The sequence below is a fragment of the Heterodontus francisci genome, chromosome 30, assembly GCF_036365525.1.
Source record: "Heterodontus francisci isolate sHetFra1 chromosome 30, sHetFra1.hap1, whole genome shotgun sequence".
Classification (NCBI taxonomy): Eukaryota; Metazoa; Chordata; class Chondrichthyes; order Heterodontiformes; family Heterodontidae; genus Heterodontus; species Heterodontus francisci.
The window spans coordinates 58,762,789-58,872,353 of NC_090400.1; the positions used below are offsets into that span (position 1 = coordinate 58,762,789).

At 48.3% G+C, this 109,565-nt stretch overlaps 2 protein-coding genes across 4 annotated transcripts; one reads left to right on the top strand and one right to left on the bottom strand.

Annotated features, from left to right (window-relative positions):
- The first annotated feature begins 26,100 nt into the window (after nt 1-26,100).
- Nucleotides 26,101-55,219, top strand: sarm1 (sterile alpha and TIR motif containing 1). 3 transcript variants are annotated; one of them, XM_068010783.1, is made up of 9 exons: nt 26,101-26,562; nt 28,630-29,245; nt 31,108-31,320; nt 32,135-32,226; nt 41,007-41,242; nt 43,339-43,441; nt 44,859-45,048; nt 49,902-50,023; nt 52,625-55,219. In XM_068010783.1, exons 1-9 carry the CDS (start codon nt 26,126-26,128, stop codon nt 52,740-52,742), a joined length of 2,127 nt encoding a protein of 708 aa, XP_067866884.1. In that variant the 5' UTR covers nt 26,101-26,125; the 3' UTR covers nt 52,743-55,219. The 3 variants fall into 3 exon arrangements, with proteins under 3 accessions (XP_067866884.1, XP_067866885.1, XP_067866886.1); XM_068010784.1 differs by having other exon boundaries at nt 26,110-26,562; nt 49,905-50,023; XM_068010785.1 differs by lacking the exon at nt 49,902-50,023 and having other exon boundaries at nt 26,110-26,562; nt 52,625-52,750.
- A 1,840-nt stretch (nt 55,220-57,059) lies between these two features.
- slc46a1 (solute carrier family 46 member 1) lies at nt 57,060-88,449 on the bottom strand. Its single transcript, XM_068010786.1, has 5 exons — nt 88,167-88,449; nt 78,918-79,770; nt 77,328-77,411; nt 66,300-66,456; nt 57,060-58,537 (listed from the first exon to the last, which is right to left on the bottom strand). Exons 1-5 carry the CDS (start codon nt 88,419-88,421, stop codon nt 58,411-58,413), a joined length of 1,476 nt encoding a protein of 491 aa, XP_067866887.1. The 5' UTR covers nt 88,422-88,449; the 3' UTR covers nt 57,060-58,410.
- Between the last annotated feature and the right edge of the window lie 21,116 nt (nt 88,450-109,565).

Genomic DNA, 109,565 nt, shown 5'->3' on the forward strand with positions numbered 1-109,565 from the left:
TCGCCCAAACCCCCAAAACACTGGGAAAACACGCCCCAAACCCCAAAACACTGAAAAACACACCCCAAATCCGAAAAGACTGGGAAACATGGCCCAAAGCCCAAAACACTGGGAAAACACGCCCAAACCCCAAAAACACTGGGAAAATACAGCCCAAACCCCAAAACACTGGGGAAACACGGCCCCAAACACCAAAACACTGGGGAAACACGGCCCAAACCCCAAAACACTGGGGAAACACGGCCCAAACCCCAAAACACTGGGAAAACACACCCAAACCACAAAACAATGAAAATTATACCCCAAACTCCAAAATACTGAAAAACACGCCCCAAAGCCCAAAACACTGGGAAAACACGCCCCAAAGCCCAAAACACTGGGGGAAAAACGGCCCAAAGCCCAAAACACTGGGAAAACACGGCCCAAACCCCAAAACACAGGAAAACACGGCCCAAACTCCAAAACACTGGGAAAATACACCCCAAACCCCAAAACAATGAAAATCATACCCCAAAACCCCAAAACAATGAAAAAACACACCTCAAACCCCCAAAACACTGGGAAAACGCACCCCAACCCCCAAAACACTGGGAAACATGGCCCAAACTCCAAAACACTGGGAAAACAAGGCCCAAACCCCAAAACACTGGGGAAAACACACCCAACCCCCAAAACACTGGGAAAACAAGGCCCAAACCCCAAAACACTGGGGAAAACACACCCAACCCCCAAAACACTGGGAAAACACGTCCCAAAGCCCAAAAACACTGGGAAAACATGCCCAAACGCCAAAACACTGGGAAAACACGGCCCAAACCCCAAAACACTGGGAAAACACGGGCCCAAACCCCAAAACACTGGGAAAACACGGCCCAAACCCCAAAACACCTGGGAAAACAGGCCCCAAACCCCAAAACACTGGGAAAACAAACCACAAAACCCCAAAACACTGGGAAAACACGGCCCAAAGCCCAAAACACTGGGAAAACACGCCCCAAACCCCAAAACACTGGGAAAACACGCCCAAATCCCTAAACACTGGGAAACACGGACCAAACCCCAAAACACTGGGAAAACACGGACCAAACCCCAAAACACTGGGAAAACACACCTCAAACCCCAAAACACTGGGAAACACGGCCCAAACCCCAAAGCACTGAGAAAAACACGTCCAAAACACAAAACACTGGGAAAACACGGCCCAAACCCCAAAACACAGGAAACACGCGCCCCAACCCCAAAACACTGGGAAAACACAGCCCAAACCCCAAAACAATGAAATCACACCCCCAAACCCCAAAACACTGAAAAACACACCTCAAACCCCAAAACACTGGGAAACGCACCCCAAACCCCGAAACACTGGGAAACATGGCCCAAACTCCAAAACACTGGGAAAACAAGGCCAAAACCCCAAAACACTGGGAAAACACGCCCAACCCCCAAAACACTGGGAAAACACGGCCCAAAGCCCAAAACACTGGGAAAACACGCTCAAAACGCCAAAACACTGGGAAAACACGGCCCAAACCCCAAAACACTGGGAAAACACGCCCAAATCCCAAAACACTGGGAAAACACACCCCAAAGCCCAAAACACTGGTAAAACACGCCCAAACCCCAAAACACTGGGAAAACACGCCCCAAACCCCAAAACACTGAAAAACACACCCCAAATCCGAAAAGACTGGGAAACATGGCCCAAAGCCCAAAACACTGGGAAAACACGCCCAAAACCCCAAAACACTGGGGAAACACGGCCCAAACCCCAAAACACTGGGGAAACCCGGCCCAAACACCAAAACACTGGGGAAACACGGCCCAAACCCCAAAACACTGGGAAACACGGCCCAAACCCCAAAACACTGGGAAAACAGGCCCCAAACCCCAAAACACTGGGAAAACAAACCACAAACCCCAAAACACTGGGAAAACACGGCCCAAAGCCCAAAACACTGGGAAAACACGCCCCAAACCCCAAAACACTGGGGAAACACGGCCCAAAGCCCAAAACACTGGGAAAACACGGCCCAAAGCCCAAAACACTGGGAAAACACGCCCCAAACCCCAAAACACTGGGGAAAACACGGCCAAAGCCCAAAACACTGGCAAAACATGCCCCAAACCCCAAAACACTGGGGAAACACGGCCCAAAGCCCAAAACACTGGGGAAACACGGCCCAAAGCCCAAAACACTGGGAAAACACTGCCCAAACCCCAAAACACTGGGAAAAACACACCCCAAACCCCAAAACAATGAAAATCACACCGCAAACCCCAAAACACTGAAAAACACACCCCAAACCCCAAAACACTGAGAAAACACGGCCCAAAGCCCAAAACACTGGGAAAACACGCCCAAACCCCAAAACACTGAAAAACACACCCCAAACCCCAAAACACTGCGAAACATGGCCCAAACCCCAAAACACTGGGAAAGCACGGCCCAAACCCCAAAACACTGGGAAAACACGCCCAAACCCCAAAACACTGGGGAAACACGGCCCAAACCCCAAAACACTGGGGAAACACGGCCCAAAGCCCAAAACACTGGGAAAACACGCCCAAACCCCAAAACACTGGGGAAACACGGCCCAAACCCCAAAACACTGGGGAAACACGGCCCAAAGCCCAAAACACTGTGAAAACAGGCCCCAAACCCCAAAACAGTGGGAAAACACACCCAAACCCCAAAACACTGGGAAACACGGCCCAAACCCCAAAACACTGGAAAACACACCCCAAACCACAAAACAATGAAAATTATACCCCAAACTCCAAAATACTGAAAAACACGCCCCAAAGCCCAAAACACTGGGAAAACACGCCCCAAAGCCCAAAACACTGGGGAAAAAAACGGCCCAAAGCCCAAAACACTGGGAAAACACGGCCCAAACCCCAAAACACAGGGAAAACACGGCCCAAACTCCAAAACACTGGGAAAATACACCCACCAAACCCCAAAACAATGAAAATCATACCCCAAACCCCAAAACAATGAAAAACACACCTCAAACCCCAAAACACTGGGAAAACGCACCCCAAACCCCAAAACACTGGAAACATGGCCCAAACTCCAAAACACTGGGAAAACAAGGCCCAAACCCCAAAACACTGGGAAAACACACCCAACCCCCAAAACACTGGGAAAACAAGGCCCAAACCCCAAAACACTGGGGAAAACACACCCAACCCCCAAAACACTGGGAAAACACGTCCCAAAGCCCAAAACACCTGGGAAAACATGCCAAACGCCAAAACACTGGGAAAACACGGCCCAAACCCCAAAACACTGGGAAAACACGGCCGAAACCCCAAAACACTGGGAAAACACGGCCCAAACCCCAAAACACTGGGAAAACAGGCCCCAAACCCAAAACACTGGGAAAACAAACCACAAACCCCAAAACACTGGGAAAACACGGCCCAAAGCCCAAAACACTGGGAAAACACGCCCAAAACCCCAAAACACTGGGAAAACACGCCCAAATCCCTAAACACTGGAAACACGGACCAAACCCCAAAACACTGGGAAAACACGACCAAACCCCAAAACACTGGGAAAACACACCCTCAAACCCCAAAACACTGGGAAACACGGCCCAAACCCCAAAGCACTGAGAAAACACGCCCAAAACACAAAACACTGGGAAAACACGGCCCAAACCCCAAAACACAGGGAAAACGCGCCCCAAACCCCAAAACACTGGGAAAACACAGCCCAAACCCCAAAACAATGAAAATCACACCCCAAACCCCAAAACACTGAAAAATACACCTCAAACCCCAAAACACTGGGAAACGCACCCCAAACCCAGAAACACTGGGAAACATGGCCCAAACTCCAAAACACTGGGAAAACACGCCCAAACCCCAAAACACTGGGGAAACACGGCCCAAACCCCAAAACACTGGGAAAACACACCCCAAAGCCAAAACAATGAAAATCATACCCCAAACCCCAAAACACTGAAAAACACACCTCAAACCCCAAAACACTGGGAAACGCACCCCAAACCCCGAAACACTGGAAACATGGCCCAAATCCGAAAAGACTGGGAAACATGGCCCAAAGCCCAAAACACTGGAAAACACGCCCAAACCCCAAAACAATGAAAATCATACCCCAAACCCTAAAACACTGAAAAACACACGCCAAACCCCAAAACACTGGGAAAACACGCCCAAATCCCAAAACACTGGGAAAACACACCCCAAAGCCCAAAACACTGGTAAAACACGCCCAAACCCCAAAACAACTGGAAAACACGCCCCAAACCCAAAACACTGAAAAACACACCCCAAATCCGAAAAGACTGGGAAACATGGCCCAAAGCCCAAAACACTGGGAAAACACGCCCAAACCCCAAAACACTGGGAAAATACAGCCCAAACCCCAAAACACTGGGGAAACACGGCCCAAACACCAAAACACTGGGGAAACACGGCCCAAACCCCAAAACACTGGGGAACACGGCCCAAACCCCAAAACACTGGGAAAACACACCCCAAACCACAAAACAATGAAAATTATACCCCAAACTCCAAAATACTGAAAAACACGCCCCAAAGCCCAAAACACTGGGAAAACAACGCCCCAAAGCCCAAAACACTGGGGAAAAACGGCCCAAAGCCCAAAACACTGGGAAAACACGGCCCAAACCCCAAAACACAGGGAAAACACAGCCCAAACTCCAAAACACTGGAAAATACACCCCAAACCCCAAAACAATGAAAATCATACCCCAAACCCCAAAACAATGAAAAACACACCTCAAACCCCAAAACACTGGGAAAACGCACCCCAAACCCCAAAACACTGGGAAACATGGCCCAAACTCCAAAACACTGGGAAAACAAGGCCCAAACCCCAAAACACTGGGGAAAACACACCCAACCCCCAAAACACTGGGAAAACAAGGCCCAAACCCCAAAACACTGGGGAAAACACACCCCAACCCCCAAAACACTGGGAAAACACGTCCCAAAGCCCAAAACACTGGGAAACATGCCCCAACGCCAAAACACTGGGAAAACACGGCCCAAACCCCAAAACACTGGGAAAACACGGCCCAAACCCAAAACACTGGGAAAACACGGCCCAAACCCCAAAACACTGGGAAAACAGGCCCCAAACCCCAAAACACTGGGAAAACACGCCCCAAACCCCAAAACACTGGGAAAACACGCCCAAATCCCTAAACACTGGAAACACGGACCAAACCCCAAAACACTGGGAAAACACGGACCAAACCCCAAAACACTGGGAAAACACACCTCAAACCCAAAACACTGGGAAACACGGCCCAAACCCCAAAGCACTGAGAAAACACGTCCAAAACACAAAAACACTGGGAAAACACGGCCCAAACCCCAAAACACAGGGAAAACGCGCCCCAACCCCAAAACACTGGGAAAACACAGCCCAAACCCCAAAACAATGAAAATCACACCCCAAACCCCAAAACACTGAAAAACACACCTCAAACCCAGCAAAACACTGGGAAACGCACCCCAAACCCCGAAACACTGGGAAACATGGCCCAAACTCCAAAACACTGGGAAAACAAGGCCAAAAACCCCAAAAACACTGGAAAACACGCCCAACCCCCAAAACACTGGGAAAACACGGCCCAAAGCCCAAAACACTGGGAAAACACGCTCAAACGCCAAAACACTGGGAAAACACGGCCCAAACCCCAAAACACTGGGAAAACACGCCCAAAATCCCAAAACACTGGGAAAACACACCCCAAAGCCCAAAACACTGGTAAAACACGCCCAAACCCCCAAAACACTGGGAAAAACACGCCCCAAACCCCAAAACACTGAAAAACACACCCCAAATCCGAAAAGACTGGGAAACATGGCCCAAAGCCCAAAACACTGGGAAAACACGCCCAAACCCCAAAACACTGGGGAAACACGGCCCAAACCCCAAAACACTGGGAAAACCCGGCCCAAACACCAAAACACTGGGGAAACCCGGCCCAAACACCAAAACACTGGGGAAACACGGCCCAAACCCCAAAACACTGGGGAAACACGGCCCAAACCCCAAAACACTGGGAAAACAGGCCCCAAACCCCAAAACACTGGGAAAACAAACCACAAACCCCAAAACACTGGGAAAACACGGCCCAAAGCCCAAAACACTGGGAAAACACGCCCCAAACCCCAAAACACTGGGAAACACGGCCCAAAGCCCAAAACACTGGGAAAACACGGCCCAAAGCCCAAAACACTGGGAAAACACGCCCCAAACCCCAAAACACTGGGGAAACACGGCCCAAAGCCCAAAACACTGGCAAAACATGCCCCAAACCCCAAAACACTGGGGAAACACGGCCCAAAGCCCAAAACACTGGGGAAACACGGCCCAAAGCCCAAAACACTGGGAAAACACGCCCAAACCCCAAAACACTGGGAAAACACACCCCAAACCCCAAAACAATGAAAATCACACCGCAAACCCCAAAACACTGAAAAACACACCCCAAACCCCAAAACACTGAGAAAACACGGCCCAAAGCCCAAAACACTGGGAAAACACGCCCAAACCCCAAAACACTGAAAAACACACCCCAAACCCCAAAACACTGCGAAACATGGCCCAAACCCCAAAACACTGGGAAAACACGGCCCAAACCCCAAAACACTGGGAAAACACGCCCAAACCCCAAAACACTGGGGAAACACGGCCCAAACCCAAAACACTGGGAAACACGGCCCAAAGCCCAAAACACTGGGAAAACACGCCCAAACCCCAAAACACTGGGAAAACACGGCCCAAACCCCAAAACACTGGGGAAACACGGCCCAAAGCCCAAAACACTGTGAAAACAGGCCCAAACCCCAAAACAGTGGGAAAACACACCCCAAACCCCAAAACACTGTGAAAATACACCCAAACCCCAAAACAGTGGGAAAACACGCCCCAAACCCAAAACACTGGGAAAACATGGCCCAAAGCCCAAAACACTGGGAAAACACAGCCCAAACCACAAAACACTGGGAAAACACAACCCCAAACCCCAAAACAATGAAAATCATACCCCAAACCCCAAAACACTGAAAAACACACCCCAAACCCCAAAACACTGGGAAAACGCACCCCAAACCCCAAAACAATGAAAATCATACCCCAACCCCAAAACACTGGGAAAACGCACCCCAAACCCCAAAACACTGGGAAAACACGGCCCAAACTCCAAAACACTGGGAAAACACGGCCCAAACCCCAAAACACTGGGAAAACACGGCCCAAACCCCAAAACACTGGGAAAATACATCCCAAACCCCAAATTTCTGGGATAACACATCCAAATCCCCTAAAAACTGGAAGACACACTCCAAACCCTCAAGTGAATAACTGAGGATCTGATCAACTCTAATTCCAGATAAATATTACCGAGTGGACCTGGACACGAAGCGAGTGGCTTATGCTCAACCCTCTTACCCACGCTCCATCGCCAGATACTGGTTCAAGTGCAGTACCACGGACCTGCTGCATGAATAGAGCCAGGACCCGGAATGTGGGAAGAATCCCGGAATGTGGGAGGAATCGCCATCTCCATAATCAGACCGAGGGGTCCTCAGCAAGTTATTATATGGAAATGTACCAACAGGAGAGTCACCAATGTAGAAAATCAGTAAATGAGCAAATTAAACTCAAACAACATGCCTGAGCTGAGTATTTTCAAGAATCAAAATAAAAACTTTTTTTGGTGTGACTGTATTCATTAGAGACAGGCTAAACCAACATAAAAAAATGAGGAGGGTTCTCCCTATATCCCTCAATCCCTACCTCCCACCTCCTCACGATATCCCTCAACCCCATCCCCTCTCCTCGTCCCCCTATCCCTCAATCCCACCCCACCTCCTCCCCATATCCCTCAATCTCACCCTCTTCTCCCCATATCCTTCAATCCAACCCTCTTCTCCACATATCCCTCAATCCCACCCACCAATATTCTATCCCTGCAGAGTCCCATCTCACTTCCTTTCTACTGTCCACTACAAGGACCTTTCCTGACAAGTTATCTGACGCCTCAGTTCCTCCTTGAGTGAAGTTGTTACCATTAACTTCCCATTTCACTTCATACTTCCTCATTTTTAACTTGTGGGTTTTGAACTTTTCAGGCCACAATGACCTGTTTTCTCAGTTCCTTTCGGAATCTTAAAACCTTTGATGGAATCTTTTTGTTTTCAAGGCCCGACGTCCTTAACATTTCCTCAGATCTTTGATTCCTGATCCATGGAATCACCTCTATTTCCTGTTCAGTAACCCCCTCCACAACAAGACTGGGCAGTGAAGGAGTGTCAGGAATTGATACTCAGATGTATCAATAACTAAGTGGGATCCGAGGTGGAGAAACACTGTGTTGCTGGGCTCTGAGGTTCAGACTCCCCAGTCCAACACCTCCATAAGCTGCTGATCCTGATTCAGCTGCTGAGGGGAGGGGCAGGCACCTGATCACAAAGGGGGGGAGGGGGAGGGGTTTGGGGAGAAAATGTCTTTGCTGCACTTGTGTCAACATTCATCAGAAAGAAAGATGTGCATTTCTATGGCGCCTTTCACAACCTCCGGACTTCCCAAAGCGCCTCACAGCCAATGAGGTACTTTTGAAGTGTAGTCACTGTTGTAATGTAGGAAACGTGGCAGCCAACTTGCACACAGAAAGATCCCACAAACAGCAATGAGATCAAGACCAGCTGTTGGTTGAGGGTTAAATATTGGCCAGGACACCGAGGAAAACTCCCCCGGCTCTTCTTGGAATCGTGGCCGTGGGTTCTTTGAGGTTTAGTTGTGAAGTAGTTCTGACAGTAAGCAATCTCCTGGAGTTTAGGAGCATCATAGAATGGAATCATAGAATGTCTACAGCACAGAAGGAGGCCATTCAGCCCATCGTGTTTGTGTCAGCTCTCTGCACCTAGTCCCACTCCCCTGCCTTTTCAACGTAGCCTTGTAATTTTTTTCTCTTCAGATAATTATCCAATTCTCTTTTGAAAGCCTCGATTAAATCTGCTTCCATCACACTCTCAGGCAGCGCATTCCAGATCCTAAACACTCGCTGCGGAAAGATGTTTTTCCTCATGTCGCTTCTGGTTCTGGATCCTTCAGCCAATGGGAACAGTTTCTCTCTATCTACTCTGTCCAGACCCCTCGTGATTTTGAACACCTCTATCAAATCTCCTCTTAATCTTCTCTGCTCCAACCTAACCATGCCACTGGAGTTCCTCATCCCTGGAACCATTCCTGTGAATCTTTTCTGCACCCTCTCTAATGCCTTAACATCCTTCTGAAAGTGTGGCACCCAGGACTGGGCACGGTACTCCAATTGAGGCCGAACCAGTCTTTTATACAGATTTATCATAACTTGTTGTTGTAATTAATGCTCCTATTTATAGAATCATAGGATCATAGAAAGTTTAAGGCACAGAAAGAGGCCACTTGGCCAATCGTGTCTGTGCCGGCTGAAAAAACGAGCTACCCAGTCTAATCCCACCTTCCAGCGTTTGGTCCGTAGCCCTGCAGATTACGACACCTGAGGTGCATATCCAGACTCCTTTTGATTGGGTTGAGGGTCTCTGCTTCAACTACCCTTTCAGGCAGTGAGTTCCAGACCCCCATCATTCTCTGGGTGAAAAAGTTTTTCTACAATCACTTTAAATGTATGCCCCCTCGTTACTGACCTCTCTGCTAAGATGAATAGACTCTTCACCTCCTCTCTATCCAGGCCTCTCAGAATTTTGTACATTTTAATCAGATCTCCCTTCAGTTTTCTCTGTTCCAAGGAGAACAACCCCAGCCTATCCAATCTTTCCTCATAGCTGCATTTTTCCAGTCCTGGCAACATCCTCGTAAATCTCCTCTACCCTCTCTAGTGCAATTACATCCTTTCTGTAATGAGGTGACTAGAACTACACACAGTATTCAAGTTGTGGCCTAACCAATGAGTTATACAGTTCCAGCATAACCTCCCTGCTCTTATATTCTATAACTCGGCTAATAAAGGAAAGGATTCCATATGCCTTCTTAACCACCTTATCGACCTGTCCTGTTACCGTCAGGGATCTGTGAACATTCCCAGTGGATTCACAAATTCCAGGATCCTGTTTGTTTTATTAACAAGCTTTCTCTACCTGCTCTGCAACCTTCAATGATTTGTGCACATTTACATCAGTTCCTCTGCTCCTTTAGAACTGTGCCCTTTAATTTATATTGCCTCTCCAGGTAAGTGACAGGCCCTGAGCCTGGGCTTCAATTTATCCTCTTCCCGCTGCTCCCACTTCCTCTCCGGTCTGCTCCTGCAGTTGACTCCCTCTCCAGGAAGAGGAGGAGGCCATTCAGCCCCTCAATTCTGTTCCACCATCCAATCCGGATTGGTACTGCAGCTTCATTTACACACCTTAGCTCAATCTCAATCTTGAGAATATCATTTGACCCCCAGCAACATCCCAAGGCCTTTGGGGGAGAGTTCCAGATTTCCACTCCTCTTTGCTTCTGCTTGTGTTCCTGGAAGCCCCATGGATAGGGCTCCCTCGTGGTGAGGACATGAGCCCCGCCCACAAAACTGGCCAAGCCCCCAGATTGGAAAGACAGGGATGGTACTTTTTCGCAGCTTGTGCCCATTCCTGGAGCCTCTTCAAATTAAGGCCTTTTTTAAGGAGCAAAGGCATCAGTGGGCATGTTTAATTTATTTGATGGATGGGTTTGATTGCATCAGCTGTGGCTCTGTGGGTTCCACTGTTGCCTCATCAGAAGGTTGTGGGTTTCAATTCCACGCCGGAGACTTCAATGCGTAATCCAGGCCAACAATCCCAGCGCCAGTACTGAGGGAGTCCTGCACTGTTAGAGGGGTTGTCTTTCAGTGGGGACATTAAACCGAGGCCCCGTCCGCCCTCTCAGGATGATGTAAAAGATCCCATGGCCAGTCTTGGAAGAAGAGCAGGGGAGTTCTCCCTGCTGTCCTGGGCAATACGTATCTCTTAACCAATTTCAATTAAAACCAGATTATCCGCTCATTATCATGTTGCTGTCTGTGGGATCTTGCTGTGCTCAAATTGGCTGCCGCGTTTCCTACATTACAACAACGACTGCACTTCAAAAAAAGTACTTCATTGGCTGTAAAGCACTCTGGGACATCCTGGGACTGTGAAAGGCGCTATAGAAATGGCAAGTCTTTATTTTATAACTGACTGGGTCATGTACGCTAATGAAACAAGTAAATGGTTTGGTGTCGTTTTTTTAAAGTCATGTTCAGTGATTTAAAATCAGGCTATTCACAGCTATGAGCCTAGACACACTGAGTAAAAATGCTTTTCTCAGTGATATACCCATTTTCTGCTGTGATAATAAAACTGCACCAGGGTTACCACTCTTAAAGATAGCAAGAAATATATTTGAATGCAGGGCAAGAAAAATCAATGATTATGCTTTATTACACTGCCTGGTTGTGCTGCCACATTGAAGATTGTAGGCTTGTGATTGTGCAGATAAGTTAGGGCAGAAACTTGTTCCATTAATCCACTTCAGAAAACCAGCACAATTTCAAGCACAGTTTGTGCCCAGGTTGTCCGATTGAGCCCAAGGTGGAAACTTCACCCCATTAATCTCAGCCAGGGCAACAGTTGAAATGCCGGTCTTGGCCTCAGCATCTCTGAAAGGAAAACCAGCCAGGATTCCTGCTCTTGATCCCAATTAGACTGATGCCTGGAATATACGTGTGAGTGGATATCTGACCATTTAAGCTCAGCTGACACGTGAAGCCTTGCTAGTTCGGTTAGTGACCAGAAGTCGACCAATTACCAAGAACCAACATGATCAGAAGAGGGAGGAAATTAAAACTAAGGCCTCAACAACAACAACTTTTATTTACATAGCGCCTTTAACCTGGTCCCAAGGAGCTTCACAGGAGAGTTATCAGACAAAATCTGACACTGAGCCACAGAAAGAGATATTAGGGCAGGTGACCAAAAGCTCGATGAAAGCGGTAGGTTTTAAGGAGGATTTAATAGGAGGTGGAGAGAGGTGGAGAGGGAATTCCAGAACGTAGCTCCTCAGGACTGAACACCTTAAAATTCCCAAATGCAAAACAAAGTGCTGCTGTTAATTGTTAAACTAGAACCTGGGTTTAGCCATCTCCATGTCTTGGACAGTGTGGGGCTTTGTCAGACTCTTTTGGTTGCCATGTGCTTCTGGTGGCCTAGACTGCTGAGGGCTTGTGTTACAACACAAGTCCAAATGACTTTATCTCTGTAATCCCTTCCAACCCTACAACCCTCCGAGATCTCTGCGCTCCTCTAATTCTGGTCTCTTGCACATCCCTGATTTTAATCGCTCCACCATTGGCGGCCGTGCCTTCAGCTGCCTGGGCCCCAAGCTCTGGAATTACCCCCCTCTCTATCTCTCTTTCCTCCTTAAAACCTGCCTCTTTGACCAAGCTTTTGCCGACCTGGCCTAATATTGTCTAATGTGACTCAGTGTCTAACTTTGCTTTATAATGCTCATGTGAAGTGTCTTGGGAAGTTTTATTATATTAAAGGTGCTATCCAAATACAAGTTGTTGTGTTGAGTGACAGCTTCAAACCTACCTTGTAATGGGCAGGTTGTCTGGGCCTAGCATTTAACTAAAGCTGCTGGAATTCAAGACACTGGAAGACAGAGAACAGCTGTCTCCTCCTCTACCTCATTCTTTCTCTGGACCTGAAAACTATAGAACAGCTTATTTCAGTCAACGTTCCTTTCTGTTTTATTGGGTTGGGTTGGATTGGACTGGGTAACATACAAGCATACGAATCAGGAGCAGGAGTAGGCCACTCGGCCCCTCGAGTCTGCTCCGCCATTCGATAAGTTAATGGCTGAACTGATTACTCCACATTTCCACCTGCCCCGATAACCTTTCACCCCCTTGCTTATCAAGAATCTATCTACCTCTGCCTTAAAAATATTCAAAGACTCTGCTTCCACCGCCTTTTGAGGAAGAGAATTCCAAAAATACACCACCCTCAGAGAAAAAAATTTCTCCTCATCTGTGTCTTAAATGGGGCAAACCCTTATTTTTAAACAGTGACCCCTAGTTCTAGATTCTCCCACAGGGGGAAACATCCTTTCCACATCCACCCTGGTAAGACACCTCAGGATCTTATATGTTTCAATCAAGTCGCCTCTTACTCTTCTAAATTCCAGCAGATACAAGCTTAGCCTGTCCAATCGTTCCTCGGAAGACAGCCCGCCCATTCCAGGTACTAGTCTAGTAAACCGTCTCTGTACTGCCTGCAATGCATTTACATCCTTCCTTAAAGAAGGAGACCAATACTGTACACAGTACTCCAGATGTGGTCTCATCAATGCCCTGTATAACTGAAGCATAACCTCCCTACTTTTATGTTCAATTCCCCTCACGATAAACGATAACATTCTATTAGCTTTCCTAATTATGGGCTGTACCTGCATACTAACCTTTTGCGATTCTTGCACTAGGACACCCAGATCCCTCTGCATCTCAGAGCTCTGCAATCTCTCACCATTTAGATAATATGCTTCATTTTTATTCTTCCTGCCAAAGTGGACAATTTCCCACTTTCCCACATTATACTCTATTTGCCAGGTCTTTGCCCACTCACTTAACCTATCTATATCCTTTTGTAGCCTCCTTATGTCCTCTTCACAAGTTACTTTCCTACCTATCTTTGTGTCATCAGCAAATTTAGCAACCATACCTTCGGTCCCTTCAGCTAAGTCATTTATATAAATGGTAAAAAGTTGAGGCCCCAGCACAGATTCCTGTGACACACCACTCGTTACATTTTGCCAACCAGAAAATGACCCATTTATGCCTATTCTCTGTTTCCTGTGAGCTAGCCAATCTTCCATCCATGCCAATATGTTACCCCCTACACCATGAGCTGTTATTTTCTGCAATAACTTTTGATGTGGCACCTTATCAAATGCCTTCTGGAAATCTAAGTACAGTACATCCACCGGTTCCCCTTTATCCACAGCACATGTAATTCCCTCAAAGAACTCCAATAAATTGGTTAAACATGATTTCCCTTTCACAAAACCATGTTGACTCTGCCTGATTACCTTGAATTTTTCTAAATGCCCCGCTAAAACATCTTTAATGATAGCTTCTAACATTTTCCCTCAGACGGATGTTAAGGTAACTGGCCTGTAGTTTCCTGCTTTCTGTCTCCCTCACTTTGTCTCTGGAGCTGGATTCTATTGAATGTCTATGTCTTTGGTGTTGGAGTGTTGTGTTTGTTTTTGACACACTCTTACTGTCAATGATTTTATGTTGACCCATACTGATGTCAGTGATTAATCTTTATTCAAAACAAGCAGGACTTGATACATTACAGTCTCTGAGTCGTAGTTTACAAGGTATAATTGAGAGTTATATTCCCCTTGTGTAAAAGTCATAGTAACATGTGCCTGCACCCCCTGACCCAAACCACTGGTTCATCTGGGAGATAGTGTCCAAGAGGTAATGTCACTGGGCTAGTAATCTGGAGGCCCAGGCTAATATGTTGGGAACACAGGTTCAAATCCCACCATGTCAGCTGGTGCAATTTAAATTCAATTAATTAATACAAATCTGGAATTGAAAGCTAGTCTCAGTAATGGTGCCATGAAACTATCATCGATTGTTGAAAAAACCCATCTGGTTCACTAATGTCTTTTAGGGAAAGAAATCTGCCATCGTTACCTGGTCTGGCCGACATGTGATTCCAGACCCACAGCAATGTGGTTAACTCTTAACTACCCTCTGAAATGGTCTAGCAAGTCACTCGGTTGTCAAGGGCAATTAGGGATGGGCAACAAATGCTGGCCTTGCCAGCGATGCCCATATCCTATGAAGGAATATAAAAACATACAATTCCCTTGATGGCCCAGTGATTCCAGCTAGAGGCACCCCCTTTCCTTATTCTGAACCGAGAAACAGTCCTCTCTTTACTCCTTATTGTACTGAGGTGCCCTGTCTTGGTTCCCATGGGAAGGTAGTTGCCTCAGCCTGATATTCTGCTATTCTTTTAATTAGCCACATTACCCATTACTTCTCTTTTCATTGTCTCTCTTCTCTAATGTCATCCACACCTGCAAAGCATAACTGTTTTGTGGGTATTACATTATAAAACAAAACATATAGATATTCTTGGGATATTGGAATGTGTTGGGATGTGCTGGGATCTCCCTGGTTTGGGATATTGGGATGTTTTGTGTTATCCTAGTTTGGGATGTTGGGATCTCCTTGGTTTGGGATATTCAGAAGTGCTGTGTTATCCTGGTTTAGGATCTCCCTGTTTGGGATATTGGGATCTCCCTGGTTTGGGATATTGGGATGTGCTGTGTTATTCTGGTTTGGGATGTTAGGATGTGCTGTGTTGCCCCTGGTTTGGGATATTGGGATGTTGGGATGTGCTGTGTTGCCCCTGGTTTGGGATATTGGGGCGTTGGGATGTGCTGTGCTGTCCCTGGTTTGGGATGTTGGGATGTGCTGTGCTGTCCCTGGTTTGGGATGATGGGATATTGGGATGTGCTGTGTTGTCCCTGGTTTGGGATGTTGGGATGTGCTGTCCTGTCCTGGTTTGGGATATTGGGATGTGCTGTGCTGTCACTGGTTCGGGATATTGGGATGTGCTGTGCTCTCCCTGGTTTGGCACATTGGGATGTGCTGTGCTCTCCCTGGTATGGGATGTTGGGATGTACTGCGCTCTCCCTGGTTTGGGATATTGGGATGTGCTATGCTCTCCCTGGTTTGGGATATTGGGATGTGCTGTGCTCTCCCTGGTTTGGGATATTGGGATGTGCTGTGCTCTCCCTGGTTTGCGATATTGGGATGTGCTGTGCTCTCCCTGGTTTTGGACATTGGGATGTGCTGTGCTGTCCCTGGTTTGGGATATTGGGACGTGCTGTGCTCACCCTGGTTCGGGATATTGGGATGTGCTGAGCTCTCCCTGGTTTGGGATATTGAGATGTGCTGAGCTCTCCCTGGTATGGGATATTGGGATGTGCTGTGCTCTCCCTGGTTTGGGACATTGGGATGTGCTGTGCTGTCCCTGGTTTGGGACTTTGGGATGTGCTGTGCTGTCCCTGGTTCGGGATGTTGGGATGTGCTGAGCTCTCCCTGGTTTGGGATGTTGGGATGTGCTGTGCTGTCCCTGGTTTGGGATGTTGGGATGTGCTGTCCTGTCCTGGTTTGAGATGTTGGGATATTGGGATGTGCTGTGTTGTCCCTGGTTTGGGATGTTGGAATATTGTTGATGTGCTGTGCTCTCCCTGGTTTGGGATATTTGGATGTGCTGTGCTGTCCCTGGTTTGGGATGTTGGGATATTGGGATGTGCTGTGTTGTCCCTGGTTTGGGATGTTGGGATGTGCTGTCCTGTCCTGGTTTGAGATGTTGGGATATTGTGATATTGGGATGTGCTGTGTTGTCCCTGGTTTGGGATGTTGTGATGTGCTGTGCTGTCCCTGGTTTGGGATATTGGGATGTGCTGAGCTCTCCCTGGTTTGGGATGTTGGGATGTGCTGAGCTCTCCCTGGTTTGGGATGTTGGGATGTGCTGTGCTGTCATTGGTTCGGGATATTGGGATGTGCTGAGCTCTCCCTGGTTTGGGATGTTGGGATGTGCTGTGCTCTCCTTGGTTTGGGATATTGGGATGTGCTGTGCTCTCCCTGGTTTGGGATATTGGGATGTGCTGAGCTCTCCTTGGTTTGGGATATTGGGATGTGCTGTGCTCTCCCTGGTTTGGGATATTGGGATGTGCTGAGCTCTCCCTGGTTTGGGATGTTGGGATGTGCTGTGCTGTCATTGGTTCGGGATATTGGGATGTGCTGTGCTCTCCCTGGTTTGGGATGTTGGGATGTGCTGTGCTCTCCCTGGTTTGGGATGTTGGGATGTGCTGTGCTCTCCCTGGTTTGGCATGTTGAGATGTGCTGTGCTCTCCCTGGTTTGGGATGTTGGGATGTGCTGTGCTGTCACTGGTTCGGGATATTGGGATGTGCGGTGCTCTCACTGGTTTGGCATGTTGGGATGTGCTGTGCTCTCCCTGGTTTGGGATGTTGGGATGTGCTGTGCTGTCACTGGTTCGGGATATTGGGATGTGCTGTGCTCTCCCTGGTTTGGGATACTGGGATGTGCTGTGCTGTCATTGGTTCGGAATATTGCGATGTGCTGTGCTCTCCCTGGTTTGGGATGTTGGGATGTGATGTGATGTCCCTGGTTCAGGATATTGGGATGTGCTGTGCTCTCCATTGTTTGGGATGTTGGGAAGTGCTGTGCTGTCCCTGGTTTGGGATGTTGGGATGTGCTGTGCTCTCCCTGGTTTGGGATATTGGGATGTGCTGTGCTCTCCCTGGTTTGGGATGTTGGGATGTGCTGTGCTCTCCCTGGTTTGGGATATTGGGATGTGCTGTGCTCTCCCTGGTTTTGGACATTGGGATGTGCTGTGCTCTCCCTTGTTTGGGATGTTGGGAAGTGCTGTGCTGTCCCTGGTTTGGGACATTGGGATGTGCTGTGCTCTCCCTGGTTTGGGATGTTGTGATGTGCTGCGCTCTCCCTGGTTTGGGATATTGAGATGTGCTGTGCTCTCCCTGCTATGGGATATTGGGATGTACTGCGCTCTCCCTGGTTTGGGATATTGGGATGTGCTGTGCTCTCCCTGGTTTGGGATATTGGGATGTACTGCGCTCTCCCTGGTTTGGGATATTGGGATGTACTGCGCTCTCCCTGGTTTGGGATGTTGGGATGTGCTGTGCTGTCCCTGGTTTGGGATGTTGGGATGTGCTGTGCTCTCCCTGGTTTGGGATATTGGGATGTGCTGTGCTCTCCCTGGTTTTGGACATTGGGATGTGCTGTGCTGTCCCTGGTTTGGGATGTTGGGATGTGCTGTGCTCTCCCTGGTTTGCGATATTGGGATGTGCTGTGCTCTCCCTGGTTTTGGACATTGGGATGTGCTGTGCTGTCCCTGGTTTGGGATACTGGGACGTGCTGTGCTCTCCCTGCTATGGGATATTGGGATGTGCTGAGCTCTCCCTGGTTTGGGATATTGAGATGTGCTGTGCTCTCCCTGGTTTGGGATATTGGGATGTGCTGAGCTCTCCCTGGTATGGGATATTGGGATGTGCTGTGCTGTCCCTGGTTTGGGATGTTGGGATATTGGGATGTGCTGTGCTCTCCCTGGTTTGGGATGTTGGGATGTGCTGTGCTGTCCCTGGTTTGGGATATTGGGACGTGCTGAGCTCTCCCTGCTATGGGATATTGGGATGTGCTGAGCTCTCCCTGGTTTGGGATATTGGGATGTGCTGTGCTGTCCCTGGTTTGGGATGTTGGGATGTGCTGTGCTCTCCCTGGTTTGGGATATTGGGATGTGCTGTGCTGTCCCTGGTTTGGGATGTTGGGATGTGCTGTGCTCTCCCTGGTTTGGGATATTGGGATGTGCTGTGCTCTCCCTGGTTTGGGACATTGGGATGTGCTGTGCTCTCCCTGGTTTTGGACATTGGGATGTGCTGTGCTCTCCCTGGTTCGGGATGTTGGGATGTACTGTGCTCTCCCTGGTTTGTGATGTTGGGATGTGCTGTGCTCTCCCTGGTTTGGGATGTTGGGATGTGCTGTGCTGTCCCTGGTTTGGGATATTGGGACGTGCTGAGCTCTCCCTGCTATGGGATATTGGGATGTGCTGAGCTCTCCCTGGTTTGGGATATTGGGATGTGCTGTGCTGTCCCTGGTTTGGGATGTTGGGATGTGCTGTGCTCTCCCTGGTTTGGGATATTGGGATGTGCTGAGCTCTCCCTGGTTTGGGATGTTGTGATGTGCTGCGCTCTCCCTGGTTTGGGATATTGAGATGTGCTGTGCTCTCCCTGCTATGGGATATTGGGATGTACTGCGCTCTCCCTGGTTTGGGATATTGGGATGTGCTGTGCTCTCCCTGGTTTGGGATATTGGGATGTACTGCGCTCTCCCTGGTTTGGGATATTGGGATGTACTGCGCTCTCCCTGGTTTGGGATATTGGGATGTGCTGTGTTCTCCCTGGTTTGGGATGTTGGGATGTGCTGTGCTGTCCCTGGTTTGGGATGTTGGGATGTGCTGTGCTCTCCCTGGTTTGGGATGTTGGGATGTGCTGTGCTGTCCCTGGTTTGGGATGTTGGGATGTGCTGTGCTCTCCCTGGTTTGGGATATTGGGATGTGCTGTGCTCTCCCTGGTTTTGGACATTGGGATGTGCTGTGCTGTCCCTGGTTTGGGATGTTGGGATGTGCTGTGCTCTCCCTGGTTTGCGATATTGGGATGTGCTGTGCTCTCCCTGGTTTTGGACATTGGGATGTGCTGTGCTGTCCCTGGTTTGGGATACTGGGACGTGCTGTGCTCTCCCTGCTATGGGATATTGGGATGTGCTGAGCTCTCCCTGGTTTGGGATATTGAGATGTGCTGTGCTCTCCCTGGTTTGGGATATTGGGATGTGCTGAGCTCTCCCTGGTATGGGATATTGGGATGTGCTGTGCTGTCCCTGGTTTGGGATGTTGGGATATTGGGATGTGCTGTGCTCTCCCTGGTTTGGGACATTGGGATGTGCTGTGCTGTCCCTGGTTTGGGACTTTGGGATGTGCTGTGCTGTCCCTGGTTCGGGATGTTGGGATGTGCTGAGCTCTCCCTGGTTTGGGATGTTGGGATGTGCTGTGCTGTCCCTGGTTTGGGACATTGGGATGTGCTGTGCTGTCCCTGGTTCGGGATGTTGGGATGTGCTGTCCTGTCCTGGTTTGAGATGTTGGGATATTGGGATGTGCTGTGTTGTCCCTGCTTTGGGATGTTGGAATATTGGGATGTGCTGTGCTCTCCCTGGTTTGGGATATTTGGATGTGCTGTGCTGTCCCTGGTTTGGGATGTTGGGATGTGTTGTGTTGTCCCTGGTTTGGGATGTTGGGATGTGCTGTCCTGTCCTGGTTTGAGATGTTGGGATATTGTGATATTGGGATGTGCTGTGTTGTCCCTGGTTTGGGATGTTGTGATGTGCTGTGCTGTCCCTGGTTTGGGATGTTGGGATGTGCTGTGCTGTCATTGGTTCGGGATATTGGGATGTGCTGTGCTCTCCCTGGTTTGGGATGTTGGGATGTGCTGTGCTCTCCCTGGTTCGGGATATTGGGAGGTTCTGTGCTGTCATTGGATCGGAATATTGGGATGTGCTGTGATGTCACTGGTTTGGCATGTTGGGATGTGATGTGCTCTCCCTGGTTTGGGATATTGGGATGTGCTGTGCTCTCCCTGGTTTGGGATATTGGGATGTGCTGTGCTCTCCCTGGTTTGGGATGTTGGGATGTGCTGTGCTCTCCCTGGTTTGGGATGTTGGGATGTGCTGTGCTCTCCCTGGTTTGGGATATTGGGATGTGCTGTGCTCTCCCTGGTTTGGGATATTGGGATGTGCTGTGCTGTCCCTGGTTTGGGATGTTGGGATGTTGGGATGTGTTGTGTTGTCCCTGGTTTGGGATGTTGGGATGTGCTGTGCTCTCCCGGGTTTGGGATATTGGGATGTGCTGTGCTCTCCCTGGTTTGGGATATTGGGATGTGCTGTGCTCTCCCTGGTTTGGGATGTTGGGATGTGCTGTGCTCTCCCTGGTTTGGGATATTGGGATGTGCTGAGCTCTCCCTATTGTGGGATATTGGGATGTGCTGAGCTCTCCCTGGTTTGGGATATTGGGATGTGCTGTGCTCTCCCTGGTTTGGGATGTTGGGATGTGCTGTGCTCTCCCTGGTTTGGGATATTGGGATGTGCTGAGCTCTCCCTGGTTTGGGATATTGGGATGTGCTGTGCTGTCCCTGGTTTGGGATATTGGGATGTACTGTGCTGTCCCTGGTTTGGGATGTTGGGATGTGCTGTGCTCTCCCTGGTTTGGGATGTTGGGATGTGCTGTGCTCTCCCTGTTGTGGGATATTGGGATGTGCTGTGCTCTCCCTGGTTTGGGATATTGGGATGTGCTGATCTCTCCCTGGTATGGGATATTGGGATGTGCTGTGCTCTCCCGGGTTTGGGATATTGGGATGTGCTGAGCTCTCCCTGGTTTGGGATGTTGGGATGTGCTGAGCTCTCCCTGGTTTGAGATATTGGGATGTGCTGTGCTCTCCCTGGTTTGGGATGTTGGGATGTGCTGTGCTGTTCCTGGTTTGGGATATTGGGATGTGCTGTGCTCTCCCTGGTTTGGGATGTTGGGATGTGCTGTGCTGTCCCTGGTTCGGGATATTGGGATGTGCTGTGCTCTACCTGGTTTGGGATGTTGGGATGTGCTGTGCTGTCACTGGTTCGGGATATTGGGATATGCTGCGCTCTCCCTGGTTTGGGACATTGGGATGTGCTGAGCTCTCCCTGGTTTGGGATATTGGGATGTGCTGTGTTCTCCCTGGTTTGGGATGTTGGGATGTGCTGTGCTGTCCATGGTTTGGGATGTTGGGATGTGCTGTGCTGTCCCTGGTTTGGGATGTTGGGATGTGCTGTGCTCTCCCTGGTTTGGGATATTGGGATGTGCTGTGCTCTCCCTGGTTTGGAATATTGGGACGTGCTGTGCTGTCCCTGGTTTGGGATATTGGGATGTGCTGAGCTCTCCCTGGTTCGGGATGTTGGGATGTACTGTGCTCTCCCTGGTTCGGGATGTTGGGATGTGCTGTGCCGTCACTGGTTCGGGATATTGGGATGTGCTGTGCTGTCCCTGGTTCGGGATGTTGGGATGTGCTGTGCCGTCACTGGTTCGGGATATTGGGATGTGCTGTGCTCTCCCTGGTTTGGGATGTTGGGATGTGCTGAGCTCTCCTTAGTTTGGGATGTTGGGAAGTGCTGTGCTGTCCCTGGTTTGGGACATTGGGATGTGCTGAGCTCTCCCTGGTTTAGGATGTTGGGATGTGCTGTGCTCTCCCTGGTTTGGGATATTGTGATGTGCTGTGCTGTCACTGGTTCGGGATATTGGGATGTGCGGTGCTCTCCCTGGTTCAGGATATTGGGATGTGCTGAGCTCTCCCTGGTTCGGAAAGTTGGGATGTGCTGTGCTCTCCCTGGTTTGGGATATTGGGATGTGCTGTGCTCTCCCTGGTTTGGGATATTGGGATGTGCTGAGCTCTCCCTGGTTCGGGAAATTGGGATGTACTGTGCTCTCCCTGGTTTGGGATATTGGGATGTGCTGTGCTGTCCCTGGTTTGGGATGTTGGGATATTGGGATGTGCTGTCCCTGGTGTGGGATATTGGGATGTGCTGAGCTCTCCTTGGTTTGGGATATTGGGATGTGCTGTGCTCTCCCTGGTTTGGCATGTTGGGATGTGCTGAGCTCTCCCTGGTTTGGGATATTGGGATGTGCTGAGCTGTCACTGGTTCGGGATATTGGGATGTGCTGAGCTCTCCCTGGTTTGGGATATTGGGATGTGCGGTGTTCTCCCTGGTTTGGCATGTTGGGATGTGCTGTGCTCTCCCTGGTTTGGGATGTTGGGATGTGCTGTGCTCTCCCTGGTTTGGGATGTTGGTATGTGCTGTGCTCTCCCTGGTTCGGGATATTGGGATGTGCTGAGCTCTCCCTGGTTCGGGATATTGGGATGTGCTGAGCTCTCCCTGGTTTGGGATATTGGGATGTGCTGAGCTCTCCCTGGTTTGGGATATTGGGATGTGCTGTGCTCACCCTGGTTTGGGATATTGGGATGTGCTGTGCTCTCCCTGGTTCGGGATATTGGGATGTGCTGAGCTCTCCCTGGTTCGGGATATTGGGATGTGCTGTGCTCAACCTGGTTCGGGATATTGGGATGTGCTGTGCTCACCCTGGTTTGGGATATTGGGATGTGCTGTGCTCACCCTGGTTTGGGATATTGGGATGTGCTGTGCTCTCCCTGGTTTGGGATATTGGGATGTGCTGTGCTCTCCCTGGTTTGGGATATTGGGATGTGCTGTGCTGTCCCTGGTTTGTGATGTTGGGATGTTGGGATGTGTTGTGTTGTCCCCGGTTTGGGATGTTGGGATGTGCTGTGCTCTCCCGGGTTTGGGATATTGGGATGTGCTGTGCTCTCCCTGGTTTGGGATATTGGGATGTGCTGTGCTCTCCCTGGTTTGGGATGTTGGGATGTGCTGTGCTCTCCCTGGTTTGGGATATTGAGATGTCCTGAGCTCTCCCTATTGTGGGATATTGGGATGTGCTGAGCTCTCCCTGGTTTGGGATATTGGGATGTGCTGTGCTCTCCCTGGTTTGGGATGTTGGGATGTGCTGTGCTCTCCCTGGTTTGGGATATTGGGATGTGCTGAGCTCTCCCTGGTTTGGGATATTGGGATGTGCTGAGCTCTCCCTGGTTTGGGATATTGGGATGTGCTGTGCTGTCACTGGTTTGGGATGTTGGGATGTGCTGTGCTCTCCCTGGTTTGGGATATTGGGATGTGCTGTGCTGTCCCTGGTTTGGGATGTTGGGATGTGATGTGCTCTCCCTGGTTTGGGATGTTGGGATGTGCTGAGCTCTCCCTGGTTTGGGATATTGGGATGTGCTGTGCTGTCCCTGGTTTGGGATGTTGGGATGTGATGTGCTCTCCCTGGTTTGGGATATTGGGATGTGCTGTGCTGTCCCTGGTTTGGGATGTTGGGATGTGATGTGCTCTCCCTGGTTTAGGATATTGGGATGTGCTCTGCTGTCCCTGGTTTGGGATATTGGGATGTACTGTGCTGTCCCTGGTTTGGGATGTTGGGATGTGCTGTGCTCTCCCTGTTGTGGGATATTGGGATGTGCTGTGCTCTCCCTGGTTTGGGATATTGGGATGTGCTGATCTCTCCCTGGTATGGGATATTGGGATGTGCTGTGCTCTCCCGGGTTTGGGATATTGGGATGTGCTGAGCTCTCCCTGGTTTGGGATGTTGGGATGTGCTGAGCTCTCCCTGGTTTGAGATATTGGGATGTGCTGTGCTCTCCCTGGTTCGGGATGTTGGGATGTGCTGTGCTGTTCCTGGTTTGGGCTATTGGGATGTGCTGTGCTCTCCCTGGTTTGGGATGTTGGGATGTGCTGTGCTGTTCCTGGTTTGGGATATTGGGATGTGCTGTGCTCTCCCTGGTTTGGGATGTTGGGATGTGCTGTGCTGTCCCTGGTTCGGGATATTGGGATGTGCTGTGCTCTACCTGGTTTGGGATGTTGGGATGTGCTGTGCTGTCACTGGTTCGGGATATTGGGATATGCTGCGCTCTCCCTGGTTTGGGACATTGGGATGTGCTGAGCTCTCCCTGGTTTGGGATATTGGGATGTGCTGTGTTCTCCCTGGTTTGGGATGTTGGGATGTGCTGTGCTGTCCATGGTTTGGGATGTTGGGATGTGCTGTGCTGTCCCTGGTTTGGGATGTTGGGATGTGCTGTGCTCTCCCTGGTTTGGGATATTGGGATGTGCTGTGCTCTCCCTGGTTTGGGATATTGGGACGTGCTGTGCTGTCCCTGGTTTGGGATATTGGGATGTGCTGAGCTCTCCCTGGTTCGGGATGTTGGGATGTACTGTGCTCTCCCTGGTTCGGGATGTTGGGATGTGCTGTGCCGTCACTGGTTCGGGATATTGGGATGTGCTGTGCTGTCCCTGGTTCGGGATGTTGGGATGTGCTGTGCCGTCACTGGTTCGGGATATTGGGATGTGCTGTGCTGTCACTGGTTCGGGATATTGGGATGTGCTGTGCTCTCCCTGGTTTGGGATGTTGGGATGTGCTGAACTCTCCTTAGTTTAGGATGTTGGGATGTGCGGTGCTCTCCCTGGTTTGGGACATTGGGATGTGCTGAGCTCTCCCTGGTTCGGGAAGTTGGGATGTGCTGTGCTCTCCCTGGTTTGGGATATTGGGATGTGCTGTGCTCTCCCTGGTTTGGGATATTGGGATGTGCTGAGCTCTCCCTGGTTCGGGAAATTGGGATGTACTGTGCTCTCCCTGGTTTGGGATATTGGGATGTGCTGTGCTGTCCCTGGTTTGGGATGTTGGGATATTGGGATGTGCTGTCCCTGGTGTGGGATATTGGGATGTGCTGAGCTCTCCTTGGTTTGGGATATTGGGATGTGCTGTGCTCTCCCTGGTTTGGCATGTTGGGATGTGCTGAGCTCTCCCTGGTTTGGGATATTGGGATGTGCTGAGCTGTCACTGGTTCGGGATATTGGGATGTGCTGAGCTCTCCCTGGTTTGGGATATTGGGATGTGCTGTGTTCTCCCTGGTTTGGCATGTTGGGATGTGCTGTGCTCTCCCTGGTTTGGGATGTTGGGATGTGCTGTGCTCTCCCTGGTTTGGGATGTTGGGATGTGCTGTGCTCTCCCTGGTTTGGGATATTGGGATGTGCTGAGCTCTCCCTGGTTCGGGATATTGGGATGTGCTGAGCTCTCCCTGGTTTGGGATATTGGGATGTGCTGAGCTCTCCCTGGTTTGGGATATTGGGATGTGCTGTGCTCACCCTGGTTTGGGATATTGGGATGTGCTGTGCTCTCCCTGGTTCGGGATATTGGGATGTGCTGAGCTCTCCCTGGTTCGGGATATTGGGATGTGCTGTGCTCAACCTGGTTCGGGATATTGGGATGTGCTGTGCTCACCCTGGTTTGGGATATTGGGATGTGCTGTGCTCACCCTGGTTTGGGATATTGGGATGTGCTGTGCTCTCCCTGGTTCGGGATATTGGGATGTGCTGAGCTCTCCCTGGTTCGGGATATTGGGATGTGCTGAGCTCTCCCTGGTTCGGGATATTGGGATGTGCTGTGCTCACCCTGGTTCGGGATATTGGGATGTGCTGAGCTCTCCCTGGTTCGGGATGTTGGGATGTGCTGTGCTCACCCTGGTTCGGGATATTGGGATGTGCTGAGCTCTCCCTGGTTTGGGATATTGGGATGTGCTGAGCTCCCCCTGGTTTGGGATATTGGGAAGTGCTGAGCTCTCCCTGGTTTGGGATATTGGGATGTGCTGTGCTCACCCTGGTTTGGGATATTGGGATGTGCTGAGCTCTCCCTGGTTCGGGATATTGGGATGTGCTGAGCTCTCCCTGGTTTGGGATATTGGGATGTGCTGAGCTCTCCCTGGTTTGGGATATTGGGATGTGCTGCGCTCTCTCCTGGTCTCTGTCCAGCCGGAGTGGAGCTGAATGTGAATCTGGGCTCCGGGATGATGTAATGTTGTTATTGCGGGGAAGGGACCGGGCGGAGCGGAGCCGGAGCTGGAGCTGGGCCCTGTTGTGCTGCTTTCCAACCGGCCGGAGCATGTCCGCAATGTCCAGCCCGGACAGACTGACCGAGCCGGAGCCCGAGTTGGAGCCGAGCCCGGGGGAAGCCTGCGAGCGGCTGATGCCGGAGCTCCGAGCCGCCGCCGGGGCTCTGAGAGCGGCCGGGAGCCCGGAGGAGACGCGGGGCTCGCTGGCTGAGATTTACCGGCTGGTGGAGGAAGCCTGGCTCCTCCCGGGGCTGGGCAGGGAGGTGGCCTCGGCTCTGTGCGAGCAGATCCGGCTGCAGGGGGTCGTGGACCATCTCCTGGACCTGCTCCGGGGCCAGAATGTGTCCATTAAATACCAGGCAGCCAAATTACTGGAGCAAATCCTCATCGCAGAGAACAGGTAACAATAGAGACAGTCCCTGTCACTGAGAACACAGGAACCCAGTCTGGGACATGATGGGGGGGTCCTTGGACATGAAGCACAAAGAGTTCCCATTCAAACACAGCAAGTAATGAGGAAGATAAATCCTTGGTCAACTCATGACAAAGGGATTGAACTGCAAGATTACCATGGTTTCATCTACTGGCTTTTGTTGGGTATTTGGGGCCGCAGAAAGGTCAATGGAGTTGAGATATAGATCAGCCATGATCTAATAGAATGGAGGAACAGGCTCGAGGGGCTGAATGGCCTCCTCCTGTCCCTAAGGAAAGAATGTTATCGTTTATGGCGAGGGGGATTGAATACAAAAGTAGGGAGGTTATGCTTCAGCTATACAAGGCACTGGTGAGACCACATCTGGAGTACTGTGTACAGTACTGGTCTCCTTATTTAAGGAAGGATGTAAATGCGTTGCAGGCAGTACAGAGAAGGGTTACTAGACTAGTACCTGGAATGGGCGGGCTTTCTTACGAGGAACGATTGGACAGGCGAAGCTTGTATCCACTGGAATTTAGAAGAGTAAGAGGTGAATTGATTGAAACATATAAGATCCTGAGGGTAAAAGCAAAATACTGCGGATGCTGGAAATCTGAAATAAAAACAAGAAATGCTGGAACCACTCAGCAGGTCTGGCAGCATCTGTGGAGAGAGATCCTGAGGGGTCTTGACAGGGTGGATGTGGAAAGGATGTTTCCCCTTGTGGGAGAATCTCAAACAAGGGGTCACTGTTTAAAAATAAGGGGTCGCCCATTTAAGACACAGATGAGGAGAAATTTTTTCTCTCAGAGGGTTGTGAATCTTTGGAATTCTCTTCCTCAAAAGGCAGTGGAAGCAGAGTCTTTGAATATTTTTAAGGCAGAGGTAGATAGATTCTTGATTAACAAGGGGGTGAAAGGTTATCGGGGGGAGGTGGAAATGTGGAGTAATCAGTTCAGCCATGAATTTATTGAATGGCGGAGCAGGTTCGAGGGGCCGAGTGGCCTACTCCTGCTCCTGATTTGTATGTTCGTATGACAGGGAGACAGGATGGAGAATGGGAAAGAGAGTCACATGTATGTGGTCTCTGTTGATGGAGCAATATAAGGGTTGTTGGCATGGTTTCCATCGGTGAGGGTGGGAGGGGAGATATAATTACAGGAAAATAAAAGGGAAATTTATTTGGAAAAGCATCCAACCCAACTACCTCTGTATTGAATAAAAGAAAAGCACTTGGGTCTGTGTTAACCCTTACCTGGCCAGCGGAGATCTGGCAGGTAACATTGGGACCCTTCATTATTCCCCACTATAGCCTGCAGAGTTTTGCAGGCAGATGAGGTCTTTGCCGAGAGCAGGCAGGAGTTTCATGCTTTTATATAAATGGGGAGGGGGAGCGTCATTGAAAGAAATCTGCAAAGTAAAAAATAATTCAGGTTAAAAGAAAAATATTGTAACTTGATTGAGTTTGATAACTGGGTCCGGTGTCCCTGACTGATGGTGATTGATGGCAACTACAGTCTCACTCTGTGATTACCCAATGGCAGAAGGTGAAGGAAATGGACCTCGGTCTCTTATCATCCAGCAATTCCTCTATTCCGAACTCACCCTTTCCCAGAATCTCAAAACTCCACCTCCCTCAGTCTCCTCTCTCCTCCCTCCTGCAATGAGCAGGAATTTAAAAGCCAATCTTGGTGTCACCAAACCAATAATCTTTGATTTGTCTCATTTACTAACTTGTGTTTTTGGATCTTGGTTGTGTCCTGCACTTTGGGCCTCAGCCTTTTAGCTGGACCTTATTGTAAATGATCAGGGATGTGAAACTGGAGCCAAGCGGCAATGAGAAAGAGAAAGAATAAAAGAAAAAAGAAGAAATAATAGATGAGAGTGAGAAATAGCAAAAGAGAAATGATTATTGTCATTGAATGAGGTGACTACCAGGATGATAGAGATTAACTTGGTCTGTTATTGACAAGTGATTCCTATATTGTCTCTGGTTGTATCGTTGGCTGACTGATGTTTCCTCAGTGCACTGTCATTTGTATATTGTTGTAGGGACCGAATGGCTCGGATGGGCCTGGGAGTGATTCTGGACCTGGCGAAGGATTGTGATGATCCTCAGATGGTGAGGACTGTCTCAGGGATCTTGCAGCACATGTTCAAACACACAGAGGAGACGTCCTACCTGCTCATCACCAACGGGTGCCTGGACTGCATTCTGTATTGGTGCCGTAGCAATGATTCCACCATCCTGCTACACTGTGCTGTCGCACTTGCCAACTGCGCCATGTATGGAGGGAACGCCAATCAGCGGCTGATGATCAAGAAGAAAGCCGCCAATTGGCTGTTCCCCCTGGCCTTCTCCAAGGATCAGTTGATCCGATTCCATGCTTGCCTGGCTATCTCTGTCCTGGCCACCAACAAGGAGATTGAGAAGGAGGTGGAGAAGTCGGGGACCCTGGATCTGGTGGAGCCGTTTATTGCATCCCTTCACCCGGATGAGTTTGCACGGAATTGGCTGGACAGCACGGATAACTCACAGGGACGCACTGCCGATTACCTCCAGCGACTGGTGCAGCTGTTGGACAGCTCAAGGAGCGAGGCCCAGTGCATGGCTGCTTTCTACCTGTGTGTGGAGGCTCGCATCAAATCCAAGCAGAGAAAAACACAGGTACTGAGTGAGGGACAGAATGTGGGAAGAGCGTGGAGGGAGAAGAGAGAGAGTGTGGGGAGAGAGAGAGAATGAGCAGAGGGAACTCAGTAAGGGACAGAGGAGAGATTAAAAGAAGGGAGTGAGAAAGCGGAGGGAGGGAGGGGGTGGAGAAAGGGGTGTGAGGATGGAGGGGAGGATGGAGAAATGTGAGAGAGATGGAGGGAGGGAGGGGGAAGGAGGAGAGATAAAGAGAAAGGGGCAGGAGAGATAAAGAAAAGGTAGCGAGAAAAGGAAGAGAGAAGTGGGAGTGAGGGGGAAATTGTGGGAAGGGGCAGAGGGTGAGAGTAACGGGGAAAGGACTGCGCACAGAAAGAGGAGAAAGATGGAGGTAGAGAGAAGAAAAAATGACAGCTCGCGAGAAGATGGTAGATACAGTGAGGGAAATGCTAGAGAGTGAGGGAAAGGCGAGAGAGTGAGCGAAATGCTAGAGAGTGAGGGAAAGGCGAGAGAGTGAGGGAAAGGCGAGAGAGTGAGGGAAAGGCGAGAGAGTGAAGAAAGGCGAGAGAGTGAGGGACAGGCTAGAGAGTGAGGGAAAAGTTAGAGAGTGAGGGAAAGGCAAGACAGCGAGGGAAAGGCGAGTGAGGGAAAGGCGAGTGAGGGAAAGGCGAGGGAGTGAGGGAAAGGCGAGGCAGTGAGGGAAAGTGAGAATCAGCCCTAAAATAACCCCCGTTGTGTTGAGGTCCTGGGGCTTTCCCCGCTCTCCTGTCCCCAAGTTGGATGAAATAGTGGGACACATTTGGCTGAGCCCCAACCTCAATATCCCTCCCTCAATATCCCTCCCTCAATATCCCTCCTTCAATATTCTTCCCTGCCTAACTATCCCTCCCTCAATATCTTTCCTTCCCTCAGTATTCCTCCCTCAATATCTTTCCCTCCCTCAGTATTCCTCCCTCTCTCTGTGTGCAAGTATTGTTGGGGTTACAGGGATTGAATTCCTGGTTCATTCCCCCTCCTCCCTGGCCCCTCACTCTTGCTGTTTCATTCGCTGAACGGTCCCCTGGACCTGGGAGAGTGGCCGAGCTCTTCACTGTCACTCCCTGCTCCCCACACCCTCTTCCGACACTCAGTCACTCCACGCTTCCTCCTCTGACACTCAGTCACTCCTCATTCCTCACTCCCTCCTCTGACACTCGGTTACTCCTCATTCCTCACACCCTCCACTGACACTCGGTCACTTCTCATTCCTCACACCCTCCTCTGACACTCGGTCACTCCTAATTCCTCACTCCCTCCTCTGACACTCAGTCACTCCTCATTCCTCACTCCCTCCTCTGACACTTGGTCACTCCTCATTCCTCACACCCTCCTCTGACACTCGGTCACTCCTCATTCCCTCCTCTGACACTCAGTCACTCCTCATTCCTCACTCCCTCCTCTGACACTCGGTCACCCCTCATTCCTCACACCCTCCTCTGACACTCAGTCACTCCTCATTCCTCACTCCCTCCTCTGACACTCAGTCACTCCTCATTCCTCACTCCCTCCTCTGACACTTGGTCACTCCTCATTCCTCACACCCTCCTCTGACATTCGGTCACTCCTCATTCCTCACTCCCTCCTCTGACACTCAGTCACTCCTCATTCCCTCCTCTGACATTCGGTCACTCCTCATTCCTCACTCCCTCCTCTGACACTCAGTCACTCCTCATTCCCTCCTCTGACATTCGGTCACTCCTCATTCCTCACTCCCTCCTCCAGCACTCAGTCACTCCCCGTTGCCCACTCTCTCTGGGGGTCACTGTTCCCTGACGTGGTGTGTTGGCTGAGCATGTCTGGCTCACACAGTAACTCCGCAGTAAAGAATGTTCCTGGTGTTTCAGATACTTCACGAGATCGGAGCCACGCAGAGTCTGAAGAGGTTGGTCAGTTACTCTGGCAATGCAACCAGCTCCACCCTTGCCAAGAAAGCCCTTCACCTGATGGGGGAGGAGATCCCTCGGCGACTCTCTCGCACCGTCCCCAACTGGAAACCCGGTGAGGTTCGAACGTGGCTCCAGCAGATTGGCTTCCTCATCTACTGTGAGAGAGTCTCGGTGAGCAGAGCTGTGTCCGGTGTCATCACAGGGTCCAGGGAACGGCAACACAGACTGGTGTGGCAGAAAGGCCTGTTTCTGCCTTGTAATCTCTAGCTCTATTAACCTCTATACTAACACACTCACACTCAGACCCAAACATAGACACAGACACACAAAGACCAGTGTTTTGTCTGTTTTTGTGCATCCAGACAAATTTCAGTCTCATATCAGGAAATTCTGCTTCACATGAAGATTGTATAAAAGTCTCGATAGGGGAATGGAAGCAATTAAGAAACATTCGGAAGCTACAATTAAGGTCTGTCTGGATGGGTGAATTACGATGGGCTGAATGGCCATTGACATTCATAATTATCTTGTGATCTTGTATATGTCTGTGTGTTTGTGTGTTTGTGTGTTTGAGTCTGTGTGTGTGAGTGTGTGTATGAGCGTGTGTGGGTGTGAGTCTGTGTGTGTTTCTGTCTGTGTGAGTGTCTGTGGGTGTGAGTCTGTGTGTATGAGTGTGTGTGAGTGTGTGTGAGTGTGTGTCTGTGTATGAGTGTGTGTGTGTCTGTGTGTGTGAGTCTGTGTCTTTGTGTCTGTGTGTATGAGTGTGTGTGAGTGTGTGTCTGTGTGTGTGTGTGTGTCTGTGTGTGTGAGTGTCTGTCTGTGTGTGTGTGTGTGTCTGTGTGTGTGTGTATGAGTGTGTGTGTGTCTGTGTGTGTGTGTGTGTGTGTGTCTGTGTGTCTGTGTGTGTGAGTGTGTCTTTGTGTGTGTGTGTGTGTGTCAGTTAACCAATCACTGCAAAATGTAACCATATTTCTGTATCTGTCAGGAGATGCAGGTCGATGGGGATCTCCTGTTGATGATTACTGATTCAGAATTACGGGAAGATTTTGGAATATTTTCAAGCATCACTCGGAGAAGGTGAGAGAGCATTCCAAGGGATCCTTTGGCGGGTACAGTGTAGAGGGAGCTTTACTCTGTATCTAACCTTGTTTTTATATATTTCATGTCGAGGGGGCCTTTATTCCTCAGGCCCCCTTTATATACATTTTTAAAATAACTTTATTAAAAAGAGAAATAAACAAAACTCAAATTAAAATGCCATTCTCGGCGTCGACGATGCACTCCAGTCCCTGCGGTGCCCACCGGTCGCGGAAGGCCTCAAGCGTACCGGCGGACACCGCATGCTCCTTCTCCAAGGACACCCGGGCGCGAACGTAACCGCGGAAGAGGGGCAGACAATCGGGGAGGACGGACCCCCTGACGCCCGCAGCCTGGACCTGTGAATAGCCACCTTGGCCAGGCCCAGGAGCAGACCGACGAGGAGATCCTCCTCCCGGCCCAAGCCCCTCCGCACCGGGTGCCCAAAGATCAGGAGCGTGGGACTGAAGTGCAGCCAGAACTTGAGGAGCAGCCCCTTCAAATACTTAAAGAGGGGCTGCAACCTCGCACACTCCATATATACATGGAACACGGACTCGTCCAAGCCGCAGAAAGTACAGACGGCCTGGGAGTCCGTGAACCTACTTAAAAGTCTATTGCACGGGACTGCCCTGTGCAGCACCCTCCACCCCAAGTCCCCGATGTAAAGGGGGAAGACTCCCGTGTAGAGAGACCTCCATCAGGGTTTCCACTCGCTGCCAGATGGCAACGCGGACCGCCAGGGCGTGTCCGGCCGGCTGACGAGGGCGAGGAAGTGGAGAGTGTGCAGGAGCAGCCCGTACAGGAAACCCCTCCGCACCGATTGGAATGGCACGGAGGGCATTTCCGAGAGGCAGCTCGGGTTGTGTGGGACCGGCTCCCGAGGACGGTTTCGGGGCCTGGGTCCGATGAGCAGTTCCGGCCGAGCGGGTGTCAGCTCGGCCGGGATCACTCCGCACTCCCGAGCCCCCTCGCCACCCGCAGTGAGGGGTGTCCCGGGGGTTTCGGCTACTCCACCTCCCGCCGGACCGTCCCCAGAGTCGGCTGCCCGGGCAGCCGAGACGCTCTCCTCCGGGGGAGGAGAGCGGGGGAGCGCTCTGACTGGAGGCGACCATGTTCCAGACTCGGAATAGATCCTGGTAAAAGACAGGCTACTCCCTCAGAGAGGCGCGGCTAACGGACTCCACCGGGAGCTGCGTGTCGTCTTGAAGGCAGTGACACTGGCGGAAAAAATACGTCACCAGCGCACACCATCTGGGAGGACGCTCGACGTACAGGTATCTCTGCAGGGTCCGAAGGCGGAGAGTCGCAGCCTGGGTGCGGACGCACACCAGCGACTGACCGCCCTCCTCAATCGGGAGACTCAGGACCGCGGCAGAGACCCAGTGTTTCCTCTTGCCCCAGAAGAAATCGACGAGTTTCTTCTGGATCTTGGTGGCAAATACAGGGGGCGGGGCCAAAGTGACCAACCGGTACCACAGCATGGAGGCCACCAGTTGGTTTATGACCAGCGCTTGGCCCCTGTACGAAAGCACTCGGAGCAGTCCTGTCCAGCGCCCCAGCCGAGCGGTGACTTTCGTCTCCAACTCCTGCCAGTTTGCCGGCCAGGCTTCCTCAGCGGGGCTAAGGTGGACTCCCAGATAGAGGAGGTGCGTGGTGCTCCACACAAAAGGTGTCATCTCCTCCGGCAGGGAGTCCACTCGCCACTGACCAACCAGGAGTCCGGAACATTTCTCCCAATTGATCCTCGCGGAGGACGCGGCAGAAAAGGTCTGCTGGCAGTCGCGCATCCTCCGCAGGTCAACGGGATCTGTGACCGCGAGGAGCACGTCGTCGGCGTAAGCCGAGAGGACGACCCGCATGGCCAGCTCGCGCAGAGCCAATCCCGTCAACCTCCTGCGAAGCAGGCACAGGAAGGGCTCCACGCAGATGGTATACAATTGGCCGGACATGGGGCATCCCTGACGCACTCCTCTCCCAAAGCAAAGGGGTGCCGTCAAGGACCCGTTAACCTTGACTGGACACTCTGCGGCGGCGTATAAAAGTCGGACCCGGGCCACGAAATGCGGCCCGAGTCCGAAAGCGCGCAGAGTCCCGAAAAGGTAATCGTGATCCACCCTGTCGAACGCCTTCTCCTGATCGAGGGAGAGAAAGGCGACCGACTGACCAGTCCTCCGGGAAAGATGGATCAGGTCCCGGACCAGGTGGATGTTGTCCTGGATGGACCGGCCCGGGACCGTGTAGGACTGGTTGGGGTGGATCATGTGGGCCAGCACGGAGCCCAGGCGGGTAGACATAGCCCGGGCAAAGATCTTATAATCCGTGCTGAGGAGGGAGACCGGACGCCAGTTTTTAAGCAGGCGGAGATCGCCCCTCTTCGGCAGCAGGACGATGACCGCCCTGTGCCACGAGAGGGGCATCTCCCCGGTCGCCAGGCTTTCCCCCAGGACCCGTGTGTAATCGTCCCCCAGGACGTCCCAGAACATCCTGAGGAACTCCACGGTCAACCCATCCAGCCCTGGGGATTTGCCCCTTGAGAGCTGGTGGAGGGCGCCAGTCAGCTCCGCCAACGTGAGCGGAGCCTCCAATCCTTCGGCGCCCTCCGGGCTGACCTGCGGCAGGTCCTTCCACAAAACTCTGCGCGCATCCTCGCTGGACGGATCCGGAGAGAACAACGCACTGTAATAAGTACGGACCAGGAGGCCCATTCCCTCCGGATACGTGATGGAGGATCCGTCGTCGGCCAGCAGCTCAATGAGCTGCTTACGGACCCCCCGCCATTTTTCCAGCGAATAGAAGAAGGGTGAGGCGCGGTCCAAATCTTCCAGGATCTGGATCCGTGACCTCACGTACGCGCCTCGGGACCCCATGAGCTGCAGGTCCCTCAACGCGCCCTTCTCTTTGTACGCCTGCCACAGGGCCGGGTCTGCGACGGCATGACCGAGGCAGGACTCTAAGTCGAGTACCTCCCTCTCAAGGCGCCCGATCTCGGCCTCCCGCCTCTTGGTCGACCCCTTCGCGTACTCCTGACAGAAGACGCGGATGTGAGTCTTGCCCAAATCCCACCATAGCCTCAAGGAGGGGAAGCCCCCCTGCTTCCTTCTCCAGTCGGCCCAGAATCGACAGAACGAGTCCTGAAATAACTCGTCCTCCAGCAGCCGGTTGTTAAAGTGCCAGTCGGCGGACCCCGCCTGCGTGCAGAGCGGAGAGAACTCCACCCACACCAGATGATGGTCCGAGCACGGCACCAGCCGCATGGAGGCTGCCGAGATGCGGGAGACGTACGCCTGCGAAAAGTACAGGCGGTCGATTCGGGACCCTCCTCCTCCAGCCCTCCACGTGAAGGCGCTGGTGTCGGGATGGAGATTCTGCCAGACGTCCACCAAGTTAAGGGAGCTGATCAGTCCCCTCAACTTCTCCACCGACGCTTTGCCCCACTGGAGACTGGAACGATCCCCCGCCTCGAGGGTTCAGTTAAAATCCCCCCCGAGGATGATGCACTCGCCGCTATCGATGGAGCTCAAGAGAGCGGACACATCTTCAAAGAAGCGGGCTTGCAACGCGCCGGGCCTGGGCGCGTACACGTTCACAAAGTGGAGCGGCACGCTACCCAGGCGAACGGCGAGGTGGAGCAGGCGGCCCGGCACTAGCTCCTTGACCCCCAAGATCTCCGGCTGAAAAGTCGGGGCCAACAAGATAGCCACCCCACTAGAAATAGGGGTGAGGTGACTCATGTAGACCCCACCCTGCCACTCCAGGAGCCAGGTGGCTTCGTCTCCCAGAACGGTGTGGGTTTCCTGCAGAAAGCTCACCGCGTATCTCCCTTCCCTAAGGACTGAGAGATTGTGAAATCTGCGGTGAGACCCCCTGCTGCCGTTGATGTTGAGGCTGGCTATGGTTATCTTCATGTCAAAGGTACTTAAAACCCGTCACCAACAGCTCACTGTGAGGAGGGAGTGGAAGTGCACCTGGCCCTCCACTCCCCCAGCAACCCATTGAGGAACACATTAAAACGGCGCCTCTCAACCAGTTTCACGTCCCCGCGCTTGCCCGCTTTCTTAAGGGCGGCACGGACGGACTGGATGATCAGCGCCAGATTCAACCAACGGCTGAGGGCCAGCTGAACTTTATTGCGGCAACCCCTGCAAACTGCGAGGAAATCCCGGAGTTCCGCCGTGGGGATGAGAGGAGATTTGGTGGGAGGCCCGAGGGACACCACACCTCACTGGCGATGGAATCAAGGTCATCCTCCGTGCCCCACACCGAGTCCCCATCCTCCTCCGGGTCGTCACCGCCAGCGGCCGACACATCCACCACACACTGTGGGGCGGACGTCCCGGCCGCGCCAACTGGTCCTGCCTCCGTCATGATCCCACCCCCAGGATCGATGGCGGAGGAGTCCTCTCTGGGTTCTACTGTGAAACTGGAGCCTGTGGGTGCCAGCAGTTCAGGAACCCCCTCTACTTCTGTCCCCAGGCCAATGAGTAGGTCAGGGGAGACAGAAGTTCCCGACTCCGGAAATCCAGCCGGAGCCGAAACCGGAGGTAGAGAGAGGAGGCCATCTCCCGCTCCGCCAGCACCCACAGGCCCAGCAGATGGGGCAGCATTCTCAGTTATAACTGGGTCAGGTGTCTCCTGGTTGGTGGTGGACTCCGGCTGGGAGGGCCGACCCTCTGGGGCCTCGCCCTCCCCTTCACTCAGGGCACCCGACCCAGTAGCAGTGGCAGAATGGGCGGCGTCCCCAGGCTCCCCCACCACAAGCAGGGCCCCACTTACTCCATCAGGAGGGGCCTCAAGTACCGGGGCCTTCCCCTCCCCTCCATCCTGAGGAATAGGGTGCTCCTGCCTGGACTTTGTAGCCTTGGTGGTGGCGGTAGGGGAAACCTGGGGACCCGAAACAGGAGACAGCTCCCCTCCAACAGATGGGTCCTGCGCCTCAGGGCCCCTCGTTACCTCTGTGGAAGGGTGCCTTCTCCTCTTTTTCCCACTGGGGCGCAGAGGCTCAGAGACCTCCATGTCATCAGAGGCCTCCACCTCCGCACCCTCCTTCTTTTTAGTCACCCTGGGCCTGAGCCCAGCCCTGGGACAGGTGGATTCCGTGAGAACGGGCTTTGGGCTGAGCTCAGGCTCGGGTTGTTTCAATGTGTCCAGGGGACGCGCCTCATGATGTTTCTTTTGCCTCCGCGTCTTCCTTCCACACGGACGGGCACTCCCCTCCCCACCGAGCGGTGTCTGTTGGATGTGTGGGGAGAGTGGGGGGAGGTGCTGTGGAACCACTCCGGGCCGCCGAGGTGGAGCTGGCGGCCGGGAAAGAACACAGCCTTCCCATACATCTTTGAGGCTGCAACAATGGCCGAGGGGCCGACAACCTAGGCCATTGCCTGAACGCAGGCCTCAATAGACATGTTGGGTTGGGGATAGCTCTTCACCCCATGGCTGGATGTCAGTAATTTAAAGGGTGACGGGGCCACGTGGGCAGCCACAGAGGCTGCAGCTGCGTAGGTAGTATAGGGCCCCGCCACCGGTGATGAAGGGCTTGCCATGGGTCTAAGAGCTAAACCCACCCCAAATTGTGGGCTTGTACACCAAATAACAGCGATTCACCGAAAATATTGAATATGTATTAAAACAAAGCAAACAAACAACAGGTTAGGGGAGAGGCTGAGGGAATAGAGGAGAGGCAAAGGCAGGCTGTAAGGGATGACTTGCTTTCTGGAGGTGGTGCACACTTAAAAGAGTCTTTGCACTTGGTCTTCCGGTCTTCTGGTTGGGGGAGTCGTCTTCACCTGGGTCAGCTGAAGCTGCCCAGGCACTATCTAGCCCCTTCCGTCTGTTTAGCTGGGCAGCTTCAGCTGACCCAGGCTTGGCAATTGGGGTGGGGAGGGAGCTTCCCTGTGTGCTTGTGCAGCAGCACAGATTCCTGTTGAATTGGCAGCCCCACCCCTTGTTGTTCCAGCCACTTGTTCCTCCCCCAACAGTCCAAAGTAAATTACTGGTGTTCAGCACCCACCTCCAGACAAAGCCTTGTTTCCAAAAAAATGTCTCTTTCTTCTCTTTAATGGAGATTGTTGTTGAAGTTTCACCTCTGCTCAGTGTAACTCCTCTCTCCACCTCTGCAACCTCCAACTGCCACCAGCACTCTCAGCTGAGACTCATTGCTGCAATCAGCAGTCAACACTCCACTTAGCCAGCAGCCAACCCAGTGCTCGAACATACAGAACATGACAGCGCAGTACAGGCCCTTCGGCCCTCGATGTTGCGCCGACCTGTGAAACCATCTGACCTACACTATTCCATTTTCATCCATATGTCTATCCAATGACCACTTAAATGCCCTTAAAGTTGGCGAGTCTACTATTGTTGCAGGCAGGGTGTTCCACGCCCCTACTACTCTCTGAGTAAAGAAACTACCTCTCACATCTGTCCTATATCTATCACCCCTCAACTTAAAGCTATGTCCCCTCGTGTTTGCCATCACCATCCGAGGAAAAAGACTCTCACTATCCACCCTATCTAACCCTCTGATTATCTTATATGTTTCTATTAAGTCACCTCTCCTCCTCCTTCTCTCCAACGAAAACAACCTCAAGTCCCTCAGCCTTTCCTCGTAAGATCTTCCCTCCATACCAGGCAACATCCTAGTAAATCTCCTCTGCACCCTTTCCATAGCTTCCACATCCTTCCTATAATGCGGTGACCAGAACTGCACGCAATACTCCAGGTGCGGCCTGACCAGAGTTTTGTACAGCTGCAGCATGACCTCGTGGCTCCGAAACTCGATCCCCCTACTAATAAAAGCTAACACACCATATGCCTTCTTAACAGCCCTATTAACCTGGGTAGCAACTTTCAGGGATTTATGTACCTGGACACCAAGATCTCTCTGTTCATCTACACTACCAAGAATCTTCCCATTAGCCCAGTACTCTGCATTCCTGTTACTCCTTCCAAAGTGAATCACCTCACACTTTTCCGCATTAAACTCCATTTGCCATCTCTCAGCCCAGCTCTGCAGCCTATCTATGTCCCTCTGTAACCTACAACATCCTTCGGCACTATCCACAACTCCACCGACCTTCGTGTCATCCGCAAATTTACTAATCCACCCTTCTACACCCTCTTCCAGGTCATTTATAAAAATGACAAACAGCAGTGGCCCCAAAACAGATCCTTGCGGTACACCACTAGTAACTAAACTCCAGGATGAACATTTGCCATCAACCACCACCCTCTGTCTTCTTTCAGCTAGCCAATTTCTGATCCAAAGCTCTAAATCACCTTCAACCCCATTCTTCCGTATTTTCTGCAATAGCCTACCATGGGGAACCTTATCAAACGCCTTACTGAAATCCATATACACCACATCCATGGCTTTACCCTCATCCACCTGTTTGGTCACCTTCTCAAAAAACTCAATAAGGTTTGTGAGGCACGACCTACCCTTCACAAAACCGTGCTGACTATCGCTAATGAACTTATTCTTTTCAAGATGATTATAAATCCTGTCTCTTGTAACCTTTTCCAACATTTTACCCGCAACCGAAGTAAGGCTCACAGGTCTATAATTACCAGGGCTGTCTCTACTCCCCTTCTTGAACATTTGCTATCCTCCAGTCTTCCGGCACTATTCCTGTCGACAATGACGACATAAAGATCAAGGACAAAGGCTCTGCAATCTCCTCCCTGGCTTCCCAGAGAATCCTAGGATAAATCCCATCTGGCCCAGGGGACTTATCTATTTTCACACTTTCCAAAATTGCTAACATCTCCTCCTTGTGAACCTCAATCCCATCTAGCCTAGTAGCCTGAATCTCAGTATTCTCCTTGACAACATTTTCTTTCTCTACTGTAAATACTGACGAAAAATATTCATTTAACGCTTCCGCTATCTCCTCTGATTCCACACACAACTTCCCACTACTATCCTTGATTGGCCCTAATCTAACTCTAGTCATTCTTTTATTCCTGATATACCGATAGAAAGCCTTAGAGTTTTCCTTGATCCTATCCGCCAATGACTTCTCGTGTCCTCTCCTTGCTCTTCTTAGCTCTCCCTTTAGATCCTTCCTGGCTAGCTTGTAACTCTCAAGCGCCCTAACTGAGCCTTCACGTCTCATCCTAACATAAGCCTTCTTCTTCCTCTTGACAAGCGCTTCAACTTCTTTAGTAAACCACGGCTCCCTCGCTCGACAACTTCCTCCCTGCCTGACAGGTACATACTTATCAAGGACACGCAGTAGCTACTCCTTGAATAAGCTCCACATTTCGATTGTGCCCATCCCCTGCAGTTTCCTTCCCCATCCTACGCATCCTAAATCTTGCCTAATCGCATCATAATTTCCTTTCCCCCAGCTATAATTCTTGCCCTGCGGTATATACCTGTCCCTGCCCATCGCTAAGGTAAACATAACCGAATTGTGATCACTATCACCAAAGTGCTCACCTACATCTAAATCGAACACCTGGCCGGGTTCATTTCCCAGTACCAAATCCAATGTGGCATCGTCCCTGGTTGGCCTGTCTACATACTTTGTCAGAAAACCCTCCTGCACACACTGGACAAAAACTGACCCATCTAAAGTACTCGAACTATAGTATTTCCAGTCAATATTTGGAAAGTTAAAGTCCCCCATAACAACTACCCTGTTACTCTCGCTCCTGTCGAGGAGCCTTTAGATGCTGTACCTGACCTGGGAGTTTTTGATGGGGACAGTGTCGAGGGAGCTTTACTCTGTTTCTAATCTGTCATTTTATTGACAAAACCGTTTTCTCTTCCAAAGATTTCTCCGAGAATTGACCGAGTTAAAGACTTACGCCAATTACTCCACCTGCGACCCCAGTAACCTGGCTGACTGGTTAGGTGGCATCGACTCTCGCTTTCGACAGTATACCTACAATCTAGTGCAGTGCGGGATTGGGAGGGAGACCTTACCCAGCGTGACAGACCAGCAGCTGAAATCGGATTGCGGGATTGAGGTTGGATTTCATCGAGCACGGATCCTGGCTGCAGGAAAGGGTAAAGCAAGCAGCAATAAGACACAGCCAGGGATATAATAAACTTACAATAAGAAAGCTTGCAACACTGACTGCTCAATATCCAGCCGTGTTAGTAATACACAGCTCTCCCAGTGGACATCAGGTTCCTGCCTCATCTCATCCACTGCTGAAACCCTCATCCACGCCTTTGTCACCTCCAGACTCGACTATTTCACCATTCTCCCACATTCTATCTTCCAGAAACACCAGCTCATCCAAAACCCTACTGCCTGTGTCCTAATTCAAACTGAGTCCTGTTCACCTATCACCCCTGTGCTCTCTGACCTCAGCTGGTTCCCAGCCAATTTACACAGAGCAAGATCCCACAAATAGCAATGAGATAAATGACCAGACAATCTGTTTTAGTGATGTTGGTCGAGGGATAAATAATGGAGAACCCACCAGCTCATGTTTCAATAGTGCCCGTGGGATCTTTACACACACCTGGGAGAGCAGAGGGGGCCTCAGTTTAACGTCTCCTCTGAAAGATGGCACCTCCGACAGTGCAGCATTCACTCAGTACTGACCCTCCGACAGTGCAGCGCTCCCTCAGTACTGACCCTCCGACAGTGCAGCACTCCCTCAGTACTGACCCTCTGACAGTGCAGCACTCCCTCAGTACTGACCCTCCGACAGTGCAGCACTCCCTCAGTACTGACCCTCTGACAGTGCAGCGCTCCCTCAGTACTGACCCTCCGACAGTGCAGCACTCCCTCAGTACTGACCCTCTGACAGTGCAGCACTCCCTCAGTACTGCCCCTCTGACAGTGCAGCACTCCCTCAGTACTGACCCTCCGACAGTGCAGTGCTCCCTCAGTACTGACCCTCTGCCAGTGCAGCATTCCCTCAGTACTGCCCCTCCGACAGTGCAGCACTCCGTCAGTACTGATCCTCCGACAGTGCAGCACTCCCTCAGTACTGACCCTCCGACAGTGCAGTGCTCCCTCAGTACTGACCCTCCGCCAGTGCAGCATTCCCTCAGTACTGACCCTCCGACAGTGCAGCACTCCGTCAGTACTGACCCTCCGACAGTGCAGCTGTCCCTCAGTACTGACCCTCCGACAGTGCAGCATTCCCTCAGTACTGACCCTCCGACAGTGCAGCACTCCGTCAGTACTGACCCTCCGACAGTGCAGCTGTCCCTCAGTACTGACCCTCCGACAGTGCAGCACTCCCTCAGTACTGACCCTCCGACAGTGCAGTGCTCCCTCAGTACTGACCCTCCGACAGTGCAGCTGTCCCTCAGTACTGACCCTCCGACAGTGCAGCGCTCCCTCAGTACTGACCCTCCGACAGTGCAGCACTCCGTCAGTACTGATCCTCCGACAGTGCAGCACTCCCTCAGTACTGACCCTCCGACAGTGCAGTGCTCCCTCAGTACTGACCCTCCGACAGTGCAGCACTCCGTCAGTACTGCCCCTCCGACAGTGCAGCTGTCCCTCAGTACTGACCCTCCGACAGTGCAGCATTCCCTCAGTACTGCCCCTCCGACAGTGCAGCACTCCGTCAGTACTGATCCTCCGACAGTGCAGCACTCCCTCAGTACTGACCCTCCGACAGTGCAGTGCTCCCTCAGTACTGACCCTCCGCCAGTGCAGCATTCCCTCAGTACTGCCCCTCCGACAGTGCAGCACTCCGTCAGTACTGCCCCTCCGACAGTGCAGCTGTCCCTCAGTACTGACCCTCCGACAGTGCAGCATTCCCTCAGTACTGACCCTCCGACAGTGCAGCACTCCGTCAGTACTGATCCTCCGACAGTGCAGCACTCCCTCAGTACTGACCCTCCGACAGTGCAGCACTCCCTCAGTACTGACCCTCTGACAGTGCAGCACTCCCTCAGTACTGACCCTCTGACAGTGCAGCACTCCCTCAGTACTGACCCTCTGACAGTGCAGCACTCCCTCAGTACTGACCTTCCGACAGTGCAGCACTCCCCCAGTACTGCACTGGGAGTGTCAGCCTGGACTTTTGTGCTCGAGTCTCTGTACATGGCCTCAAACCCCCAACCTTGTGACTGACAAGTGAGAATGTTAGGCACTGAGACACAGTTAATGAGAAACTGTTTCTACCTTTCAGAGCTGCTGCCTCCCAGTTGGCCCGTGGTCAGTCTGCAGCCCGGCCCCGAAGGCCCTGATGTCTTCATCAGTTACCGGCGGACCACAGGAGCACAGCTGGCCAGGTGTGTGCATTTGTTCCTGAATTCCAGGGTCACTGGCTGGTTGGCGAGGTCTCCGGGAGTGGGACCTTCTGATGGGGGTCACTGCGAGTTTGAAATCGTTTGTTCTGCAAAACGTCTGGAGAAACCTGCAATATTTTAGAAAGGGAAAGGTGATTGGATGCTGAAACGTAAACATCCTTGGACAGAGTCACCGCCTTTGGCATTGGAGGGTGTCACCCCCTCCCCCCCCCCCCCCCCTCACACTTCCCATTCCCTTGCTCCAGCTCTAGTTAATGTGTAGTTAATTTAATAAGAGGAACAGATCGGGTAGATAGCGAGAAACTATTTCTCCTGGTTGGGGAGTCCACGACTCGGGAGCAGAATCTAAAAATGAGAGCCAGAACTTTCAGGAGTGAAATGAGGAAACACTTCTTCACACAGAGGCTGGTCGAAGTTTGGAATTCTCTTCCGCAAACGACAATCGATGCTCAATCAGTTGTTAATTTTCAATCTGAGATTGATAGATTTCGGTTAACCACAAGTATTCAGGGATTTGGGGCAGTGGCAGGTTTATGAAGGTCGGTCACAGGTCAGACATGATCTCAATGAATGACGGAACAGGATCAAAGGGCTGAATGGCCTCCTCCTGTTCTATAACTTGGGGCAAAGGGCTCTTAAATGTTTGTAAGACGGGGGGGGGGGGGGGCTGTGGGGAGCCTTTTGAAGGGGGCCTGGACAAAGTCTGTTCGCGCACATCGAACAGGCCGAACTCCTGCATTCTCTGTTTTCTAAATTGGGTTTTTCTGATGATAACAAAGCATGAAATTTGGAAGAGAAGAGTTGGAAGAAATAAAAGCCCATCATTTAGAGAGTTTCCTGCAAGTCTCTCAAACCTCTCAACATGTGTCTTGTCCAGTGAACGACAGCAACTGTTGCTATGGAGGCAAACACAGTCGTGTTGCAATGAAATTACTGAACTGGTAATCCAGACAGAGAGTTCCCACCATGGCAGTTTCAGGAATGTGGAAAATAAAAATCTGCTCTCAGTAAAAGTGATCCTGAAGCTGTGGGATTGTCAATTGGTTCATTAATATCCTTTAGGGAAGGAAACCTGCTGTCCTCACCCAGTCTAGGCCGATATGTGACTAGTCCTCCACTAATGTGGTTAACTGCCCTCCATAATAGCCCGACAAGCAACCTGATTCTATCAAACCATTCACAGGTGGCAGTGGTTCAAGAAGGCAGCTCACCACCACCTTCTCAAGGGCAACTAGGGATGGGCAATAAATGCTGGCCTGGCCAGCGACAACCACATCCCAAGATTGAATAAACCAAAAACTGCCCAGATAGGAAGGGGTGTGTGATCGGAGACTGGTATCCCGAAGGGTGTCCTGTTTTGTGATGATGACCCTCTTTCTCTCTGCCTTTTGTCTCTCAGTCTTTTGAAGGTTCACCTGCAGCTCCGTGGTTTCAGTGTGTTTATCGATGTGGAGAAACTGGAGGCCGGCACGTTTGAGGATAAACTCTGTCAGAGTGTGAGGAAGGCGACACATTTTGTTCTGGTTCTTTCGGCGAATGCCCTGGACAAGTGCATGGGAGACACCGACATGAAAGACTGGGTGCACAAGGTGAGTGAGTGGAGGTGTTTGCCCGAGCAGAACCAGCAACCAGGGACAGGGAGCTTTGCAGGTCAGGGTACAGGGCAGCAGTGTTGACCCCTCCTCTCCCAGCGAGGATTTCTTACACACATCAATTCTCCACTAACATCAGGCAGTACTGAAGCAAGTCAATCTCCCAGAGAGGGCCAGTGATAGTCTCTAGACCTCTCTCCCTCTCTCAGTGTATACCCCTCCACTCTCCCCCTCTCACTGTGTACCCCTCCACTCTCCCCCTCTCACTGTATACCCCTCCACTCTCCCCCTCTCACTGTATACCCCTCCACTCTCCCTCTCTCACTGTGTACCCCTCCACTCTCCCCCTCTCACTGTATACCCCTCCACTCTCCCTCTCTCACTGTATACCCCTCCACTCTCCCTCTCTCACTGTGTACCCCTCCACTCTCCCCCTCTCACTGTGTACCCCTCCACACTCCCCCTCTCACTGTGTACCCCTCCACTCTCCCCCTCTCACTGTGTACCCCTCCACACTCCCCCTCTCACTGTATACCCCTCCACTCTCCCTCTCTCACTGTGTACCCCTCCAGTGCCTCTCTCCCTCCCTCACTGTGTACCCCTCCAATGCCCCTCTCCCTCTCTGACTGTGTACCCCTCCAGTGCCCCTCTCCCTCACTGTGTAAATGAACAGCTGAAGCTGTGTCGGAGCAGAGAGATTTCGGGTCCAAGTTCAGAAATCACTAAAAGCTGGTGCACAAATACAAAAAATAATTTAAAAGGCTAATGGAAGGTTGGCCTTTATCTCAATGGGCCTCGAATACAATGGGGAGAAAGTGATGTTACAGTTTATATAAAACTCTGCTCAGACCCCATCTGGAGTAACTGGGTTCAGTTCTGGGCACCGCCCCCTCAAGAAGGAGGGGGTGCAGCACAGATTCACCAGGCTGACCCCGGGGCTGAAAGGGTTAAATTACGAGGCCAGGTTGCACAGACTAGGCTTGTATTCCCTCGAGTGTAGAAGATCTAACTGAGGTGGTTAAGACGATTAAAGTTGTTGATACAGTCGACAGAGAAAAACTATTTCCTCTGATTGGGGGGGAGTCCAGAACAAGGGGGCAGAACCTTAAAATTGTAGCCAGGCCGTTCAGGGGTGATGTCAGGAAGGGGAGTGGGAATCTAAAAAACTCTCCCCCAAAAGCTGTCGAGGCTGGGGCGGTGTCAGTTGAAAATTTGACAACTGAGATTGATAGGATTTGTTGGGTAAGGGGATTACGAGTTACTGAACCAAGGCAGGTAGATGGAGCTCAGTTGCAGATCATCCCAGATCTAACTGACTGGTGGAACAGGATTGAGGGGCTGAACGGCCTCCTCCTGTTCTGATCTATACTCATTTCTTTAGGGCAGGAGCCAAATATTTACAAGGAACCTTCAGTTTATAAACTTCACTCAGCAAAAAGTATGAAATTCTGATGGGGTTCCTAATTAAATGTCACTCAAAAGTGGGAGGGATTGTCTCAATTGGCAAATAATCTCTAATGTACCCCAAGATTTTTGGCAAGTGGTCTTTGTGGCCTTAAAGGGACATGCCCTTTAAACACAGGTTGACCGCCAAAGAGGACGTCTGTGTTATATGGTCAATATTAAACAGCATAAATTCCAATTTAACATGAGCAGGCACAACAGGATATCCACATGTAAGTCTATTGTTAAAATTGAAGGTGAAGAAGTCTGTGATTTACTTCATACAATTCCCACTGCGGCCTGTGTGGGGCAGCAGTGAGCCAGACAGTGTTCCAGGTTCAGTCTGTGCAATGTCAGCTGATTTCAGCAAGAAATGCACAAATCTTATTGGCTGCGTTTGCTGACCACCCAACCACTAGGTGGTGCAGTACTCGCACAAGTGCAAATGCAGCCTCTTCAACTGGAATGTCAGTGTCTGAGACGTTCAGACAGCTGCTAGGATTAAAGATGGCACTGCTCAATTTATCACAGGAAATGCTTATGGCTAGATCGATGCAGCAAACTAACCTTACATTAAGTTGGATGGAAGCCCAGTAACATGCTATGTAGTTAGAGGATACTAACTGTAATCCTCAGATCCATTTAATATTCCAGTAATCCTATTAAATACAAAAGGAATTTTATGATTGAATTCCCATTGGTGATAGCAAATTGGCACCCTGATCGATGGAAAAGAAAATCAGGCAGAGTATAAAATGTGCCGCCAATTCGTTGTGTGATTTGTTTATATGACTGACCAGGAATGATTTCACCCAAACGCAGCTACTAGCTCTCACCCCACTGGCCGCTCTCCCCCCTCAGCCGGTCACTCCAAACTTCGCTGCTCCCCCCCCCACTTCCTTGGCCCATTGTTCCTCGCTTTGCGCCACCCCGGTCTCCAGCCACGAGCTCTAGGCTGCACCACTTCCCTCCTCTCGGCCACACACTCCCACAATTCATCATTCTCCGCAGGCCGCCCGAAGAAGCAAAGCCGGCTGCAAGGGGTGACGGGGCGACGTAGGAGCGAGTAGCTGAGAGGAGGGAAGTGGTGCAGCCTAGAGCTAGTGGCCGGAGAGCAGAGTGGTGCAAAGTGAGGAATAATCAGCCAGGGAAGCAGGAGGGAGTAGCGGGATATGGAGCGAGTGGCTGAAAGAGGAGAGCGTCCAGTGGGGTGGGAATGAATGGCGGGGATCGAGCACCAACCTCAAAATCTCCTATTCACCCGTTTTCTCCAGCCGAGTGGGGGGCTGGATACCCGATGATGCTTCATCACGCATGCGCAAAGATGGACCTGGCGCGGACAGGTGCTGATGTCATCCCATGCATGTGCCACTTAGCCCGAACCCGACCCGAACCCGAACCCGACCCGCACCCGACCCCGACCCGACCCGAACCGACCCGAACCTGACCTGACCCGACCCGAACCCGACCCGACCCGAACCCGACCCGGACCCGAACCCGACCCGACCCGAACCCGACCCGAACCGGACCCGAACCCGACCCGAACCCGACCCGCACCGAATCCGACCCGAACCCGACCCGAACCGGACCCGACCCGAACCCGACCTGACCCGAACCCGACCCGAACCCGACCCGAACCTGACCCGAACCCGACCCGACCCCGACCCGACCCGAACCCGAACCGGACCCGACCCCGAACCAGACCCGACCCAAACCCAAACCGGACCCGAACCCGACCCGACCCAGACCCGAGGCGAACCTGACCCGACCCGAACCCGACCTGAACCCGAGACAGTGTGTGTGGGACCCGTACCCCAGTGAGAGTCAGTGTGTGTGTGGAACCCGTACCCCAGTGAGAGTCAGTGTGTGTGGGTCCCGTACCCCAGTGAGAGTCAGTGTGTGTGGGTCCCGTACCCCAGTGAGAGTCAGTGTGTGTGTAGCCCGTACCGCAGTGAGAGTCAGTGTGTGTGGGTCCCGTACCCCAGTGAGAGTCAGTGCGTGTGGAACCCGTACCCCAGTGAGAGTCAGTGCGTGTGGAACCCGTACCCCAGTGAGAGTCAGTGTGTGTGGGACCCATACCCCAGTGAGAGTCAGTGTGTGTGGAACCCGTACCACAGTGAGAGTCAGTGTGTGTGGAACCCGTACCCCAGTGAGAATCAGTGTGTGTGGGACCCGTACCCCAGTGAGAGTCAGTGTGTGTGGGTCCCGTACCCCAGTGAGAGTCAGTGCGTGTGGAACCCGTACCCCAGTGAGAGTCAGTGTGTGTGGAACCCGTACCACAGTGAGAGTCAGTGTGTGTGGGACCCGTACCCCAGTGAGATTCAGTGCGTGTGGAATCCGTACCCCAGTGAGAGTCAGTGTGTGTGCGACCCGTACCCCAGTGAGAGTCAGTGTGTGTGGGACCCGTACCCCAGTGAGAGTCAGTGTGTGTGGGACCCGTACCCCAGTGAGTCAGTGCGTGTGGGACCCGTACCCCAGTGAGAGTCAGTGTGTGGGGAACCCGTACCCCAGTGAGAGTCAGTGTGTGTGGGACCCATACCCCAGTGAGAGTCAGTGTGTGTGGGACCCGTACCCCAGTGAGTCAGTGCGTGTGGGACCCGTACCCCAGTGAGAGTCAGTGTGTGTGGGACCCGTACCCCAGTGAGAGTCAGTGTGTGTGGGACCCATACCCCAGTGAGAGTCAGCTTCTTCAGGAGAGGAAGAGAGCATACTGGAAATAAGCAGCCACATTAGTAGGAACAGAAAGCTGTGGGGGTTTTGGGGGAGGTAATTATATATATCTCAGTACTGCAATTAGTTGAAGCTGCAAATTAAAAGCACCATGTGTTCCCCATGGCGCTGGGTTAGTTTCAGTGACGTCTCCTGCTCAGTCCAGTTTGGATTGGTGCTGATCCTGGCAGTCAATATGATCGGATCCGTCTCCTCTCATTTTCTATCAATGAGACTCCCAGGTTTCAGACAGCTTGGCCTTCACTGCCTGTCACTGAAAACCTGCCTCAGCAGGGAGCGGCTCTTTTGGATACATTTAAGGGGAAGCTCGATAAACACACGAGGGAATAAGGAATAGAAGGATATGGTGATAGGGTGAGATGGAGGGGTTGGAGGAGGCTCATGTGGAGCATAAACACCAGCACGGAGCAGATGGGCTGAATGGCCTGTTTCTATGCTGACAATATAATGGTGAGGGAAGTAGAAATATCATATTGATGCAGTGCAGTGTGTCGCTAGGCTGAACCTTATCATACATTAGCCTGAAGCGATGTGTGTGTGAGGAGTTTTAACTATACCAAGCTGATTGGAGGCACAGTAGTGTGCTTTGCTGTCGACATATATATATTTCTCTGAACTGTTGTGTGTTCCAATGCCTGATGTTTGGACTGACACAAGTTTCTTTGAATTTGTCAAAGGAGATTGTCATGGCAATAAACTCCAGAAAGAATATAATACCTGTCATTGACAATTTCTTGTGGCCTGACCCCAGTTGTCTGCCCGAGGACATGAGAAGGATACTCAACTACAACGGCATCATGTAAGTGTGGCTTCCAATCTCCACTCCTCGTCACCTTGTTCTCTACCCGTGTGATGCCCATTCCATTGCCCAGGTTGCATGACTGACCTGACTCTGATCTCCAGTGCCGCACCTGGGTGATCCGGGGTATCAGCTGTTTGGCTCAACACATAGAATGTACAGCACAGAAACAGGCCATTCGGCCCAACTTGTCCATGCTGATCTTTATGGCCCCAAGAGCCTCCTCCCACCCAGTCAGCACATCCTCATAAGAACATGCGGCAGTGGTTAGCACCGCAGCCTCACAGCTCCAGCAACCCGGGTACTGCCTGTGCGGAGTTTGCAAGTTCTGCCTGTGACCGCGTGGGTTTCCTCCGGGTGCTCCGGTTTCCTCCCACATGCCAAAGACTTGTGGGTTGATAGGTAAATTGGCCATTGTAAAAAAATTGCCCCTAGTGTAGGTAGGAGAATTGAGGGAAGGTGAGAGGGAAAAATGGGATTAATGTCGGATTAGTATAAATGGGTGGTTGATGGTCGGGGCGGACTCAGTGGGCCGAAGGGCCTGTTTTGGTGCTGTATCTCTCTTTGACTCTATGAGAAACAGGAGCAGGGGTAGGCCATTCAGCCCCTCGGTCCTGCATCGCATTCAATCTTCTATCTCAACTCCACTTTCCCACCCTATCTCCATCTATCAATCTCCCTCTTGAATATACTATATAGTGGACTGAGCTTCCACAGCTCTCTGGAGCAGAGAATTCCAAAGATCACAACCCTCTCAGTGTAGACATTTCTCCTCATCTCAGCCCTAAATGGCCAACCCCTTATCCTAAGACTGTGACCCCTAATTGTAAGAACATCTATTCCTTTCTCCCTCGTGTACTTACCTAACATCCCCTTAAATGTATCGATACTATTCACCTCAACCACTCCCTGTGGTAGTGAGTTCCACATTCTCACCACTCTCTGGGGAAAGAAATTTCTCCTGAATTCCCAATTGGATTTATTAGCAACTGTTACCACCATGTGAGAAAGGGGTCTAGGGGTTCCCTCTCAGCCTTTTCCTGGTTTGTCCGTAACAGGGTTTAATTTTTAAAACACCTGTTTTTAGTGTCCCCTCAGTGAATCTTTGTTCACTGCTCTCCAACTGCACTGGCAAAGAAATCAACCAGACAGATTTTCTTAGATTTAAACAAGGTGTAAGTATATTAACCTTAAACTCTAATTTGGTTAAAACTACTAAAAATACGTAACGTGACCATGTCAGCATGCACACGTGATAAACACACATGCAGATAGAGACAGAAAAGGAGAAAGAATCAAAGGGAAATGTTTGAAGCAATAGCTGGAGTTCATTTACTGTCTTTTGAGTTCGATGTAAAGTCTTTTCACGATGGACCGAAGGGCCTATTTCTGTGTTGTATAACTGTATGACTCTATGACTTTGGCTGAAGTTCAACCTTGCTATCTTGTTGGGGCCCAGTGCACACTTTCAAACTTGTTTCGATGGTTTTCTGTCTTCTTGAAATCCAGTTGCAGTCTCTGCTTTTCACGAGAGAGACAGAGACAGCAAGAGACCTTCCTTCTCTTTCGTCTTCAAATTGCAGTCTAACTTCAAACTGTTCAGTGCACGCAATTCAAACCAAACCTGGGCCAGCAGGCCAGTCATGTGACTAGCTCTTTTTTTCGGCCCGGTGAGTTTTGTGGATTCTTTCAATCTTAGTAGACATCCTCAGTTGGGGGCTGGAATGCTGACTTTCACACATTCAGGGTCTGGTGATCAAAATCCATTTGGTTAATTGAATAAGGGAGCAGTTCCATTGTCTTCTCCAGGCAACTGTCTCTTAGAATGCAAATGTTTCCAGTCACTGTCCTGTTAGAATGCAGGGGCAGCCATGTTTTCAATCCAGTAAGAGTTTGAAATTAATGTTCCATTTGTGGCAGGTGTGGTTTTCATCACAGCAACTTTCTTATATTTATTGCCCCTAGTTCTGGAGGGTTAAAGGGGTGATTTGTTAAGATTTTGAAGGGAATTGATAGGGTTGATAAAGAGTAACATTTTCCATTGGTGGGGTGGGGGCGAAGTCTAGGACAAGGGGACAGAACCTTAAAATCAGAACTGGGTCCTTCAGGAGAAGTTAGGAAACACTTACTCACACAAAGGGTGGTTGAAGTGTGAAACTGTCTCCCACCATAGGTAGGTGGTAGGGAAATATAGGGACAGGTGGGGATGTGGTAGGAATATGGAATTAGTGTAGGATTAGTATAAATGGGTGGTTGATGGTCGGCACAGACTCGGTGGGCCGAAGGGCCTGTTTCAGTGCTGTATCTCTAAAAAAACTAAAAAAAAGCAGAAGATGCCGGGGGTCAGATAATCATTTTACATCAGATTGATAGATTTTTGCTAGACAAGGGTATGAAGTGATATGGAGCCAAGGTGGGTGGATGGCGTTAGGACACAGATCAGCCATGATCTCATTGAATGGCAGAACAGGCTCGAGGGGCTGAATGGCCTCCTCCTGTTCCTATTGGGGTGTGTAGTGTTTCTCCATTTGCTGTCTGCACCCATTGACTTGCTTTAATTGTGCGCTCTCTTCGCCTGTTTATTTTCTCTCCCCAATGCAGGTGGTCTCACGAGTACCAGGATGCCAGTATTGAGAAGATCCTACGGTTCCTCCACGGTCCGTCCCGGAATAGCTGCATGGTTCCGGCAGACACTGACAAGAATGCCGTGATACCCTAGCGACCGCCAAAACCTCCCTCTGCCCGCCTCCTGTGCTTGCGACAACCCTCAGAACCCCGCTCTGCACCACAATCCTTGCAGCTCTGCTCCTTCATAGCGATGGAAATCACTGCTGCTACACAGTGATGATCCCGTGGGCAACAACAGCCAATAGATGTTTGAGATTCAGCGGTTAGCATTAGCGTGATGTTTAAAAGGCAGCTGTCCGCTAGTCGGCCTGGGACCACAGCTTTTCTTGGCGAGCTGGAATCCAAGTGACAGTGCCTGTGCTTTTTATTGTAGCTGTAGTTTTGTTCATTCTAATGTGAACAGGCTGAGCTGCTTTGGTGGCAGATGCAGCTGGTTTTAGTTAGAGAGCTGGTGACCCCTCTGCCAGGGCTAATTGCCGTCAGAGTACAGATTGTTCCTGGTAACTTTGGTGACAGCCCACCTGACATTGCCATTCGCCAAAGGGTGAGTCAACCGAGAGGGTTGAGAGTGGAAGGGGCACTTGTTTTAATGCGGTGAATCAGTAATTCACACTCAGGGTCAGTCTCACCTTACTCCTTGCCATTCCCACTGTCGCCAGCGCCTCTCCAAGTGTTCCTCCCTCAATTTCAGCTGCTCCCCACTCGTTGCAGGGTTTTCCCCTCCTTTGGAGTGTCTCCCCCTTGCAGGCTTGCATGAATCCAACCAGGGAAGAGGCTGTTTTAGATTTCATCTTTAATGAGACAGGATTAATTAGTAATCTCATAGTAAGGGATCCTCTGAGGAAGAGTGATCATATGATAGAATTTCACATTCAGTTTGAGAGTGACATACTTAGTCTGAAAGTAGAGTAGTAAAGTTAATTAAAGGCAATTACATAAGCATGAGGGGGCAAATTGGCTAGATTGGGAAATTAGATTACCAGTAGGTGAACAGTTAAAGAAATATCTCGTAATTCTCAACAAATCTACATTCTGTTGAGAAATAGAAACTCTACAAGATAAGAGAGTCACCAGTGATTAACTAAAGAGGTTAAAGATTAAAAAAGCTTTATAATATTGCCGAGGGGTTAGCCTGAGGATTGGGAGAGTTTTAGAAATCAGCGAAGGATGATCAAAAAATTGATAAAGAGGGAGAAAATAGAATGAGTAAACTATCCAGAAATATAAAAATAAATTGTAAGAGTTTCTACAAGTATGTAAAAAGGAAGAGAGTAGTGAAAATAAATGTGAGACTGAGACAGAAGAAATGATGTTAAAACAAATATTTTGTGTCTGTCTTCACAGTAGAAGATACAAAAATATATTAGAAATAGTGGGGAACCAAGAGTCTAATGAGTGAGGAACTGAATAATTAATATTAGTAAAGTACTGGAGAAATTAATAGGGCTGAATCCCATGCATCAGATGGCCTACATCGTAGGGTTCGAAAAGAGAAGGCTGCAGAGATAGTGGATTGAGACATGTAAGATTCTGAGAGGGCTTAACAGGGTAGATATTGAGAGTCTAAAACTAGGGGGTCACAGTCTCAGAATAAGGAGTCAGCCAATTTGGACTGAGATGAGAAGTTTCTCTGTTCAAAGGGTTGTGAATCTTTGGAATTCTCTACCTCAGAGAGCTGTGGATGCTCAGTCATTGAGTATATTCAATGGATTCAAAGAGTTGATGGATTTTTGGGTACGAAGGAAATTAAAGGACGTGAGGATAGGGCGGTAAAATGAAATTGAAGCAGATCATCCATAATCTCATTGAATGGTGGAGCAGGTTCAAGGGACCTAATAGCCGACTCCTGCTCTTGTTTCTTCTGTCTCCCCCGCCAGAAGGGTCTCTGTCTCTCGTGGGGGTCTCCATTCCCCCCCCTCGCAGGGCTTTCATTCCCCCCCCCCCCCCCCCCCACTGCCACAGGGTCTCCATCTCTCTCGCAGGGTCTCGGCCTCACTTCTCCCCCTCAGGGTTTCCATCTCTCAGGTTATCATCCCTTTGCTCTTTCGCAGGGTCACAGTCTCTCCCTCACTCTCCTCTGCCTCTGGATCTCTCCGTCCCTCACTACCTTCTCTCATACCCACTGACAGAGCAATATCTTACACTGCCGTGTGCAGCCTCTGGGGAAGTTGGGTGCCAGTCCCTGGTCTGATAATTAAGGGGCATCCCCTGACCTTGCCGACATTAGTACTTCTCCATGGATGAGCTTCCAGTAGATTTTTTCTGTCCTGACTGATGTTTCCTGTGCCTTTATCAACTCTCTGGGGGCAAATTTAATCAAACCTGCTCAGCAGGAATGGTGCAAGTACAAATCAGATGCCCATATTGCACCCCTCCGGAATTTACTTCCCATTTCCTTCAAACTTATCCATTCCTCACCACCCCATGCCTCCCCATCCAACCAGGTGTGCTTTGTTAAAATAATTCTATCTAACGCTGCAATGCAACTCCTGCTGGACCATTAAGAGTTTAATTTAGATTGAGGATATCTGTTTGCAGTTGATATTGTAAAGAGAGCTCTTCTCTTCTGTAATAAATATCTCCCTCATGAGAGATTCGAAAATTCCTAACCTCTCTGTTCAACTTTGTTTTCTCCTGTAAGTAACTAATGTGCTCAGGTGCAGCGCGATCTGTGTGCAATCTTAAACACACTGACTAAAGTTCACTATAGCCGAGGTCTCTCAGTGTGAGGACATTTCGTGAAACGCAGAAAAAAACGGGTGTTCAAATTCACCCACAGATCAACTCGCAACCAAAGAGAAACTTGCATTTATATAGTACCTTCCGCAACCTCCGAATGTCTCAAAGTGCTTTACAGCCAGTGAAGTATTTTTGAAGTGCAGTCACCCTTGTCATGTAGGAAACACAGCAGCCAATTTGCGCACAGCAAGATCCCACAAATAGCAATGTGATAATCACCATATAATCTGTTTTCATTTAAGTGATGTTGGTTAAGAGATAAATATTGGTCCCAGGGAGAACTCCCCGTGCTCCTCCTAGAAATAGTGGCCGTGGGATCTTCCATGACCACCTGAAACGGTAAATAGGGCCTCAGATTAACATCTCATCTGAAAGATGGCACCTCTGGCATCTTTCTCCAACAGTGCAGCACTCCCTCAGTATTGCCCCTCCGACAGTGTAGCACTCCCTCAGTACTGACCCTCTGACGGTGCAGCGCTCCCTCAGTACTGACCCTGACAGTGCAGCACTCCCTCAGTACTGACCCTCTGACAGTGCAACGCTCCCTCAGTACTGACCCACTGATGGTGCAGCGCTCCCTCAGTACTGACCCTCTGACAGTGCAGTGCTCCCTCAGTACTGACCCTCCGACAGTGCAGCATCCCTCAGTACTGACCCTCCGCCAATGCAGCACTCCCTCAGTTCTGACCTTCCGTCAGTGTGGCGCTCCCTCAGTACTGCCCCTCCGACAGTGTGGCGCTCCCTCAGTACTGCCCCTCCGACAGTGCAGCCCCTCCGACAGTGAAGCGTCCCTCATACTGCCCCTTTGACAGTGCAGCATCCCTCAGTACTGACCCTCCGCCAATGCAGCACTCCCTCAGTATTGCCCCTCCGACAGTGTGGCGCTCCCTCAGTACTGCCCCTCCGACAGTGTGGCGCTCCCTCAGTACTGCCCCTCCGACAGTGCAGCCCCTCCGACAGTGAAGCGTCCCTCATACTGCCCCTTTGACAGTGCAGCATTCCCTCAGTACTGACCCTCCGACAGTTCGGCATTCCTCAGTACTGACCCTCTGACAGTGCAACGCTCCCTCAGTACTGACCCTCCGACAGTGCAACGCTCCCTCAGTACTGACCCTCCGACAGTGCAGTGTTCCCTCAGTACTGACCCTCCGACAGTGCAGCGTCCCTCATACTGCCCCTTTGACAGTGCAGCATTCCCTCAGTACTGACCCTCCGACAGTTCGGCATTCCTCAGTACTGACCCTCTGACAGTGCAACGCTCCCTCAGTACTGACCCTCCGACAGTGCAACGCTCCCTCAGTACTGACCCTCCGACAGTGCAGTGTTCCCTCAGTACTGACCCTCCGACAGTGCAGCGTCCCTCATACTGCCCCTTTGACAGTGCAGCGTTCCCTCAGTACTGACCCTCCGACAGTTCGGCATTCCTCAGTACTGACTGGGAATGTCAGCTTGCATTTTGTGCTCAAGTCTCTGGAACAGGACTTGAACTCACAACCTTCTGTGTCAGAGGTGAGAGCTTCACACTGAGCCATGGCCGACACTCTTGGACTTCTGCAACTGTGAAGGCTTCCATGGTCGGATACTGCTCACTTCTTGTCAACCAGGCCTGGACCTGTGCCCAGTTTATAAACAGATAATTCAGCTGATCACAGAATGAGACACAGGGAGATAGAGCTGAGCATCACTTTACTTGTGGCATTTTCTGTTAAAATATATCAGTATTTTCCTCTCTCCGTCTTTAAGGTGCGATGAGAGTGTACACACACCGAATTTACAACCAATACATATTTTAAAACCTCATGATTTTGTCATAGTTTTGGTCATTTTTCAATTTAATTTTTCAATTTCCAAAGTTTAACTTAATTCAGTTGCAATGACTAGGTTTTAACATTACAAGCTGTGGGCAAGCCTGGGAGATGGTGGTGCTGTGGTAATGTCACTAAACTAGTAATGCAGAGGCCCAGGCTAATGCCCCGGGGACAAGGGTTCAAATCCCACCACGGCAGCTGGTGGAATTTAAATTCAATTAATTAATTTTAAAAAAAAAACTGGAATTGAAAGCTTGTCTCAGTAATGGTGCCATGAAACTATCATTGATTGGCATAAAAACCCATCTGGTTCATTAATGTGCTTCCAGAAGGAAATCTGCCGTCTTTACCTGGTCTGGCCGACATGTGACTCCAGACCCACAGCAATGTGGTTGACTTTTAACTACCCACTGACACTGCCCAGCAAGACAGTTATCAAGGGCAATTAGGGATGGACAACCAATGCTGGCCTTACCAGCGATGCCAGCATCGCATGAAAGAATAAAATAAAAATCCTAGTCAAAGGCCTGTTCAGTTTGTACAGTCGTCTTCATCTCTCAGCAAAGCCATGGGAAATCTACTTTGCCAATGATGACTTCCGCAAACTAAAGGTCAGAACAGCATAGGGACAGAAAGCAAAACACTGAGGCATTCAAAAGCATGAGGGGCTTTGATAGAGTAAATCGAGAAAAACTGTTTCCATTGGCAGGAGGGTCGGTAACCAGAGAACACAGATCTAAGGTAATTAACAGAACAGCCAGAGGTGAGATAAGGAAAAATAAATTACGCAGCGACTTGTGATCTGGAATGCGATACCTGAAAGGGCGGTGCAAGCAGATTCAATAGTAACTTTCAAAAGGGAATTGGATAAATACTTGAAAAGGAGAAATTTGCAGGACTGTGGAGAAAGAGCAGGGGGGAGTTGGATTAATTGGATAGCTCATTCAAAGGGGCAGCACAGACACAATGGGTCGAATGGCTCCCATCTGTGGTCTAAGAATTTATGATTCTACTTGCTCACAACAGCTTGTAGTTCCATGCAGAAAAGCAAGTTAGTTAAATTACGCCAACACATGACAGAGCATCAGTTGAATTTAGATCAGAATCTGGTTCGTGTGCTGTTGCTACAGGTGCTGTTGTACCTGCTGCTCCAGATGCACTTGTTGAAATTCTGATTGGTTTGCTGATTGGAAAGATACACAAGGTTAATCATTACACGTCCGGACAGATTTGCTCGTTCTGACTGGAGCAGGTATCAGAGTCGAGGGTGAGACGGGCAACTTGGGAAGTGTCTTCGAATTGGCTGTACTGCACCTCTGTGTCAAACCAGCCCAAGATTCTAAAACAGAAAACAGGGTGTTAAAGGAAATCAGGGCAGTTTTTCCAGTAACAATGTCAAACCCTTCTCTATCAACATTCTGTATCTAACCCCATCAAACCCTTCTCTATCAACATTCTGTATCTAACCCCATCAAACCCTTGTCTATCAACATTCTGTATCTAACCCCATCAAACCCTTCTCTATCAACATTCTGTATCTAACCCCATCAAACCCTTCTCTATCAACATTCTGTATCTAACCCCGTCAAACCCTTCTCTATCAACATTCTGTATCTAACCCCGTCAAACCCTTCTCTATCAACATTCTGTATCTAACCCCATCAAACCCTTCTCTACAAACATTCTGTATCTAACCCCGTCAAACCCTTCTCTATCAACATTCTGTATCTAACCCCGTCAAACCCTTCTCTATCAACATTCTGTATCTAACCCCATCAAACCCTTCTCTACAAACATTCTGTATCTAACCCCATCAAACCCTTGTCTATCAACATTCTGTATCTAACCCCGTCAAACCCTTCTCTATCAACATTCTGTATCTAACCCCATCAAACCCTTCTCTATCAACATTCTGTATCTAACCCCATCAAACCCTTCTCTATCAACATTCTGTATCTAACCCCATCAAACCCTTCTCTATCAGCATTCTGTATCTAACCCCATCAAACCCTTCTCTATCAACATTCTGTATCTAACCCCATCAAACCCTTCTCTATCAGCATTCTGTATCTAACCCCATCAAACCCTTCTCTATCAGCATTCTGTATCTAACCCCATCAAACCCTTCTCTATCAGCATTCTGTATCTAACCCCATCAAACCCTTCTCTATCAACATTCTGTATCTAACCCCATCAAACCCTTCTCTATCAACATTCTGTATCTAACCCCATCAAACCCTTCTCTATCAACATTCTGTATCTAACCCCATCAAACCCTTCTCGATCAACATTCTGTATCTAACCCCATCAAACCCTTGTCTATCAACATTCTGTATCTAACCCCATCAAACCCTTCTCTATCAACATTCTGTATCTAACCCCATCAAACCCTTCTCTATCAACATTCTGTATCTAACCCCATCAAACCCTTCTCTATCAACATTCTGTATCTAACCCCATCAAACCCTTCTCTATCAACATTCTGTATCTAACCCTGTCAAACCCTTCTCTATCAGCATTCTGTATCTAACCCCGTCAAACCCTTCTCTATCAGCATTCTGTATCTAACCCCATCAAACCCTTCTCTATCAACATTCTGTATCTAACCCCATCAAACCCTTCTCTATCAACATTCTGTATCTAACCCCATCAAACCCTTCTCTATCAACATTCTGTATCTAACCCCATCAAACCCTTCTCTATCAACATTCTGTATCTAACCCCATCAAACCCTTCTCTATCAACATTCTGTATCTAACCCCATCAAACCCTTCTCTATCAACATTCTGTATCTGACCCCATCAAACCCTTCTCTATCAACATTCTGTATCTAACCCCATCAAACCCTTCTCTATCAACATTCTGTATCTAACCCCGTCAAACCCTTCTCTATCAGCATTCTGTATCTAACCCCATCAAACCCTTCTCTATCAACATTCTGTATCTAACCCCGTCAAACCCTTCTCTATCAGCATTCTGTATCTAACCCTGTCAAACCCTTCTCTATCAGCATTCTGTATCTAACCCCGTCAAACCCTTCTCTATCAGCATTCTGTATCTAACCCTGTCAAACCCTTCTCTATCAACATTCTGTATCTAACCCCGTCAAACCCTTCTCTATCAGCATTCTGTATCTAACCCCGTCAAACCCTTCTCTATCAGCATTCTGTATCTAACCCTGTCAAACCCTTCTCTATCAACATTCTGTATCTAACCCCGTCAAACCCTTCTCTATCAGCATTCTGTATCTAACCCCATCAAACCCTTCTCTATCAACATTCTGTATCTAACCCCGTCAAACCCTTCTCTATCAGCATTCTGTATCTAACCCCGTCAAACCCTTCTCTATCAACATTCTGTATCTAACCCCGTCAAACCCTTCTCTATCAACATTCTGTATCTAACCCTGTCAAACCCTTCTCTATCAACATTCTGTATCTAACCCCGTCTAACCCCGTCAAACCCTTCTCTATCAGCATTCTGTATCTAACCCCGTCAAACCCTTCTCTATCAACATTCTGTATCTAACCCTGTCAAACCCTTCTCTATCAACATTCTGTATCTAACCCTGTCAAACCCTTCTCTATCAACATTCTGTATCTAACCCCGTCTAACCCCGTCAAACCCTTCTCTATCAGCATTCTGTATCTAACCCCGTCAAACCCTTCTCTATCAACATTCTGTATCTAACCCTGTCAAACCCTTCTCTATCAACATTCTGTATCTAACCCCGTCTAACCCTGTCAAACCTTTCTCTAGCATTCTGTATCTGACCCTGTTTCAAACAAAAAGTATTAATACATTTTATTCAAAATAAATGAAAAGTTATTCAACTGACTGGACAAACAGAGAAGCTGTTATCTTTACTTTACACAGACATTACTGAGCCCCAAGAATGTCATTTTTGGCTGTGTTGAGAAACACTCATGCTTCATCAACCTTCAGTTATCAGAAATTAAACACTCATTGTTAAGTGGTGTGTACGTATCTGTGACCACCAGTATTTAGCCTGTGTCTCCTTCTCCCTGTAAGTGGATCTCAACACACACTCCTTGTAAATAGAAAAAGCTAATCTTTGAGTTTATCAGCTGCCGTCTCCAAACAGCTGCCCAAGTTCAAATTCTTTGGCTGTGTGTCAATTTTCCATTCAGCTGTGGTGTGGCCCAGAGTTTTCATTTTGCACAATTCTGGCTGTTGAAGCTCCTGGTATCAACCAATGATTTACCTTTGAATCATTCTTCTATCAGGCTAGCCAGATTACCGAAAAGATCACTAAATACATCTGGGAATGCACGGTAACATGCAAGTGAAGAGGTGTAGCCTCCAGCAAGATCCTAGGGTGTGGCAGCACGGTCATGGCTCAGATACCCTCGTTTTCCAAGGAGCTCATATTCTGGAACTTTAGCTCCCTAAGTCCCTATCTGCAATGGCTGGTAGACATACAGTACCTCTCTATCTTTGGCATTGGCTGCAAGGTTATTTGCTGACCCATTTTAATGTTAGTTTTTTTTTATTCATTCATGGGATGTGGTTGTCGCTGGCCGAGCCAGCATTTATTGCCCATCTCTAATTGCCCTTGAGAAGGTGGTGGTGAGCTGCCTTCTTGAACTGCTGCAGTCCATGTGGGGTAGGTACACCCACAGTGCTGTTAGGAAGGGAGTTCCAGGATTTTGTGACAGTGAAGGAATGGCGATATAGTTCCAAGTCAGGATGCTTGGAGGGGAACTTGCAGGTGGTGGTGTTCCCATGCATCTGCTGCACTTGTTTGTCTAGGTGGTAGAGGTCGCGGGTTTGGAAGGTTCTGTCTAAGGAGCCTTGGTGCGTTGCTGCAGTGCATCTTGTAGATGGTACACACTGCTGCCACTGTGCGTCGGTTTGTAGATGGGGTGCCAATCAAGCGGGCTGCTTTGTTCTGGATGGTGTCGAGCTTCTTGAATGTTGTTGGAGCTACACCCATCCAGGCAAGTGGACAGTATTCCATCACACTCCTGACTTGTGCCTTGTAGATGGTGGACAGGCTTTGGGGAGTCAGGAGGTGAGTTACTTGCCGCAGGAATCCTAGCCTCTGACCTGCTCTTGTAGCCACAGTATTTATATGGCTACTCCAGTTCAGTTTCTGGTCAATGGTAGCCCCTAGGATGTTGATAGTGGGGGATTCAGCGATGGTAATGCCATTGAATGTCAAGGGGAGATGGTTAGATTCTCTCTTGTTGGAGATGGTCATTGCCTGGCACTTGTGTGGTGCAAATGTTACTTGCCACTTATCAGCCCAAGCCTGGATATTGTCCAGGTCTTGCTGCATTTCTACACAGATTGCTTCAGTATTTGAGAAGTCGCGAATGGTGCTGAACATTGTGCAATCATCAGCGAACATCCCCACTTCTGACCTTATGATTGAAGGAAGGTCATTGATGAAGCAGCTGAAGATGGTTGGGCCTAGGTCACTACCCTGAGGAACTCCTGCAGTGATGTCCTGGAGCTCAGATGATTGACCTCCAACAACCACAGCCATCTTCCTTTGCGCTAGGTATGACTCCAACCAGCAGAGAGTTTTCCCCCTGATTCCCATTGACTCCAGTGTTGCTAGGGCTCCTTGATGCCATACTTGGTCAAATGCTGCCTTGATGTCAAGGGCAGTCACTCTCACCTCAATAATAAAAGCAAAATACTGCGGATGCTGGAAATCTGAAATAAAAACAAGAAATGCTGGAACCACTCAGCAGGTCTGGCAGCATCTGTGAAAAGAGCAGAGTTAACGTTTCGGGTCAGTGACCCTTCTTCGAAACTCTCACCTCACCTCTTTTGTCCATGTTTGAACCAAGGCTGTAATGAGGTCAGGAGCTGAGTGGCCCTGGCAGAACCCAAACTGAGCATCACTGAGCAGGTTATTGCTAAGCAACTGCTGCTTGATGGCACTGTTGATGCCACCTTCCATCACTTTACTGATGATTGGGAGTAGACTGATGGCACGGTAATTGGCTGGGTTGGACTTGTCCTGCTTTTTGTGTACAGGACATACCTGGGCAATTTTCCACATTGCCGGGTAGATGCCAGTGTTGTAGCAATACTGAAACAGCTTGGCTACAATTCTAAAGCTTCTTCCAAGTCTTCCTGCTCCCGGGTCAGTTTTAACTTGTTTCTGTAAATAATGTCTTTGTTGTCTTTCTGGTATTGCTCCACTTTTCTTTTAGCATTCTCTACATCCATATTGCTGGTCAGATTATTCACAATATCTTCAACCTCTTCAAGAAAATCATTATATTCTTCGAGAGTACAAAAGTCTTCTCCTTTGTTGTATATTTTTAATGCTTTCTTTCGAATCTCTACCTCCTTGTCCATTGTAGGATCTTCAAAGAGGTGCACTCTCAGGTTATTCTTTCGTACTGCTGTGCCACACTCCTGACAGTTTCCTGAACCTCTAACAAACAGCAGTTTCACGCAATTCTCACATAGTGTGTGTATGTACACATTCGCCATCAGTTTGAGAGAAGGGTTGCAGTACTTCGTTGTTTTACACCGAGGACATCCCTGATCATCCATCCTGACAGCTCCCTTGGAAACGGTGCTGTACCTGTCCTGGGAGTGTTTGATGGGACAGTGTAGAGGAAGCTTTACTCTGTATCTAACCCTGTGCTGTACCTGTCCTGGGAGTGTTTGATGGGACAGTGTACAGGAAGCTTTACTCTGTATCTAACCCCATGCTGTACCTGTCCTGGGAGTGTTTGATGGGGACAGTGTAGAGGAAGCTTTACTCTGTATCTAACCCCATGCTGTACCTGTCCTAGGAGTGTTTGATGGGACAGTGTAGAGGAAGCTTTACTCTGTATCTAACCCCATGCTGTACCTGTCCGAGGAGTGTTTGATGGGACAGTGTAGAGGAAGCTTTACTCTGTATCTAACCCCGTGTTGTACCTGTCCTGGGAGTGTTTGATGGGACAGTGTAGAGGAAGCTTTACTCTGTATCTAACCCCGTGCTGTACCTGTCCTGGGAGTGTTTGATGGGGACAGTGTAGAGGAAGCTTTACTCTGTATCTAACCCCGTGCTGTACCTGTCCTGGGAGTGTTTGATGGGACAGTGTAGAGGAAGCTTTACTCTGTATCTAACCCCGTACTGTACCTGTCCTGGGAGTGTTTGATGGGACAGTGTAGAGGAAGCTTTACTCTGTATCTAACCCCGTACTGTACCTGTCCTAGGAGTGTTTGATTGGGGACAGTGTAGAGGGAGCTTTACTCTGTATCTAACCCCGTGCTGTACCTGTCCTGGGAGTGTTTGATGGGACAGTGTAGAGGAAGCTTTACTCTGTATCTAACCCTGTGCTGTACCTGTCCTAGGAGTGTTTGATTGGGGACAGTGTAGAGGGAGCTTTACTCTGTATCTAACCCCATGCTGTACCTGTCCTAGGAGTGTTTGATGGGACAGTGTAGAGGGAGCTTTAGAGTCATAATTATACAGCACAGAAACAGGTCCTTCGACCCATCGTGTCTGTGCCAGCCATCAAGCTCCTATCTATTCTCATCCCATTTTCCAGCACTTGGCCCATAGCCTTAAAACCTCAACCCCGTGCTGTACCTGCCCGGGGAGTGTTTAATGCGACAGTATAGAGGGAGTTCTATACAATATTTAACTTTCATTCCCTTTGTCTGGGTTGCATTTCAACTCAGGTCCCACAGGTGGATTACAACCCCACTTTCACCCAGTCTGGATTCACCTGGAGCACTGATGTTCTTCTTGTTCCCACCCATTCTGATCTTTGGAAAAATGTTTCAATAACCCTCTCCTGGTGGGAAAGGGCCTGAACTGTGTTCCTGTTGTTCACATTAATTGCGATACTTGCTGGTACCCCCATCAGTTTATACTCTGGACCAATCCCCTCTCCCATCAGTGTCTCTCTTTCTCTCCCTTCCTCAGCGCACACTCTATCTCCTCTCCCATCAATCTCTCTCCTTCCTTTCCCAGACGGGACCTCACTATACTGACTGCAGTTTCTGGTCCTGACCATGCTCTCACCCTCCCGTGTGTGATATCTCTCGTTCCGGAGCTGTGTGGATGGGATTGCTGCTGAGAGTGTTTAATGGGAAGTGTTCAGCTCCAGATAGCACCTCATCAAGACCAGGCTATTCCTGGCTGCTGACAGCACTGTTCTATTTTAGGATTGTTCTTCTCTTTATAACACTGCAGTAGATTTGCCCACAGATTCAAGAGCATTGATAAGAATCTTAATGGCTGTTACTTAACAAAGGGCACTGATAAAATGCATCCTGGGCTTTTACAGCCCCCTGTCAGAAAAGCACATTAAAACCATCAGTATAACAAGTAGAATAGTGCATCAGAGATACGATGCTGACTATAAAGCAGTTAATGTCACAGTTAGCCCACTGAAATGGTCTTACATGGGTCTTACATGGGTAAAGCACGTCAGGAGCAGAGAATGTCTGGTGACTGATGAATCCTGTTTACCCTGTAAACCAGGCAGGAGTTTCTGAGGTTTCTTGTAGAGCGTTGGTTAGGCCAGAGCTGGAGTATTGTGTACAGTTCTGGTCACATTACAGAAAGGACATAATTGCTCTGGAGAGAGTACAGAGGAGATTTACAAGAATGTTGCCAGGGCTTGAAGGTTGCAGCTATGAGGAAAGATTGGAGAGGCTAGGGTTGTTTTCCTTGGAACTGAGGAAGCTGAGGGGTGACTTGACAGAGCTGTACAAAATTATGAGGGGGCCTAGACAGACAGGAAGGACCTGTTGCCCCTGGCGGGAAGGTCAGTTACCAGGGTACACAGATTTAAGATGATTGGTAGAAGGATTAGAGGGGACATGAGGAGAAACTTTTTCACCCAGAGGGTGGTGGGTGTCTGGAATTCACTGCCAGGATCGGTGGTGGAGGCAGAAACTCTCAATTCTTTTAAAAGGTGTCTGGACATGCACCTGAAGTACTGTAACCGGCAAGGCTATGGACCAGGTGCTAGAATGTGGGATTAGATTGGGCGGATAGTTTATTCAGCCGGCGCAGACACGATGGGCTGAATGGCCTCCTTCTGAGCTGCACTTTTTCAAGGGTTCTTACCCGATAAAGCCTGTTGGGAGGAATTGATGAGGTTTCTTACCCGATAATGCTTGTTGGTATGAGGAGCATGGCTGCACCAAACAGAAATGAAAATCCTTTCATGAAGTACAGCGTGGCAGGATATAAAGAGCTGAAGATCAGCGTCGATGCCAATGAGCAAACGCTCTCCACACATGCCACTGAGGCAAACAGCGCTCCTGGACAGAGAGAACAGCGTTATCAGTTACAGAACACAGCCTAGGATTCTATTCCTGAGTCTTTTCCTCCTGAAGCTGCTGCTCGGGTACAGCTTCCATGAATTCAGAATCAAGCTGTGTCAACAGCCTAATATTTTAAATTATTTCCCCGTGTTTGGAAGTCCAGAACACGGGGGCCACATTATTAAAATTAGTGACAGGCCTTTCCGATGTGATGCCAGGAGTTTCACACAAAGGTTAGCGGAAGTCTGGAACTCTCTCCCCTAAAAAGCTGTTGAGGTTGGGGGCGGGTCAATAGAAAATATCAAAATTGAGATGGTTAAACCTTTGTTAGGTAAGGGCATTAGGTAAGAGCATGCAGGTGGCAGAAAGCGTCATAGACAGGAGTTTTAGAGAAGTGGTTACACCCAAGGTGCAGGCAGATAGATGGGTGACCGCTAGAAGGGGCAGGCAGTCAGTGCAGGAATCCCCTGTGGCTATCCCCCTCTCTAACAAGTATACCGTTTTGGATACTGTTGGGGGGGATGGCCTATCAGGGGAAAACAACAGCAGCCAGAGCAGTGGCACCACGGTTAGCACTGTTGTTCAGCAGGGAGGGACAAAGCGCAGAAGAGCAATAGTTATAGGGGACTCTATAGTCAGGGACACAGATAGGCGCTTCTGTGGACGTGAAAGAGACTCCCGGATGGTATGTTGCCCCCCTGGTGCCAGGGTCAAGGATGTCTCTGAACGGACAGAGGGCATTCTGAATGGGGAGGGTGACCAGCCAGAGGTTGTGGTACACATCAGTACCAATGACATAGGCAGGAAGAGTGATGAGGTCCTGCAGGGGGAGTTTAGGGAGTTAGGTAGAAAGTTAAAAGACAGGACCTCTAGGGTTGTAATCTCAGGATTACTCCCTGTGCCACGTGTCAGTCAGGCTAGAAATAGGAAGATAGTGCAGCTAAACACGTGGCTGAACAGCTGGTGTAGAAGGGAGGGTTTCAGATATCTGGATCATTGGGATCTCTTCAGGGACAGATGGGACCTGTACAAGAAGGACGGGTTACATCTAAACTGGAGGGGCACTAATATCCTGGCTGCGAGGTTTGCAAGCGTCACTCGGGAGGGTTTAAACTAGTGTGGCAGGGGGGTGGGAACCAGAGCAGGAGGACAGCAAGTGAAATAAATGAGGGGGAACTAGTAAATAAGGCCAGTAAGACTAAGAGGAAGAGCAGGCAGGGAGATGTTGCTGAGCACGGCGGGACTGGTGGTCTGAAGTGCATTTGTTTCAATGCGAGAAGTATAACAGGTAAGGCAGATGAACATAGAGCTTGGATTAGTACTTGGAACTATGATGTTGTTGCTATTGCAGAGACTTGGCTGAGGGAAAGGCAGGATTGGCAGCTAAATGTTCCGGGATTTAGAAGCTTCAGGCGGGATAGAGGGGGATGTAAAAGGGGTGGGGGAGTTGCATTACTGGTGAAGGAGAATATCACAGCTGTACTGCGGGAGGACACCTCAGAGGGGTCATGCAGCGAGGCAATATGGGTGGAGCTCAGGAATAGGAAGGGTGCAGTCACAATGTTGGGGGTTTTCTACAGGCCTCCCAACAGCCAGCGGGAGGTAGAGGAGCAGATATGTAGACAGATTTTGGAAAGATGTAAAGGTAACAGGGTTGTAGTGGTGGGTGATTTTAACTTCCCCTATATTGACTGGGACTCACTTAGTGCCTTTATGCCAGCACAAGCACTATGGGCCAAATGGCCTCCTTCTATGTCATAAAATATCCATCTTTCTATAGTGGGAGCTGGAATCAACCTGAATACAAATACTCAGAAGTGACCTCTCTCCTTTCGCTACTGGTACACAACTGTGACTACACTTCAAAAATACTTCATTGGCTGTAAAGCGCTTTGGGAGGTCCTGAGGTTGTGAAAGGTGCTACAGAAATGCAAAACTTGCCTTCACAGTCGGGATATGGCCGACTTAGTGATGCAGCAGATATGTGATCAGAGGCTCTTTAGTCCAGTCACACAGTCAATAGGGATATTCTCCTGACATCATCTGAACAGAACTACAGGTTGTTACATCCACACTGATTCAAATCAGCATCTTCAAAACATGAAGCAACACAGGCCAAAGACCTGCTGGTTGATAGGTTAATTGGCCATTATAAAATTGCCCCTAGGTGGTAGGGAAATATAGGGACAGGTGGGGATGTGGTAGGAATATGGAATTAGTGTAGGAATAGTATAAATGGGTGGTTGATGGTCGGCACAGACTCAGTGGGCCGAAGGGCCTGTTTCAGTGCTGTATCTCTAAACTAAACCAAAAAAGAGGCGTTGAAAAAGCGAAGCAGTCTTGACTAGAATTCAAAAATTGATTTATCAAATCAAATATTCCTTTAATCACCTCTAACCTTCCTCCTAGATGCCAAAACAAAAAGCAGTAGAAGGGAAAAAGAATAAAGGAAGAAAAACAGAAAGATGTTTTTGCTAGTCTAAGCAGAGGTGAAAATAACATACTCTTTTGGCAGAATGAGGGATTTGGGTGGTGGGTTCCACTCATCTGGATGGTCCAGCATCCAATCAGAGAGCAGGCAGGCTGTCGGGAATATTAACATTTATAAATACCTTTACAGATTTACTGGGTGTAGCGCACAAAGGAAATCTCCCCTGTTCATTTCACAGAACCTTACCGCACAGAAGGAGGCCATTCAACCCATCATGCCTGTGCCAGTTCTGTTAAAGATCTATCCAATTAGTCCCACTGCCCCCCTGCTCTTTCCCCAAAGCCCTTTTGAAAGTTACTATCGAATCTGCTTCCACCGCCCTTTCAGGCAGCGCGTTCCAGATCACAACAACAGCGGCACAGCGGCGCAGTGGTTAGCACCGAAGCCTCACAGCTCCAGCGACCCGGGTTCAATTCTGGGTACTGCCTGTGTGGAGTTTGCAAGTTCTCCCTGTGTTTGCGTGGGTTTCCTCCGGGTGCTCCGGTTTCCTCCCACATGCCAAAGACTTGCAGGTTGATAGGTAAATTGGCCATTAGAAATTGCCCCTGGTATAGGTAGGTGGTAGGGAAATATAGGGACAGGTGAGGATGTGGTAGGAATATGGAATTAGTGTAGGATTAGTATAAATGGGTGGCTGATGGTCGGCACAGACTCGGTGGGCCGAAGGGCCTGTTTCAGTGCTGTATCTCTTAAAAAAAAACATTTACTGTTGTATAACTGAGGCCATTCTCCCACTGCTGCATGTTCTAGCCTGTGTGGCACATGATCACATAGAGCAGGATAGGCACCAAAGCCTGTTCCTCACCTGATGGTATTAGCTCTTTTCTGGGGGACTGTTAAATGGCCTCAAGTCTTCCTTTGTTACTCTGGTTAAATGGGTGAAGCTAGACAGTGAGCTAGCAGCTATTAGACCTGGGGGGTTGAAATTAGCCAACTCCGATTCTGTCCCCACCCAATGGGGACACGCACACGCGCCTGGATAGTGATCAGCAGTCAATGAGGTCAGCCAATTCCGAAAGGCTGGGACACTCCCTGTCTGTACTGGTCAGCCACTCATGGGGTAAATGTGCTGAGTCACGTGGGGGTAAATGGGGGGTGGGCGAGTGAGGTAAGGGGTGTCAGTCCTTCAGTTACTCCTGAAACAACCTTGAATTTTAACAATGTCTAACTTCTTATCTGAACTAGAAACACTACAACAGTGATTCAGAATCTTCCACCAGTTTCCTCATTGCGTACTGTAATCTCTTATCCTTGCAAAGACATAAAAACAGTTGAAGGGCAGCTCCCTCTCGCAATACACAATGTTGAAATCAGACAACAAACTCAAACCAAAACTATTCCCACTCTCCAGCATGTCAGAACCCTCCAACACCTCTTCCCCACATTCCTCAGTCTTCCTCCTCCTCCTCCTCCAACTTACTAGCTTTTGAAAACCATCCTCAACGCTGCCTAATCCCATGTACTTAACTCACCCTTTTGTCTTTGTCTAACCTGGGTGGTATCACATACTGTAGGACTCCTGGCTGTCTCCTGCCCAAGGAGGCAGCAATTCTCACAGGTGCTCTTAGCTTCCCATTCATGGATGACAGGTAAGCAATAGGTCTTCGTGAATCTGCTGATTCACACTGCGGCAATGCTTCATGTGACTGGAGCTCCGAGCTCCCTCCTATATGGGGAATCAGGTGCACATAGCCCAATTCCTGATGTGAGCCCCACCCCCTCGATCCAGGTGTGTTGGAAGTGGATGGGTGGCTGTGTCGCCCCCCTCCTCCCAATCCCCTCTGTGTACCACTTCAGCTTCTCCGTAGACCTTGACTTTTATGAGGTCTCAATCAATCTCTTGATCAGTGCAATGCTAGTCCTGCAAAATGCAAACAACCTTCGCCCGTAATCAATGATAATCATTTTATGCCTCAAGTACTTTATAGCCAAGGATAAGAGCAATTATATACTGTGTTTACAGATGTTAAGGAAATTCATTAGACCCAACAGTTCCAAAATGATCAGCCATCTGCCAAACCCTGGAGACTTCTAGATTCTCCGATATGGGTACAGTTTACACGCGAATGGTTCAGTTGTATAGATCTATACGGGTGAACACTATTGGCATCATGAGCTTAGCTCATGATTCTCACAATGCTTTGGTTTCAGTGAATGCACAGGGAGGCCCATTAGCAGTGGGGGCAGTGAAATTTGGCTCTCCACCCTCCGCCCCACCTACCCTTGAAATGTTAAGGTGTCAGCCCCGGCTCAATGGACAGCACTCTCACCTCGGAGTCAGAAGGATGTGGGTTCAAGTCCTACTCCAGAGACTTGAGCACAAACTCCAGGCTGACAGTCCAATCTCTTATCCTTGCAAAGACATAAAACAATAGAAGGGCAGCTCCCTCTTGCAATACACTGTGCTGAAATCAGACATCAAACTCAAACCAAAACGCTGTCTATTCTCTCCCAGCAACACCTCTTCCCCACCTCCCTCAATGCAGTACTGAGGGAGTACTGCACTGCTGGAGGAACAGTACTGGGGAGTGCTGCGCTGTCGGAGGTCAGTACTGAGGGAGTGCTGCACTGTCGGAGGGTCAGTACTGAGGGAGCGCTGCATTGTCGGAGGGGCAGTACTGAGGGAGTGCTGCAATGTCCTAGGGTCAGTACTGAGGGAGCGCTGCACTGTCAGAGGGTCAGTACTGAGGGAGCGCTGCATTGTCGGAGGGTCAGTACTGAGGGAGTGCTGCACTGTCACAGGGTCAGTACTGAGGGAGTGCTGCACTGTTGGAGGGTCAGTACTGGGGAGTGCTGCACTGTCAGAGGGTCAGTACTGAGGGAGTGCTGCATTGTCCTAGGGTCAGTACTGAGGAAGCGCCATACTGTTGGAAGATCAGTACTGGGGAGTGTTGCACTGTCAGAGGTGCTGTCTTTCGAATGAGACATTAAACCAAAGCCATGTCTACCCTCTCTAAAATGCAGACCTTTATTTTAAGGTTGTGGCATTTTCTGCTGCAACGATGTGCTGTACCTGAACGACAGTTTTTGATGTGATGGTTTACAGATGTTTTTCCTGGGCCTTCTCTCCTTACAGCATGATGGCGCTCGTTATTTACAACATTAATAATTTTATGAGGCTCATTAATTCTTTATCTATTGTTATTTTGAATTCCATTGACATTTACATCACTGTCTGTTAATTCTGATAAGTGGAGGATACTCAGTGAGATAATTTTCTGGCTTTGCCAATCAGGAATTCTGATCAGAATTCCAGCCATCCCTACCCCTTCATTTAAATTAATGGGAAGAAAATTGTGTCCAACATCCGATTCTTGCCCTAACGTCTATGGAAAGCTCCGTTATTCAGTTGCTGGGGTAACAGCTGGGAGCAGTAAAGAAGAACTTGCATTTAATTGATAATTGATATTATTTGATATTAAAATCTTCCGAAAGGTTTAATTTAAAGGGTTAAGTCATGGTAGGAGAGCTCAAAGCCGTGGTGCGCTCCTCGTGCTCCATGTCGGAAGCCGGGAACAATTCCAGTGCCCGGGACCAGCATGTGTGCAGGAAGCACGGGTTTTGGAGCTGGAGTGGCAGCTGGGAACACTGTGGAGCATCCACGAGGCGGAGAGTATCGTGGATAGCACGTATAGAGAGGTGGTCACACCACAGGCTCATACTCCACAGGCAGGAAGGGAATAGGTGACCACCAGGCAGAGCAAGAGGACTAGGCAGGCAGTGCAGGAATCTTCTGTGGCTATTCCCCTGCAGAACAGATATACTGCCTTGGATAATGTTGGGGGGGAATGGTCTCTCAGGGGAAAGCAGCAACAGTCCAATTCGTTGCACCACGCTTGGCTCTGCTGCATAGGGGAGGAGTAAATGGTGTGGGAATGCAATAGTTATAGGGGATTCAATTGTAAGGGGAGTAGATAGGCGTTTCTGTGGCCGCAAAAGAGACTCCAGGATGTTACGTTGCCTCCCTGGTGCTAGGGTTAAGGATGTCTCAGAGCGGTTACAGGACATTCTGAAGTGGGAGGGTGAACAGCCAGCGGTCCTGGTACACATTGGTACAAACGACACAGGTAAAAAAAAAAGGATGAGGTGCTAAAAGCAGAATATAGGGAGCTCGGAAGTAAGTTGAAAAGTAGGACCTCAAAGGTAGTGATCTCAGGATTACTAGCAGTGCCATGTGCTAGTCAGAGTAGAAATAACAGGATATATCAGATGAATACGTGGCTGAAGAGATGGTGTGAGGGGGAGGGTTTTAGATTCCTGGGACATTGGAACCGGTTCTGGGGGAGGTGGGACCAGTACAAACTGGACGGGTTACACCTGGGCAGGACCGGGACTGATGTCCTAGGGGGAGTATTTGCTAGAGTGGTTGGGAGGGTTTAAACTAAAATGGCAGGGCGATGGGAACCTTTGCAAGGAGTCAGAGGAGGGGGGATCAAAGACAAGAACAAAAGACAGTAAGGGAAATAAATGATAGGCAGAGAAATCAAGGGCCAGAATCAAACAGGGCCACAGTGAAAAATAGTGGGAAAGGGACAAGTAATGTGAAAAAGACAAGCCTTAAGGCTTTGTGCCTTAACGCGCGGAGCATTCACAATAAAGTGGATGAATTAATCTCACAAGTAGATGTAAACAGGTATGATATAGTCGGGATTACGGAGACATGGCTGCAAGGTGACCAGGGATGGGAAATGAACATCCAGGGATATTCAGTATTTAGGAAGGACAGACAAAAAGCAGAAGGCGGTGGAGTTGCATTGCTGGTTAAAGAGGAAATTAACGCGATAGTGAGGAAAGATATTAGCTCTGACGATGTGGAATCTGTATAGGTAGAGCTGAGAAACACTAAGGGGCAAAAAACATTAGTGATGGTTGTACATTGACCCCCAAACTGTAGATGATGATGTTGGGAATGGCATTAAACAGGAAATTAGAGATGCATGCGATAAAGGAACATCTGTAATTGTGGGTGACTTTAATCTGCATATAGATTGGGCAAATCAAATTAGTCACAATACCGTAGAGGAGGAATTCTTGGAGTGTATACGGGATGGTTTTCTGGACCAATACATTGAGGAACCAACTGAAGAACAGGTCATCCTAGACTGGGTATTAAATTGACAATCTAGTGGTGTGAGACCCCTTGGGGATGAGCAACCATAATAGGATAGAATTTTTCATCAAGTTGGAGAGTAATGTAGTTGATTCTGAGACTAGGGTCCTGAATCTTAGTCAAGGAAACTACGAAGGTATGAGGCACGAGTTGGCTATGACGGATTAGGAGACATTACTTAAAGGGATGGCGGTGGATAGGCAATGGCAAACATTTAAAGAGCGCATGGATGAACTGCAACAATTGTTTATCCCTGTCTGGCGCAAAAGTAAAATAGGAAAGGTAGTCAAACCATGGCTTACAGGGAAATTAGAGAAAGCATTAGATCCAAGGAAGAGGCATATAAATCTGCCAGAGAAAATAACAGACCTGAGGATTGGGAGCAGTTTAGAATTCAGCAAAGGAGGACCAAGGGATTGATTAAGAAGGGGAAAATAGAGTACGATAGCAAGCTTGCAGGGAACATAAAAACTGATTGTAAAAGTTTCTATAGGTATGTGAAGAGAAAAAGATAGGTGAAGACAAATGTAGGACCCTTACAGTCAGAAACAGGGGAATTAATTATGGGGAAGAAAGAAATGGCTGACCAACTAAATGCATACTTTGGTTCTGTCTTCACAAAGGAGGACATAAATATCATACCAGAAATGTTGGGGAACACAGGGCTTAGTGAGAGAGAGGAACTGAAAGAAATCAGTATTAGTGGAGAAATGGTGTGGGGAAATTGATGGGATTGAAAACTGATAAATCCCCAGGGCCTGATGGTCTGCATCCCAGAGTACTTAAGGAAGTGGCCCTAGAAATAGTGGATGCATTGGTGGCCATCTTCCAAGATTCTATAGGCTCTGGAACAGTTCCTACAGATTGGAGGGTAGCTAATGTAACCCCACTATTTAAAAAGGGAGGTAGAGAGAAGGCGGGGAATTACAGATCAGTCAGCCTGACGTCAGTAATGGGGAAAATTCTAGAGTCCATTATCAAAGATTTTATAGCAGAGCACTTAGAGAACAGTGGTAGAATCGGGCAGAGTCAGCATGGATTTACGAAAGGGAAATCATGCTTGACAAATCTACTAGAATTCTTTGAGGATGTAACTAGTAGAGTTGATGAGGAGGAGCCAGTGGATGTGGTTTATTTGGACTTTCAGAAGGCTTTTGACAAAGTCCCACATAAGAGATTAGCATGTAAAATTAAAGTGCATGGGATTGGGGGTAGTGTATTGCGATGGATAGAAAATTGGTTAGGAAAAGAGTAGGGATAAATGGGTCTTTTTCCGAATGGCAGGTAGTGACTAGTCGGGTACCGCACGGATCGGTGCTAGGACCCCAGCTAGTCACAATATACATTAATGATTTAGATGAGGGAACTAAATGTAATATCTCCAAATTTGCAGATGACACAAAACTGGGTGGGAGGGTGAGTTGTGAGGAGGATGCAGAGAGGCTTCAGGGTGATTTGGACAAGTTGAGTGAGTGGGCTAATGCATGGCAGATGCAGTATATTGTGGATAAATGTGAGGTTATCCACTTTGGTAGCAAAAACAGGAAGGCAGATTATTATCTGAACGGCTATAAACTGAGAGAGGGGAACATGCAGCAAGACCTGGGTGTTCTCGTACACCAGTCGCTGAAGGTAAGCATGCAGGTGCAACAGGCAGTAAAAAAGGCAAATGGTATGTTGGCCTTCATAGCGAGAGGATTCGAGTACAGGAGCAGGGATGTCTTGCTGCAATTATACAGGGCCTTGGTGAGGCCACATCTGGAATATTGTGTGCAGTTTTGGTCTCCTTATCTGAGGAAGGATGTTCTTGCTATAGAGGAAGTGCAGCGAAGGTTTACCAGACTGATTCCTGGGATAGTGGGACTGATGTATGAGGAGAGATTGAGTCAGTTAGGATTATATTCGCTGGAGTTCAGAAGAGTTGGGGGGGGGGGGGGGGAGGTGGATCTCACAGAAACCTATAAAAATTCTAATAGGACTTGACAGGGTAGATGCAGGAAGGATGTTCCCGATGGTAGGGGATTCCAGAACCAGGGGTCATAGTCTAAGGATATGGGGTAAACCTTTCAGGACTGAGATGAGGAGAAATTTCTTCACCCAGAGAGTGGTGAGCCTGTGGAATTCACTACCACAGAAAGCAGTTGAGACCAAAACATTGTATGTTTTCAAGAAGGAGTTAGATATAGCTCTTGGGTCTAAAGGGATCAAAGGGTATGAGGCGTAAAGTGGGAACAGGTTACTGAGTTGGATGATCGGCCATGATCATAATGAATGACGGAGCAGGCTCAAAGGGCCGAATGGCCTACTCCTGCACCTATTTTTTATGTTTCTATTTCTATACAACCTTTTACAACCTCAGGATTTCCCAAAGCTTTTTACAGCCAGTAAAGTATTTTTGAAGTGCAGTCACTGTTGTGGTATAGGAAATGCAGCAGCCAATTTGTGCACAGCAAGATCCCACAAATAGCAATGGGATAATGACCAGAGAATCTGTTTTTGGATGAGGAATAAATATTGACCAGGACACCGGGGAGAACTCACCTCCTTTTATTCAAAATAGTAGCCACAAGATTGCTTACTCCGCCTGAGAGTGTATACAGGGCCTCAGTTTAATGTCTTATCCAAAAGACGGCACGTCTGACAGTGCGTTGCTCCCTCAGTACTGACCCTCCGATAGTGCAGCGCTCCCTCAGAACTGCCCGCTGACAGTGCAGCACTCCTTCGATACTGCCCCTGACACTGCAGCACTACCTCGGTACTGCCCCCCTGACAGTGTAGCACTCCCTCGGTACTGCCCCCCTGACAGTGTAGCACTCCCTCGGTACTGCCCCCCTGACAGTACACCACTCCCTCGGTACTGCCCCCCTGACACTGCAGCACTACCTCGGTACTGCCCCCCTGACAGTACACCACTCCCTCGGTATAGCACTGGAGCATCAGCCTGGATTATGGACTCATAATGATCCCTGAAGTGGGGTCTTGAACACAACCTTCCAACTCAGAGACCAGATTACTGAGCCAGTGTTTACAGTGACTATATTTCAAAAAGTACTTCATTGGCTGTAAAGCATTTTAGGACTCCCAGATTTCGGTCCAGTGATTTAATTAATTCACAGATCCTTATCTGCACAAACAATTGCTAAACATCTCAACTTCATTTAAGTCTACAAAGTAAGGGAAGCATTCTGTGAGGAATGAACCACTCTTTGTGTATAAACAAAATCCCAAGTGTTGGCTTGCCCAGTGACTGCTTTCCCTTGAGCTTACCTTGTTCAGTCACATCTGCCAATTTTGACAACTTGGCTCTTATCACTGGTGTAGTGGCCATTGCAAGAAAGCGTACACCATGACCTGGAGAAAGGGAGAACGGAAGTAGGCTCAATAATATAGTACAGTATCATGCAACCAGACATCACTAATTTAAAGCAGTATCATTGTGCTGGAACACAAATCTAGAACAGTAACAGTGCATGTCGCTAATCTAAAATATTATCCTTATACTACAATGCTGGTCCAGAATAATATCTATTTACCAAACCATTTTTCTAAAACTATATCATTTACTACAACATGGATCTAGAATGATGTCACTGTAGTGGATCAATCTCCAACACCACTATGCTACAGTACTTTTACTCTAGAACAATATCAGTATGGTAGCACAGCGCTGGAGAACTACATAGCTGTGTTAGAACTGTTCTAGAATATTTGTGTGCTAGAATGCAGTGATTAATCCAGAACAATATCAATAAATTAAAGTATTATTTATCTAAACAATAAGAGTGTACTAGAACTGTACCATTAATCATTATCGGTATGCTAAAATTCACCCTGCTGGAACAGTGTTACTGTTCTAGAACACTATCATTGCCCATCACTAACCTACAGCAGATCACTAAACCATCAGCTCCAAGCTAGAACATCACTGGCCAGCAATGTAGATCCGTTTACTGATATATAGGAGATATTAGAACAATTCATCAAAAGCTTGGCCAAAGAGGAAGGTTTTATGGAGCGTCTTAAAGGAGGAGAGAGATAGAGAGGTGGAGGTGTTTAGGGAGGGAATTGCAGAGTTTAGATTCTGGACAGCTGAAGGCACAACCACCAAAGGTAGAACGATAAATTGAGGATGGATAAGAGGCCAGAATTAGAAGTACGTGGATATCTTGCAGGGTTGTAGCGCCGGAGGGCCGAGGCCATGGAGAGATTTGAAAACAAGAATAAGAATTTTAAAATCGAGGCAATGTTTAACTGAGAACCAACGTAGGTCAGTGAGCACAGGGATGCTGGGTGAACGGGACTTGGTGTGAGTTTGGACATGGGCAACAGAGTTCTGGATGAGGGTAAATTTATGCAGGGTGGAAAATGAGAGGCGCTGGCCAGAGGTGCAATGGAATAGTCAAGTCTAGAAGTAACATGGATGAGGGTTCCAGCAGCAGATGAGCTGAGACAGGGACAGAGACGGGCAATGTTACAGAGGCAGATATAGTGATTGCACGGATATATGGCCAGAAGCTCATCTCAGGGTCAAATACGACACCAAGGTTGCAAACAGTCTGGTTCCGCCTCAGACAGTTGCCAGCGAGAGGGATGGAATCGACAGCTAGGGAATAGAGTTCATGCCACTCATCGACCTCCAGGTGAGATGTCTAGGCCAATATCTAGTGCTTCTCTTCATCTGGTTTAATGGTGCAAGAATGAATAGATTGCATTATCAACGGTTTGTCCCCCAACCTTGGTGGCCCAGCCAAGTCCCAGTGTGTGTTAGGAATCACAGGAGCAAGCCAATATTCTATCATCCTAGGGCATGCTCAGTCTGATAATAAACGTGCATCGATCCCAAACCAGCAGACATACCTGTGAACATGACAGAGCTAGTCGCAGCCACTGAGAAGATCACCAAACCTGCCATGTTAGACACCAACCCAATCTCCGCAATCCAGCTGTCTGCAACACAAAGCTGCATCGCCTTCAGTCCCAGGAGGCTGCTCAGATAGGTCAAATGCTCTACTGCCAAGCTGTATCCAATCAGATTGGATTGCCAGCACAAGGGGGAGCTCAGCTCGAAGAGGACGAGAATGTCCTTGATTCCAAAATGCACAGTCACCACAACGAAGAGGGAGAATGCATAAAGCCAGAGACGGTATCTGTGACCAGCCTCCTGCTGGCTGCAGTACAGGCGGCACACTGATCTGTAATGCTCTGTTGTGAACAGTTTGCTTGGTCCATTCACAGTCACAGACTCTCTGACAAAAATTAAAACATAGGCAACACTCGCCAGATTCAGCGCCAATACCAGCCAAAATGGACTGATATATCCTTGAGCCTTGCTCCACTGCCCTCCGATGATACTACCAAACATTCCCGCGATCCCCAGGGATGCCTCCAGCACTGCAACGCGGAACGTGCGCGACTGCTTGTCGCTGACGTCTGCGATGTACGAGAAACATCCGGCCAGGATAGTATTGAAATCCCCCAGAAGTCCACTCAGCAGGCGACCGATCAGAAAGTAGCCGACCGGCAGCTCCTGGTACATGACGATGAGGTAGATTGCCGTCTGCAGCGTCAGGCCAATGCCAGGTAAGATCAGGATAGGCCTGCGGCCCACGCGGTCACTCCATGGTCCGAGCAGCGTCACGGAGAACAGTCCCACAGCGAAACCCCCCATGTTAATGTACAGGTTCCAGTGGGAGGTCAGCACCTCTACTGCCTACAGTAAGAGAATAAGAAAATCACTTTCAGGAGATTCCTTTCAATAGATCTTTGGCTTTAACCAATTCCAACGCAACTGCCTACATCCTACAAGAGATCTCTGGCTTTAACCAATCCAAACTTGATTATCATTGTTCCAGGATTTGTGTTGGCCAATCCAAATGCAATTAACCTACTTACAGGATGGATATTTATCCATGAACAATCGAAACTTGCTTCCATTTCAACAGTGGCTCCCTTAAAAGGGAGTAGGCGCTGTCAAGATCATTTGATCGAGTGTGGCATCAAGGAGCCTGAGTAAAACTGAAGTCAATGGGAATCTGGGGAAAGCTCCCCACTGGCTGGAATCATATCGTACGCAGAGGAAGATGGTTGTACATGACAGAGGCTAATAACTGCAGCCCCAGGACAGAGGCTAATAACTGCAGCCCCAGGACAGAGGCTAATAACTGCAGCCCCAGGACATCGCTGCAGGAGTTCCTCAGGACAGTGTTAATTGTACATTAATTGTGTTTAATTTTATGCAGGCAGTGGGCTTTAATGGGGGGATTCACTTATGCTCCTGTAAACAGGAGGAGACTGAAACAGTGGTTGGGTTGGGTTAGAAGGTACATGTTTAGAATGTGTATCCCTGCAAATAAAAGCTTATAAAGGTGTGTAAGGATTGGCTCCAGTTCTATCCTACACCGCCTGACTTTCTGGAACAGAACAGCAGTGTCCTCAGTCCAACCATCTTCCACTGCTCCATCGATGACCTTCCCTCCAGTATATGGTGAGGGGAGGGGATGTTCACTTAGCCCTGTTCCCAGATGCAGCTCGACCTGGACAGGATCCGGACTTGGGTCAAGCTGACAGAGAACATAATACTGTGTACTTTTTGATGAATACTTTAAGAACATAATAAATGTGAGCAGGAGTTGGCCATTCAGCCCCTTGAACCTGCTCCGCCATTCAATACCATCATGGCTGATGTGATTGTGGCCTTAACTCCACTTTCCTGCCTTCCCCCCGATGACCCTTGACTTCCTTGTAGATCAAAAATCTAACTCAGTCTTGAATATATTCAATGACCCCGCCTCCACTGCTCTCTGGGGAAAGGAATTCTAAACACTAATGACCCCCAGAGAGGAAATTCCTCCTCATCTCCATCTTAAATGGGTGACCCCTTATTTTGAAACTATGCCCCCTAGTTCTAGATTCCCCCACGAGGGGAGACATCCTCTCAGCATCTACCCTGTCAAGCCCCCTCTTCTAAACTTCAAAGGGTATAGGTCCAACCTGCTCAACCTTTCCTCATAAAGCAACCCCTTCCTCCCAGGAATCAGCCTCATGAACCTTCTCTGAATTGCTTTCAATGCAAGTATATCCCTCCTTAAATGAGAGCAAAACTGTACACAGTACTCTAAGTGTGGTCTCACCAATGCCCTGTACAGTTGTAGCAAGACTTCCCTACTTTTAAACTCAATCCCTCTTGCAATAAAGGCCAACATTCCATTTGCCTTTCTAATTACTTGCTGTACCTGCATACTAACTTTTTGTGATTCATGTACAAGGACACCCAGATCCTCTGTACCGCAGCATTCTGCAGTCTCTCCATGTAAATAATATTCTGCTTTTCTTCCTGCCAAAGTGGACAACCTCACATTTTCCCACATTTTACTCCATCTGCCAAATTTTTGCCCACTCACTTAACCTATCTATACACGAACATATGAATTAGGAGCAGGAGTAGGCCACTCAGCCCCTCGAACCTGCTCCGCCATTCAGTAAGATTATGGCTGCACTGATTACTCCACATTTCCACCTAACCCCGATAACCTTCCACCCCCTTGCTTATCAAGAATCTATCTACCTCCGCCTTAAACATATTCAAAGTCTCTGCTTCCACTGCCTTTTGAGGAAGAGAATTCCAAAGACTCACAACCCTCTGCGAGAAAAAATTTCTCCTCATCTCTGTCTTAAATGGGTGACCCCTTATTTTTAAACAGTGACCCCTAGTTCTAGATTCTCCTACAAGGGGAAACATCCTTTCCACATCCACCCTGTCAAGACCCCTCAGGATCTTACATGTTTCAATCAAGTTGCCTCTTACTCTTCTAAATTCCAGCAGATACAAGCCTAGCCTGTCCAATCTTGCCTCGTAAAACAGCCCACCCATTCCAGGTACTAGTCTAGTAAACCTTCTCTGTACTGCCTCCAATGGATTTACATCCTTCCTTAAATAAGGAGACCATAACTGTACACAGTACTCCAGATGTGGTCTCACCAATGCCCTGTATAGCTGAAGCATAACCTCCCTACTTTTGTGTTCAATTCCCCTCGTGATAAACGATAACATTCTATTAGCTTTTCTAATTATGTGCTGTACCTGCATTCTAACCTTTTGTGATTCATGAACTGGGACACGCAGATCCCTCTGCATCTCAGAGCTCTGCAATCTCTCGCCATTTAGATAATATGCTTCCTTTTTATTCTTCCTGCCAAAGCGGACAATTTCCCACTTTCCCACATTTTACTCCATTTGCCAGGTCTTTGCCCACTCACTTAACCTATCTATATCCCTTTGCAGACACTTTGTGTCCTCCTCACAACTTGCTTTCCTACCTATCTTTGTATCACCAGCAAACTTAGCAACTATATACATTCTGTCCAAGTCATTAATATATAGTAAATAGTTGAGGTCCCAGCACTGATCCCTGTGACGTTCCATTAGTTACAGTTTGCCAACCTGGAAATGCCCCATTTATCCTAACTCTCTGTTTCCAGTTTGTTAGCCAAACCTCCATCATTGCTAATATATTACCCCCAACACCATCAGCTCTTATCTTGTGCACTAACTTTTTATGTGGCACCTTACTGAATGCCTTTTGGAAATCCAAATATACTACATCTACTGGTTCCCCTTTATCCACCCTGCTTGTTACATCCTCAAAGAACTCTAATAAATGTCAAACATTTCATAAAACCATGTTGACTCTGCATGATTGTATTGTGATTTTCTAAATGTCCTGCTACTACTTCCTTAATAATGTATCTAGCATTTTCCCAGGCAGGCGTTAGGCTAACTGGCCTATAGTTTCCTGCTTTCTTTTTCCTGCCTTTCTTGAATTGCGGTTTTCTAATCCGCTGGGGCCTTTCCAGAATCTTGGGAATTTTGGAAGATTACAACCAATGCATCCATTTTCTCGGCAGCCATTTCTTTTAAGGTCTTGGGATGCAGGCCATCAGGTCCAGGGGACTTGTCAGCGTTTAGTCCCATTAGTTTTCCTAGTACTTTTTCTCTAGTGATAGTGATCGTTTCAAGTTCCTCCCTCCCTTTTGCCTCTTGATTTTCTGCTATTCTTGGGATTTCTTTGGTCTTCTTCTGTGAAGTATGATATAAAATCGCCGCCATTTCCTATTTCCCATTATTAATTCCCCAGTCTCATTCTCTAAGGGACCAACATTTACTTTAGCTACTCTCCTTTTTGAATACTTGTAGAAACTCTTACTGTCCGTTTTTATATTTCTTGCTAGTTTGCTCTCATAATCTAATTTCTCCCTCTTTATTGCTTTAGTCATCCTTTGCTAGTTTCTAAAATTTTCCCAATCTTCTGGCCTACCAGTAATCTTTACAGCATTGTACACCATTTTTTCAATTTGATACCATCTTTAACTTCCTTAGTTAGCCACGGATGGTGCAACTTCTCATAGAATCTTTCTTTCTCAATGGTATATATCTTTGTTGAGAGTTACGAAATTACTTCTTAAATGTCTTCCACTGCTTATCTACCGTGCTACCTTTTAACCTATTTTACCAGTCCGTTGTAGCCAACTCTGTCTTCATACCTTTGTAATTGCCTTAATTTCAGTTTAAGACATTAATTTCAGATCCAAGTTTCTCACCCTCAAACCTAATGTGAAATGTTATCACATTATGATCACTCTTCCCTAGAGGATCCTTTACTATGAGATTATTAATTAATCCTGTCCCATTACACATTTTGTACTGATTGATTATGTTGTATTGATTGAACAATTAAACTGTTTTTATTTACTGATTATACTGTGTATTTCTATATATATATATATAACTATTCCTTATTGATTATTCTATTTTTTCTGATGATTCTGTTATACTAATTTGGATGGATTCATTATTTTATGTTAATGTTATTGATTATTCTGCATTTACTCAATGGTATTGATTACTCTGTTGATTGATTATTGTATTGATGAATCTGTACTGATGATTGACATTGATTGGTGCTGATTGATTATTCTGTATTGATTATTTTGTATTGATTACTGATTATTTATTCTGTACTATTTATTCTGTAATCGATACAAAATAATCAATGCAGAATAATCAATCAATACAGAATAATCAATACTCTGTATTGATTGATTATTCTGTATTGATTACTGATTGATTATTCTGTATTGATTACTCTGTATTGATTACTCTGTATTGATTACTCTGTATTGATTACTCTGTATTGATTACTCTGTATTGATTACTCTGTATTGATTGATTACTCTGTATTGATTACTGATTGATGATGTATTGATTGATTATTATGTATTGATTGCTGATTGATTACTCTGTATTGATTGATTACTGATTGATTATTCTGTATTGATTACTCTATTGATTACTGATTGATTACTCTGTATTGATTACTCTGTATTGATTACTCTGTATTGATTACTCTGTATTGATTACTCTGTATTGATTACTCTGTATTGATTACTCTGTATTGATTGATTAATCTATTGATTACTGATTGATTATTCTGTATTGATTGATTAATCTATTGATTACTGATTGATTATTCTGTATTGATTGATTATTCTGTATTGATTGATTAATTATTCTGTATTGATTGATTAATTATTCTGTATTGATTGATTAATCTATTGATTACTGATTGATTATTCTGTATTGATTGATTATTCTGTATTGATTGATTAATTATTCTGTATTGATTGATTAATCTATTGATTACTGATTGATTATTCTGTATTGATTGATTATTCTGTATTGATTGATTATTCTGTCTTGATTGATTAATTATTCTGTATTGATTGATTAATCTATTGATTACTGATTGATTATTCTGTCTTGATTGATTATTCTGTCTTGATTGATTATTCTGTCTTGATTGATTAATTATTCTGTATTGATTGATTAATCTATTGATTACTGATTGATTGATTATTCTGTATTGATTGATTATTCTGTACTGATTGATTAATCTATTGATTACTGATTGATTATTCTGTATTGATTGATTAATCTATTGATTACTGATTGATTATTCTGTATTGATTGATTATTCTGTATTGATTGATTAATTATTCTGTATTGATTGATTAATTATTCTGTATTGATTGATTAATCTATTGATTACTGATTAATTATTCTGTATTGATTGATTAATTATTCTGTATTGATTGATTAATTATTCTGTATTGATTGATTAATTATTCTGTATTGATTGATTAATCTATTGATTACTGATTGATTATTCTGTATTGATTGATTATTCTGTATTGATTGATTATTCTGTATTGATTGATTAATTATTCTGTATTGATTGATTAATCTATTGATTACTGATTGATTATTCTGTATTGATTGATTAATTATTCTGTAGTGATTGATTAATCTATTGATTACTGATTGATTATTCTGTATTGATTGATTATTCTGCATTGATTAATCAATCAATACAGAATAATTAATCAATCAATACAGAATAATCAATCAATACAGAATAATCAATCAATACAGAATAATCAGTAATCAATAGATTAATCAATCAATACAGAATAATCAATCAATACAGAATAATCAGTAATCAATAGATTAATCAATCAATACAGAATAATTAATCAATCAATACAGAATAATTAATCAATCAATACAGAATAATCAATCAGTAATCAATAGATTAATCAATCAGTACAGAATAATTAATCAATCTATTGATTAGATTGATTATTCTGTCATGATTGATTAATTATTCTGTATTGATTGATTAATCTATTGATTACTGATTGATTATTCTGTATTGATTGATTAATTATTCTGTATTGATTGATTAATTATTCTGTATTGATTGATTAATCTATTGATTACTGATTGATTATTCTGCATTGATTAATCAATCAATACAGAATAATTAATCAATCAATACAGAATAATCAATCAATACAGAATAATCAGTAATCAATAGATTAATCAATCAATACAGAATAATCAATCAATCAATACAGAATAATCAATAAGTAATCAATAGATTAATCAATCAGTACAGAATAATTAATCAATCTATTGATTAGATTGATTATTCTGTCTTGATTGATTGATTATTCTGTCTTGATTGATTGATTATTCTGTCTTGATTGATTAATTATTCTGTATTGATTGATTAATCTATTGATTACTGATTGATTATTCTGTATTGATTAATTATTCTGTATTGATTAATTATTCTGTATTGATTAATTATTCTGTATTGATTGATTAATCTATTGATTTGATTGATTATTCTGTATTGATTGATTAATTATTCTGTATTGATTGATTAATCTATTGATTACTGATTGATTATTCTGTATTGATTGATTATTCTGTATTGATTGATTATTCTGTCTTGATTGATTAATTATTCTGTATTGATTGATTAATCTATTGATTACTGATTGATTATTCTGTATTGATTAATTATTCTGTATTGATTAATTATTCTGTATTGATTAATTATTCTGTATTGATTGATTAATCTATTGATTTGATTGATTATTCTGTATTGATTGATTAATTATTCTGTATTGATTGATTAATCTATTGATTACTGATTGATTATTCTGTATTGATTGATTATTCTGTATTGATTGATTATTCTGTCTTGATTGATTAATTATTCTGTATTGATTGATTATTCTGTATTGATTGATTATTCTGTCTTGATTGATTAATTATTCTGTATTGATTGATTAATCTATTGATTACTGATTGATTATTCTGTATTGATTGATTATTCTGTCTTGATTGATTAATTATTCTGTATTGATTGATTAATCTATTGATTACTGATTGATTATTCTGTACTGATTGATTATTCTGTCTTGATTAATTATTCTGTATTGATTGATTAATCTATTGACTATTGATTGATTATTCTGTATTGATTGATTAATCTATTGATTACTGATTGATTATTCTAGTGATTGATTATTCTGTATTGATTGATTAATCTATTGATTACTGATTGATTATTCTGTATTGATTGATTATTCTGTATTGTTTATTCTGTCTTGATTGATTAATTATTCTGTATTGATTGATTAATCTATTGATTACTGATTGATTATTCTGTACTGATTGATTATTCTGTCTTGATTAATTATTCTGTCTTGATTAATTATTCTGTCTTGATTAATTAATCTATTGACTATTGATTGATTATTCTGTATTGATTGATTAATCTATTGATTACTGATTGATTATTCTATATTGATTGATTATTCTGTATTGATTAATTATTCTGTATTGATTGATTAATCTATTGATTAGATTGATTATTCTGTATTGATTGATTAATTATTCTGTATTGATTGATTAATCTATTGATTACTGATTGATTATTCTGTATTGATTGATTATTCTGTATTGATTGATTAATTATTCTGTATTGATTGATTAATCTATTGATTACTGATTGATTATTCTATATTGATTGATTATTCTGTATTGATTGATTAATCTATTGACTATTGATTGATTATTCTGTATTGATTGATTAATCTATTGATTACTGATTGATTATTCTGTATTGATTAATTATTCTGTATTGATTGATTAATCTATTGATTAGATTGATTATTCTGTATTGATTGATTAATTATTCTGTATTGATTGATTAATCTATTGATTACTGATTGATTATTCTGTATTGATTGATTATTCTGTCTTGATTGATTAATTATTCTGTATTGATTGATTAATCTATTGATTACTGATTGATTATTCTGTACTGATTGATTATTCTGTCTTGATTAATTATTCTGTATTGATTGATTAATCTATTGACTATTGATTGATTATTCTGTATTGATTGATTAATCTATTGATTACTGATTGATCATTCTATATTGATTGATTATTCTGTATTGATTAATTATTCTGTATTGATTGATTAATCTATTGATTAGATTGATTATTCTGTATTGATTGATTAATTATTCTGTATTGATTGATTAATCTATTGATTACTGATTGATTATTCTGTATTGATTGATTATTCTGTATTGATTGATTAATTATTCTGTATTGATTGATTAATCTATTGATTACTGATTGATTATTCTGTATTGATTACTAATTAATTCCCCAAGCAGCCTCACCTGCTCCAGTTGGGCCTCGGGGCCGCCGGAGCTGTTGCAGCCTCGACTCCGGTTGCCGCTGAACCCGAGCTCAGCGCTGACCCTCTGGAAGATGTACTGGGTAGAAAGCGGGGCCTGCAGCGCCAGTGCCAGCATGCTCAGGAACAGGCACGGCTCCACCGTCGGCCGAGCCCCGGGTCCCCGGGAGCGGGTGAGAGGCGAATCCGGACCCAAAGCCGGAGGCGGCGGAGACCCGGAATCCTCAAAGTCCGCCATCACTGGGAGCGAGGGGAGAGGGGCGGGGCCTGGGGCGGAATGTAGGGGAGAGGGGCGGGGCCTGGGCGGAATGTAGGGGAGAGGGGCGGGGCCTGGGGCGGAATGTAGGGGAGAGGGGCGGGGCCTGGGGCGGAATGTAGGGGAAGGGGCGGGGCCTGGGCGGAATGTAGGGGAGAGGGGCGGGGCCTGGGGCGGAATGTAGGGGAGAGGGGCGGGGCCTGGGGCGGAATGTAGGGGAAGGGGCGGGGCCTGGGCGGAATGTAGGGGAGAGGGGCGGGGCCTGGGGCGGAATGCAGGGGGAGAGGGGCGGGGCCTGGGGCGGAATGCAGGGGGAGAGGGGCGGGGCCTGGGGCGGAATGCAGGGGGAGAGGGGCGGGGCCTGGGGCGGAATGCAGGGGGAGAGGGGCGGGGCCTGGGGCGGAATGCAGGGGAGAGAGGCGGGGCATGGGGCGGAATGCAGGGGGAGAGGGGCGGGGCCTGGGGCGGAATGTAGGGGAGAGGGGCGGGGCACATGGTAGTCAGTCTCTGCCCGACCGGCCCATCATGTTACGACCAGCCCTACCCACAGACTAAACCCTGCCCTCCAATAGAAACCCACCTCTTGGGCCGCCCCGTGGCCGGGTTCCGCCTCTTGCCCTGCCCTGTGATTGGGCCCCGCCTCGTGGTTGGGCCCCGCCTCTTGTCCCGCCCCGTGGTTGAGCCCCGCCTCTTGCCCCTCCCCGTGGTTGGGCCCCGCCTCTTGCCCCTCCCCATGGCTGGGCCCCGCCTCTTGCCCTGTGGTTGGGCCCCGCCTCTTGCCCCGCCCCGTGGTTGGGCCCCGCCTCTTGCCCCGCCCCGTGGTTGGGCTCTGCCTCTTGCCCCACCCCGTGGTTGGGCCCAGCCTCTTGCCCCGCCCCATGGTTGGGCCCCGCCTCTTGCCCCATCCCGTGGTTGGGTCCCGCCTCTTGTCCCGCCCCGTGGTTGGGCCCTTCCTTTTGCCCCGCCCCGTGATTGGGCCCCATCTCTTGCCCCGCCCCGTGGTTGGGCCCCGCCTCTTTCCCCGCCCTGTGGTTGGGCCCCGCCGCTTGGCCTCCCCCCGTGGTTTGGCCCCGCCTCTTGCCCTGCCCCGTGGCTGGGCTCCACCTCTTGCCCCGCCCCGTGGTTGTGCTCTGCGTCTTGCCCCGCCCCCTGTATTGTCTTCGGTTCATGCCCCATATCCGAAATCTGTTTTGGGGTCCATCCCCCTCCACTGCCCCCAGCCCCCCGCCCCCACCACTTTTCCATTCCCTGTTTTTTAAACGTTTGTAAAATCCTGTCTCCAACTCTTCCTTTCCAGGTTGAATAGCCCCAGGTTTGCCCCATAACCGGGACACTACCCCACCCCCGCCCCGCCCCCCCCACCATCCTGACCCTGGGATTGACCCCAGGATTCTGCTCCGTGCTGCCTGCTATGGTTGAATATCTCCCTTGTGTCTCAGTGACCAGAATTGCACCTGGTACAGTCGGGCCAGAGTGTAGCACGGTTTGATGCTGACTTGTGCTCAATGGTGTTAATGATGGAGTTAATCCTCTATTGGTCTCACCACCCACCACCCCCACCCCACCCACCTGCTCTGCAATGGTTGGACATGTTGCCCGGGTTGGGAGGGGCGAGGGGGTGTGGGAGTGGATACAAACAGACCGGCTGCCTGTTATGCACACTGACTAATTATTCCTTCTCCTTGAAGGCTACAATGGGCAGCCAATACACTACTGCCCTAGTCTGTGCATCCTCCCAAAGTTGAATTTCACCTATGTTGAGTGTAGTAAGACACCTGCCTCCCATTTAGCTTCACCCTTGGCCATTCCAACAGTCCTCCTGGAGTATTGGAAAATTTCCCATTCAATGTGAGGGCATTTTACATGTATTGGCAACAAGCTTCCTCTGCTGTTACTTTGCTCAGTTATCAGGGACAATCATTACTAGCCAGCTCATTTTGATCAAAGTTTATAAAATAATGAAGGGACTGGGTCATGTTGTGGTGGATCAGTTATTACAAACGGCTAGGTTAGGGAGGATCAGGGGTCACGATTTAAATTAAGGACACGACTATGGTTAGACATCAGGCAGTAGCTCTTTTCCAGAGAATAGTGGCCCCTGTTCTGTATTGAACACGAATTGTCTGAATTGCTCCAAGCGAGAGCTGGGCCTGTTTCTGACTGAATCACAAAAGGTGGGTATCCTGTAACATAAATCAGGATCTGTGAGATCTGGACTAGTTTCAATCACCCACGCGGGGTGGAGTGGGCAGAGATAAATTTTCCAGATTGTTTTCACTAATTGATCCTAGGTTTTTTAAAAAATCTAATTCTTGGTTCTTCCAGGATATTACATGGCTCCGGGTGGGGTCTGTATCGTGATGTACAAGACAGCGTAACTACAATGGGACAGTATGGAGCAGTGAGCTTTAATTATGTGTCCTCAGTTGAGGTGATTCTCTGGCCTCACCTGTCTCCACTGAGGTTCTCATTGAGAATAGTCACTGTAGTGAGGCAAATAAACATTAATTATAGTTAGTGAAGCAAACAGCGGCAGCTCTGTACAATATATTGTGACTCTGGAGGTTACCCTGACATGTGTGAGCAGCAGCGTGTGTTGTTCTAATGCACACAAGGTGCCAATCGTCAATCAGTGAGACTGAAATAAAAACAAGAAATGCTGGAAATACTCAGCAGGTCTGGCAGCATCTGTGGAGAGAGAAGCAGAGTTAACGTTTCAGGTCAGTTCTGATGAAGGGTCACTGACCCGAAACGTTAACTCTGCTTCTCTCTCCACAGATGCTGCCTGACCTGCTGAGTATTTCCAGCATTTCTTGTTTTTATTTCAGATTTCCAGTATCTGCAACATTTTGCTTTTAATTTAATCAGTTAGACTTGTCGTGTATTAGATCATGCAAACGATAACAGCACACAGCAAGATTCTAGGCACAGAATTAGAGCTTTCTTTCCCCAAGTGAGGTAAAGTTGGGGAAAGAGGGGGCTGTATCATTGGGATGGCCTTCACCCGGACCGCGCTGGGGTCAGTGTCCCAGTGAATCGTAGAACTAGGTCATTTTCTGGTTGGCAAGATGTAACGAGTGGTGTGCCACAGGTGTGCTGGGGCCTCAACTTTTTACAATTTATATAAATGATTTGAATGAAGGGACCAAGGGTATGGTTGCTAAATTAGCTGATGACACAAATATAGGTAAGAAAGTAACTTGTGAAGAGGACGTAAGGGGGCTACAAAGGGATATAGATAGGTTAAGTGAGTGGGCAAAAAACATGGCAAATGGAGTATAATGTGGGAAAATGTGAAATTGTCCATTTTGGCAAGAAGAATAAAAAAGAAGCATATTATCTAAATGGTGAGAGATTGCAGAGCTCTGAGATGCAGAGGGATCTGGGTGTCCTAGTGCATGAATCACCAAAGGTTAGTATGCAGGTACAGCTCATAATTAGGAAAGCTAATAGAATGTTATCATTTATTGTGAGGGGAATTGAATACAAAAGTAGGGAGGTTATGCTTCAGTTATACAGGGCATTGATGAGACTACATCTGGAGTACTGTGTACAGTTATGGTCTCCTTCTTTAAGGAAGGATGTAAATGCGTTGGAGGCAGTACAGAGAAGGTTTACTAGACTAGTACCTGGAATGGGTGGGCTGTCTTACGAGGAACGATTGGACAGGCTAGGCTTGTATCTGCTGGAATTTAGAAGAGTAAGAGGCGACTTGATTGAAACATATAAGATCCTGAGGGGTCTTGACAGGGTGGATGTCGAAAGGATGTTTTCCCCTTGTGGGAGAATCTCAAACAAGGGGTCACTGTTTAAAAATAAGGAGTCACCCATTTAAGACAGAGATGAGGAGAATTTTTTTCTCTCAGAGGGTTGTGAGTCTTTGGAATTCTCTTCCTCAAAAGGTAGTGGAAGCAGAGTCTTTGAATATTTTTAAGGCAGAGGTAGATAGATTCTTGATAAGCAAGGGGGTGAAAGGGAGTAGGTGGAAATGTGGAGTTGAGGTTACAATCAGCTCAGCCGTGATCTTGTTGAATGGCTGAGCAGGTTTGAGGGGCCGAGTGGCCTACTCCTGCTCCTAATTCGTATGTATGTTTGCAGAGAGGGCTTTAAGCTAAATAGTGGGGGGAGGGTTCAGGTGAGGGAAAATTTGGAAAGTTAACGAGAAAGGACAAGGCAGCAGTGCAGGATAGCAATATGGATAATGATAAACAGGGTGTGACACGAAGGGATTCTTTCTTTTTTTCTTCTTTTGGGCCTCCTTATCTCGAGAGACAATGGATACGCGCCTGGAGGTGGTCAGTGGTTTGTGAAGCAGCGCCTGGAGTGGCTATAAAGGCCAATTCTGGAGTGACAGGCTCTTCCACAGGTGCTGCAGAGAAATTTGTTTGTTGGGGCTGTTGCACAGTTGGCTCTCCCCTTGCGCCTCTGTCTTTTTTCCTGCCAACTACTAAGTCTCTTCGACTCGCCACAATTTAGCCCTGTCTTTATGGCTGCCCGCCAGCTCTGGCGAATGCTGGCAACTGACTCCCACGACTTGTGATCAATGTCACACGATTTCATGTCGCGTTTGCAGACGTCTTTATAACGGAGACATGGACGGCCGGTGGGTCTGATACCAGTGGCGAGCTCGCTGTACAATGTGTCTTTGGGGATCCTGCCATCTTCCATGCGGCTCACATGGCCAAGCCATCTCAAGCGCCGCTGACTCAGTAGTGTGTATAAGCTGGGGGTGTTGGCCGCTTCAAGGACTTCTGTGTTGGAGATATAGTCCTGCCACCTGATGCCAAGTATTCTCCGAAGGCAGCGAAGATGGAATGAATTGAGACGTCGCTCTTGGCTGGCATACGTTGTCCAGGCCTCGCTGCCGTAGAGCAAGGTACTGAGGACACAGGCCTGATACACTCGGACTTTTGTGTTCCGTGTCAGTGCGCCATTTTCCCACACTCTCTTGGCCAGTCTGGACATAGCAGTGGAAGCCTTACCCATGCGCTTGTTGATTTCTGCATCTAGAGACAGGTTACTGGTGATAGTTGAGCCTAGGTAGGTGAACTCTTGAACCACTTCCAGAGCGTGGTCGCCAATATTGATGGATGGAGCATTTCTGACATCCTGCCCCATGATGTTCGTTTTCTTGAGGCTGATGGTTAGGCCAAATTCATTGCAGGCAGACGCAAACCTGTCGATGAGACTCTGCAGGCATTCTTCAGTGTGAGATGTTAAAGCAGCATCGTCAGCAAAGAGGAGTTCTCTGATGAGGACTTTCCGTACTTTGGACTTCGCTCTTAGACGGGCAAGGTTGAACAACCTGCCCCCTGATCTTGTGTGAAGGAAAATTCCTTCTTCAGAGGATTTGAACGCATGTGAAAGCAGCAGGGAGAAGAAAATCCCAAAAAGTGTGGGTGCGAGAACACAGCCCTGTTTCACACCACTCAGGATAGGAAAGGGCTCTGATGAGGAGCCACCATGTTGAATTGTGCCTTTCATATTGTCATGGAATGAGGTGATGATACTTAGTAGCTTTGGTGGACATCCGATCTTTTCTAGTAGTCTGAAGAGACCACGTCTGCTGACGAGGTCAAAGGCTTTGGTGAGATCAATGAAAGCAATGTAGAGGGGCATCTGTTGTTCACGGCATTTCTCCTGTATCTGACGAAGGGAGAACAGCATGTCAATAGTCGATCTCTCTGCACGAAAGCCACACTGTGCCTCAGGGTAGACGCGCTCGGCCAGCTTCTGGAGCCTGTTCAGAGTGACTCGAGCAAACACTTTCCCCACTATGCTGAGCAGGGAGATTCCACGGTAGTTGTTGCAGTCACCGCGGTCCCCTTTGTTTTTAAAGAGGGTGATGATATTGGCATCGCGCATGTCCTGGGGTACTGCTCCCTCGTCCCAGCACAGGCATAGCAGTTCATGTAGTGCTGAGAGTATAGCAGGCTTGGCACTCTTGATTATTTCAGGGGTAATGCTGTCCTTCCCAGGGGCTTTTCCGCTGGCTAGGGAATCAATGGCATCACTGAGTTCCGATTTGGTTGGCTGTATGTCCAGCTCATCCATGACTGGTAGAGGCTGGGCTGCATTGAGGGCAGTCTCAGTGACAGCATTCTCCCTGGAGTACAGTTCTAGGTAGTGCTCAACCCAGCGGTCCATCTGTTTGCGTTGGTCAGTGATTATGTCCCCCGATTTAGATTTGAGGGGGGTGATCTTCTTGATGGTTGGCCCAAGAGCTCTCTTCATGCCATCATACATTCCTCTGATGTTTCCGGTGTCTGAGGCCAGCTGAATATGACTGCATAGGTGTTGCCAGTAGTCGTTTGCGCAACGCCTAGCTGTTCTTTGTGCAGTACTTCTGGCTGCTTTAAGTGCTGCGGATGTTAAATCGCTGGGGGCTTTCTTGTAGTTCAAAAGTGCAATGCGCTTAGCGGCTACGAAGGGATAGAATGTACAAACATAACAGTGTGCCAGCAAGTAAGGTCAGAGTAGGGAAAAATAGTAAAAATCCAGAATTAAAGGCTCTTTATCTGAATGCACGCCGCATTAGTAACAAGATGGATGAATTGATAGCACAAATAGAAATAAATGCATATGATATGATAGCCATTACAGAGATGTGGTTGCAAGGTGACCAAGGCTGGGAACTAAATTTTCAAGGGTATTTGATATTTCAGAAGGATAGGAAGAACAGAAAAGGAGGTGGGGTAGCTCTGTTAATAAAAGATGAGATCAATATAGTAGTGAGAAATGATCTTGGCTCGGAAAGTTACAACAGGATATAGATCAACTGGGAAAGTGGGCAAGGGATTGGCAAATGGAATTGAATGCAGACAAGTGCGAAGTGATGCATTTTGGGAAGTTAAACCAGGGCAGGACATATACAGTGAATGGCAGGGCCCTGGGGAGTGTTGTTGAGCAGAGAGACCTTGGGGTGCACGTACATAGTTCCCTGAAAGTGACAGCACAGGTAGACAGGGTGGTGAAGAAGGCGTATGGCATGCCTGCCTTCATCAGCCGAGGCATTGAGTACAAGAGTTGGGACGTCATGTTACAGTTGTATATAACGTTGGTTAGGCCACATTTGGAATACTGTGTGCAGTTCTGGTCGCCGCACTACAGGAAAGATGCGTTTAAGCTAGAGAGGGTGCAGAAAAGATTCACAAGGATGTTGCCTGGTTTGGAGGGCTTGAGTTATAAAGAGAGATTGGATAGGCTGGGTCTGTTTTCCCTGGAGCGAAGGAGGCTGAGAGGGGACATGATAGAGGTATATAAAATTATGAGAGGCATAGATAGGGTAGATAGCCAGAGTCTGTTTCCCATGGCAAGGGTGACTAAAACTAGAGGGCATAGATTTAAAGTGAGAGGGAGGAGGTTTAAAGGGGATCAAAGGGGTAAATTTTTCACACAAAGAATAGTGGGTATCTGGAATGAGCTGCCTGAGGAGGTGGTGGAGGCAGGAACAGTAGCAACATTGAAGAGGCATCTGGACAGGTACTTGAATGAGCAAGGCATAGAGGGATATGGAATTAATGCAGGCAGGTGGGATTAGTATAGATAGGCATTATGGTCGGCATGGACACGGTGGGCCGAATGGCCTGTTTCTATGCTGTACGACTCTATGACTCTATAAAATCAAGATGTAGAATTAGTTTGGGTGGATATAAGAAATAGCAAAGGAAAGAAGTCACTGGTAGGAGTAGTTTATCTTAACAGTAGCTACACTGTAGGACAAAGTATAAATCAAGAAATAATGTGGCTTGTAGGAAAGGTACTGCAATAATCATGGGCGATTTTAATCTTTATATAGATTGGACTAATGAAATTGGATAGATAGCCTGGAGGATGAGTACATCGAGTGTATTAGGAACAGTTTCTTAGAACATTACATTCCGGAACCAATCCAGAAGAAGGTTATTTTAAACCTGGTAATGTGTAATGAAACAAGGATTCATAAATGACCTCATAGTAAAGGATTCTCTAGGCAAGAGTGATCATAACATGAAGAATTTCACATTCAGTTTGAGGTTGAGAAGTTTGGATCTGAAACTAATGCCTTAAATTTAAATAAAGGCAATTACAAGGGTATGAAGACAGAGTTGGCTAAAGTGGACTAGGAAAATAGATTAAAAGGTAAGATGATAGAGAAGTAGTGGCAGACTTTAAGGAGATATTTCATAACTCTCAACAAATATATATTCAATTGAGAAAGAAAAACTCAGAAGGATGCACCATCTATGGCTAATTAAGGAAGTTAAGGATGATATCAAATTGAAAGAAATGGTGTACAATGCTGCGAAGATCAGTGTTAGGGCAGAGATTGGGAAAATTTTAGAAACCAGCAAAGGATAACTAAAAACATAAAGAGGGAGAAATTAGAGTATGATAGCAAACTATCAAGAAATACAAAACTGGACTGTAAAAACCTCTACAAATATATAAAAAGGAAGAGTAGCTAAAGTAAGTTTTGGTCCCTTAGAGGATGAGACTGGGGAATTAATAATGGGAAACAAGGAAATGGTCGAAACTTTGAACATGTATTTTTAATCTGTCTTCACAGTAGAAGACCCAAGAATAGCAGAAAATCAAGAGACAAAAGGGAGGGAGTAACTTGAAACAATCACTATCACTAGAGAAAAAGTACTGGGAAAACTAATGGGACTAAAGGCTGACAAGTCCCCTGGACCTGATGGCCTGCATCCCAGAGTCTTAAAAGAAGTGGTCGCAGAGATGGTGGATGCATTGGTTGTAATCTTCCAAAATTCCCAAGATTCTGGAAAGGCCCCAGTGGATTGGAAAACCACAAATGTAACACCTCAATTCAAGTGGGGAAGGGGGCGGGTGCAGGGTGTGGTGGTGACAGAAATCGGGTAACTATAGGCCAGTTAGTCTAACATCTGTCATAGGGAAAATTCTAGAATCCGTTGTTATGGAAGTAGCAGCAGGACATTTAGAAAATCCCAATACAATCAGGCAGAGTCAACATGGTTTTATAAAAGGGAAATCATGTTTGACAATTTTATTAGAGTTCTTTGAGGATGTAACAAGCAGTGTGGATAAAGGGGAACCAGTAGATGTAGTATATTTGGATTTCCAGAAGACATTCGATAAAGTGTCACATGAAAGGTTACTACACAAGATAAGAGCTCATGGTGTTGGGGGTAATATTTTAGCTTGGATGGAGGATTGGCTAACTAACAGGAAACAGAGAGTTTGGATAAATGGGGCATTTTCAGGTTAACAAACTGTAACTAGTGGAGTGCCACAGGGATCAGAGCTGGGCCTCAACTATTTACCATCTATATTAATAACTTGGATGAAGGGACCGAGTGTACTCCAAATTTGCAGACGATACAAAGATAGGCAGATGGAGTACAGTGTGGGAAAATGTGAGGTTGTTCACTTTGGTAGGAAGAATAAAAAAGCAGAATATTATTTAAGTGGAGAGAGACTGCAGAATACTGCAGTACAGAGGGATCTGGGTGTCCTTGTACATGAATCACAAAAAGTTAACATCCAGGTAAAGCAAGATATTAGGAAGGCAAAATAAATGTTGGCCTTTATTGCAAGGGGGATGGAGTATAAAAGTATGGAAGTCTTGCTATAGTTGTACAGGACATTGGTGAGACTGCACCAAGAGTACTGCGTACAGATTTGATCACCTTACTCAAGAAGACCGAGCGGGCGGTGTCCCTGGCCCTGAGCAAGGGGCTCACCATGGGCAGGACCTTTCTGCCAGTGGACCCCCTGGAGGCCACTGTACAACAGGTCATTCTGTTGAATGTCCCGCCCTTCATTCCTGGTGAGCTCATCCTTCCCCACCTGCACCATCTGGGGAAAGTAAAGACAGGGCTCACCCCAGTCCCGCTCGGTCTTCAAGAGAATAGCCTCCGGCTTGTGTACTCTTTCTGCCGCCAGTTATTTCTGCAGCTGGCGCAGGAGGAGGTCACAGAGGGCCAATTTAGTGTTGAGTTCCAGGGGGTGGCCTACCGAGCTTTCTAGACCTCGGACGGGGCACGGTGCCATGCCTGCAAGGGGGTGGCGCGCCCCCTGGACATGGACAAAAGTCCTGAGACTGAGCTCAGCCATATGGCTGATCCAGGGGAGTCCACCTGCCCCATGGCTGAGCTCGAGCACAAGAAACCTGGGTAGGAGGGCATGGAGGTCGAAGCAGAGCCCTCTGCTGAGATGGAGGTCTCTGAGCCTCCGCGCCCCTCCCAAAATAAGAGGAGGAGACCTCCCCTCTCTGAAGAAGGCCCTGAACCATGGGGTCCCTCTCCTAGCGCGGGTCCTCAGGCTACTCCTGCCACCAACACGATCAGGGCCTCGAGCCCTGGGCAGGAACCCTCCACCCCTTGGAATGGAGGGGGTGAAATGCTCCTGTAATCTTGTTAATTCCTGAGGTGGGGGGCCCGTCCATGGTAGGGGAGTCTGTGGACCCCACGGGAGAAATCATTCCTTTGGCCGATGGATCGGGTGTCCTGGGTGGGGGCGAGAGGTGTGTGTCCACCCTTCCAACAGCCTGACGCTGCCACCCAGGATATGCCTGACCCAGAAGCCAATTTGTGTAATTCCCTGTCTGCTGGGCCTGTGGGCGCTGATGGGATGGGTGATGGCCTCCTCTCTCCGCCTCCGGTCCCGGCTCCGGCTGGATTTCCAGAGTGGGGAACTTCCGTCTCCCCGGACCGCTCATTGGCCTGGGGACGGAGGTGGAGGGGGGTCCTGAACCGCTGGTGCCCACAGGCTCCAGTTCCACAGTAGAACCCAGAGAGGACGCCTCCGCCATCGATCCTGGGGGTGGGATCGTGACGGAGGCGGGACCAGCTGGCGCGGCCGGGACGTCCGCTCCACAGTGTGTGGTGGATGTGTCAGCTGCTGGCGGTGACGACCCGGAGGAGGATGGGGATTCGGTGTGGGACACGGAGGACGATCTTGATTCCATCGCCAGTGAGGTGGTGGAGTCCCTCGTGCCTCCCACCGAATCTCCTCTCATCCCCACGGCGGAACTCCGGGATTTCCTCGCAGCATGTAGGGGTTGCCACAAAAGTTCAGCTGGCCCTCGACCGTTGGTCGAATCTGGCGCTGATCATCCAGTCCGTCCATGCCGCCCTCAAGAAAGCGGGCAAGCGCGCGGGCGTGAAACTGGTTGAGAGGCGCCGTTTTAATGTGTTCCTCAATGGGTTGCTGGGGGAGTGGAGGGCCAGGTGCACTTCCACTCCCTCCTCACAGTGAGGTGTTGGTGACGGGTTTTAAGTACCTTTGACATGAAGATAACCATAGCCAGCCTCAACATCAACGGCAGCAGAGGGTCTCACCGCAGATTTCACAATCTCTCAGTCCTCAGGGAAGGGAGATACGCGGTGAGCTTTCTGCAGGAAACCCACACCGTTCAGGGAGATGAAGCCACCTGGCTCCTGGAGTGGCAGGGTGGGGTCTACATGAGTCACCTCACCCCTATTTCTAGTGGGGTGACTATCTTGTTGGCCCCGACTTTTCAGCCGGAGATCTTGGGGGTCAAGGAGCTAGTGCCGGGCCGCTTGCTCCACCTCGCCGTTCGCCTGGGTAGCGTGCCGCTCCACTTTGTGAACGTGTACGCGCCCAGACCCGGCGCATTGCAAGCACGCTTCTTTGAAGAAGTGTCCGCTCTCTTGAGCTCCATCGATAGCGGCGAGTGCATCATCCTCGGGGGGAATTTTAACTGGACCCTCGAGGTGAGGGATCGCTCCGGTCCCCAGCGCAGCCAAGCGACGGTGGAGAAGTTGAGGGGACTGATCAACTCCCTCAACGTGGTGGACATCTGGCGGAATCACCATCCCGACTCCAGTGCCTTCACGTGGAGGTCTGGAGGAGGGGGGTCCCGAATCGACCGCCTCTACATTTCGCAGGCGTATGTCTCCCACGTCTCGGCGGCCTCCATGCGGCTGGTGCCGTGCTCGGACCACCACCTGGTGTGGGCGGAGTTCATTCTGCTCTGCACGCGGGCGGGGTCCGCATACTGGCACTTTCACAACCGGCTGCTGGAGGACGAGCGATTTCGGGACTCGTTCTGTCGATTCTGGGCCGACTGGAGAAGGAAGCAGGGGGGCTTCCCCTCCTTGAGGCTATGGTGGGATGTGGGCAAGACTCACATCCGCGTCTTCTGTCAGGAGTACGTGAAGGGGTCGACCAAGAGGTGGGAAGCTGAGATTGGGCACCTGGAGAGGGAGGTGCTCAACTTGGAGTCCTGCCTTGGTCATGCTGTCGTGGACCTGGCCCTGTGGCAGGCGTATAAAGAGAAGAAGGGCGCGCTGAAGGACCTGCAGCTCATAGGGTCCCGAGGCGCGTACGTGAGGTCGCGGATCCAGATCCTGGAAGATTTGGACCGCGCCTCACCCTTCTTCTACTCACTGGAAAAATGGCGGGGGGTCCGTAAGCAGCTCGATGAGCTGCTGGCCAACGACGGATCCTCCATCACGGATCCGGAGGGAATGGGCCTCCTGGTCCGTACTTATTACAGTGCGTTGTTCTCTCCGGATCCGTCCAGCGAGGATGCGCGCAGAGTTTTGTGGGAGGACCTGCCACAGGTCAGCCCGGAGGGCGCCGAAGGGTTGGAGGCTCCGCTCACGGTGGCGGAGCTCACCGGCGCCCTTCACCAGCTCTCAAGGGGCAAATCCCCAGGGCTGGACGGGCTGACCGTGGAGTTCCTCAGGGCGTTCTGGGTCGTCCTGGGGGACGATTACGCGCGGGTCCTGGGGGAAAGCCTGGCGACCGGGGAGATGCCCCTCTCGTGGCGCAGGGCGGTCATCGTCCTATTGCCGAAGAGGGGTGATCTCCGCCTGCTTAAAAACTGGCGTCTGGTCTCCCTCCTCAGCACGGATTATAAGATCTTTGCCCGGGCTATGTCTACCCGCCTGGGCTCCATGCTGGCCCACATGATCCACCCCGACCAGTCCTACACGGTCCCGGGCCGGTCCATCCAGGACAACATCCACCTGGTCCAGGACCTGATCCATCTTTCCCAGAGGACTGGTCAGTCAGTCGCCTTTCTCTCCCTCGATCAGGAGAAGGAATTCGACAGGGTGGATCACGAATACCTTTTCAGGACTCTGCGCGCTTTCGGACTCGGGCCGCATTTCGTGGCCCGGGTCCAACTTTTATACTCCGCCGCAGAGTGTCTAGTCAAAGTTAACGGGTCCTTGATGGCGCCCCTTCGCTTTGGGAGAGGAGTGCGTCAGGGATGCCCCATGTCCGGCCAATTGTGTACCATCTGCGTGGAGCCCTTCCTGTGCCTGCTTTGCAGTAGGTTGACGGGATTGGCTCTGCGCGGGCCGGCCATGCGGGTCGTCCTCTCGGTTTACGCCGACGACGTGCTCCTCACGGTCACAGATCCCGTTGACTTGCGGAGGATGCGCGACTGCCAGCAGACCTTTTCTGCCGCGTCCTCCGCGAGGATCAATTGGGAGAAATGTTCCGGACTGCTGGTGGGTCAGTGGCGGGTGGACTCCCTGCCGGAGGAGATGACACCTTTTGTGTGGAGCACCGCACACCTCCTCTATCTGGGAGTCCACCTTAGCCCCGCTGAGGAAGCCTGGCCGGCAAACTGGCAGGAGTTGGAGGCAAAGGTCACCGCTTGGCTGGGGCGCTGAACAGGACTGCTCCGAGTGCTTTCCTACAGGGGCCGAGCGCTGGTCATAAACCAACTGGTGGCCTCCATGTTGTGGTACCAGTTGGTCGCTTTGGCCCCGCCCCCTGCATTTGCCACCAAGATCCAGAAGAAACTTGTCGATTTCTTCTGGGGCAAGAGGAAACACTGGGTCTCTGCCGCGGTCCTGAGTCTCCCGATTGAGGAGGGCGGTCAGTCGCTGGTGTGCGTCCGCACCCAGGCTGCGACTCTCCGCCTTCGGACCCTGCAGAGATACCTGTACGTCGAACGTCCTCCCAGATGGTGTGCGCTGGCGACGTATTTTTTCCACCAGTGTCTCTGCCTTCAAGACGACACGCAGCTCCTGGTGGAGTCCGTTAGCCGCGAGTTTCTGAGGGAGTTGCCTGTCTTTTACTGGGATCTATTCCGAGTCTGGAACATGGTCACCTCCAGTCAGGGGGCTCCCCCGCCGGCAGAGGAGAGCGCCTCGGTTTTCCGGGCGGCCGACTCCGGGAACGGTCCGGCGGGCGGAGGAGTAGCCGAAACCCCCGGGACGCCCCTCACTGCGGGTGGCAAGGGGGCTCGGGAGTGCGGAGCGATCCCGGCCGAGCTGACCACCACTCGGCCGGAACTGCTCATCGGACCCAGGCCCCGAAACCCTTCTCGGGAGCCGGTCCCGCACAACCCGAGCCACCTCTCGGAAATGCCCTCCGTGCCATTCCAATCGGCGCGGAAGGGTTTCCTGTACGGGCTGCTCCTGCACACTCTCCGCTTCCGCGCCCTCGTCAGCCGGCCGGACATGCCGTGGCGGTCCGCGTTGCCATCTGGCGGCGAGGGGAAACCCTGATGCAGGTCTCTCTACGTGGGAGTCTTCCCCCTTTACATCGGGGACCTGGGGTGGAGGGTGTTGCACAGGGCAGTCCCGTGCAATAGACTTTTAAGTATGTTCACGGACTCCCAGGCCGCCTGTACTTTCTGCGGCCTGGACGAGTCCGTGTTCCACGTATATATGGAGTGTGCGAGGTTGCAACCCCTCTTTGAGTATCTGAAGGGGCTGCTCCTCAAGTTCTGGCTGCACTTCAGTCCCACGCTCCTGATCTTCGGGCACCCGGTGCGGAGGGGCTTGGGCCGGGAGGAGGATCTCCTCGTCGGTCTGCTCCTGGGCCTGGCCAAGGTAGCAATTCACAGCTCCAGGCTGCGGGCCGTCGGGGGGTCCGTCCTCCCCGATTTCCTGGCCCTCTTCCGTGGTTATGTTCGCGCCCGGGTGTCCCTGGAGAAGGAGCATGCGGTGTCCGCCGGTACGCTTGAGGCCTTCCGCGACTGGTGGGCACCGCAGGGACTGGAGTGCATTGTCGACGCCGAGAATGGCATTTTAATTTGAGTTTTTGTTTATTTCTGGTTTTAATAAAGTAATTTTAAAAATATAAGTATGTTTATCAAGGGGGCCTGAGGAATAAAGGCCCCGTCGACATAAAATAATAAAAAAAAATGGGGTTAGATACAGAGTAAAGCTCTCTCTGCACTGTCCCAATCAAACACTCCCAGGACAAGTACAGTACCGGGTTAGATACAGAGTAAAGCTCTCTCTGCACTGTCCCAATCAAACACTCCCAGGACAGGTACAGTACAGAGGTTAGATACAGAGTAAAGCTCTCTCTGCACTGTCCCCATCAAACACTCCCAGGACAGGTACAGCACAGGGTTAGATACAGAGTAAAGCTCTCTCTGCACTGTCCCCATCAAACACTCCCAGGACAAGTAGCGTCCATTTGGAGATCCACAGCTGGTAAGTAGAGGCCTATTACTAGACTTTGATCTCAATAATTTGAAAATGAGTTGATGCAATAAGAAGGAGCAAGATGGAAGAACCTGCATAAAGTGCACAAATAAATGACGGACAACTTGTTTTATTCGTGGTGCATTGTGCCTGAGAAACCTCATGGACTCTGTAAGCAGTGGACATCCTGGGGCAGTGCATAGGGCATTGACTATCGAGTTTCCAAAAGGCATTTGATAAAGTGCTGCACAGGGGGACTTCTTTATAAAGTTACGTCAGTGGATTTCAAAGGTGAAACATGACATACATTAAGAGGTGGGCTTCTCGTCAGTCTTGCTGCAGGAGGACAGACTCTGTATCGAAGCCTCCACTCTCTGCAATGACATACTGCCCTGCAATGCTACTTTCTACTCGGAAATGTTTGCTCATCACTTCTGATTGAGGCATAATTCTTGTGATTTGAGTTTATAAAGTTTATTACCTGATAAAGTCAAGGACAGAAGACACTTCTGAGGACACTTCCCACAAACAATAACGTTCTCATAAAACTGCTTAATGCCTGTCAGCGGAATTTATCTGAAAATGATATTACTCCTTGCCAGCCTTTCACTTCCAACCTCCCTAAACTTCAGCTGATCTATAACTCTGCTGCTTGTGTCCTAACTCGCACCATGTCCCGTTCACCCATCACCCACTGTGCTCGCTGACCTACATTGGCTCCTGGTCCAGCAATTCTTCAATTCTAAAACGCTCACTTGCTTGTTCAAATCTCTCCCTGGCCTCACCCCTCCCTATCTCAGTAACCTCATCCATCCCCAAAACCCTCCAAGATCTCTGCGCTCCTCTAATTCCGGCCTCTTGAGCATCCCTGATTTCTATCACTCCACCAGTGGTGGCTGTGCCTTCAGCTGCCTGGGCCCTAAGCTCTGGAATTCCCTCCCAAAATCTCTCCGCCTCTCTCTCTCTTCCTTTAAAACACTCCTTAAAACCTACCTCTTTGACCAAGCTTTTGGTCACCTGTTCCTAATATCACCTTATTTGACTTGGTGTCAAATTCTGTTTGTTAACGCTCCTGTGAAGCTCCTTGGGATGTTTCAGTACATTAAAGGTGCCATATAAATGTAAGTTGTTGTTGTTCTATAATTAAAACGAAGGACAGGAGATTGAGCTGTAACTTGTAGCAGAATCGTGTAGTGATAAAGATAAGATTGATAACATAGTGACTGTATAGGGGTGGCGCAGTGGTTAGCACCGCAGCCTCACAGCTCCAGCGACCCGGGTTCAATTCTGGGTACTGCCTGTGCGGCGTTTGCAAGTTCTCTCTGTGACCGCGTGGGTTTTCGCCGGGTGCTCCGGTTTCCTCCCACAACCAAAGACTTGCAGGTTGGTAGGTAAATTGGCCATTGTAAATTGCCCCTAGTGTAGGTACGGGACTTGAGGGAAGGTGGGGATGTGAGAGGGTAATGGGATTAATATAGGATTAGTATAAATGGGTGGTTGATGGTTGGCACAGACTCAGTGGGCTGAAAGGCCTGTCTCAGTGCTGTATCTCTAAATAAATAACAACAATTTGTTAGGAATGGGTGGGGTGTGTGTCCAGAGCCTAAAATTTGGGGTCAATCCCTCAGCCTGAACAGTGAGGCCCAAGGTGCCCCTAATATTGGGCCTTGGGCCTGGACAGTTCGAGGCAGTTTGTTGGCAGAATGAAATGGAAGATTGGGTTAGCTACTGGTGTTGCAGTGGATCCTGGGTAAGACAGGTGATTGGAATGGAGGAGGCATTTGTGACTGGGAGTGGGGCAATCGGGATGACAAAGTGGGAGGATGACCTTCCTAAAGTGTGTTCCCAATTCTCCAGCTGATTTATATAAGAGTAGCACAACTTCCTCACTTTTGTACTCTCTGCCTTAAAACCATTCAAGAATGTTTTGGGATAGCTGAGACTCACACATACATCTGCATCCCTCTGGAGAGCTGCAGAGGTACACAGGACAGCACATCCCCAAAGCCAAGTTTCTCAAAGATATAGATCCAGCATCAGAAGTCAAGGGATGGATGACAATATCGGGGTCAGGGGAAAGACCAGACCTCCACATGTTAGATTCTGAAGTGAAGTTACATAAATATTCCCTGGAAAAACGAAGTTAAGCGGTAATTTGATTGAGGATCTTAGGATTATGAAAGGAATTGATAGGGTAGATAGAGACAACCTTTTTCCACTAGTGGGGGAGTCTAGAACAAGGGGACAGAACCTTAAACTCAGAGCCAGCCCATTCAGGAGAGAAGTTAGGAAACACTTCTTCACAAGGAATGGTAGAAATGTGAAACTCTCTCCCATGTTGAGGAACCGACTAGAGAACAGGCTATTTTAGATCTAGTTTTATGTAATCCTTAATCCATGCCATTAATAGTCTTGTTGCAAAAGAACCTTTCGGGATGAGTGACCATAATATGATAGAATTTTACATGATGTTTGAAAGTGAGGTTGTTCAATCTGAAGCCAGGGTGTTAAATTTGAACAAAGGAAACTATGAAGGTATGAGGGGCAAATTGGCTGAGGTGGATTGGGAAAATACATTAAAAGGTATGACTGCACATAGGCAATGGATAGTCTTTAAAGAATTATTATATAGTTTACAGCAACTATACATTCCTTCAAGGCACAAAAAACCCCAAAAGTAAAGGCAGTCAACTGTGGATAACAAAGGACGTTAAGGATTGTATAAGATTAAGAGAAAAGGCCTTTAAAGTTGCCAGAAATCGTAGTAAACCTGAGGATTGGGAGGATTTTAGAATACAGCAAAGGAGGATAAAGAAACTGATAAAGAAAGGGAGAACAGAATATGAATGTAAACTAGCAAAAAAACATAAAGGGCTGTAAAAGCTTCTATAGGTACGTAAAAAGGAAATGTTTGGCTAAGACAAATGTGGATCCAATACAAGCAGGGTCAGGAGAATTTATAATGGGAAATAGAGAAATGGCAGAGAAGCTAAATGATTACTTTGTGTCTGTCTTCACTGAGGAAGACACAAGAAATCTCCCAGAATTAGAGATCCAAGGGATGAGGGAGAATGAAGAATTGAAGGAAAGTAGTATTAGTTAGAAGGTTGTATTGGAGAAATTAATGGGGCTGAAGGTTGATAAATCCCCGGGACCTGATACATCCCAGAGTGTTGAAAGAGGTAGCTATGGAGATAGTGGATGCATTGGTGATCATTTTCCAAAATTCAATAGATTCTGGAGCGGTTCCTGCAGATTGGAAGGTTGCAAATGTCACCCCACTATTTAAGAAGGGAGGGAGAGAGAAAACAGGGAATTACAGACCTGTTAGTCTTACATCAGTCATTGGGAAAATGCTAGAATCTATTCTAAAAGATGTGATAAATGGACACTTGGATAATAATGATCTGATTGGGTATAGTCAACATGGATTTATGAATGGGAAATCATGTTTGATGAACCTGTTGGAGTTATTTGAGGATGTTACTAACAGAATTGATAAAGGGGAGTCAGTGGACGTGGTATACTTGGATTTTCCCCCACAGGAGGTTGGTTGACAAAATTAAAGCACATGGGATGGGAGGTAATATATTGGCATGGATTAAGGATTGGTTAACAGGCAGAAAGCAGACAGAAGGAATAATTGGATCATTCACACGTTGGCATGCTGTGACTAGTGGGGTACTGCAGGGCCCCAGCTGTTCATAATGTATATCAATGATTTGGATGTGGGGATCAAATGTAGTTTTTCCAAGCTCGCGGATGACACAAAACTAGTTGGGAATGTGTGTTGTGAGGAAGATGCAAAGCGGCTTCAAGGGATTTGGACAGACTTAGTGAATGGGCAAGAATGTGGCAGATGGAATAGAATGTGGAAAAATGTGTCGTTATCCACTTTGGTAGGAGGAATAGATGTGCAGAGTATTTCTTAAATGGTTAGAGATTAGAAAGTGTAGATGTACAAAGGGACCTGGGTATCCTTGTCAATAGGTCACTGAAAGCTAACATGCAGGTGCAGCAAGCAATTAGGAAGACTAATGGTATGTTAGCCTTTATCGCAAGAGGATTTGAGTACAGGAGTAGTGAAGTCTTGCTTCAATTGTATAGAACCTTGGTTAGACTGCATCTGGAGTACTGTGTGCAGTTTTGGTCCCCTTACCTTAGGAAGGATATTATTGCCATACAGGGAGTGCAACGAAGGCTCACCAGACTTGTTCCTGGGATGGCGGGACTGTCCTATGAAGAGAGATTGGGGAAACTGGGCCTGTATTCTGTAGAGTTTCGAAGAATGAGAGGTGATCTCATTGAAACCTACAAAATACTTAAAGGGATAGACAGGGTAGATGCAGCTAAGATGTTTCCCCTGGTTGGGGAGTCTAGAACCAGGGGACACAATTTCAAAATAAGTGGGAAGCCACGTAGGACAGAGATGAGGAGACATTTCTTTACTCAGAGGGTTGTGAATCTTTGGAATTCTCTCCCCCAGAGGGCTGTGGAAGCTCAGTCATTGAGTATGTTTAAAGCAGAGATTGACAGATTTCTAAATACAAATGACAGAAGGGGATATGAGGATAGTGTGGGAAAAAGGCATTGAAGTGGATGATCAGCCATGATCATATTGAATGGCAGGGGAGGCTCGATGGGCTGAATGGCCTACTCCTGCTCCTATGTTCTTGTGTTCCTATAGTAGATGCAAGCTCAATAATCATTTTATATCTGACATCGATAGGTTTTTCCTAGTGATGGCTATTCAGGGATATAGAGCCAAGGCAGCTGGTTAGTATACAGATCAGCCATGATCTCACTGAATGACAGAACAGGCTCAAGGGGCTGAATGGCCTCCTCTTGTTCCTCAAGAGGAGTTCCCAGCAGAAGTTAAAAGAATGTACAGGTGTGGTTATGGGGCAGGAAAGGATGGCCCTTTGCTGTTCGAATGCTTGTTTCTTGACTGAGGACGCGGGTGAGGTCAGTGCGAGGTGCTAGTGGGTTTTGTTGTATGATTGCCTTTTAAGATTGATGTCCCTTTAAGATCTTAGTATGCTAATGAGCTAAGCACCAGGGCATAGTCATGTGATGCCAAGCCTGAGTCACTCTGCAACTGCAACACCCAGAGTAAGGTTCTGTAAATAGATAGCTCTGTACTCTATATAATACAGTATATAATACTGGACTCATTTACGTTGCACCAAACAACATAAAAAAACCCATTACACAAATCGGCTTTGGTGGAATGGGGGAGCGATTTACCCAGGGTGCATAGAGGCAGACAAACCCCTCTATCCCTGGGATAGAGCCAAGCGAGCATTCAACCCCCCCCTGACCTGCACGTCCTGTATTTTAAGTAAAGGTACTTGGTGCATTGAAGGCTGTAGGTAGTTCATAATTTGTGAGTGTCTGTGGTTTCAGAGTGACTCTTGTATATTTTACCATGGCAGTTATTTGGGTCTCTCAATCTGTGTCCCTTTGTATAGGTTTCACCTTATGCGATGCTTGGACTTATTTTGGAATTGTTCTGCTAATATTGTAGAAGTTCATAGTTTTGCTTTGAACTAAACGTAGAATTTACAGCTCAGAAGGAGGCCATTTGGCCCATCGTGTCTATGTTAGCTTTCTGAAAGAGTTATACCCTTGGTCCTTTCTCCTGTCCTTTACCCAAACCCTTTAAAAAAAATTCTGTTTCAAATATTTATCCAGTTCTCTGTTTAAAAGCTGTTTAGATACTGCTTCCACGACGATTTCT

What these genes read in the sequence shown, in the direction of transcription:
- sarm1 (XM_068010783.1), top strand. Translation starts at nt 26,126, where the DNA reads ATGTTGTTATTGCGGGGAAGGGACCGGGCGGAGCGGAGCCGGAGCTGG. An exon ending in GATCCTGGCTGCAGGAAAGG is followed by an intron (nt 41,243 to 43,338) that starts GTAAAGCAAGCA and finishes TCTACCTTTCAG; the next exon opens with AGCTGCTGCCTCCCAGTTGG. An exon ending in CTCAACTACAACGGCATCAT is followed by an intron (nt 50,024 to 52,624) that starts GTAAGTGTGGCT and finishes TCCCCAATGCAG; the next exon opens with GTGGTCTCACGAGTACCAGG.
- slc46a1 (XM_068010786.1), bottom strand. Translation starts at nt 88,421, where the DNA reads ATGGCGGACTTTGAGGATTCCGGGTCTCCGCCGCCTCCGGCTTTGGGT. An exon ending in CCGAGGCCCAACTGGAGCAG is followed by an intron (nt 79,771 to 88,166) that starts GTGAGGCTGCTT and finishes CTCTTACTGTAG; the next exon opens with GCAGTAGAGGTGCTGACCTC. An exon ending in ATACCAACAAGCATTATCGG is followed by an intron (nt 58,538 to 66,299) that starts GTAAGAAACCTC and finishes TTTCTGTTTTAG; the next exon opens with AATCTTGGGCTGGTTTGACA.